Source organism: Ictalurus punctatus, chromosome 25 (genome assembly GCF_001660625.3).
Source record: "Ictalurus punctatus breed USDA103 chromosome 25, Coco_2.0, whole genome shotgun sequence".
In the NCBI taxonomy this organism is placed as follows: domain Eukaryota; kingdom Metazoa; phylum Chordata; class Actinopteri; order Siluriformes; family Ictaluridae; genus Ictalurus; species Ictalurus punctatus.
This window is the reverse complement of record NC_030440.2, coordinates 5,452,375-5,578,288: the sequence shown is the minus strand read 5'-3', so window position 1 is coordinate 5,578,288 and position 125,914 is coordinate 5,452,375. Positions and strand designations below refer to the sequence as shown.

Below are 125,914 nucleotides of genomic sequence, written 5' to 3'. Positions count from 1 at the left end.
CACAATCACACACCCATTCATACACTACAGACAATAATAATAATAATAATAATAATAATAATAATAATAATAACTATTATTTATTTATTTATTTATTTATTTTAATATTATTTATTTATTTCCCCAAAAAACAGAGGACGCACAGTGGCTTAGTGGTTAGCACGTTCTCCTCACACCTCCAGGGTTGAGGGTTTGATTCTCGCAGCTGCCCTGTGTGTGTGGCGTTTGCATGTTCTCCCCGTGCTGCAGGGGTTTCCTCCGGGTACTCCGGTTTCCTCCCCCAGTCCAAAGACATGCAGGCATGGTAGGACATGATTGGCATGTCCAAAGTGTCCGTAGTGTGTGAACGTGTATGTGATTGTGCTCTGTGATGGACTGGCCCATGCTCCCTTGGATGGGCTCCAGGTTCCCCGTGACCCAGTAGGATAAGCGATACAGAAAATAGACGGATGGATGGATTTCACAAACATAAGATATATCTCAACACTGGTGTGACTGTGCTTAAGAGTACGGCCTACTTTTCCCTTCTGTAAGATAATACTACAGAAATAGGATGTGGTTGATGGATTTATGGCAATGCCATATCGTACTTCCTGTTTAAGATGATGTTTCAGAGCAGTTCTCTCGAAACATATGGCCTGACATTGTATATTGCCACTCGGTGAAACATGTTGCACATGCTAATTTGACTCGGAGGGGTGAGACACACACAGTGGCTTGAATGGCGAGTGCACTTGTAGGAAAACAGGCTCAAAGAGTGAGATTATACACATTTTTTCTTACCTTACTGATGAAGAAGGGCAGCAAATAGTCACAACAAACCAGTATGTAAAAGACGTTATAAATCCCTCCAGTGCAAAATAGTCAGTAGGAACAACCTGGCATGAAATCTGTTCAACGAGTATCACAACTTGCAAAAAAGTCTTGCAAAAGCCCCTCTTGCTTTCAGGTATAAACTCTCCAAATGCTACCCAACACTGACGGAGCTGGCCGTGTGAAACGTAGCCTGAATAGCACCTACGTTTCATGTATCTATGCTTCTTACACTGAATTTGCCTTGTCATGATTTCATTAAAAAAAAAAAAAACTAATAATTATATCCAAATTCAGAAGGAGCGTGTTCAAACGAGACATTAAACATGAAAAACACCGTAACCTGATAAACCGGTGCCGTTTACTGGTACGTGCGCACTGCGCGATTTAAATATGATTTCAATATTACCACAGTGCATTCACGCTCTTCCTGCCAGCCACCATATTCCACAACAAACTAGAATAAAAAAACAAATAAGCTTTACAGTACTTAGAACAAAGCCGTTTAAAATATCACAGTCAGATAGAAGAGGAAGCCAGATAGATAGAGGAGATACACTATACCTCAATACAGCACAGCAAGGTAACCAAACTGTAGAGTATCTCTCTATTAACTATGTCCCTTAAGCTGAAACTGTCTAACATGCTGACATCACGCCCGCGTAAACGTAGTGTTCGAGCAGTAATCTGGTTTACCGCGAGCTACGGAGACTCTGCTGAGCGCATGCACTGAAGCACACTCACCTTGGCAATCACGTGACATGGAAAAACGAGTTATGCGCTATGTCATCTGTTGCACAAAAGAGGACAACATAACATAACTAAACAACAATAAGTGCAAAGGCCACATCCACTGATCATTAGAGAAGGTGAACAAAAACAGACACCGTGTGAGTCGGCAGCGAGAGGCAGGTAGGATTAATCTTTCCATGGGAGCAGGATGAACACTCACGAGATGGACACTGTTTCTCATTCTCTGTACTCCCTTATTACCTCAGGAACGGCACACAGACAAGTCTGCCAACTGCAGGAATGAGCACATCATTCATGTGTCACAGCAGCGAGTGGAAAAAGATGGGTGGGGGTGGAGGGTTAGCTGAGCCTTTCTAATATTATACACAGCTTAAACCCAGAGACTCACTCCGTGCTCCTGATAAGTGCTTCAATCACACTCATGGCACTAATACTGATGTATGCACAGGTCTTCTTTTTGAAATGTATCGTTTAAAAATATGTCATGCAGAGGAATACTAATGTAATGTGTAAAAAAAAAAAAAAAAAAATGCTACAACAGAGGGTTTCTCTTTCAGGAAATAGCTCCAAGAATAGCTCCTTACAAAGCTAGAACCATTACCCAACCAGTTATACCTAAAGGAATACCTTTATAACTCGAGTACCTTTAATACCTACCTTTTATCCAAAAACATACAGCTGACATCATAGAAGTCATTTATTCCACCACCACCAATAATAATAATGATTAAAAAAAATAATCATTATTATTATTATATGGTTTAGTTTATTTGCATGCACTTTTGCATCGTCTTATTTGTGGTTAAAAAAAAAAACATTTTAAAGAGGTTTATTTGGATTTTTGTGAATCTGAGTGCAACAGCACTACTAGCTATTGTAATAAACACACGGAACGGTATGAAGCGAGGCTGTGGGTTACAGTAGGTGTTACTAGCCCAGTGCTATAGGTTCACAACGCCAATCGGTGACAGTCGTATCACGTGATTATACAGAGTGACACGCCCCCTACATTTTGCTCCATTTGAGCTAATATCTCTTGGTCCGTTTTGGTTTCCGATCTGCGTCAGGCGTGTTATGGACTCGGGCGTAATGAACTTGAACAAAGTGGATTATTTACTCTATTGTCCTTTTCACCATATAGTGTGCTTGGAGGAGAAACTAAAGGATGAGAGACTGAGCACACAGTGGCTAATTAAAGTACAAATTACACAAAAGGACATATGACGAGCAGAATTTTTTTGTTTTTTGTTTGAATGTAATGGTTGTAGCTTTTCTGGTCCCATGTCTGCCATCCAGAGGAAACGCAGCATGATCCCAGTAAAGCATTACAGGCTTGAAACACTACAAAAATCTAAATTACTAATGTGCTTCCAGAGCTCCTTTAAGTAATTGTGCGTGTGTGTGTGTGTGTGTGTGTGTGTGTGTGTGTGTGTGTGCGCGCTCCAATATAATTATGTACAGCATTTAACAAATTCCCTAATCCAGAGCAATTTCCAGATTATTATCATTATTATTATTATTATTGTTGTTGTTGTTGTTGTTGTTATTATTATTAGTAGTAGTAGTAGTAGTAGTAGTACTACCCTACTAGTTTAATTGTTGATCTATTGATAGATATTTGATTTTGGACCTCCTATCTAATATCACCACGAGCTGCCACTGGACATCAAGCCACCCATTTTCTGGATTGCTTATCATCCAATCAGCTTCTTTGGACTGCGGAGGAAACCCCCTAAACACGGGGAGAACATCCAAACTCCAGGCACACAGGGCAGAGCCTGGAATCAAACCCCCAACCCTAGACGTGCAAGGAAAAAGTGCTAACCACGAAGCCAATGTGCCCCTGGTACTGGACATGTTTAGAAAAATGTAGAAAAGGTAATAAACAAAACGAACCTGGACAAATTCCCAATTCTACAACGAGTGCTACCTGAATCATGCATTTGGGTATTTTGAGGAAAATAAGCATTGATGTCTTCAATACAAACATCTCTGGGCTAGTCGTTCTCGAGCGTAAGCTACATCTCCAATGGCCGCCTTCTCATACTTCTAGTGCTAGTAGTGTTTTCACAATGGGAAATGAAGTTAGACATGGCGTACTATTAACACCCAGATGTTGTGCTAAAATCACAGAGACGTTTGACACTGTTGATAATTCACTAGGTAAGTGGCAGCCTGCTCTATCTAGTGAAAGACTAGGAACCAAAAGAGATCACTTTTTTTCTTTTTTTTTTTGATATACAGAGCAAGAAAGCAAGAAAGTTTAAACTGAGCATGGGTATTCAAACCATCGGATGTTCTTCTGAAAGCTGTTCTGGCAAGAGTAATGACATGAGATATATACATACTCGTTCTTTCATGTCCATGTAGTGAAAACAGTACTGTTCTATTGAAAACAACACAAACTTACAGCAATCTAATTCTACATACTCAAGAACACAGTGTGTAGTCTTTAGTGCATGGTATGTCATTTGAGATAGCTGTGGTCCTGGAGTGACCCTGTCCTGCATATTTCCGTGCTTTCTCCTGTTCGAACACTACGATGTGCAAGCAGGGTTTCTCCAGGACCAGGGTTTGAAACCGTTGCTCGAGGTAACCATTTACATATCTGCAATCTTTCATTTGAAAGTTCATTCCTCCATGTAATACGGCTTGCTATAGCAAAGCATGCACAATAAAACAAACTTAAAAACTTAAAAAGTAACGGTCCATGCCACAAGATGAACTTTTACATGTCGTGATGTTTATTATAATCATCAAATGACAATGTTTCATCATGTGACATGCTTATAGCAAGCCATATAATATTATGAAGCATTCATATGAAGGGTTTTATAGTTACATAATAAGATGCAATGCATAAAATGTTGCTACACATTTCATGAATTGCGACTATGTAAGTAGAAGAGCATGCATTTTAGTTTCCGCTACCGTATGAAGTTGTTTCCTCAGGCCTCTCTGGTCACATGTATTTTAACAGTTCATCACAATTATTTAGAAACTAGAACTACCCAAAATGCAAGTGGCCAAGCAGTGAAAAACAACAAAAGTCAAAATAATTGGAGAAATAGTGTACCCAAAGGAAGGAAAAAAAAAAAAAAAACAGGATCAAATAGGGTAGGAAAAAGGGCATACTTTTCGCAATGGTGATTCAGATGACCGGACAATCTTGGGAGATGTCTGTGAAGAGATCAAGAGAATTATTGTCTTGTTGACGGCTCTTCAGAGATATCTCCTATGGTACTGTACTCGACTACAAGTGTCAGTTCATTTTCATTTAATCATTTACCCGGTCTATATTCTCCCAGATTTCTGACAGCCTCAAAGCCATGTGTAGCCATCCTCAGTCCTCACTCCTTGCCTTACATCCTGTGCCCGAATTAGCACACATTGACGCACTTTGAAATGGACTTACAGGCTAGTCGACTTTGATGAAAGTTCATTTGCTTTTCACTATACCATTTGACCTCAGATTTTACATGACATCATGGTGTGTATCACTGATTCTCTCGATGATTCGTAAGAATGTGGCATAACTGTGACTCTAAAAAGATAACTGTTTACCAAAAAGTCAGTGACAGGGTAACAACCGTATTAATCAAAGAGGCAACCAAGAGGCCAGGGATAATGCTTAGTGCGTTTCTACCACCACCATGCTTCATTGTGGGGGTGATGTCAAGGTATTGAGTAGTGTTGGATTCCACTTAAATATATGATTCTTCATTCCAAGGCAGAAAAAATATTACATTTTAGCCTTACCAGACCAGAGAACCCTTTTCCATATCTTTGCTAAAACTTTGAAAACTCCAAATGGGCAACTCTGCCAAGGCCCAGCTATGCTTATCCTGTGAACAGCTTCTCCCAGCTATGGATCCCTCCAGCTCCTTCAGTTCCCCTTGGTGTATCGGTTGCTTCTCTAACCGATGCATCCCTTACCCAGTCACTGACTTTTGGTGGACATCCTCCTCCTATTTTTTTTAAAAAAAATTTTATAAAGAATCCTTGATTGATACTTTTCCAGAACGTTGTCCTGGACTTTGTCCTCGGGCTTCACAAGGTATGTTCTCTAACAAAATCTTGTGTCTTACATTAAGGTTTATTTATATTAAGATCATGTGAGACTAATTGCACACAGTTGAACTCCAAGCAACTCTGATGGCAACTGCTTGTACCGGAACTAATCTAGGGGTTCCAGAACAATGGGGGTGAGTAATAGAGTCACAACATTGTCCGTCCTCCCTTACACTACACATTTCAATATCCTGAGCTACTAGGTTTACGTTCATGACATATAATCCTGATAAAGCTCATTTAATCCGAGTTTTTTTTTGCTGACGCTACAAACTGTGAAAATGTTCAAGGGGGAAATGTTCATATTTACGAAGGCGCAGTACACTAAATAGCATTCAACATGCTATACAAAATGTAATAAATGTATAGATAATACATTATTAGTACAATAGTCATAGAAGGTGTTACCATGGAAGGTGTTGTTGTTAGACAAAAAATGTGTACAGGCACAGGACAAAAGGCAAAGCTACAGGACAGACTGCAGAGACAGACATTAGAGACAGTGGAAAGGAGTCAGGAGATGATGGCTACACTGACACTGTTCATGAAAACATAATAAAACACTGACATATGTATGTACTGTAATTCTATATATTCCACTGCACAGAAATTCGGCACATGTATAAACACTGACATTCAATAGACAAGAGAAGCAGCAAGACAGTATAAGGTGGAGACTGTTCGAAATTCTCCCTTGACATTCACACAAGCCCATTCTGAAATTCATTTTATCTTTTCAAATATCACTATTCTTTTTGTTCAAAGGCATCTATAACTCAGAATGATGCCTTCTCCCAGGAAAAAAGAAAGGTTATAATAAACCACGTGCACGTACAGGAGATCAAGAGAGCAGTGAAAAACAACACAGATTCTCAAAGCAGAAGAATCGTTGTGTACCTTCATAGGGGCCAGCTGAATGGGTGTGATGTAGGACGGGTCGACCATGGGTTTGGGCCGGTTGGCCGTGTCTGCCAGGAGGCTCTGCCATTGCTGAGGCAGCCCGGTGAACTTCTGCTCGCGGGGGTCAAACCCTGTGTGCACGCGATGCTCAAAGTTCGAGGGGGCCGAGATTTCCAGTCTTTTCTTCTTCTTTCCAAACATGTTGGAAAAGCTGGACAGACCTGGAAGCACAGAAAGCAGAACATTAAAATACAACGCGCGTGGCCTGGCTTTAAGGCTTTCTAGTAGAGAATACAGAAATAGACAAATTTCAAATATCAAAACAAACAAATAAAAAATCATAAAATGGAACTGAGGTTCAGGTCCTGACATGGATTAAGGATCCTTGCCTTTCAAATGTTCCATCAAGCCACATAAATGCACAATAAGAACATTCTGCATAAAGCTGGATTTTACAATATGCATTGACTGCTCTTTCTGTGTTCATTCATGCATCTGGTGCAACGTTAAATTACACTAATCGGACACACAAGCTCTTATGCAACTTCCAGGCATGAACTATAATTAATCCAAAGCCCTTGTTTCTCAGAAAAGACATGTACTATAATTAAACAGCCCATAAAAAGCCAAGTCTTTGTATCTCTGGATATTTAACATTATTCCTAGGATCGTGAATTTCTGGGGGATATATGAATGCAGACATGATTTCATGTTTGGGTGTATTTACAATACGACTTAACAAGAGAAATTAAGTTAAAAAAAAACAACGTATATTTGCTTCACCAGAAAGAACTGTAATCTATGTTTCTTGAATTAACACTGAACAGAGCGGGAATCCATTCATTAGTATGAGAATATATTTGTAATCGAGATGTGGATCAGAGACCTTTAAAACAGAAGAGAGTGTGCAGGCCGCTTATCAATCCCTTTTGTGTTTTCACTTCTAAATAGATCTCAGTTTATCACGATCATGCCTCACTTTTGTTGGTCGCTGTCATTCAGGAAAACAATGGTGCCCTTCAGCTGTGACACACTGAGCTGTACACCGTGCCTGGCTGACCTACGCACTGCCAGTTGGGCTGCCAACGTGTGCACACGGACAAAGGGACAGCCGGCATGAGTGTGAGAAAGAGGGACAAAAAGAGTGCTGTGAATAAAACAGGCTAGATGTTCACTAGTACATCGTATGGAAATACAGCGTGGGCAGAGCTCTTCTCCGTTCAATAGCTTAACGTGTACAACATCAGTTTGCACAGGCTGCTAAATCTGGAGTGATTTGAGAAGCAGCTGAGATTCAGATGGTGCACTTAAACCAACAGTGTTATTTGCATGAATGAAGAGCTCTGTCTCCCGGCAACACCCGAGAGCATGCATCGATTGAAGAAATAACACGGAAGATCATAGAGCTGATTAATGGGATCGGGCTCATTCAATTTCCTTATTTTAGCTCCAGAAGAGGGCGAGAGAGAGAGAGGGCTAGCGGGAGGGATGGGCGTTCTAAACAGGAACGAGCTACAACCCGAGACAGGACAACAGAATGATCACACACACCACAGCATGTTCAAGTATATACAGACGACTTTAGAATTAATAGCAACCTTCATCACAATGAAGCAAAAATAAATATCAACTAGTAGAACAGGGCACCGACGGCATCAATGTCCTTTCAGACATTTGACCTTGCAGTGACCTCGACCCAGTTTGGATCAGTTCCAAGATCTAATCAGTTCATCTGCTGATTACAGTGATATTTCCAGATAACGCCTACAAACATTTAACCACTTGTTCCACAGATATCGTGCTCAGACGAGAATCTTGGACATACTAAATCACGGACACACAGACAACCTGAACACACGATGCCTCTACCATCTAATGGCGGAGGCATAAAAATTCCTTGTGGATAATGATAACTGGATGTTTTAGTCTTCGTCAACCTAGACTTGTAACAAAATATTCCATACCTTACACCTGAGTGCATCTGTGCAATAGATCTCCAGCCTGGTGCCATGCACCAATGAGGCAGAGCCTCCATCACTGAGAAAAGAGAGCTAGAGGCCCCAGCCTTATCGTATATCCACACCTCAACCTCTCAGCCACTGCGAGTTCTTCTGTAAAGAAGAAAGGAGGTGGACAAAGGCAATATATCGACTAAAAGGGTCTTAATGCAAGCATAGTTACCCATTGCCCCTAGTTCCCTGGGGCCCACTTGTGGCCCCATAATAATGTCTAGGCACAATGAATATCTACTGATGATTTATGGATTGGTCAATGCCCTTGCCATTGCCCAGGCCTTTTTCAGTGACATCCTGACATTCCTGATTTGTTTTGTTATATTTTCTATGCATTCCTCTTTTCATCCACAGATCAACGTCACATTAAACATGTTCATCAAGTTCATCTCTACACTCCTCAAGAAAAAATTCTATGGCAAACTGGAAAAATGTCCCAGCAGCTTTCCATAGCCTTCCTGGGCCACATCTTTGATCAGTAGGGGCTCAAGATGAATGACACCAAGCTCAAGGCAATCGCAGAACAGCCGCAATCCTGCTCAGTGCAAAAGCTTCAAAGATTTCAACAATGTCAGGGTGTACAGTTTGAAGACAAGTTAAAGCCTTCCCTTCTTTAAGAATGATTAAGTAGAGTGAACAAGTAGTGCGATTATGAACAGGGGTGTGACGCGTTCATAACTTCCCTTTGTTTCCTGATGAGCTGTTGACTGTTGACTCTCTTGTGTGATTATGGAGATCCTTTAAAGTATGAATACATTTCTCATTCCTTGTACATGTACCATCTGCACAAAATAACACGCCTGTGCTCAACACTGCATTCTTACATCTATATCAGCTTACTTATTCCTTTTCTGCTGACTTGTCAATGAGCTCGCTATAACACCTACGCAATGCAGGCATGTTAACTTTCCTTTTCTCTTTTGGCCTCATGCCAACTATCTATGGTTTATTGGCTGAATGCGTCAGTGTGAGCATTGGTGCTGCTACTGAGAGTTGTAGCCAAACACAAATAACACAAAACACAAAAGCCAAACTAAACACTGAATGTGAATAAATTAATTTGAGTGTCAGCGATGCGGACATTGGAAACAGCATTCTGCGCATGAGTACTCTTCAGAGGCTTTGGATTCCCTTTAATCCATGGCTACGGAGTAGATTATCAGACAAGACTATCCCCCTCCCGTTGTAATTTAGTTAATGGATAGATGAAGGAGTGAATTGGCACTGCATGAGCGGTCTATTACCTGATCTATCAGGACAGAAACAAGCTATTTTTGGTTTGTTCTTATAGAGGTGAGAATGTGTAATATATAAAAAGACAGACCGCACACAATAAAAATGGGGTCTGCGATTTTCAAATCAAAATACTTTTTAGTTCTCCTCACATTCAGGCATCCATCAATAAAATGTCGTGGACCATGGACCTTCAAGAGATGAGAATACAGGAGTCCAGAATAACCAACTCGGCTCTATATGTGAGGATTGGCGTTAATCTCTCCCTTTAGAGAACACTGGACAATCATGTGTGCCCATGGGTTTATGCATACAGGAGAGGACATTTGCATTTTTTTCTCCAAGTACAACAAGCTCAGCTGTGATGTTTTATGAGCAGCAGATTGAAGGGATCCACGGCAGAGCTGCAGATGTCTCGGAGGAAGCACACCTCCCAGATTGGTAACTGTTATGTTATGGGGAAAACTAGCTAGTAAGTGAGAAAACGGGAAGAAAATTTAGAAATAAATCCACTAACAGACAACCAATCTGGACAAAAAGCCCAGTGTACTCTTCTGTCAATCACGCCTACCACCCACCCCTCCCCCAAAAACACATTTATCGGCGCCCAGCTGATCATTCTGAACATCAGGCCAGTGTCAAAGGCATTAACTCAACAATGACAAATCTCTACATAGTACAGACTGCACTTGAATATAATGGATCATTTATAACGCCACCTTACATATGCAATGTACACCAGCACTCTTACAGTACTGGCCACCAGTTTGTGCCAACACTTAAGACCACAGATTTGTACTTGCAATTCACACTAGCAATGTACTCTTACAAACTGCATGTGATAACACAATCTAACAATTAAACATGTAAAAAAAAAAATAATAATAAACCCGTACAGTTCTAATTATGACATGCATTATCCAAAAAATGATTAAATGAACACATTAATAGCCTCAGGGACTGATGCAATCAGGGGCCATGGCAGTGAAAGGAGAAGCCTTGCACTTGACCTGAAGCTCTGTTTGTCCCTGAACCATCTGTCACCATCTGAGGAACGGCAGGCATTTCCCGCCCGGAGCAGTGCAGTGGCATCATGGGGCAGAGCAAGGCCTGGCCTTTCCCCAGAAGCCCTGCTAACAAAGCAAGGCCCAGCACTATTTTAGGCCCTTGTACACATGTGCTGTTAAGTTACTCTTTGCAAGGCCAACTGGCTGCAGACCCCCCTACTGCATGAGGCCTAGGGGGCATTTGGTATAGGCAGGTTGTTTTGTTTTTGTTTGTTTGTTTGTTTTCTTGCATTAGTAAAACTGAAAGACAACAGAAAGGGAGAAAATGTAACAGCATAGCATGTTTTCTATGTTTAAGAATTCTGAGTCGTCTCCAAATGTAGAGTAGCAAAGCAATGTTGACTCCATTTCACATGTCTCTACACCACTGGGGTATCTGGGCTTTGTACGGTTACTCACTGTCAGTTCATCTTAAATAAGAGCCAGAAAGAAAATGATCCAGACATGTGTCCATATAAACAATGTCGAGGAGTGTATGGGCATTTCATATACAGTGCTGTGAAAAAGTATTTGCCCCATCCTGATTTCTTCTGTCTTTGTGTATATCTCTTACTAAATAACTTACTATATCTCTATACTAAATTGTTTCAGAAATGAAAACAAAATCTATGATAAAACCAAGGCAACCTGAGCAAACGCAAAATACAGTTTTTAAATGTTATTTATTGAAGGAAAAAAGTTATCCAATAGCAACTGGGCCTGTGTGAAAATTTATTTGGCCACGTGGTTACTAATTCCCCATAAATATGAAACTGCATTCATAATGGGGTTCAGCTGGACTAGACACAACCAGGTCTGATTAACTTTTTCAACAGCATAAAGTTGGTTAAAAGGTCTTACCCAGTAGCACACTACGCCAAAATTGAAGAAGGTGATTGAAATACGTCAGTCTGCGAAGGGTTACAAAGTTATTTCAATGGCTCTGGACTCCAAAGGACCACAGTGAGAGACGTTATCTCCAAATGGAAAAACTCAGCACAGTAGTGAACCTTCCCAGAAGTGGCCGTCCTTCCAAAATTCCTCCAAGAGCACAGTAACGACTCATCCAGGAAGTCACACAAGAGCCAAGGACAACATCGAAGAAACTACACGCCTCTCTTGCATCAATACAGGTCACTGTTCATGACTCCACTATCAGAAAGACGCAGGGCAAAAATGGCATCCATGGAAGAGTGGCGAGGTGAAAACCACTGCTAACCCAGAAGAACATTAAGGCTGAATTTTGCCAAAACACACCTTGATGATCCTTCTGTGGATTGATGAGTCGAAAGTGGAACTGTTTGGAAGACGGTGGTCCTGTTACATCCAGTGTAAACCAAACACAGAATTCCACAAAAAGACCATCCTAGCTACAGTCAAGCATGGTGGAGGGAGTGTGATGGTGTGGGGATGCTCTGCTGCTTCAGGGCCTGGGCAACTTGCAGTAATTGAGGGAAATATGAATTCTGCTCTCTACCAGAAAATCCTAAAGGAGAATGTCCGGTCTTCAGTCCGTAAACTGAAACTCAAGCGCAACTGGATTATGCAGCAAGACAACGATCCAAAGCATAGGAGTAAATCCTAGTCCTAGAAGTAAGCGAAAGACTGATGTCCAGTTATCAGAAGCATTCGGTTGCAGTTATTGTTGCACAACCAGATCTTAAGTTTAAGGGGGCAATAAGTTTTTCACATGGGTGATAGGTGTTGAATAACTTTTTTTGCTTCAATAAAAAAAAAATTTTAATAAAAACTGTATAGTGTATTTAATCAGGTTGCCTTTGTTTTATGTTGTATTTCATTTGAAGATCTAAAATAATTTAGTATGAGATATACACAAAAACCCAGAAGAAATCCCAGCACTGTACTCTTACCTAAAAGTTAAATATAGCATCCTAAAGGGTTTTAGATTGTCCCTTTAGGAAACATTTGGGGTGCTTTAATATATAAAGTATTTAGTCCTGTTCTGTTGATCTTCATGGTGTGATTCTCAGAGGCAGGTGAGAAGACAGCAATTTCACCCAAGTACAGACTGAAGCAACCAAGCATGCTGGGTATTATGGGTTGCAGGAAGAGATTTTTTTGAGATGAGGCAAACTATGTAGCTGGAGTGTGGCAGAAATATGTTTTGGATATCAGGACCAAACTAATGGGACGTAAAGGACAGGACAGAACGGGAAAGACACGGAAAGGAAAAGTAAGGGAAATTGTATTTATTTTGCAACAGGTTTGTTTGTTAGTTTTTCTGACCAATGAATAAAAAAAAACATGAAAACATTTTCGGCCCCGCCCCTTGGTGTAATTATGTGCCGTATGAAACCAAATCAAATGAACTGTTATTGAACCAAAGTTTCTTTTTCACAATAGAACCGATTTGGAGAGTTAGAACCATTAACTACACAAAAATCCTAAAACAGTAGCTCTCCCCAAGTCCTGGTTATGAATTCCTGATAACTAACAAACTATGATGAATGAGCAATAAAGTCAATCTAAGCTGAATTGAGATAAGCTCTGACTTAAATGTAGCTAGTCTTTTACAGAAAATTGGGGGAGAAAAAAAAAACACTTTATATACAATGAATCAACTGAGTAAACAACATTTGAAAACTCTTCTGTGGTTTCATTCAGGAAAAAAAAAAAAAAAAAAAAACATTTAATCTGCAAAGGAAATAATATATAATAATGGGTACCAAAATATAAACTGTTTTGCTCCCTGTAAACACTAAATTTAATTCAATAAAAGCACTCTGGAATAATTACGCCATCTTACCTGGTATCAGATTCATTTGTCCGCTTGCATTAAATAACAGCTCGAGAATTTCATAATATTCACTTCTACAAAAACGTCCATAAGGGTATGTAATGTCGGAAACACATTCCCCGGCTCTTCACTGTGGGTGTAGTAGAGGCCTCGCCTTGGGCTCACCCATTCACGCTCCTGTAATGACCAAAGAAACACTGCCAAAAAAAAAATGCCAACGCCAGCAGCCTAATGCAGACAGGCTAAGCCCGGGCCATTGGGATGCGGGACAGCAGAGACTCTCCCAGGCTGACACCATCCTCCTGTGTGTGCCCTGAATTCCTACTCTAGCACTGCCTCTCATCTCCATGGACACCATGTCACCTTGTGTTGACTAACTAACACACAAACCGGCACGCACGACATCCGTAGTGTTCTGCCACGGACAGAACACCCACCGTCTATCACACTGTGTGAGTGAGAGTGTGAGTGTACAGTCACCCAAGTGAAAAGAAAGAGTGAGAGAGAAATAGGGATAGAGAGAGAAAGACAGCTGCTACGAGCAGTGAGGACATAGACTGTCACATAAACACCAGCACACACATTCTAGACAGCACTAAGAGATGATACCTAGTTCAGAAGTTATTTATTTCACTGAAGAACCCATCCTCCACAAGGGTCAGAAACACTTCTCAATGAAACAAGACTACGTAACTCACTACGAACTCGTACCCTTTCGAGAGGATGCAGAGAAACTTCCAGAGCTTCAGGAGCTGTGTGAAGTCTGCAGTAGCACCACACCCCGTTCACTCCACACGCTATTTTTACCCACATCCCCACAGCCCAACTGTGGCATGCTTATTAGGGTGAGGGCTGCGGGGGCATCTGGGATATCGGTGCAGATAACATAGAAACCCACCAGATCGGCCAGGAACATGAGAACAGCCATCTTAAGCATCCAAAGCATTTTCGAGAGGTACTTTTAACTTGCTCCACAGCTTGAGCTTCACTCTGAAAGGTTTAGAGATACACATCGTCTAGAATAAAACTGGTATTTTAAGTTTTCAAGTTTTTTGTCATGTTACGTCTCAATTGCAGGTCAACTGCATTTTCCATTTTTACCAAATAAAATGTACGTCAGTGTACATACAGTGTTTTTTCTTCTTCTTCTTTTGAGCCCTGATTTACCAAAACACTTTGCTACATGCTTGTGTAACAAAAACATGTAAAAAAATAAAAATAAAAAAAAAGAGGGTTGCATTATTCTGTCAGGTTAGTGCCGTTAGCAGCGCAGGACTACAGCACCCATCCGCTCCACTCCACATGTCCACAGGATACACCAAGTCACATGACCACTAACACCTGAACCACGTTTATGCACAATGAGCACCAGTATTTTAGTCACGTTTGTTTAGCACTCAGGTCAAGTTCACTTTATTGTCATTTCAACCACATACAGCTGGTACAGTACGCAGTGAAAGGAAACAACGTTCCTCCAGGACCATGCTGCTACATAAAACAACACACTAACCACATGAGACGGCACGGAACTAAATAGGATCTACACATTTCTACATAAAGTGGACGTGCAGACGTGTGCTAACGACACAGGACAGCACAATACTACTAAAACAGGACGACAGGCACAGTAAGTGACAGTGTAGCTCCGAACAGTACACAGTCTTAATGTCGAAGTGTCTGATATAACAGGTAGTGCAGAAGATAGGTGCAAAGAGTAAGGATATAATTTAAAAACTGAGGAGTATTGTGTGAGTGTGTGTGTGTGTGTGTGTGTGTGTGTCAGTCCAGATTCTGGGTATTGAGGGTATTGAGGAGTCTGATGGCTTGGGGGAAGAAACTGTTACACAGTCTGGCCGTGAGTTTGCCAGACCGCAGGAAGGTGAAGAGTGTGTGTGGGGGGTGTGTGAGGTCATCCATAATGCTGGTGGCTTTGCGTATGCAGCGTGGGGTGTAAATGTGTAAATTCCACTATGATGGAGGGACGAGAGACCCCGATGATCTTCTCAGCTGTCCTCACTATCCGCTGCAGGGTTTTGCGATCCCATGCGGTGCAGTTTCTGAACCAGACAGTTTTCTACACATTTCACTGCCTTTAATCGCGATCATACTTTGATTTTAGTTTCAGTTTGACCGAGTCTATTTAAGATACCGACACACTGCAGCCATTATGACAAATAGCACACGAAAACTTTATTTACATTTTGTTTCCCCTCGAATTACCGTTCATTATTCGGGATCTTAATAAATCGCGGCCTTAGTCGGTTGGAATTGTGTTGTAAACGTAGACACAAAGCACTTTGGTTCACAGTGTAGTTCACCAACACTCTGCTCATAACTGTTACACTATGAAATAATAAGAACATACATTCAGACCTTATAAAATATACAAACACATCCACACAGCATAGTCAGCAGACATGGAAAGTTATCTTTACTGAAACTCCAAGACACTTTCGAATCTCCTTTGTCATAGCCCATATGGAGTGTGTTACTTTGCCTAGAGGGAGACATCTGTACACTATCGCTGCGGCTGATGGATAGAACTTTGCTCTCATGAATGAAAGGCCAAGCTTACTGAGTCAGCATAGTCTTTTCAAAAATGAGACCTGAACATCTCTGGCTATGTCTGACCTCTGAACAGCTGAGTCATGGCCCAAGGATACACTCAGTAATGCTGCAAGTTTCATCTGAGAGAGTTTCTGGTGGGCGAGGGCTGTTTCGCTTGTATTCTCTCATCTGTAAGTTGCTTTGGAAAAAAGCGTCCGCTAAATGAATAAATGTAAAAGTAAATGTTAAAGCCGGTACATAAGGGACTATTAATCTGGCAAGCACAAGCATTACTGTATTTTCTTCTGATTTAAGTTCAAGTTCAAGAGGTATTATTGTCATTTCAACCACATACAGTTGGTACAGTACACAGTGAAATGAAACAACGTTCCTCTAGGACCATGGAGCTACATTAAACAACACACCAACCACATGAGACGACTAGGGCTGCAACTAACGATTATTTTCATAATCGATTAGTTGGTCGATTATTTTCCGATTAATCGGATGGTGCCAACTTTCATGTTAGTAAAAAAGCTAATGTGCTCCATTTGAGACGATATAACCTAAAATTCTAAAATTCATACACTAGACCAGTGGTTCTAAACCGTTCCTAAGCTTTGGACCCTTAGCATATTTCGAACAATCCACGAGAACCTCCTCACTCCACAACAATTATAGGCTATATATTTAACTGTCATTTCTATATATGTTGCTTTATTTTATTAATATTTAACATGAATACACGCTTATGCACAATGAGCACCGGTATTTTTGTCACGTTTGTTTAGCACTCAAGTCAAGTTCGCTTTATTGGCATTTCAACCACATACAGCTGGTACAGTACACAGTGAAAGGAAACAACGTTCCTCTAGGACCACAGTGCTACATTAAACAATACGCTAACCACATGAGACGACACGGAACTAAGAAGATCTACACATTTCTACATAAAGTGCACGTGAAGACGTGCGCTAACACGGGACAGTACGACACTACTAAAACAGGACGACAGGCACAGTAAGTGACAGTGTAGCTCTGAACAGTACACAGTTTCAGTCTCGAAGTGTCCGATATAACAGGTAGTGTAGAAGACAGGAGCCAATATATCATTTAAAAACGGTATAAATGTGAACATAACATGCTATGACTTAGTCTTCACAGATTAGCTTCTACCAAACATGGACATAGCAGTTATTGTGGTAGCAGCCAGGTAAAGTGTATATAGTGACAGTAAATTAAATGCTATATTTTTATAATACAGTAGCAGCAAAAATGCAATAGAGTCAGTGCAGAAATGTGCAAATAATACAGTGGGAGTGGGATGGCGTTCAGTTCAGAGAGTGTGTGCGCGCATGTGTGTCAGTCCAGTCTCTGAGCATTGAGGAGTCTGATGGCTTGGGGGAAGAAGCTGTTACACAGTCTGGCCGTGAGAGCCCGAATGCTTCGGTACCTTTTTCCAGACGGCAGTAGGTTGAAGAGTGTGTGTGAGGGGTGTGTGGGGTCCTCCACAATGCTAGCAGCTTTGTGGATGCAGCGTGTGGAGTAAATGTCTGTGATGGAGGAGAGAGAGACCCCGATGATCTTCTCAGCTGTCCTCACTTTCCGCTGCAGGGGCTTGCCATCCGATGAGGTGCAATTTCCAAACCAGACAGTGATGCAGCTGCACAGGATGCTCTCAATAGTTCCTCTGTAAAACATGGTCAGGATGGGAGGTGGGAGATGGGCTTTCTTCAGCCTTCACAGAAGAATATTTCCATGATTTAAAAACAAAACACAAAAAAACCTCACAAGGGGTAAATGTATATGATTCTGAGAGGCCAAGTGAGAACTTGAGTCTCAAGGAAATTGTTGTACACGGACATATTTTACTACTAGACCCTGTCAGTGAGCTGGCGAACAGAGCACTCAATCAGCAAATGTACCGATCAGACACACTGGTTTCAGTGCAGCGTCTCAAGGAAAAGTCAATAGAGCAGGCCTGTAGATCAGGTGCGAGTTTACTACTTTTATATTTACATTTAAGTCACAGTACAGAAACGAGGAAAAAGGCATTTTTGTTTTCAAAATTTCATATAACATACAATGTCGATATTTCATTATATTATGGGATGCCATCACGGCATATTACTGTAAACCTATGAAACCTCTTTATACACGTTACCCTTTACAAACAGCACCTTTAATAACAAGAAAATAATTTTTCCGCACAATCAAATCTAGCACCTTAGCCTGCCATGTAGGCACACACATGAATTATAAAAGATCACTGAGCACTAATCATGAGCTGCGGAGCTGTAGTTTGAGGTTTAATCATACCCTGTCCGTCCATTATTAAGCTTTCAGTGTGAGACAGAGGTGTACTGGGCAGTGAAGTTAAATTACAGTCTATCTGACTGCTGAGCAGCCGTGCACACTTGCACACTCACTCACTCACGCACCCACACACACACACCCACCCACACACACACACACACGCTCACACATCCAGTGCACACATATATTATTCACTCAAATATGTAGACACTTCCTAGAATACACACAGACAGCAACACAAACAGTACAGATTAACATACTGCTGTAGCTTTCTAATTTAAAAGTGCACTCTCGCATCTTGCCTCTGTGACCCGGTTTCAATCGTCTGGTGTGTGAGAGCACTTTGCTGAATCCCGTGAGAATCCGGACAAAATCCCTCTGCATGAATCATTTAGCAGACGCTACACAACACACAACCCACTGCACGGGCATGCTACATGCATGGATTAGCAGAGCACACTCTTATTCATGGCTGTGTGTGTGAACGAGACTTTCTCTTAATCATGTTTTACATAATCCCTGAATGGGACATGCCTATGGAATCCAAATTCACTTTGATCCACACACACACACACACACACACACCCCAAATCTTTTTTTAGGTCTATTTTCATGCCATTTAGATTTCTACATTTCTATTCTCATCCAAAAAATGTCAAAAATTAGATATATAAACTCACTTTAATAGAAACACCTGTACCCCTGCACATTCATGCGATTATCTAAACAGCCAATCAAGTGGCAGAAGTGCAATGCATAAACTCACGCAGTTACAGTTAAAGAGCTTCAGTTCATATTCAAATCAAACAACAGAACAGGGGGAAATGTTATCTTTTGCTGTTGGTTCAACATGGGCTCATTTGAGTATTTCAGAAACTGCTCACCTCCTGGGAATTTCACCCCCAACAGTCTCCAGAGTTCTCTACACTCTCACAACAGCGTCTACACAGACTAGTGTGAAAAAGCATCCAGTGAGCGGCAGGTCTGCAGGCTGAAACACCTCGCTGATGATAGAGGTCAAAGCAGAATGGCCAGACTGGTTAGAGTTGACTCGGATAACCACTCTTTACAAACGTGGTGAGCAGAAAAGCATCGCAGAACACACGATACGTCGAACCTTGAAGCAGATGGGCTACAACAGCAGAAGACCACCTCTGCCGTCAGACAAGAACAGGAATCGGAGGCTCACCCAAACTGAGCAGTTAAAGATAGGTCTTTTTCCCTTTTCTGATTTGATGCAAACATTAACTGAAGGTCTTGACCTGTATCTGTATGATTTTACGAGCTGCTGCCACATGATTGGCTGAGTGGATAAATGCAGGAATGAACATGTGTGTAGACGAGTCTAATTTTTTTTTAAATGACAACGCTTCCTCATGTCATGACCTTTTAACAAAAATGACGTTCCGATGGTGCTGAGTTATAGCTACGTCCACTGTAAGCTAGGGTTGGGTGATATGGCAATATCATTTCGACAGTGCTATAAATAAATGTTTTACGTCTTTGAATAATTGCAGACTGACTGGAAGAAGCTGATTTGATGTTCAAATTGCGTACATAAACTGTGTACATGTGTACGTTCTTGTAGTCGTCAAATACACTTTGAAACCTACTGTATTGCTGGGAAATGTTAGCAAACCTTTACGTGTCTGAGCACATGCATACATGTGCCCACAGAAATATTTGCAATCTCTTCCTCTGCATGTCTGACATCGACTAGATCTTAATGGCGGCTTCCCAAAGGCATTATGCAACTTAAAAGCAGGGTTCTGTACAGCAGCAGGTCAGCAGCCTACACCTGGCAGACAGACAAACAGGCAGAGACAGAGAGAGAGAGACTGCTGAGGTGCAGAGATGACACATTTGACATCATCCTGTACAGACTGGCAAAATATATGATTTGTCTGGCGATGATTAGAGGTGTCCAGCTCCATGAGCGCAGCTTTTGAGAATGTAAGCTGATCTAACAACTGAAAATTTTTCCGATCCTTCCAGTGCTTCTCCTAAACCTAAGTAAATCAATTTGCACCTGCTAACTTCATCTATAGTTCAATGATGATAATAACAATAGGGCTCAGGGGAAATGCCCAGTCGTTTATCCCGTATGCAATCACTTGGTTTTCGCACACAAGATTGCCTGCTACATTTCACTGGTAAGAAAAAGAAAAGCTGTGAAGGTCCAAACAATGAAATAAGAAGTACAGTGCGGTGAAATGTTTTCGGATTTCTTCTGGTGTTGTGTATATTTCATACTAAATTGTTTCAGAAATTAAAACAAAATCTAATTTAAAACAAAGGCACCCTGAGTAAACACAAAATACAGTTTTTAAATAATAATGTCAATTATTGAAGCAAAAAAGTTATTCAATACCAACTGGGCCTGTGTGACCGATGTATTTGCTACAAATCTTTACTAATGTTACTAATTCCCCAAATCTATGAAACTGCATTCATAATGTGGTTCAGCTGGACTAGACACAACCAGGCCTGATTACTGCAAACCCTGTTCAATCACATCAACACTTAAGTAGAACTTTATCAACAGCATGAAGTTGGTTAAAAGGTCTTACGCAGTAACACACTATGCCAAAGTTGAAAGAAATTCCAGAAATGATGAGGAAGAAGGTGATTGAAATACATCAGTATGGAAGGGTTACAAAGCTGTTTCAAAGCCTCTGGGACTCCAAAGGACCACAGTGAGAGCCATTATCTCCAAATGGAAAAACTCAGCACAGTAGTGAACGTTCCCAGAAGTGGCCGACCTTCCAAAATTCCTCCAAGAGCACAGCAACGACTCATCCAGGAAGTCACAAAAAAGCCAAGGACAACATCAAAGGACCTACAGGCCTCTCTTGCATCAATAAAGGTCACTGCTCATGACTCCACTATCAGAAAGACACTAAGCGGAAATGGAAGAGTGGCGAGTTGAAAACCACTGCTAACCCAGAAGAACGTTAAGACTCGTCTGAATTTAGCCAAAACACACCTTGATGATCCTCAAACCTTTTGGGAGAATGTTCTGTGGATCGATGAGTCGAAAGTGGAACTGTTTGGAAGACAGAGGTCCCGTTACATCTGGCGTAAACCAAACACAGAATTCCACAAAAAGAACATCATACCCACAGTCAAGCATGGTGGAGGAAGTGTGATGGTGTGGGGATGCTCTGCTGCTTCAGGGCCTGGGCAACTTGCAGTAATTGAGGGAAACATGAATTCTGCTCTCTACCAGAAAATCCTAAAGGAGAATCTCCGGTCTTCAGTCCGTAAACTGAAACTCAAGCGCAACTGGATTATGCAGCAAGACAACGATCCAAAGAATAGGAGTAAATCCTAGTCCTAGAAGTACGTGGAAGACCGATCTCCAATTATCGGAAGCGTTCGGTGGCAGTTATTGCTGCTAAAGGTGGCACAAACAGATTTTAAATGGACAATTAGTTTTTCACATTGGTGATAAGTGCTGGATAACTTTTTTCTTTCAATAAAAAAACTGTATTGTGTGTTTACTCAGGCTGCCTTTGTTTTATGTTGTATTTCTTTTGAAAATCTAAAACTATTTCATATGAGATATACACAGAAACCGAAGAAATCAGGATAGGGGCAAATACTGTAAGTAAACAGATCGAGGTGGAAGTTAAGCTGTGGCTCAGCGGGTAGCGTTGAGGCCTCACACTCCAGTGTCCCCAGTTTGATCCTGAGCTCAGATTACTGTCTGTGTGTGACCTTTGCATATCCCCCACCATGTCCATAGGTGGACTGGCTATGCTAAACTGCCTGTAGTTATGAATGAGCGTGTGAATGTGATACACCCATACAGGGTGTATCTTGCATCATTCCAAGACCAGGATAAAACGTTCACCTAGGTAAAATGAATGAATGAATGGATGTAGGATGAGATTAAATACAGTTCCACTTTAATTCCCTCACTGTGGCATTTACAGTGACATTTCCATCTCCACTGTTAGACCACTGAGCTATGATGCTTTGTTATTGAGGTCTATGAGCCAACACCAGATGGTCAAATACATCCACAAACTACTAGATACAGAAAAAGTGTGGCACAAAGGCCAAAAGTAATTTAAAAGAAAATGACAACACCGGTGTGGTTAATGAACTTGTGCGAAGGGTTAATACATGGGTTTGTTTGGGGTTTTTTTTTTATGTGTCGAGCAGGAACAAGACAACTGTTACCTTCTGTGGTCATTTTACAATGGTGTGAAAAAGCCTTTACGATTATTCTAAAATCATAGTGCTTCTTATATAATGCACTTAAAAATGAAAACATCATACTGCTAGATGTCTGGAATTTACATATGGCTCACACTGATTGAAGTAAAGACAACAAAAGCTTTTTTAAGGAGAATACAGCTAACCTACCCACTACACATGCAAACACCTCATTCCAATAACGCACAGGGCTTCTGGGAAAAAGAAGTCCTTTTCATTCGCGTAGTGCACACGTAGTAATTTACAGAGCATAACTTTATTAAGCTCCTGAACCGGATCTTTCTGAAGAGCTTTCTATCTCCTATCTAATGTAACTGTGGGTAAGCATAGCTAACTATGTTTCACAACAACAGTGTCTTTCCCAGATCAGAACCACTGTTTCTAGTTGACAACAACAGCAATCTAATAATACTTTATCAGATTTAGTTTTTGGGTTAGTTACATTACAGTAATTGCAGAAATGTTTGCTGGTCACGCTATCAGAATGTATTACAATTACGCTGATGCGGTGCTGCTGTGAGTCATTAAAGAGAAGATTCATTATAATGACCGTATGATTTTCCGGGAAGATTTAGTCTTAACACTAATGCAGAAAGATCCATTAAGAATGACCAAAAAAACATGCACAAAGAACATACAAGTTATTATAATGGTTATTTTTTGGAGACCACAACAGAGATACTGTATGCTGGTTTGAACCTCTGTTTTAGGCAACTGATTAGGCAGGAATACACTCTGGATGGGACTTCAGTCTATCAGAGGGCACTACACACACACACACACACACACACACACACACACACACACACACACACACACACACACACACACACACACACACACACACACACACACACACACACACACACACACACACACACACACACACACACACACACACACACACACACACACACACACACACACACACACACACACACACACACACACACACTGTATATTCCCTCACACCAAATAGCCAAGTCTCGTTTTAGGGAGGTGGGAAGAAACCAGAGGACTCCACACAGTCAATAACCCGAGTTCCAGATCAAACCAGAGACCCTGGAGCAACAGCTCTACCTTCTGCACTACTGTGCCACCATATATATATATATATATATATATATATATATATATATATATGGTTACTTTACGGCATTGCTCTAAATAACCTATTTAGCACTTCCGTTTTTAACACACCCGGGCACAGACTGCATCACACCCCTTCTGTGTGATTTTAGGCCCAATAATGTTATAAATCTTACCCATTACATTTCAAATCAAACCTAAAAGCCAAAACGCCATCTTCTTCCCAGAAGCTGTATGATGTAAGAAATGTTCTGATGGTTTTTCGTCCTACTTTCTGTGTTGATACATGCTACCTACAGCAATACCTACTGCATTCGATTCAGCACTTACTGCTCAGCTGTTTATACGGTACATACTGATCAGTATAAGTGGTAAGCCTGAATATAATCTGAATTGAATTGAATTGAATGCCTTTTATTGTCACTATACATATGTACAATGAAATTAAGAGCCACTCCTTTTTGTTCCGTGCAAACATATACATTCAATACACAAGAAGAATAAACAGATAATACACGGATAAATAAACAAGATAAATAAACAAAATAAATAAACAAGATATACAATATATGCAAGATATATGCACGATAGATAGATATTAGGGTGGATGGCGGAGGTACTATGAAATGCACAGTTGAGACAATATATACATATGCTGTGGACTCAGTACATGTGTTTGTTTATCATGGTAATAGCTTTCGGGAAGAAACTATTCTTAAATCTAGTAGTCCTTGTTTTGATGCACCTGTAACGTCTCCCTGAGGGCAACAGATTGAACAGATCAAAGCCAGGGTGAGAACTGTCCTTAATGATAGTTTTTCCTCTGCTGAGGCAACGGGAAGTGTAAATATCCATCAGGGAGGGGAGAGGGCAGCCAATGATCTTCTGTGCTGCTCTTACTACCCTCTGAAGCCTCTCCCTGTCTGCTGCGGTGCAGCTACCATACCACACCGTGATACAGTATGTCAGCAAGCTCTCGATGGACGAGCGGTAGAAGATCAGCAGCAGATTGGAGTCCAGATTGTACTTCCTGAGAACGCTCAGGAAGTGTAGCCGCGTTTGAGCCTTCTTGATAACCGCTGTGATGTTGTCCGTCCAGGAGATGTTAGCAGAGATAAGGACGCCAAGAAACCGGACGGTGTGGACCTTCTCTACACACTCACCATTAATGAAGAGGGGGGCCAGCTCAGTGTTGTGATTTCTGAAGTCTACAATAAGTTCCTTGGTTTTCTTGGTGTTTAGAGTCAGGTTGTTCTTTGAACACCAGGCTGCCAAGTTTAGGACTTCCTCTCTGTAGGCTGCCTCCTCTCCTTTTGAGATAAGTCCGACCACTGTGGTGTCGTCAGCAAACTTGATGATAATATTATTGTTGTAGACTGGTCTACAGTCATATGTGTAGAGACAGTACAGGAGGGGGCTCAACACACAGCCCTGTGGAGAACCTGTGCTCAACGTGCGAGTGGAGGAGAGGTGGGGCCCGAGTCTCACTGTCTGGAACCGGTTGGTAAGAAAGTCCTTTATCCAGGCACACGTGAGGCGGGGGAGGCCAAGGGTGACCAATTTGGTGACGAGAATGTCCGGAATTATTGTATTAAAAGCCGAACTGTAATCCACAAAAAGCATCCGTACGTAGCTCTGTTGCTGCTCTAGATGTCTCAACACGTAGTGGACAGCTACGGCGATAGCATCCTCTGTGGATCTGTTTGCACGATAAGCAAATTGAAAAGGATCGAAATCTGGGGGGAGGTAGTCCTTGATGTGCTGAAGAACCAATCTCTCAAAGCACTTCATGATAACTGGAGTGAGGGCTACAGGACGATAATCATTCAGGCTAGTGGTGGGCGATTTCTTTGGCACTGGAATGATTGTGGCTGATTTTAGGCAGGACGGGATGACTGCTTGGGCCAGGGAGAGATTGAAAATTCTGGTAAAGATGTGGGCAAGCTGGTGGGCACATGATCTGAGCACGTTACCCGGTACACCGTCTGGGCCAGCAGCCTTCCTGGGGTTCACTGCCAGAAACATCCGTCTAACATCGTGTTCCCTCACAGTAAGTAGAGTGGTGCAGGAACCAGAAGGGGATGGAGGCAGGGCTGGACTGGTACGGGGGCCAGATGAGGGTGGAGGTGGGGCTGGAGCAGATGAGTGCTGTTGTTGTGATGTTTCAAAGCGAGCGAAGAAGCAATTTAGCTCTTCTGCCAGAATCGCACTCAGGACTCCTGTTGTCGCCTCACGGCCTCTGTAGTTCGTGATGTTCTGTATACCCTGCCACACCTCCCGTTTATTTTTGCTGGACAGGTGGGACTCTATGCTCCTCTTATAGGCCGCCTTAGCTTCCTTAATACCGCCTTTCAGGTTGGCACGGGCAGCTCTGTACAGAGCTCTATTACCAGACCTGAAGGCAGCGTCGCGGGCTTTGAGTAGTGTGCGGACCTGTTTGGTCATCCATGGTTTCTGGTTTTGGAAAACCCGGATGTTTTTTTCCACAGTCACATTTCCGATACAGAACTTGATGTAGTCCAGTACCGTTCCTGTTAATGTTTCTAGCTCTTGATGTTCAAACAAATCCCAGTCTGTCTGTTCGAAGCAGTCCTGTAGTTTGCAGAATGCATCATCAGGCCAGGTGGTAACAGTCTTTATAGTGGTCGTGACACTGCGTCTGAGGGGGGTGTAGGCAGGGGAGAGCAGGAGGGACGTACTACACGGCATGGATTCTGACACTTCTTCCGTGCCGGTCCTGTTGACTTATGGGATAGCGCAGTATCCAGTGGTTCTATACTGCAGAAGCAGTAGGTCATCCGGATATCTCTCGCCTACTGTTTTATGGACACTGAGAATTCGGACATGCTCCTTTCGCGTACTGCTTTTCACCTACTGTGTAGTAGAGTAGTAGGGATATTCAGACACAGCTATGGTCTGCTGTTTGAATGATATTGTAAAGCAACCTTGAGTTTGAAAATGTACTCTACATAAATGATCATAAATCTACAAATAGCTCTGTTAAATCCACACCAGACAGGGCGGAAACAATTACGATGTCAGATTCTCTATTATTATCTACAGAACATACTAACACATACTAATGAAGAATCACAGTTTATAACTAGACCTGACATAGAGCTGCAAAATATTATCTGGGTATGACAAGAAGCTTTCATGGGCATTATTTCATCTGTATAGTATGTAGGTAATTCATCTGCTCTCCTCTCTTTCAAATGCTCAAAGCATAACTGCTTTTATTAGTGAGCTCATGTACATCTAAACAAAAAAATAAGACCAGTAGAATGAAGCGAAGAACACAATGGAATCTAAATCTGCTTTTCAACTTGCTTCTCACTGACAAATTGTGACAGCAGAAGCTGATACTTGCTGTTCTGGTTCTGAATCACATGACCCGGATCTGAATATTTCTCCTTATCAGGTCTGAGCTTGATACAGAACGTTACACAGCAAGTGCATAAAACTGTGCAGTCGTTAAATTTAGCCTTAACTGTTATGTGTTTTTCAAAAGGAATAAAACATGACAGGCATGCTGTTTAAGCAGAGTTACTGTTACCTCCCCTAAAGAGCATCATTTACCACTGTATCGGTTCTCTCTCGCTCTCTCTCGCTCTCTCTCTCACTCTCACAGTCTCTCTCACTCTCACAGTCTCTCTCACTCTCACAGTCTCTCTCACTCTCTGTCTCCTCTCTCTCTCTCTCTCTCTCTCTCTCTCTCTCTCACTCTCTCTTGCTCTCGCTCTAGGTCGCTCTCTCTCTTTCTCTCTCTCTCTCTCGCTCTCTCTTGCTCTCGCTCTAGGTCGCTCTCTCTCTTTCTCTCTCTCTCTCTCTCGCTCGCTCTCTCTCTCTCGCTCTCTCTCTCTCTCACTCTCTCTCTCTCTCTCTCTCTCGCTCGCTCTCTCTCTCTCTCGCTCTCTCTCTCTCGCTCTCTCTCTCTCGCTCTCTCTCTCTCGCTCGCTCTCTCTCTCGCTCTCTCTCGCTCTCTCTCTCGCTCTCTCTCTCGCTCTCTCAGTGTCTCACTCACTCTCTGTCTCCACTCTCACAGTCTCTCTCACTCTCTCAGTCTCCACTCTCTCAGTCTCCACTCTCTCAGTCTCCACTCTCTCAGTCTCCACTCTCTCAGTCTCCACTCTCTCTCACTCACTCTCACACTCCCTGTCTCCACTCTCTCACTCACTCTCACAGTCTCTCTCACTTTCTCAGTCTCCACTCTCTCTCACTCACTCTCACTATCTCGCTCTCTCTCTATCAATCACACTCTCACTCTCTCTCACTCACTCAGTCTCTCGCTCTCTCTCACTCACTCTCACTCTCTCATTCTCACTCACTCTCACTCTCTCTCACATTCTCACTCTCTCTCACTCTCTCTCACTCTCTCTCACATTCTCACTCTCTCTCACTCTCACTCTCTCATTCTCACTCACTCTCACTCTCTCTCACTCTCTCTCACATTCTCACTCTCTCTCACATTCTCACTCTCTCTCACTCTCTCTCACTCTCTCTCTCACTCTCTCTCTCACTCTCTCTCACTCTCTCTCACTCTCACTCACTCACTCTCTCCCTTTTAAAGTTACATTGAAACCACAAAACACAAGCATCCTCTGTCCAGAAGACTTTCCCATGGAGGAAAACTTAAAATAACAGCTTTACCTCAGGAGTGCTGAATCTTGACATTCCTTATATACATTAAATAACAATTATATGTTACCTTTGTTAAATAACAACACGCTTTTTAATCTGTTTATTATTAGCCATAAACGATGTGGAGCATCTGGCATACAAGTCCATGTAAAGTGCTACAGAAATGAAAACATTAGAACAAGTTCATTACTATAAACCTGTGATTTATACTATAAACCTCTGATCTGCTGTTATAGAAAATTATAGAAAATGAATCAACACCTTCTGACTAATTCAATTAAAGATTTTAACAGCACTATTCAGGTGTGAATGTATTCAATGGTCAGCTAGTAAGCCATTTCACTCTAGTCTCCTGTATCTTGCTCATGCTGCCTTACAAAGCCTCCAGCAGTACAGTAGGCTGAGGCTGGATTGTAGATCTATGTGAATGCTTTTCAGAGTCAATTCATGCTCTTTCATGCCTGCTTTCTCCATCATAAACACCTAGTTTACAAACTTGCATTAATCCAGGCCTGACTGACAACACAGTAGCAAAAGCACAAATACAATGCTACCACTATGCTAGTCGCGTTATGTTTGGAGCACAGTGCAGTGATGATGATAACACTCCTCCACGCACGTCTGTGCTTTCTGCTCTAACACATCACCCATCAGACGAACTAATCTAGATGATGGTGAAGCATGAAGAACGTTACAGAATTAGGCCAGTGTTTTTATATCGGAGACATCTACCCAAGCGTTAATAAGACCACCTCAGAGCAGAATGGGGATGGGCCAATGACTTGTATAAATAGCTCAACAATGTGCTCAGCATTACAGGCGCCTGAGGGAGGTTGTTTGGTCAGTGTCAACTTAAAAACAGCATGAAACAGAAATCATAATGCATGTTTCTACTGCATTGTGACATATTTCCGAGTGAAACAGGCTCAGCGCTTTCCCTTCGAGCGTAGCTGGGAAGAGGAGGAGGCGAAACATGACATGATATTATTAGTGATATTTCTCCCTGCCAGTCTCTTATGTCTCTTCTTTGTTCCAACTTCCACAACATGTAAAGTTTAAAAAAAAATTGGAAATCTCTATACTTGTCTTTGCACATTATAAACAATATTCATTTGGCACGATTTTGAAGAAATGTTTGGAACATTTTTTACTTACAAACGTGGCATACGTCACATTTTCAATGGATGTCCAGTATGTGGGCATGTGACTATAACGAGTAGATGAACACTTATATTATATATATATATATATATATTACTGCTGCCTTCTCTCCTGCATATGATCAAAGGCCTTGAAATGTTGATTCGATTGATTCACCGCATGTTTGCTGATGCATTCTGCTTGACTGAGCACATGTATTTAAAGGTTAATCACAATTAGCTCAAGTAATCATGATCAGCTTAAATAATTGCGACAGGACTGGCTATGATAACAGTACAACTGGTACATAATTGGTATATAAAGTTCACTCTGTAATCACAGGATTTGCTTTTAGCCTTTATTTACGTCAATATGAGCTTTCCGTCTTTGCCTCGTCTTTAATGAGTAGTCTCTATTTTTATTTATTTAAAAAAAAAATGTTGTTATATAACCATATATCCAATGATGGCTGGTCATGATGAAATCTAACATCTATCAATATCACAACAGAGAAACTATTAAAGTTGAGTAATGCATTATATGGCTAAAAGACCGATGACATAATAAGAATGATTACACGTAACTATTAAACACACTAAAAGGTAGATAGTCATTTCTAATTTGATTTTTTTTATTTATTTTAGGTCTTTCAAGATTGCAATGCGTGACTAGGTTTCCGCCTAATACCGAACAAAAGTTGCGGCCATTCATTCAAACCAAAAAAAAAATCAATAACCTTCTATACAATAGTTCTGTCATCTGTCATTTTGCTTAGTCTAAGTCTCCAAAGGCATTGGGGAAGACATGACGATGGAGTAAATAATCCACCTCGTTCACATTCATTACACCCATAACTGTACTTCATGTGAGTCTTGTCAATCACTGATGATTGATTGTATGTTACAGACGTGTCAGCGAAGATCAAATCGAGGGGGTGGTTCACACTTTATAATCACCCGAAACGACTGTGAATCTACAGTCTGGGCTAGAAAGAAATTAGCCCCAGTGCTGCTGTTAATTCTTACAGATGTCCGTCTTACAGTATTATCCTCATTAGTACACCTTGCTACCCTTAATATTTTTGGACAATGATGACATAAATTACAAAACACAATTACAACTAATGATGAATGAGAAAGACAGCGCCTGAGCAGGACAGCATCTGATAAGGAACAACGGAGTAGTGTTCATGACCACCAGGTTTAATCTCTCCCCTATGGCAGTGAATTAGTCATCACGACAAATCTGTTGGTGTGATTGAGAGCGTCCTACACACTCCATTCCGCACATAGCTCCTGGAGAAAGATTCCCAAAGCATGATGAGCGGCATGGTCATGACGCTATGGCTGATTCATCGCTTCCAGAGCGTTTATTGGATAAAGACGAGCAGGAAAATGTAATGAAATAGGGCAGAAGGACCAAACACGATTTGGAAGACCAAGTGGTGCAAGACGTTTCTCCCGGATGAATATCCTTGCCAAACACTGATTCGGTTATTGTGAGCAAACCTAATTTTTCTTAACAGTGTATTTCAGTCAAGGAGCTTCAGAACGAGACACCTTATCAAATTTAAGCTTTTGTTTATAGTGTGTTTGAGGTACCAGACCCAGAGGCATATGAGGAGAGATGAGAACTGGGATCTGGGTATCTAGGTCTCTAAGATCTAAATCTGTCCTTTGAGTGGGAATGTTAGCAATATGTGCACAACCTTCTAAAGCAATGTTTGAACCAGGCTTCAAAATTACGGATGCCCTGACCCTAATATGCAATCTGTTGTAAACGTGTAGTCTGTAGCACTATTCTTCATAGGTCACACTTTTTCTAGGATACTTTTCTCATTTGGAAAGGAAAATGTAGGCATTGCATTACAGCAAATAGTAAAACGATCTGGACGTTCTCCCTACTGTAGAAAATGGCTGTAATTTTACAGGTATTTTAATAGTAAGGTACTCTGTATTTCTCTATAATATTTTACTGATAACGTTCCACGAACGGCTTCATAGTCGTGATTTGTTTCCGTATGCTGACGTATTTCATTTTGCAACAGGAAGTCAGAGTGATGGCATGTGGAACAGCCAATAGCGTTCAACACCCCCCATGCTGAATCGAAACATACTTAACAGGAACTTAGCAAACTAGCTAAATGTGGAGACGAGCGAAAAGTGTAATGCAAGATTTTTCCGACTGCTTTTGATGCTAGCAGTTTAAACTGCTGCTGCTGATGTTGAATAAAAAGAGCCGCTACCGTAGAGGAAGTCCGGCCACGGAGCTCGGACATATAGATTTCTAGAAAGCATTTCATTGGACCATTCGTATAAATATGCATCATCAAAAAAATCATAATTTTCCTAGAAGTGATGACCTATAAGAATTCAAACGAGAATATCGTTTGTTTTTTAGATATACTATTGTACTGGTGCCCATAATACTAAAGGACAAGTACAAAAAAATGCTCTAAAACACTAATTTAGATTTCAGGGGCACTTTAAATATTATCCATTGTTGGAACATCTGTAGCCTCAGAGTGGGAATATGTACAGTATGTTACTATAAAATTCACTGATTCTTAGGATGATTACCATGGCTACCATTACATTTCAATCCGAAGCGATTGCGCAACAATGTGAATGGTCTCCTTGCACATTCAAAATGTTTTGTCAGGCAGTTAGCTGTTAAAACTAATTGGCTGCCTTTTGAGTTTGAGTAGGTCTTGTTCTCGGCATCAGTATGCAGAGATAAAAAGTGACTGATCCCTTTTATTAAGCTACATCTGTTGCTTTCCTGTTGAAAATGTAACATTAAATAAAAATGCTGATATATGCTGGTATTGTGATTTAAATTCAAAAGGGAAATTTCTGAGAATCTGTGACTGTGGAATGCGTACAGTATATTAGGTTTTATTCATTCATTCGTTCATCTTCTGTAACTGCTTGATCCTGGTCAGGATCTGGAGTGGGGCTGGGCGATAGGACAGTATTATCTGGATATCTTAATAAATTATGTCACAATATTTTTATAGAATTGTTTAAAATGGTGTTTTAATAATTCCAAACTGACTGGAATCAACTGATGTGATGTAAAAGCCTTTGGACTTAAAAGCTGAAAATGTTTAAATATTTTTATTTCTTTTTATAAATAATTATTCATTAAATTAAACTGAAGAATGATTTAAAATGTGTTATTATCTGTATTATTATATTTATTAATTAGTACTAATCAAATTTATTATCATTTATCACCATTTTTAAAAATGCAACACTACAGTACTCAGCCCTATTCACCCTCTTCAATTATGACCACACCCCAACTCATTCTTCCAACTATACAGGAAAGTGTTGACACGGTATAGTAAAGTGATACGGTAAAGTGATGACACCACCATAGTAGGACTCATATCAGGAAACGAGGAAACAGCCCACAGGGAGGAGGTTCAACATCTAGTTCAGTGATGTATGGACAATAATTTAGTCCTGAACACCACAAAAACCAAAGGGATCGTTGTAGATTTCAGGAGATCCAGGAAGTCCACCCATCCCCCTATGCATATAAACGGAGAGGAGGTGGAGAGGGTTAATGACATCAGGTTCCCTGGAGTCTACATAACAAAAGATCTCACATGGTTCGTCAACACCTCCCACCTGGTGAACAAAGTACAACAAAGGCTAATCTTCTTGAGGAAACCTAAGCAGGCCAGACCACCTAAACAGCTTTTAGGGAACTTCTAACGCAGCATCATAGATAGCATACTCACCTACGGTATTATAGTGTAGTATGTTTGCTGCACTGGGGGAAAAAGCAAAGACTTGTTTCAGATAGTTAACACGGCACAGTGGATTATAGGCTCTGAGCTCCCGAACCTGGGTATTGTTTATGCTAGCTGACAACACACAAAGGCTAGCAACATCATCAAAGTCTCCACCCACCAACCCAGGACACAGAATGTTTGTCCCTTTGCCATCTGGAAAGAGGTACAGGTTCTTCAAGTCCCACACAAACAGACCAAAGTGCAGCTTCTTCCCCAGAGCTGTAGCTACCATTGGGGACTGGGGAGGTACAGTACTCGCTGTTAACGACTGAGGACTTCTTTAAATCAGTCTTATAACCCCTGCTGCTGTAAAAACATAAATACACTACAGTACAGTCCAGTAGACTCTGTCTCTTATTATCAATGTGCAATATACCTCCAATGGTTTTATACCTATGTGCAATATATACATATCAATAATCAAGTACAATATGCTCATGTGCAATAGTGTCATACACTTTTAGTGTACTTCTTTCTACTTGTTCTTAATTACCTATTTTTAAACTCTTTCGTTTTAAGTGTAATGTTTAAATGACCTTTGTTGCTTTCTGAGAGTTGCCACACTAAATTTCGTTGTACTGTATACAGCATGATACATATCGTGTGTTATAGAAGTGTCCTTGAAAATTGTGATGTGATATTTTTGTCATAATCTGGAGCCTACCCAGGGGACACCTAGGGGCTCAGAGTCACCAATCCACATGCTAGTAAGGAACCCAGATGCTCCACCATCCCACCCACTATATTAGGATTTAGATTAACTTCATGCTCTATATGATATTAAGAGTGTGTAGATAGATTTTTGTTTGAACTTACGCTACACTAAAATCTCAGAAACACTCAGTAAATAGTAAAGCATTTGCATGGGTGTGTTTCAATTCACACCATGCCTCACACCCACTATTACAGTGGCCTACATTCTCAAAAGTACAGTAACATGATGAATGTGATAGTGATATGGCAGATACTCATAATGGAAGCACGTGGCTTTGGGATTTGAGCAGTCTGGAAAGACAAAGTCAAAATGGAGAACGTGGAGCCAAATATAATAATATAGTAAACAAACAATACCGATGTCCAAGGCCATGCACAGTTGTCACTAAAACGTATCACTAAAACGTGAGACTATTGTGCTTTCAAATCCCTGTCGTATTACTTGGCATGTCATTGCCATCAAAAGCATTGTTTGAAGCAGGTTTCAGTATTGAGAGAGCTCCAATAAGCAATCTGTTGTGAGTGTGAGATCAAAGAAATTTATTTCACAAGTCACCTTGAAACTCTGGGATTTCAGGCAAAACCATTATTCAAATTTACCAGGATACTGTAACACTCACATCTGCTCCTTTAAAATTAATATGAATAATTGTTGAGTTTGTCCTGGGTGATACAACAAAAAATATTTACTGAAATAAAAAATAGGAGTTTTGAGGGTTAAGAAATACATATATTGATTATGAATAACAAATTATATAGAAACGATATATTGTGTTAAGATTTTTCTACATTGCCCAGGCCTATTACCCAACAAAGTTTACAATGTATTTATTTTTTTTAAGAAGACAGATGCAACATTTTTTTTAAATCCTTTCTCATTTATTGTTAACTTGGAGAACATTTAGCACAATCAATTTTATTTCTGCCAACAATTAATATTCCAAAATATTGATTCATCCCTACTAACTTCCCGTTAGGAATGTAAGTCTAGACCCCGAGACAAAGTCCTTTTCATATATATTTAATATAGAAATGCACTACAAATTTCTGAATTGAATTAGACACTCGACAAGTTGTATTTAAATAGTGTCTTTGTAAGAAATTTATCCTTACACCGCAACAGAATACTCCTCTGCAAATAACGCTTCTTCATACTATGGTCTCTTGACATTTACAGATCTCCACCACCACCACCACCACGCCTATTATTCACATCATTCAGTGAGCTCGCTATTTTAATCATAAAATAAACACGCCACAGTCAGTGGACTGAACCAAATCACTGACCACCCATGCCTATCTGTCCCTACTGTTATTCTAATGCATTAATCATTGTACTGATGCAGCACCACAGCTCATACTGCCTCTGTGTACTTGCTTCTTCCTCTATCTAACTCTTCCAACCTCCTCGTGGGTTCCCCCTCTCATTAATATGTGTTTGGTGGCTTAAAGGTCACCCTGATCAAACTTTCAGAATCTGGCCGATTTAAAGTCTCTGCGGCATAAGTGTAGAAATGAGCATGGGCGTAACCACGCATTCTTGGGGGGGGGTGTCCCAATATTGAGGAAATACCAATCTTCCCCCGAAATATACAGTACAAAATATTTTCTATATGTCCCCCTTTAATGAACCCTGCCAACGGATCTGTCTTTTCTTCATCTATTCTATTTATTTATGTCTATTCCTTTTTAATATATTTCCGTTTGTTAAAGAAAATAGGTATCGTCGTCCCCCCCCCCCCCCCCCCCCCCCCATTGTACACTTGGTTGCGCCCATACTCAATGCCAGTTCGTTGATATATTTTAGCAGCTCAGTCTGTAAGAAATGGAAACAGCAGACAAGCGTAGAAAAGTGCAGCAGAACATACAAGCTTTTTTTCAGACAGTAAGTAACTAGATACCTAAACAGTAGGTGACCTTAGCTTAATATAGAAGGCATCATACCATGGCTTGGTTTGTTCTTAAGAACGTCAATTGACTTTTGATATTTGCACACCCACGAAGTAGGCTAGGCTAACGTCAGTTCCAGTTTTTGACCATTAACGTTACATTCGCTTGCATATCCTCCCGCCGAGTTCGTTGTGAACCCTCACGCTGTGACAGACTGTTATAAATGCGAGTGAAAGTGAGGAAAGTTGCCCAGCATTTCGTTCCTTTACGCTACATTTGGGCTAAACACAACTAAGTGATTTTACAAATATAAGGCTCAGCATAATGCTGAGGTGTGCTAGCTTGGCAACGAGAGGTATGGAACTAACGTCTGAGTTGTTGCCATATTGTAGTTATCCATTCAGAACTAGTTATGGCAGTTTGTCTTTAGAATTAAGAAAAGAAAACTCCAGTACCCTTTACATAGCTAATGTTTCAGGTTACCACTATATATTGTTGTGCACTTATTACATAGCAAGATAAACAGCATGATGACATTAACATAATAAATGACACCAGTTACACAAACAGAATATTCAGTTTATCAAATTATAATGATCATCTAAGTCAGTCATTGCTCTTCTGGGAAGATAATGGTACCTGGTCACAATGCAGGCAGCACAGCATTGCTTGGAAGCATCTGTGGGGAAATTGTATTTACAACATGTATAGTGTTGAATTTAGTTTCATAGGTAGCCGTCCTTTCTGAGTCTGTTTAAAAGTCGTGATCGCGTGTTTAAATGTTAGCGTGTGTGGTTTGCCTGAACACATCTTAGCTCGCCTCTACTTGGTGTAGTTGGTTTCATGGTAGGTTATGGAGCAGAGAATACATCTGCCCACAGGACGTCCACAGCACCCTACAATTTCCCCATGCTGTGGGAGCTTCTATCACTCAGAAATCACGTGAATTCAAACGGTAACTGTAATCCTAAAACTATGTTCTAAATATGAGAATTTTCAGAATCAAACTTTGGATGTTTGATCCTGTGTTTGATTTGGGGTTCTGCAGCTTTGTCCATTAAATAGGATGTAAGACTTTGAAATTTCATTTGCAACATTAGCAGAATAATATACTAATAATAGTACAAGTTAAAAAAAAGCTAAAACACTGTCAGTATAATATCAGCTCTCTCTCTCTCTCTCTCTCTCTCTCTCTCTCTCTCTCTCTCTCTCTCCTGATTGGTTGCTGGCTCTTGCCTGTCACAGTGTAGTCAGACTTCTTTCGCTCAGGCGTGTTGAGTTTGACTTTCATAATGACTTTCATTGTTTCTGAGCTGGCGCATGATGTATAGATACAAATTTCCAACCACTTCAAACCCAATAGCCTTGAAACAGCTCAGACTGTGATTTACTGTTGTCAGTATTTTTCTCTGTTTACTCAATAATAATGTCTATTCATTTTTAATTAAAACACACACACACACACACACACACACACACACACTATGCACTGTAGGTTTACCAAATAGATTCTTTTTTTGCGAGTGTTTATAAATAGGTTTACATATGCACATATTTTTAAATGCATGAACATGGATTTACATCATTTAAAAAAAAATCACTTCCCATCCTTTCAGTTCGCTGTAGTTTTGATCCTATTGCAGTACGTATTTTCCAGAAGTGACTTTAACATCCAAATTGGAGACAGAACTGCTGCTCCTGAGATCTATTTATTTAATCAAGTCCTTCCACAGTGTTCTGCTACACGACACTAGGACACTGCGCATTTGTGAAGCGAAAACACTTCCAAGCACAGTTTCTCAGGTAATGTCATACAGTAAGAATAATAGTAAGTTATTAGTAACATTCTCAATGATGGATTGTTGATATGTTCTTGATCATTGCTACTCGTTCGCCTTATCGCACTTGCACAATAAAACTGTAGCCCATAGCTACAAAGGACCATGCATGTGTCAATCACCTGCCTAAGTACATGCAAGAAATCAATGTTTACTTCTAATGCAAGGCTTCTTCCTTGGCTGAAATTGCCTGTCAGCCAGCCATGATGACACTCCATTTCTCTTCTCAACGCTTTGCAATCAGACAGGTTTAACAACAAGCACTCGGGACAGGCTTGAACACCTGCAGCAACATCCAATCAGAGCAGAATCCATGCAAATATACCAACTATAACGGCTGTGACATCCTCGACATTCAGCCAGCACCGGCCTTGGAGGCGATTATCTCTTTCTCTTAATTGATCTGCTCAGCTCGCGCGCCTGTAACAGCAGCCCGCACGGAACATACAGATGTTTTCACCCTCTCCGGTGATTAAGGACACAAACCCGAGGTCATGATGTCAGGAGCATGTGTTCATTTCTGTCACGTCTGCAGTTTTCCAGATGAAGCTCGCTGTGAGTGGAGCGTTTCTGGGTTACAGTGCCATTTCCGCACTAAACCCCGCGTCACGAGACGGCCTGTCGCTAGGCAGAGACTACAATAAGACCGCGCTTACCTGCACTCTTCCGACAGCCTCCTCACATTTCTTGTGTTTCTTGTTGCTGAGCTGTGGTCCTGCTTGTCCGGGAAGGATGCACCGTTACGTTTTCGCCAGCGCCATATTCGCGCTCTCCGGTCCGGTCCTGATGCGAAGACGGCAGCCTACATCCGGGCTGTTGCTACGCAGCGCGAGCGCACGGAAAGCAGAGCACCTGAGACGGACGGGCGCGCGCGACGCACGCCGGGATTGACTGCAAATCACGGCTCGTCACGACAACACGCGAGTCCTAGCCTATAGCGACTGAAGGGATTTGGCTGCCTCGCTTTTGCTAAGTCACGGTCACGGAACTAACGTGCAAGACACTGACAAGCCGTAACCACGGCATCATGGACAGCAGGTGTGGCTGTGTGAGTCGGACACGCCCATCGGTCGTTAAAGCCACGCCCCAAACAACACACTACAGTAGCCTATAGGCTAGAGCTGTGATTTATAAAAAGTGGGGGCCGCGGACCCCCAGGGGGCGCCCGGGGGGCCTCAACAATTTGGTGTGAAAAATAAATTCTCACTCTCAGACAACCACACACACACACACACACAATCAATTCCTAATGTAATGTAATGTAAAGATGTAAGATGTAATTATTAATAAATAAAAAAAGGGGATATATTCTGAAATCTGTATTTTGCATCTTGCAAAAGGGGGGCCTCGGTCAAATGTTAATGCCATTTGGGGGGTCTTGCCCTGGAAAAGTTTGGGAACCCCTGAGCTATAGCGTCCAATTATACAGTAGTGGTGTGGCGTAGTATTTTCAGTATTTTTACTATGGTACTATGTGGTTTGAATTGTTGTATCCGTAACTGACCAGTCATTTTAGCTACTATTTAATAATATTTAGTAGGTTACCTTTTCTGGTATAACAAAATAACCTAGTAGTATCCAGATAATGTAGCAAGTATATTTCGGCATAGTACTTTAGTATGAAGTTTGAAATACAGTTATATAATGGACCAGTAATACTGGCTGGTGTACTAGCCTATATAATACTTGTAAATAAGGTAGTATATAGTTTAAGGCATGGCCATAATGGCACAACAGTACTAGTTCTTGTGTACTTTTTAGTAAGGTAGCATATACAGTAAGCCTAATGACCAGTAACGGACGGATAGATAGGCAGTACAATAAATAAGTAGCTAGAATTGTCTCCTTTAATATTAATATTTCTATTAGTATGCAGTATTTGGTGTGCCCAGGGCACTGCTTTATGCAAAACATGTAAACTGTTTTACCCCACAGCAGTTCCTGTCATTCACATGGATGAAGTGAGTGTGAATGTAACCACTGTGGGGCAGTACATACTAACCTGTCAAAAGCAGATCTTTGTTGAAGGTCTGTGATCCTAAACCTTATGAATGGCTGTTTGTTTTTTTTTCTCAGAATTGGACAGATAGATGACAAATTAGGATTGTATCTCCCTGATTTTACATTTATAAATATGTACCGTATGTAAAGTATGTAAATGTGAAGTAAAGTTAAACTGTGATTTTTATCATAGGTAAAGTCTGACAACTTCAAGACTACATATGTGCATGTTTAAGATAAATAACACAAACTATGAATAAAACATCTACAGTTTTTTCCTGTCCAAACCCCACTATAACTACACTTTTCCTTGAAATAATTCAGTCCTTGAACTATCTTGTCGTGCTTGCATTCCTGCGTGAATGCATTTACCATCTCATGCTTGAAACATTCAATTCAATTCAATTTTATTTGTATAGCGCTTTTTACAATAGACATTGTCTCAAAGCAGCTTTACAGAAATATCAACATGGTATACAGATATTAAAGGTGTGAATTTATCCCAACTGAAAAACTCCCTAAGATGTTTTAAGAGGAAGAAACCTTGAGAGGAACCCGACTCAGAAGGGAACCCATCCTCATCTGGGTAACAACAGATAGAAACATCCATTTCCATGACTCGTCCATTCTAGGTTATGAAAAATGTAGGCTATATTTTAATTGTAATTTTTATACTCACCTTATCCGAACACATTCATTCCTATAAAATACAGGTGCATCTCAAAAAATTTGTATATCGTGGAAAAGTTCATTTTTCCCCTGTAATTTTATTCAAAAAGTGGAACTTTAATATATTCTAGATTCATTACACATAAAGTTAAATATTTCAAGCGTTTTTTGTTTGTTTGTTTTAATCTTGATGATTACAGCTTACAGGTCATGGAAATCAAAAATCCAGTATCTCAAACTATTCGAATAAAGAATTTACAATACAGAAATATCGACCTTCTGAAAAGTATGTTAAATTATGCACTCAGTATTTGGTCGGGGCTTGAACATGATGTACTACTGTGTTTACTTTAAGCTAAATCCGAATATATTAAAATATATGATTTGGAATCTATTGAAAGATAAAATGACAGATTTAAAGTCAAAATTGCAAATTCACTGACATGTTTTATATAAACATTTAATACTTTTTTTTGGGGGTGGGAGGGGGGGTTATTAACTGTTGACATTATTGTCTGAGACAATCAAAAATACATTACAAATACTATAATAGATAGAGATTAGGTCGTTGTTTGTTTGTTTGTTTGTTTGTTTGTGTATACTCATGATCTGCATTACTTATGGCATTACTTTTTTCCAAAATTGCTATTGCTGTCTGGTCAGAAATATAATATAATGAGAGGCATTATATTAATTATATGCAGAACTATAATGAGAGGCATTCAAATCCATGATTATAATAATCCATGTAATGTGACATGTACAGAATCAGTCTCATGAAAATTTGAACAATATAGGCTTTTTTTTTTTTTTTTTTTTTTTTTACTTTTCAGGCAAATTAATTTATGCACTATGTGCTTTGTTGTTAAAGTTTCCTAGATGAGTGAAATGGGATCAGGCTGAATATCAGATTTTGGATACTATGTTTAAAAAACAAACAAACTGTCCAATTCATAATAGACGTTATTCCTGCTGGATGAGACTGTAAGTAGTTGGGGCTCAGTTTCTGCCTCACTACATGGTGTGTGGTTTTACTGCTGCCTGCTGGGAAAGCTACAGGAGCGACACAAGGCCTGTCAAACCACCCAATATCAGCCGACATAGATAAGACTCAAAATAGAAGCTCACCTTCTCCTCACAGCTGCATTCCACACAATACACATACCTCAGAGAATAAAACAGCCAGGGTAGACACAACCGATAATATCATTTCCAGGTGTGTTTAAGAGTGTAAATTCAGCATATAAACATAAAGGAGGGTTGTGGGGGGTTTTTTAATTACTGAATTACCAAGTGAATTTTTTTTAAATCGTTAATAATTTTGTCAATTTTTAGAAACTGAACCAAACTAATCACATTAAAGTTTGACGAAAGTTTTTCACCAGACAGCTTTTTAGGAAAAAGCTCACAATTTGCCATGTTTAGTGAGTTTGCGGAGAGATAAGTCACTTAAACTGTTTTCTCTCTTTGATTGTGTTTCTCTTTTTGAATGCACATTATCCAGAAGCAAATTGCTCATTGCTGCATCACATGTGTTTTGATACCTTGTGTGCTGTCATTAAAATACCTGGGAATATGGTAGAACAAAATATAATTCTGCTAGAAATAATTTCATAGACAGTTATGAAAGTGGCAGAGAATTGGGATGGGAAAATGTATTCAATGCTTTAAATAAAGGAATCCAAAATAAATCACTGACCCCCCACAGATCCATTTTTTTTAAAGCCATTACTGTAACTTGATCAATCTCAAAGCTGTGTCAGAGCATTTGAGTTAAGTTTGAGTGGTTTCCCAATGGCCAGTGTTGATTTTTACAGTGCACAGCAAAGTTGTGTCAGTTAGATCATCCAAATCCACACATAGATAACTGAATGGATCACTTTATATCTGGGCCACAGTGTAAGTGCTCCAGAGTCCAGAGTACTTTCTGTGTGGGGCGCTTTTATCTGTTCTTTCATGGGTTACTCTAAATTACTCAAGAGTGTGGCCTAGTGCTTCTCTGATAGACTCTGTATCCACCATGACTCTGATAAGGATAAACTAGCTGATGAAGAAGAAAAAATGGTGGTGCCAATAATCCTAAAGCAGTCCATCCATCTCATTCTAAGATGCTTTTCTGCTCACTACAATTGTAAGGAATGATTATTTGAGTTAACATAGCTTTCCTGTCAGATCAAACTAGTTTGCTCACTTCGTTGACCTCTCTCATGAGCAAGGCATTTCTGCTATGCAGAACTGCCACTCACTGGATGGTTTTTTGCTTTTCACACCATTCTGTGCAAACTCTGTTGTGCACAAAAATCCCAGGTCATCACCAGTTTCTGAAATACTCAAATCAGCTGGCACCAACAACCATGCCACTGAGATCCCTTTTTCCCCCATTTAGATGTTTGATGTGAACATTAACTGAGGCTCCTGACCTGTATCTTCATAATTCATGATTGGATATTTCATGATCGGATATTTGCAGGAATGGGCAGATGTTAGGAAGCTGTGCACTTCCTAACAAAGTGGCCAGTGAATGTATATGTCTTAGTAAGGTGTTAGGCCATCACAAACTGCCAGAACGGCTTCAGTGCACCTTGGCACAGATTCTACAAATCTCTGGACCTGTACTGGAGAGATGAGCACCAAACTCCCAAAAGATATTCCCTTCAGCGTGTGTTTTGATGATGGTGGTGGTTGATATCTGATGACTGTGAAAGCATATGATTTATGGATAAATATATCAATACAAACTTAAATTTTAACATCATGCTAGCATGTTTTAGCATCATGAGCATGTTTTACCATCATGGTAGCACGTTTTAGCATCATGCTAGCACGTTTTAGCATGTGTTAGCATCATGCTAGCACATTTTAGCATGTGTTAATTAACATGTTAAATAATTCCTTACTAATGTTTGTGATTGGGTACAAACCGGTTCAAAATAACTTGTTGGAACCTATTCTTTTTCTTTTTTTTTTCTGGGATTCACGAAAATAGCATATTTTGATTATATTTCAGCACACATATTCAATATATATGCAGTATATTCAAACAAATTGGTGAAGCCTGCATGGCTTTTCTCGGTGTTAATAGATGACAGTTAATTCAGAATTCAGCATCTGTGAAACATGGTTGTGGTAGTATCGTGCTTTGGTCCTGTTTTGCTGCATCTGGGTCTGTTTTCATTGTCATCGTTGATGGTATAATGAATTCTAAACGAAAATGTCAGGACATCTATCCATGAAGTGAATCTCAAGAGAAAATGGGTCATGCAGGAAGAAAATGACCCTAAGCACACGTCATTCTAGGGGATCACACCAGATACTGACAGCAAAGGTTCACATACTTCTCACAGATGTGTAATATTGGATCATTTTCCTCAATAAATAAACGACCAAGTATAATATTTCTCTCATTTGTTTAATTGGGTTCTCTTTATCTACTTTACGTAACATACACAAGAGGTTACTTAAAAACCCTAGAACAGTGACGCTTTTCTGACACGTCCTTTTAAACATCATGTATATATATATATTTTCTGTTTTTAATACTGTTTGGTTCTGGTTAGATTTAGATGGAGTATTCCTGGAGTATTATTTCAATCTGTGCAATATTATTTTGCTTATTTGTTGGAGCCATAGAGTTTTTTTTTTTTATTCCTGACTTTCCACCAACAGGACATATTAGGTCCAAGTTGATGTTATTTACAGACTGACTTGTTTTTGAGTTCCTAATGTTTTGATTAAACCCATTCTCAATTCAAGTGACCATTCAAACAGGTCAATAACTATAAGAACTCGATTTATATAACAGCTTTAGTAATGGCTATGATTTTCTCCTTTGTAACAGAATGATGAATAATCACAGACCTCACTCTGAGAACCATTGCTTTAAATGATTGGCTCACGTGTGATTTCACTCTCTTTTCCTTGTGTCTCTGCAGTCATGGGGAAGGCCGAGGGCTCTGTGGCGCGGGAGGAGGGGCACGGCCACGTCACGGCTCTGTCGGTGGCTCCTGAGTTCAGACGGCTGGGTTTGGCTGCCAAACTCCTGGACATGCTGGAGGAGATCTCCGAAAGGTGCAGTTCATTTGGGGATGTTTTATACATAACAAATCCCAGTTCTTAGTTTGGATTTGTGCATTAAAAGGGTCGCACAAATACATTCCATCACAGGTTTATATTAATGCATTTGTTCTAATATGTTATTGTTTCTGTGGTCTAGTGACAACTTTTTCTAAGCTTATAATCTAAGTTTAATAATAAACGGATTAAAAAGTGTTATTTAACCAAAAAAAAAAAAAAACCCCATAAATTCCGGGATGTGGGGAAATTTTTTTGTAAGAAGATGTTTACGTAACATCTTTGTTTACGTGCACTTTGTAGCACTCAGTAAATTTTCCATCATGGGAATGTCTTTAGGACAGTTTTACAGTTTCTCGTTAATCTGACAACCTGCATTTTTTTTTATCATCTCATTAACTTCAAAAGAGAGGAGGAGGAGAAGCTGGCGAAGGAGCTGTTTAACTGTTTATAGCTGCCATAATGTAATTGATAACAAGAGCGAAATAGTTTTACAGACATTCCACAAGCTTGTAATTTTGGTGTAATTGAGAACTCGGGACACTTCTCATCCCTGCCAGCAGAGGTCACCATCACCAGCTGTGGTTTTACAGGGGAAAAACACATCAGGATGTGCTCTTAAGGAAAATTTTCTAGTAAGCAAACTAATTCCTTACTAATGTTTGTGATTGGGTACAAACCAGTTCAAAATAACTTGTTGGAGCCTATTCTTTTTCTTTTTTTTCTGGGATTCACGAAAATAGCATATTTTGATTATATTTCAGCACACATATTCAATATATATGCAGTATATTCAAACAAATTGGTAAAGCCTGCATGGCTTTTCTCTGTGTTAATAGATGACAGATCTGTGCGTGTTTCTCTCTTGCAGGAAATTAGGTTTCTTTGTTGACCTTTTTGTCCACGTCTCCAACCAAGTGGCAGTGAACATGTACAAACAGCTGGGCTACAGTGTCTACAGACCGTGATCGAATATTACTCAGCCAGCAACGGAGAACCGTTTATCAGCTTACTATTCTAATGACATCTCATATATTTTAATCAGTGGTACCTTGGTAAATGATAAACTTCATCACTGTGATTGCTTTAATTTCTACACAGATATGAGGAAAGCGTTATCGAGAGACACCAAGAAGAAGTCCATCATTCCACTCCCACATCCTGTCCGACCAGAAGCCATCGAATAACACTGAACAGTGGCTCTCTGACTTACCCCATATTGGGAAAATAATGATGCAAGACCTGTCAAGTTTAGTTTACTTCTTCTCCAATTGCAAATTCCTTGTCAGAGGGTCACTGCTTTGTAAATGTTATTTATAAAAAGCTTTACTTGCTCCACTATTTCTGCACCATTTTGTCCCAAAATGAAATAAAACATAATTTACCCTTGTTCTGAATGTCAGTCAGATCATTTGGCTGAGCAGAAGTTGACAAATCAACTTGTGGGTGGAATAATTGGCATGCACCGATCATCTTTTCAGAATCAGGAACACACAGCTACATGGAAACACTGACAAATGAATTCCAGTATATAACTTTCTACAGTGCCCTCCAATAATATTGGCACCCTTGGTAAATATGAGTAAAGAAGGCTGTGAAAAATTGTCTTTGTTGTTTAACATTTTGACCTTTTTGTTAAAAAAAAAATCACAAAAATACTCTGTTCTCAGGGATATCAAACAATTGCAAACACAACACAGGTTTATCAAAATAAGTCTTTGTTAGACATAGGTGTGCAACAATGATTGCCACCCTTTTAGTCGATACTTAATGCTACCTCCCTTGGCTAAGATAACAGATCTGAGTCTTCTATAATGCCTGATGAGGTTGGAGAATACATGACAAGGGATCTGAGACCGTTCCGCCATACAGAATCTCTGCACATCCTTCGAATTTTGAGATTAATTTAACAAAAGATCAAAAGTAAGTAATTAATTTTATTTATAAAGCACATTTAACACAGTGAAGCTGACCACAGTAAGAAAAGTAAAATAGAAAACAGAATAAAACCAAATTAAGATAAGACAATAGTAAAAATAAATAAATAAATAAAACATTAAAACGCCTGTGAGAACAGATATGTTCTTAAAATTGATAATTGAAGGTGAAATGCGGATGTCCAGTGGCAACTGATTCCATAAACGAGGGGCCGCGACTGAAAAAGCTCTATCCCCCTTAGTTTTTAAATGAAACCGATCAGAAGATCTTAGAAATCTGCTAGATGAATTTGGTGTAAGAAGATATTTGAGATAAGATGGAGCTTGATCATTAAGAGTTTTAAAAACAAACAACAGACTATTAAACTGGATCTTGAAATGGACCGGGAGCCAGTGGAGCGATGCTAAAATTGGGGTGACATGATCATATTTCTTTGCCCTGCTCAACAGCCTTGCAGCTGCATTCTGAACCATCTGGAGATGAGCAAGAGATGACTGAGGAAGACCCAAGTACAATGAATTACAATAATCCAAGCGTGGTGTGATAAAAGCATGAATAACCTCCAAATCTTGGAAAGACAAAAATGTTTTAAGTTTAGAAATAATCCGTAATTGATTTAAAAAAAAAAAAAAAACTATTCTTAATGACCGAATTTATTTGCTTTTTAAGCATAATTCTGAGTCCAGGATGATACCAAGGTTCCTAACCTCGGAAGAAATTGAGAGGAAATGGTTACGAAGCTCATTTGTGAGACCATCGCTCAATCTCAGGGGACCAAAAACAATTATTTCGGTTTTGTCTTCATTTAGTTGGAGAAACTTATTTGTTAACCAATTTTTAATATCGTCAAGATAGTCCAACAATGGATGAATGGAGTCACCAGCTTTCAATGGGATGTACAGCTGGGTATCATCAGTATATAAATTAATGGAGCCTTGAGGTATACCACTATTAATAGGAGCGGAAGATGAGAAGTTACCCAACGCTACCGAAAAGGACCCGTCTTTAAGATATGAGCTGAGCCATTGTAAGGCGGTACCCTTGATACCAAACAAATGCTTTAAGTGCCAAAGAAGTATGTTATGATCTACAGAATCAAAGGCCTAGGTCCAGTAGCATCAAGACAGTATTTTTACCAGCATCCACTGCCAGTAAAATGTCATTTGACACTTTTAACAAAGCAGAATCTGTGCTATGATAAGCAGTGAAACCAGATTGTAAAGGTTCCAATAACTTAGCTGAATTTAAAAACAGGATTAATTGTGACTGCACAACTTTCTCTAACAGCTTTGACAGAAACGATAGCTTAGAGACAGTTAATTTTAACGATAATTGTTAAAGCAACCTTCATCCAAACCCTGTTTCTTAACAAAGGTTGAACACCCAGCAAACACAAACGCGCTTTCGACGAAGTCAAGCGAACTCCCGCCGTTTAAATGAAAGCTACAGTTAGTCGAAAAGAGGCTCGATCATGACAAAAAAAAATAATCGACGTCGAATATACGTAGAAAAGAAACTTGAACAATTAACATTCTTGAAACGTTATATTACTTTGAAATTATGCAGGGGGGAAACTGATTAATGAAGTTATTGCTGTGTAATTTCAAAGAAATATATCTAGATGTGATTGTTCATTGTTCACTAAGATTATAGTTACACAAGATGGTGGTATATAGTTACACAAGATGGCGGATAGTTACACAAGATGGCGGTATATAGTTACACAAGATGGCGGATAGTTACACAAGATGGCGGTATATAGTTACACAAGATGGTGGTATATAGTTACACAAGATGGCGGTATATAGTTACACAAGATGGCGGATAGTTACACAAGATGGCGGTATATAGTTACACAAGATGGCGGATAGTTACACAAGATGACGGTATATAGTTACTCAAGATGGTGGTATATATTTACACAAGATGGCGGATAGTTACACAAGATGGCGGTATATAGTTACACAAGATAGCGGATAGTTACTCAAGATGGTGGTATATATTTACACAAGATGGCGGATAGTTACACAAGATGGTGGTATATAGTTACACAAGATGGCGGTATATAGATACACAAGATGGTGGTATATAGTTACACAAGATGGCGGATAGTTACACAAGATGGCGGATAGTTACACAAGATGGCGGTATATAGTTACACAAGATGGTGGTATATAGTTACACAAGATGGCGGTATATAGTTACACAAGATGGCGGCGTCTGTCTTACCTCAGGTGCTACGAGCGCGCGCTACTGCTGCCGCTTTCTGAGAGTGTTTTATGTGACTTGTTAAGAAATTGTTTGTCATCAGAATGAGCGTTTTAACCGTTTAACAAAGAAGGTTTTCTTACCAAAGACATTAAATCAGCTCTTCACTTTATTGCTGTGTGCCTCAGTGTGTTAATTCTGAGGGGTAGAATTTATTTGTTTTTTAGGGATTTATTTGTTTTTCATTATTATTATCATTATTTGTCCCCTGTGGACATATATTGTGCCTTGTTGGTAGCCTATGCCTGCTGGAATGGAAAAAAATGTTCAGTGTTAAATGAATATCTTGAAATTGTAGCTTTTGTAATTGATTTTTTTCTTTGAAAAGCAAGACAAAATAGTAAAAAGCACATTTTGACTATTTAATTTATGCAATGGTGAAAAAAATGGTAAAATAAATGGAAAAAACGCGAAAAAAAATGTGTTCGGTATTCGGCCTTCGGCCAAGTTTTTCATTATATTTGGTTTCGGCTTTGGTCAAGACTTTTCATTTCAGTGCATCCCTAGTTCTTACAAACATCCGCGACTAGCTTGTAGCCCACTAGCATCACCTTACCTTTAGCCTTGTTTACATTTCACATTTATCTCATTTATTGCCGTTTTTGAAAGCAAATATGTCTGTTGTTTCTCGGCTTTTGAGTGCAGATGAGGACTCGCTCGAGCTGCACATGGTGCTGCTGGAACTGGAGGATGTGGAGAAACAGATCCGTGACCTACTCGACAAGCAGGCCCAGCTGCTGGAGCGAAGAACCGAGCTGGAAACATCTTGTGCTTCTGCCTACACATCCAATGTAAGCACGCAGCGTGGTATTACCACTCCCAGCCCCTCTATGCCGTGTATTTCTCTGTGCAGGGATCGTGCACCCAATAATTTTCCAGCCGAGGTCTCCGTCACACTGGTGCCGACATACCACGGACCTTGGGTGCACCAGCAGCGAAAGGCGAGAGCCATACCCCGGGCGAGGACCTGTTCGAGACCCCAAATGAATGAATGAAATGAAATGAAATGCCATATATTCAGATATATCCGTATAACACTGTCTGTTCACAGCAGAGCTACGTGGGATCTCCAGTGCGTCCTACGAGAATTGGGCGTGAGTCCAGTTCAGATTCAATTTTGGAATCTCATTACCATTCACCAATCTCATTCACTTTTATTTCTTGAGAAATAGAAGAGAGAAGCTCGAATGTTTATATTGGGCGAAAGCCCAATATAAACCCACCTTTAACGCGGTGCGTGCGTGGTTTACAAAACTGAGAGCACGGATTACACACGGCTGTTTTGTTAAGTCCCTGAATGTTCCGTCATTACATCCAGGGGAGGCTGCAGGGCTGGAGGAGAAATTCTCGGTCAGGGAGATAGCTTAAGCGACTGGCTCTATGCAAAGTGGCAAGTCCCCAAGACTGGATGGTTATCCAACAAATTTCTACAAAAAGTTTTCAAGTTTTCAACTCTCCCCTTTGTTATTGTCGGTTTTCAAGGAGTCGTTCTCCTTGAGAGCCCTGCCATCTACTATGCGTGAAGCGGTTATCTCCTTACTCCTTAAGAAAGACAAGAGCCCTCTTGAGTGCAGCTCTTACCGTCCAATTTCTTTACTAAATCCCGATGTTAAGATCCTTGCTAAAACTTCGGCACGTCACTTGGAGGGGGTTCATCCATTATATCGCCGGACCAAACAGGTTTTATTAGGAATCGTTACTCTTTTTTCAACAACAGACACCTTTTCAATATCCTCTATAGGCCCTCTCCACCTGGTACCCCAGAAGTAGTGCTTTCAATTGATGCTGAAAAGGCATTTGACTGGGTAGAGTGGAGTTATCTTTTCAGTACGCTGGAGAGGTTTGGATTTGGTCCCAGGTTCATATCATGGGTCAAACTTCTATATACGTCTCCGAGGACTGCTGTTCGTACTAATAATAATTTGTCCACCTACTTCGAGCTCCAGAAGGGTACAAGACAGGGATGTCCTCTGTCGCCACTGCTATTTGCCATTGTAATGGAGCCACTTGCTGTGGCGCTAAGACAGAATACTGACATTAGGGGGATCCGGCATGCAGGGATAGAGCATAAAGTTTCTTTGTATGCGGATGACATGCTATTGTTCATTTCACAGCCCCTTGAGAGTCTCCCTAGACTAATGGTCCTACTCGAGGCTTTTGGCAGAATATCGGGCTATAAGGTCAATATTCAAAAAAGTGAACTGATGCCTGTTGGTGAGGAGGCCAGGTACCCCTACACTCATTCCCTTTCAAAATTAGTCTAAAGAAATTCAGGTATCTCAGGGTGTGGGTTACACATAGTTATAAAGATCTATACCTAGCTAATTATCAGCCCCTCTTATCTAATCTGAGGCAGAATATTGAGCGGTGGGACCCCCTGCCTCTCTCCCTGGGGGGCAGAATCGATACTATAAAGATGAATGTGCTGCCTAAATTTTTATGATTCCCAGTGTTTCTTACACAATCCTTCTTTTCAAAACTGAACAATCAGATATCAGCCTTTATCTGGAACAAGAAACCACCACGGATCAAAAGGCATATATTGCAGGGACCTTGAGCGAAGGAAGGGATGGCACTCCCAAACTTCCTGTACTACTACTGGGCAGCAAATATAAGATCACTGTTGTTCTGGATGGGGGAGAGTGCGGCAGCCCCTGGATGGACAATTATGGAAGGGGTGTCCATTGCGTCCACCTCCCCGGCGGCCCTACTGTGTGCTAAATTACCATTCGCACAACCTCTGTCTATCTTTACCTCTAATCCAGTTGTTGTACACTCATTCAAAATTTGGAATCAGTTTAGAAGATCTTTCTCTCTTGGGGACTTGTCACTCACGGGGGCAATTGCAAATAATCATCTTTTTATCCCATCTTTGTTGGATAAGACTTTCGTTACTTGGTCTAGGAAGGGGGCTGTCTTACTGTCTGATCTCTATGTTGATGGTGTTTTTGTCTCATTCGAGCAGCTAATGCAGAAATATGACATTCCCAGATTGCATTTTTATAAATATTTGCAGCTTAGAAGCTTTGTGCCCTTCCAATTCACTTTTGGATGTAATTTTTAAATGTAAACTGGCCAGGAAATTGGCGCAAAGTAATCCAGGGGATTTTCTCCTCCTCCATATGTCTCAGACACGCAGTTGTCCAATTTAAAATTGTTCACCGTCTGCATTGGTCCAAAGTTAGACTCTCGAAGATTCATTCCGACATAGATCCCACATGTGATCGATGCAGACCGGCTCCAGCCACCCTGTTGCATATGTTCTGGACATGTCCGAAACTGTACACATTCTGGCAATCTATATTTCAGACTTTCACTAAGATATTGGGAAGAGTAGTACAGCCGTCCCCTCTTATTGCGATGTTTGGGGTGACCCCGGAGAACCCTCCTTTTAAATGGTGTGAGATCAGCATGATGTCTGCAGTCTTCTGCACTCTCCTGGCCAGGAGATTAATATTGTTTAGATGGAAGGATCCTGCTCCACCTTTGTTTAGTCATTGGGTCAGGGAAGTTATGTGTCATCTTAAGTTGGAGAAGATTAGATACACTGTAAGGGGAGCGACTGGGAAATTTTACAGAATCTGGCAACCTTTTCTGTTCTTTGTCAGAGACATGGGTGCTGACAGTATTATGTGATCCATCCTTCCAACCTTAACCGCTTATCCGTTATCGGGTCGCGGGGGAAGCAGCTCCAGCAGGGGACCCCAAACTTCCCTTTCCCGAGCCACATTAACCAGCTCTGACTGGGGGATCCCGAGGCATTCCCAGGCCAGTGTGGAGATATAATCTCTCCACCTGGTCCTGGGTCTTCCCCGAGGTCTCCTCACAGCTGGCCATGCCTGGAACACCTCCCTAGGGAGGTGCCCAGGGGGCATCCTTACCAGGAGCCCGAACCACCTCAACTGGCTCCTTGCAACGCAAAGGAGCAACGGCTCTACTCTGAGTTCATTTCGGATAACCAAGCTTCTCACCCTATCTCTAAGTGAGAGGCCAGCCACCCTCCTGAGAAAACCCATTTCGGCCGATTGTACCTGCGATCTAGTTCTTTCCGTCTGTTCTAGGAGATCTGGATCTCCGGAATTTGTAGTCTCGGCCCTACCGTTATTTCTTGCTCAATGTAAATACAAGCTGATATGATATGTTGAGTTAATGTAATATGTTATATCTGCCTTGAAATATGTGTTATGACTATACTATGTGAAGAACCCCAACCTCGACAGCCCGGGACAATACAATCGCGTCGGGAGAAAAAGAGGTCCAAGAAGAAAAAAGGGAACAAGCCAGCCCCGAGATACCCAGCAATATGGAGGAAGACGGACCGGGAAATCTTCTGTTAAAAAAGCCATTCCTGACACCACGCTTCTTCAGCGAGACCTGCGAGCTTTACAACTCGACACGCTGGATGTGAAGAGAACTGAAGAACTAATATTGGAAAGTAATCATTTAATGACAAAATGTGATAGTATAATGAGTGTTTTGAATAGAAAGGAGGCTGAAGCTGCAAGGTTAAATAACCGAGCTAAAATTAGACGTGCAGAAAGCATTAGGCAACTAAATCAGAGATATGGACAAAAATACAGTGAGAAAATGAAAAAAAGAGGTGCATGTCTGTCTTGAGTGGCCCAGACCCTCCGCTTTTACCACACAGGTGGATATACTGGAAAGATTGATAAAAAGCATTGATATAAAAATGAAGCATTTTTGTGAGCCATGAGAGAACACGCATTCTGTTTCTCAAACCACACAGCTTCCTGTTTTTGTCTTAAGAAAGCAAGTTAGCATTCTTTACGAATATGTTGACCTTTATGCTGACAACATTTTATTTCATCTTTAAGAAAGTGAGCTAGCGCTGTACGCTTTTCTGTGAAATGTCTGCTATATTCTAAGTTTTTCTCTTCAGAAAGCGAGCTGGAGCACAAAAATCACATGATATTTTGAGCATCAAGCTTAAACCCTAGCGCCTGAAACTACAATAGATAAAGGTATAAATACTTGGAAGAGGCCAGCATAGAATTGCCATTTCTCAGGTGAAGGTCTTGTCGTTTTACTTTCTTGAAACAGAAAAACTACCATTCAGATCCTGCGTGGTCTAACGCTTTTCTTTATTTTGTTTTTCTTTATATTTTGAGTTAAGATAATTGTAATCACTTTTGTTCTTTACTTTAATAAACAGAAGCCCATATAAAGGATGATATATCTCACTGCAAGAGTACGAATCCTTTTGTTATCAACGTCATCAGAGAAGAGAAAGGACTTCAAAAGGTTCTCGAGCCCAGAGGCACGAAAGCTTCACTTTCTGAGGAGGTAAGACGAAGTAATTCTATAAGCTCTATCAGTTGTATGACAGAGTAGCGGGTAAAAACACAGAACACTGAGATAAGGAATTCCAGGGAAAAAACTACACGTCACTACCCAGCCTTCATGACCGTAGGTGAGGGTAGGAACGAAGATTGCCCGGTAGATCGAGAGCTTTGCCTTCCGGCTCAGCTCTCTTTTCGTCACAACGGTGCGGTAAAGTGATTGCAATACCGCTCCCGCTGCTCCGATTCTCCGGCCAATCTCCCGCTCCAATGTCCCCTCACTCGTGAACAAGACCATGAGGTACTTGAACTCCTTCACTTGGGTTAAGTACTCATTCCCCACCCGGAGTAAGCACTCCATCGGTTTCCTGCTGAGAACCATGGCTTGGTGTGGCGTAGTCCTCCATGAACATAGGTGGTAGATTGAAGCCCAGGTACTTCCTGGCGACCTGCTGCCTATGTAGCGCAGCTTGGTACTCCTCCTCCTGGTGGTGTGGCATAGCGTAGCGTAGTACTCCGCTAACATAGGTGGCATAGTGACGCCCAGGTACTTCATCATGATCTGCTGCTTCTGTTGAAGGTCTTACGTTCTGTCACGTTTCAAGGTTGGTTTGGAAGCAATAGCAGATTTTCAAACAGTTTATTAAACAAACAAACAACAAAACTAAGACAACTTGGTATAATACTGTGGCAAAAACTAAACATAAACTAACAAGATCAATAAACACGGTAACATGGAACATGATGGTCTAAGACAGAGAAGCAGTGCAAACAGTGGCTATATATAAGGGTGCTTGTTAACAGAAACGTGATTCAGGTGCAGGTGGTCATGTGACATGTTGTAGTACAGTGCAGTGGCTGATGGGAACTGAAGTCCAGAGTTACCTTCTTGATCTATGACATTACCATTATTATTAGTATATTAAAAAGCTGTTATTTATGACAGTATGCCATTCAGTATGACAATGTCTCATTACTCTATTAAAATACAGTGCAAAATACCTCTTCAGCACAATAAAAATGAATAAAATACATATTTTAAAACGCACACATTTTGAAAACTGCAAAAACTTTAAATCATGTGTACATCAGAAGAATAAATTCCTTGTGTACATTAAAAAGTACAGCAGCATATATAAACCAAGATAAATTCAAATAAAATAAAGATCAGTGAAATGATATAACAGAGTTACTTTAAAAAATTTGTAGCACATTTCAATTATATGTGAAATACAAATGCTATTTTCTGCAGAAAAAAAAACATACATTACTAAAGAACAATGAAGTGCAGAAATTAATAAAGTGCATTTTTTTATAAACAACAAATGGTTGAACCAAAACACAGAAACTGAAACACTTAAATGTCACCATGTTCATCCTTCAAGTTGAGGGTCACTTTTCTTTGAGTACAACTCATTGTTGCATTTTCTGTGAATGAGGGCTCGTACTCTGGTATTTGGAAACTGCTTTATTATTTACCCATACTTACCCTTGTTTGATTTTTTTATTTTGCTTCAAAATTACTGCAACACAATATGATCTTATGACATTTCTCTAACCAGTCTCAGTGTTTTTTCAGATGGTAAAGAGGAAATGTTTTTCCACAGGCACCCAACCCATTTAATGCTCAGTTCTTCCCTAACATGAATAGAAATGCACTATAAAACGTTTATGTAAATTCAGCCAAGGAGCTTCATATATGATGAAATAGGTACAACGAATGACCTAGTCTACGTGCCATTTCACAGTATCACAGCAATCAATTTCTGAATCAGTTTAATTGCATTTAAGTACAAAAGTACCCCGCCAACCATTCTGTATAATAATTTATAACATATTTGTTTATTTTAGTCAAACCCCCTTTACATGAGGGTCCAACTGGTCCTTTGAGGTTTGAATGCTGGATTTCCCTATGAGTGTGGATCGTGCCAGTGTGTCTTTTTCAGAAATTAGCATGGCCAGGTCTTGGGTGAAAAGAGAAACTCGTGATTTGTTGAGTCTTTCAAATATCCTCTTGGTGACTGCCCATCAGAACCAGCAAGGGCAATCTGGGTAGAATAATAAACGGGCAGGTGTATTATAACACTGATTCACACAAAAATAAAAAGCAGGCACTATGCTACTGGATTTTCTGAAGTGGTCGTACATACACACAGACACACACAGCTCAAATAAATTCTCATTACAACTATAAAATTGAGATGATCATAATTTCTTTTCTAAGCATTTCTGAGGATGCAGGAAGATACAGCTCGCCGGAACTTGGACATGAACTTGAGCTCTCTTTTCATGGCCTCTTAGACATCTTTGAGAGAGGCAACGAACCCAGGAAGCTCTACAAGGAAAAAAAAATGCAGCTGCAAGTACAAAGTTAAGGCATTACTAACAGCTAGCTTGGTTTGTTCTTCATTGGTAGTTTAATGTCTCTTGATTAAATGCTGGGGTTTTATTTTAGTAATAAAGATTTACTGTAACTGCAATGCTGTTATTACAGTAAATCTTTATTATTATTCTTGATTTTGGTGTGCTTTGGTGTCTGCGGAAAGTTTCAAGATGGTTACAGTTGGTAAAGATTTGGGTCAACTATAAACTATAAAAAGCTGAACACAAGAGACACAACCATACAAATGTATAATGGACATAAAGTAAAGCCTACTTTCTCAGTGTCTAGTTTTGTGTCATGTTAATAAATGTGGATAAAACATCACATGCTATTGTATGATCTGGCCAGGCCTTACAGGAACGAATAAAAAAACATTTTCAAGCCCGTTTTTAAACATTTCTCATATACCTATATCTACATTGTTATTACTGAGTCACCATGGTGCTTTGTTCTCTCTGTGCTGGCCGTGAAGAGATACCCTCTCAAAAAGACTGCAACTTAAAAAGATACCCGCTTTGACTAATCTAACACACATGCTTAGCTTTTCTCACAATAACTGTATTTTTTTTTTTTTACAGTAACAAATGTTATAATTTATTTTGATCATCTTTAATTAGAATTACAGTTTTAACAGAAAAAGGTCAAATTATTGATTAACAGTTAATTATTGATTAACAACAACAACATCATTGCAATCCAGTTTTTTTGGTATTAATTATAGGCCATTATATATATATATATATATATATATATATATATATATATATATATATATATATATATATATATATATATATAAATATATAATTATATTAAAATAAAATAATTCATAACGATTATATAGAACTAATGCATATTCATAATAATTAATGTTTATTTATTGTAATAAATATAAAATAAATATACACACTTAAATGTTTGGGTTTGCATTGCTAGATGATCCATCCATCCATCCATGAACCCATCTTCTACCGCTTACTCATTTTCAGGGTCACGGGGGAACCTGGAGCCTACCCCAGGGAGCATGGGGCACAAGGCGGGGTACACCCTGGACAGGGTGCCAATCCATCGCAGGGCACAATCACATACACACTCACACTTGCTAGATGATGTGCTTTTATTATGAAAAATGAATTCCTTGTGTTTACATGTCTACACGCAATCACGTGTCCACGTGGAGACGTCTGTTCACGTAATGTGTTTAGGCGCAACGTCGTCTTTACACGTAACATCTAAAGATATTTTTGTCCTTTCGGTGTGCTATAAAGTTTTTTTTCATTTGTTTGTTTGGTATTTTGTGCATTCTGCTCTGTGAGTTTGGCCTTTATGGAGTTTTGTGGGTGCCACCGATAGTAAATTAGTTGTGTTATGTATGTGCCAGTGTAATTGAAATTTATCGACATACGTACGCGAATATGAAGTAAATCAACGTTTATGAAACTTTTGTAAATCTGGCATAAAGTCTGTTTGATTGTCACGATCTCCCCTTTAGGTAGCGCGCTTGGAGAGCCGGAGGGCGCACGCATGCACAAGCAAGGTGCGTGAGTGCTCGGCGATGACTATAGCGTTAAACATGGCAGGAACGATCAGGGATTGGGGCATGTCTTAGTTTAGTTTATATCTCAGTTTAGCTCATTTTACTTTAACTTTCTTTGACTGAAAACACAGGGACATAATAGTGGGGAAGAAGGGGATTGTGAATTTAGGAGTTGTGAACTGAAGGGTTGTGAGGAACTTGGACTGGGATTATCGACCGACCGCCTGTATAGGTCCGGAACCATACTTTCACTAAGTTCCTTACAATCATAGGGAAACGGCAGGGAAAGAGATGGACAGTGAGAGTGACAGTATGGTTTGCAGTGAGGAAGAGGACAGGAGGATAAAAGAGTGGGAATATGTAGGAAAGGGAAAGATCGTAAAAAGTCAGAAAAGAAAGAAAAAAGAAACATCCGGCATTGGAGAATCGGAAAGTGAATTGAGGAAAGAGAGAAAAGAATGAAAGAGTATAATAAATGTAGTTGTTAGATTTGAAGGAGAGGGAGGAATATAGAAAGCTGACCCAATTAAATTAACAAAAATAACTAAGGGACAGACTGAAGGAACCGAGAAGGAACAATGGGCAGTGATCATTACCCAGTGTGGTGCAGAAAAAATATAGAGGTAACAGTATAAGTGACAAGAATAAGTGACATTATAGAGAGTACAAGTGACAAGTGCAAACTTGGAACAGCAGACTGAGGAAAATTTCAGCAAGAAAGTAATAGATATCCAAGTTAACTTAATTTTGAAATGGATGTTGAAACATTAGAGTACAAAATAAAGCAAGGTATAATATTGGCAGCAACAGAGGCCATTCCAAAGAGTAAATGGAAAAATAAAAAGAAAGTAATGCCATGGTGAGGTGATAAATGCAAGGAAGTAATTAAGGAATAAAGCATTCAAGTTAGTTAAAAGGACACATGATTTTCAGCACATGGCTCAGTATAAACAAGCTCAGGCAGAAGTAATGAGGACAGGAAGACAAGCAAAAAGGACATTTTGGAGAACGTATTGTGATTCAATTGGAAACACAACTCCGACAGAATAAATTTGGGGTATGATTAAAAAGATTGGGGGGGGGGGGGGGGGTGTGTTAAGTATAAGCAAATTGAGTTATCCAGTTATGATCATAATCATAACCATTATTTCAGAAATGAAACTGCAGTAACTAACACAGAATAGGTAGAAATGATGGCAAAAGCTTTTGTTAAAATAAATAGTTCCAATAATTTATCAGAGGAGGGAAAAGAGGTAAAGAAAGAATAAAGGAAGAGAACATGAATGCATTATGCATTTTGAACAGGACAGAGAACACTGCACCAGGGAAAGACAAAGTATGTTACAGTATGCTAAAACATGTCCAGAAAGTCAGGAGAAATTATGTGGGAGTGTGGGAGGAGGGTAGATTACCAAAAAGTTGGAAAGAGGCAGTAATTATCCCAATAAGGAAGCCTGGAACAATCCAAGTAGACCGGGGAATTATAGGCCAATTGCATTAAAGTCACATATATGTAAATTAATGGATCCCATGATAAATGAAAGACTTATGTATTTTTTGGAGAATAAAGATATAATGGGTAGATGTCAACGCGGATTCAGAAAAGGAAGAAATACAATGGATCCTGTAATAAATTTGGAGGATAAGAAAAGCCCAAGTAAACATAGAGATAGTGGGAGCAGTGTTTTTTGATGTGGAGAAGTCATATGAGATGATGTGGAGAGAGGAACTTTTAATTAAATTGCATCTAATGAGAATTGGAGGGAAAATGTTTAATTGGATCATGGATTTCTTAGATGGAAGGACTATACAGGTAAAGATAGGGCTAGTCTTACCAAATCAATATAATGTAGAAAACGGGACACCGCAAGGGAGTGTAATCAGCCCAAATGTATTTTCCATTATGATTAATGATCTATACTCAGAGCTCCCAGTGGATATGGGGAGGTCCCTATTCGCGGATGATGGCGCTATACAGAAGAGAGGAAGAAATGGTGAATTTATAAATAAGAAATTACAAGAGTGAATTGATCAAGTTTAAAAGTGGGGAACAAGTGGGGATTTAAGTTCTCAGTAGAAAAAACAAAAGCAATGATCTTTACAAATAAAAAGAAGGGTAAGGAACAGAGATGCACCGATGTATCGGCCGATAAAGGAAATTTTTCATGCTATCTGCCATCTATCAGGGCCGATTATATCCTGTCAATCAAAAGAGGGCGGGAAAACACATGGATTTCGTGCTGTGTGTAAAGATGATGTCTCTTGTGTGGAATGACGACAAAACAGCAGTTTGTAAACTCTGTAAACTCTGAAACGCTGAAATTTTACACCGGACGCTGCAGCAGTGAAACGGGAGTTTCAGCGTCAAGTCTAGATATTTTTTGCTGTGCTGCTTGAGCTGAATTAAAGGGCTAGTACACCGTTGAAAGATTTAAATGAAGATGAGTTGACATAAAAGTATATATTGCACAGAAAAATATATTTGTAGTGTATTTCATATCCATTTATTGTTAATATATAAAAAAGTTGATAATATATATAACCAGTTTGATGTTCAGTGATGAAGTAGAAATGCTTTTGTTTGTAGAGAGTGAATGTGAGACTAACAGGAGGTTTTTTTTTTTTTTTTACAGATTGCAGTCAATGAATTCAGTTAATATGAATTAATTACATTCAATAAGTTAATAATCTTACTTTAATCTTCAGAATTGAGTTCATGTGTTAATATTAATTAGAGTAATGTGTTTTCTGTTTGTGAGACCAGTTACTGTGAAACAACTTGTTGAAATGAAGAGAATAAAGATTTTATTTGCATTTCCTTCAGAATTGGGGAATTAATTATTATTAATTTAAAAGAAGGTATAAAAGGCAGAACTATCGGTATCGGTTATCGGTATCGGCCGATATCACTCTGAATAATTGCTTATCAGTATCGGCTGAGAAATTTAGTATCGGTGCATCTCTAGTAATAGCAAAAGAAATGGAAATGTATGACAAAGAATTCGCTAGTACTGTGGTATGGACTAACAAACCAATCTGGATACTGGAAAATCTGAAGGTTGACATAGAGCTTCTAATAATTAAAGGCAGCAGTAGAAGCACAGATATAGTCAGTGAAAATTGTAGGTACAGGGACAATATGTATAAAGTTAGCATTCAAATTTTTATAGATGAGTCAAAGGATATACGAACAGAGGCAATGGGATCTGCAGTGTATGTCCCTTGATATCATGTTGGAGTAAACAAAAGAACATTGGTCAGCTTAAGTGTGTATACAGTCGAGTTATATGCTATATTATTAGCATAAGAATGGATTGAACAAACCAGATGTGACAACGTTTTAATATATAGTGATTCAGTATCTGCCCTTATGAATATAAAGTCTGGTGTAACTAGAAGCAATGAGGAATTACTTTATGAGATTTTATTTACAAACTTAAAAATAAGCAGGTAAGGGAGACACATCACATTTATCTGGGTACCAGCACATGTGGGCATCCAGTGACACAAGAAAGTAGACAGATTGGCAAACGAAGCAACAACAAAAAAACATGTAGAGGTCCAAATTAAATGATTAAAAGCAGAAAGGAACAGTCTAGTAAGGAAGAAGATAATGGAAAAATGGCAGCAGCAGTAGGATAATGAAATCAAAGGGAGACATCCGTACATGATACAAAATATAATAGGTATGGAAAGTAAGAAGGGAAATAAAAAGAAGGAACACATCATAATAAGTAGACTGAGGATTGGTCATTGCAAGTTAAACAAAACTCTTCATGTTGTAGGAAAACACAGGACTATGTGATGAATGCCAGGAGGAGGAGACAATTAAGTGCATGTTTATGTCATGTAAGAAATTTATACAAGAAAGGCAAGAGTTAAAGGATCATCTACGGGAAATAGGTATAGTAGAGTATAATGTAAAAAAGTATAGTAGAAAAGTGAAAATAATGACCAAGGACGGAGATATCGGTTTAATTTCCTAAGGAGGACAGGACTGGAAGGATGACTTTAATTAAGAAATAGTAAGTTACAGTGAGACAGCAGGTGGCAGTAATTATGGATTATGGACATTATTGATGCCAATTGCCGTAAAACACCAAAGAAGAAGTAGAAGAAGAAGACGAAGAAGGGTATGCACATGACGTCACGGTAGCCGGAACTCGCCGCGGTCACACCCACTGAGTGGCAAAAAGACTGAGCGGCAGCGTTAGTGTGCAGCTTGAATTACGCAAAAACACATGATCATGTGCTATTCTGGAAAGCACAAGCAGGAATGGACTACACTTAAAGCAACTGATAGGCCAATAGCCCCGGACAGCTTGCCTCTGTGGCCGAGAAAGAGGCTGCAGAGTCTGGGCATCTTAGCTGACTTTGGAGCTCAATTTCTGGTTATTTCTCAGGTGCTGCCACAAAGCTCATTATCTTTCAATTGATCAAGTCCCTAGTTCGAAACTAATTGGACAGTGACACAATTGAGGTCATTCTGAATCTGTACACCACCACAGTGGATTTGAAATGAAGCTATCAAGATTTGATTGAAATGTGGACTTTAATTCAAGGGGGTTTAACAAAAATATTGCATTAATTGTTTACAAATTGTAGCCATTTTTAAAAAATGAAAACAAAGTCCCTCCATTTTCACAGGCTAAAAAATAATTGGACAAACTAACGATCATAAATATAAGGATTATTTGGATGTAAATCCTTTGCACTCGATGACTGCCTGAAGTCTGGAATCCATGGACATGACCAAATGCTGAGTTTCCTCCCTTGAGATGCTCTGCCAGGCCTTTAATGCAGCTGCCGTCAGTTACTACCTGTTTGTGGGTCTTTCTGCCTTCAGTTTTGTCTTCAGTAAATAAAAAGCAGCTCAGTTGGGTTGAGGTCAGGTGACTGACTCTGACATTTAAGTGCATTTAATTTCTTTGCCAAGAAGCCCTTGGGTTGTTTTTGCGGTATGTTTTGTGTCATTAACCATCTGTACTGTGACGCGCCATCCTATCAGTTTTGCAGCACTGGACTGAATCTGAGCAGTGTAGCTCTATATTTCATTTCATATATGAATTCATCATGCTCCTTCTATCAGCAGTCATATCACCAATAAATACCAGTTTGTTTATTATAAACATGTCCATGCCATAACACTTCCTCCACATGTTTGCATGTGCATCAAAATTACCGCAGATGTAGGCCAGGACGTGTCATGTGACAATCACAGCGTGCATTATGCCAAAGTCCTCTTCAGTGCAGCTGAGTGCAGCAATACAACATGAGTCCAACTAAAAGGCCGCAACAATCACAAAACAACTCTGTGAAATCCTGTATGGACTGATTCCTCCACTTTAGTTGTCTTCCGTTGTCTTCCGGGCCTTTTGGTGTTGCTGAGCTCGCCGGTGCTTTCCTTCTTTTTAAAAATGTACCAAATTGTTGGTACACGCCTAAGGTTTCTGCCATCGACACCTCTCTGGACTATTGAGAGTTCCCATGAACAGCTACCAAATGCAAACTAGATGCTTGGAATAAACTCCAGACCTTTTATCTCCTTGATTTGTCATGAAGTAATGAGGGAACAGGCCACACCTGGCCAAGAAACTGCTCATCAGTCAGTTGTCCAATTTCTTTCGAGCCTGTGAAAATGAATGTAAAAATGGCAATAGTTAATGCAATATTTTTGTTAAACCCCTTGAGTTAAAACTGAAAATCCACACTTCAACTTCAATTACATCCTGATTGCTTCATTTCAAATCCATTGTTGTACAGAGACAAAATTACAAAAACTGTATCGCTGTCCAAATACTTATGGACCGAACTGTATATAACCCGACTACCGTGGCTGATGAAGCGTGGTGGTATGCTCTCCAGTGCTTGCCCTCTCACCTCACCCTCACTGTAAACCTACGCTCATGGACCAGTACTCAGCAGTAGGTACCATTACACACACAGCCAAAAAACATGCATACACAATTTTTACATAGTGTGTGCACAGCCATCTGTCTAATTTCTGCATGCTGGCTTATTGTTCCTCAGCATTAATTGTATAATATTTTGTCACATGATGTCAAAAATGTGTGTACTTTGCTGTCCATCATTTTGGTTCCCTACAAAAATGGCCACACCTCTTATATAAGATGTAGCAATGCACACTGTAGCATTGTATAGTGTGCAAATGCACCTCACAGTGCTTAAAACTGACAAACAGCAGCCTTTTTTAGTGGAGTCATGAACAGTGACCTTTATTGACGCAAGAGAGGCATGTAGTTCCTTGGCTCTTTTGTGACTTCCTGGATGAGTATCATTTAATCACTTAAAATCATTTAAAAACTGTATTTCGTGTTCACTCATGTTGCCTTTGTTTTATCTTAATATTATCTTAATTTCTGAAACAATTTACAACCCCAATTACAATTAAGTTGGGACCCTGTGTAAAATGTAAACAAATGTCAATAAAAACAGAATGCAGTGATCTGCAAATCTCATAAACCTATATGTTATTCACAATAGAACATAGAAAACATATCAAATGTTCAAACTGAGGAAGTATTTAATTTTAAGGAAAAAATAAGGTCATTTTTAATTTGATGGTCGCAACATGTCTCAAAAAAGTTGGGATGGGGCAACAAATCTGGAAAAGTACGTGTTACTTAAAAGAAACAGCTGGAAGAACATTTTACTAATTTAGGAACATTAATTAATGAGGTTAACTGGCAACAGGTCAGTAATATGATTGGGTATAAAAAGAGTATCTTAGAGAGGCGGAGTCTCTCAGAAGTAAAGATGGGATGGAATCTGGATGGAAGCAGATGTTGCTCTAAAACCTGTATATACTTTTCAATATTGATGGGCCCTTTCCATATTCACTAATGCACCACAATATCAGAGATTCAGGCTTTTGAACATCAGCGCTGATAAAAAGCCGGACGGTACCTCTCCTCTTTAGTGTACAGGATGGGGCGTCCATGGATTCCAAAAAGAATTTCAGAATTACATGATTTTCAAAGTCATCAAACATTCTGTGAGCACTTGTGCTTTGTGAGTTGGGGTAGCGTCACCCTAGAAATGCTAGGATAAATGATAACGGTGATCAGTAATAATTACATAAATACATTTTTGCAGCGACCCTTGCTTTTAAGACAAATGGATCCAAATCATACTAGCAAAATGGCTGTGTATATTATATATATGTATGCATTGGTTTATCACTAGTGTTGTTGCCTGGGTGTAGACTGAACCCCATCCTTCACTCAGTACTAGAAAAAATTATTAAGATGTTGTATATAAGATACACAGGAGTGAGGGAGTGTGGGAAACAACTACATAAATACATTTATCAGCTGTACGTAGAAATGCCGTAAAATGTTGCAATTCAATACATTATAGTGCAACTTCGCTGTAGGTATTTTAGAGCAAACAATAGAGCAATGGTGTCATTATTCAAACTCTAATATTTCACACTCAATAGAGTGCCATTAAATGTTCTCTATATTCAGTGTTATCTCTTGTCATGAATAGCAGCAATGTTTTGCCCAGGTCTCATTGTGGTCACATGCATTCACACGTACAGTGACATACACACAGTCCTACATGGCAGGTCAAAGTAGGCACTGTGTTCATCTACAGGGTGTCTTTGTTTGAGAATAGAGATTAGCATCCACTTTCTGCATTGTCCACTCATGACAAAAATCTCTTACTTACATGGGTTGGGTTCTAAAACTATAAACTATATCAAGGGGAAAAAGTTCACCTTGTCCCATAATTTGTGTACAGTAAGTGACGTATTTGTTTAAGCACATAATATTATGTAATAAATGATGCATGTGAGTGGGTAGCGTTACAGCCTCACAGCTCCAGGGTCCCCTGGACTCGGTCCTATCCTGGGTGATTTCTCTCACTTTGCACCCAGTGTTCCAAGGGCCGGCTCCGGACTGCCACCCTGACCTGGATAAAAGATGAGTGAAAAATGAATGATGAAATTTTGCATGTTTCATTATATGCAATAGATTAAGCACCTATATTGCATACAGGGAGATTATATAATGTATTATGATCTTTTGTGTATTGTTCATAGTGGATCATAGCAGATGTTTTGTTTCTCGTCCCACCTCTGAGCCACCTCTTAACATTGTGTTCCACTTTTACCCTCAGAACAATAAACAATAGGTTTAAGTGTTATAAGCTGCGGGGGTTTCCTCCAGGTACTTCCGTTTCCTCCTGCAGACCAAAGACATGCATGGTAGGTTGATTTTCATGTCCAAAGTGTCCGTAGTGTATGAATGGCTGTATGAATGTGTGTGATTGTGCCCTGCGATGGATTGGCACCACGTCCAGGGTGTACCCCGCCTCATGCCCGATGCTCCCTGGGATAGGCTCCAGGTTTCCCCACGACCCTGTAGGATAAGTGGTATAAAAAATGGATGGATAGATGGATGGATGGAAGATGTTGATTAAGGGACATAAAGGAAAGGAAAGGAAAGATGAGTGAGTGAGTGTTTGTGCTTACCTACTGTTTTTTTTTTTTTTTCTGTAACCATGGACATTCCAAATTAGTTTGCTGAAACTTTGACTCCTTTGGCATCGTGTGATGGTAATGAAAATCCTATCTGATGTATTAATATCTTTTCTATTTTGTATAAAATATTGTACCCAATGAGGTGTTTAAATAAAATGTTAATACTTGTAGATTTTTATATACTACTATGTTGCTTGAAAAGGTTTTTAAAAGTGTATAAAGGTTTTGGTTTGCTAATTCATATCACTAAAATTGTACTGGTTGTGACTTGACCCGGCCACTGACCTCAATTGCTGTGGGAAAGAGGACGCTTAATTCAACCAACAAACTGCCGTGCTTTTTTAATGCGTTATAGCATTGTGAGATTTCATCTACACTAAGTGGCTAACCCTTCCCGGCCTAAACAACGGGGCTTTATAGATGGTCAGTGTTGAACAACAGCTCAGCTGTGCTGCTGTTATTGCATTATTGCATTCCTGACTCAAGCGAGTTTTGTGCAGTTAGCAGGAGTCTCATGACTGCTCACAATAATGCAGTATGATATACTCAGGTACTCCAATGTATCACCCTGGATTGGTTTACCCAAACCTGTCTTGTTTATACAAAGCCTTGTTTAACACTAATGAGGTGGAATGTGACTTTCCTTCAATTGGTGTGGTTTCCCCCAACGTTTAGCAAGCTCGGAAAGAGGGAGTGGGGAGTGCGCCAAGTATATATGTGTATGCAGTTATGCAGGTTTCTTTCACATCCTCTCTAAGATCTTTTGCATTTGTGTATCCCAGTCTGCTTTGCACTTTAACAGGTATGTTAATGCTCTCTTTATTTCTTGATTTTAGTGTGAGTATATGTGGGGTAATCCAACATTTTAACTAAAATGTTCTATGTCTGCTTATTTATTCATTATGGTATATGACATTTTCTCTTGTTTGCAATCTAACTCATTCAAAATGCACAATGCCTTACATTCATTTAATGTACTGCGTCTCTGACATTTAATATGTCTGCTTTGCAAGAAATTACAGAAATAAAATCATGCAATCGTGGTTTGGGTTACAATTGCAGTGCACATTTCAGTGCTTTAAAAACACCCATTTTAACCATATGAATGTCTTCCACGTGGAAAATATGAATGCATTTACTAAAATGCTCATAGAACTCTTGTTACTAGATGATTATACATGAAAGCATCATCTAGTGAATATGATTATAATATTCAGATACTATTCTATATCTTTTTGAATGTTATATTGAACAAAATATCTTACCCTGAAATAGATACATAAACGAACATGATTACAGCATGTGTAGATGTGTCAGTATATTACAGCTTGTCCATATGACCGTTTACTTCACCGTATACAAAACCAACAATCTATCTCCAATGCTTGTTCCTGATGCACAGCTTCTAGATATGATGAACAACCCATCATCTGGACCCCAGGGCAACGGTATATGGCCTTGCCAGAGCACTCAGCAACCAGGGGCCCCAGTGTGGCCCAGTCAACCTTACCAACCTTGCTGTCCCCATCAGCCCAACCAGGCTAACTGGCCCGGGATGCAGCCCACTGCACCAAACTGGCCAGCTTACCAGCCAGCACCACCCACCCAGTCAGTCTGGCCATGTCCTGCATCCATGGGACCTAACCAGTTAAGCCAACCAATCTCACCTAGCCAAACAATGCCACCAAGTCAACCAAACCAGCCAATGCCACCTAGCCAAGCAATCCCACCATCTTGGCCTTCACAGCTCCACAACCCCATTCCCCCATCATGGCATGGAAACCCTGGGCAGCCAGGATGGCCTAATCAGGGCCCTGGAGTTCAGCAGCATCCATGGCCACCTGTTCCACCCACAGGGCCTGTGGTAAGTCACTGGACTTAGATGCTTGCAATTTTTAACCTTGGTCTACAATTTTCAGTATAACATATCGCAACTCACTCCTTGACCTTTATTCATGATTGACTGACAAATGGTGTCAGATTTCAAACTGTCAAATCAATCAAATGTTGTTCGAGTACACTGTTAGACTGCAACCCTAAACTGTTTCAATTTATTTTGACCATAGTCGGTGCCTTTCAACATGAATTTTCCCCGAGGCATCTATGATAAGCTGATGCTTACAATAAGAGGACAAGTGAAGCCAGATGCAAAAATGTGAGTCAATATTCTAAAGGTCCAGCTATTTTAAACAATGTGTTTAAATAATGTGTTTATGGTATGAACTGTAATTTTAAATAATAAGCACCAATATCGGTTAGAGCAGATTTGCAGTAGCGTTGTAACACTACAGCTTTAATTTGATCTTTGGATACCAGGTTTACTGTTAATTTCCTGCGTGGTAATGACATTGCCATGCATATCAACTCACGCTTCGATGAGAAGGGGAAGCAGGTCCTTGTTCGCAACCACAAGTTGGGGGATCAGTGGGGACAAGAGGAGAGAATTCTCCAGGCACCATTTCCCTTTGTGGCAGGACAAAACTTTGAGGTAAGAGTTGATGTACTCACAAGAGAACATAAATGTTAAAAGCTGCTAAATGGTCAATACAAATAAAAGGTTTATGGCATTATATAAAAGTTCATTATGATGTTGAATGCAGACTTGAGCTCTGCATATATTTACAGGATCTCCTCTTCCTCTATAGATGAAGATCCTCTGTACAATCAATGAATTCAAAGTGGCAGTCAATAACACACCTATATTTGAGTTCAAGCACCGCATCAGAGAGGTGAACCAGATTGATCGCATCAACATCCTGCATGATGTCAATCTTACATCGGTCAATGTGGACACTCTTCCCTGAGACATAACCGCGATCTATACCTTACCCAATCAACATTGCATGTGTATAATGCTCTAGCACGCCATCTTTAATTCTGCTGTCCCTTAACACTGTATTAGTTCATTTATGTTAGTCAAAATATTTCACTATGGACACTATCCAAGTCTTTCCAGCCACAGAATGTTTTGCAAAAATAATGGAACAGATACTTGCCATTCCTAATTTGAAGACTTGCTGAAGGGTTGTTATGCATCGCTCACAACTTTTTCCTTAATGTGGTACACAGGGATGTAAAGTCGTATTTGTATTTGAGAGATAATCTATACAATTATTGTGTTATTCTATGATCAGTAAGAAATTACATAAACCTGATGTGAAATGACTACGGTTGGTTAATGACTATTAAAGTCAGCAAAGAAGTATTTAACTGCTCCTCGTTTTATTTTAAGAACTGTAGCAACAGCATGTTAATGGAACCTGTGGTTCAGAGGTCACATGTTCCAGAAACACATCAATAAACACACAAACTCACTCTTTAGTTTTAAAAAACACACCACACTTGAGACCTCGTCTTGTGCTCACAGAGTTCTCCCATTTGAATTTAGTAGAGTATGTGATGCATGCTTAAAACTTTATTAAAATAATAATAATTTTTAAAAAAAATATCCAAAAGTCCAGCATGTATTTAAAAAACATAAATGCATATACTTACTTATTATATACTTACATAAAACGCTCACGTTAAAACACTATAAAACTTGGTTGTTTATCTTAGGGCAGTGCTCAGAAGCAAAGAATGAACACAAAACTAAATTCCTGATATAAAATTTTGACCGTTAAAATCTGTGCAAAAAAAATGTCGAATTTGCTCTCTTCACTTCACATATCTCCTTTCTGGATAGATATCCAGTGCATAATCTACTACTTCACTACTATATTAATGAGGTCAGGATATTAGTCTCGCATAGATTTTTGAGACTAGATTTTGTGTTCGAGTCTCTTCTCTACAGACTGCAGTAGAAGCTGAGAGTACTGCTCCAGCAGAGCTAGTGTCTTCTCTTCACCTTCACCAAGTGCAGTCACCGCTGATGCAGGGGTGAGTCCTGGAACAGCCTCCAGCTCAGAGCGTGCCATGAACAGCGCCTCCATCAGCACACGATCCATCGCCTGCAGCTCTGAACCCACATTTCCAACACAGGAGCTCACCTAATACAACACACACACACACAAATCTAAACACACATTCATGGGTTCTGAAACAGGCCTTAATAAAACCACACACTGAACAACAACAAATGTTTGCTTGTCCATGTATGTCAAAAAAGCCAACAATTTCTATGGGGTGTGCTTATATATATATATATATATATATATATATATATATATATATATATATTATATATATATATATATATATATATATATATATATATATATATATATATAAAATGTGTGTTTGTTTATTGCTTGCTCCAATGGATAACTGCACTTACCACAGTGTAGAGCTGAGTGGCCTTCTTCACGCTATTGTACAGCTCTGCCGCAGCCTGTCTGCAAGTCTCCAGGTTCATCGAGGGCTCTGCTGGAGAACAGCAAATAGAGAAATTGGACATGGGGATGTAGAACTGTATAAGTAGAAAAGCCGTTTCACAGCCATCTCCATAATGGTGCAGTTTACGGCTGTGACATGGACAATATGGCCCAAAATAACATTGAGATGATACCGCTGCACATTTTGGTTTTGACATCACTGGTAGGCTTATAAATCAAGGTTAGGGATCAGTTGCTATTATCTTAACACGTATTCATTGCTGGTTTTAAAAAAATCATACGATGCACATTTTATCAAATCAGGCACAAAAATACATTAGTGAAATCTGTCTAAAAGAAAAATAAATAAATGCAACTTGTTAGCCATTCGTGGATTCTGCTGCATTAGTATTGAAAGTGTGAATCGCTCCAATGATGTACAATATATTGTGCTGCACCTTGTAGGACTGAGTGATGACGGAATAACAACATATTTTGAGAAACAGAGTATTGTTGGTATCGGCGCTTTTACAACATTGACCAGGTTCATTATTAATTATAGCCAATCAGAAACCAGAAATTATTGGATGTTTTTTGGTTGCTGGTGTGGCATGTGTGTTCTAATATCACCACGTATACACTGCATATTACTTCTCTTGTAAAACAAGATAAGAGATTTGCAGATTGATCCTACAATCAATAACGGTACATACATTACATTTAAAAAGAGACATTTAAAAGAAGCAAATCATAATAATAAACTGAAACAGTACAGATACCAGAATAATGACTAAACAAATAACTCCAACCTTGATCAGACTGGCTCTTGCAGGCCACACTGTAGGCCTGGACATCCACTAGGGGGTGTTGTGGGGTGTGGGCTGAAGTTTTAGGGCTCAGTGAGTCTTTTACAGACACGGACTGAGAGACGGGGATGGGGAACACATTCTTTGTAGGCTCCACCTGACCCTTTGTATAGCATTTATCTCCGTGTTGAACTCCAGTCTTAGTAACATTGTTTGAGAGTGCAGCAGAGTCTGTACTGGGAGTAGGTGTGGACCTGCTGGGATACTCAGATAGAGGGTTACTCATTCTTGCTGAGACACGGGCCTTGGTGATTTTAGCAGTAGGGTTTGGAGAACATCCACCATAGCTCAATCTTGGTACAGCTGGGTTGCATGGACCAGGGAGAGGGGCAGATAGAGATTGCAAAAGACTGCTGGCATGAAATGGACTGCTAGGGGATGATCCTGGGCATGGAGATGTCTGACCACTGGACAGGTTAAGATGAAGACCTTCTTTGTGGGACATGGAGCGGCTGATTTTGGCTCTGGAGCTAGTAGTGGGACTCATGTAGGAGCGAACTTTGAGACGCCGGTTAGTGTTTGGGCTTTCCCATGGCAGCGGAGACGGCGAGTCTGTGGGAGACGGGTGCCGCAATATCGAATCGTTCCTGTCTGCGAGAACCTCAGGTGTGGAAGGTCCAGGCGCTTGCTTCAAAAGGGACGTGGTTACACACTTTCGACCTTCAAAGAAAAAAAAAGTTTTTTTTCTGACAGATAAATGAGCAAGTAAAGATAAACCTGCGTGATTTTAAAAACATCTGAATCAACATACTGTTCGCTGTTAGGCCGAGTGCCGACATGGAATTTAAAAGTGACTTGTCTGCAGGGCTCATCACCCTGGACATGCTTATTGGGCTGGTTGTATTCTGCATCCTGCAAGTTTTCCTCCTCTTGGGGGCTGAGTGTAGCTGCTCTGAACTGCACGCGTCTGCTCTCTGGTCCAAGTTCGCCCCCTGACCGTTGTCCTTCTGCAAGGGACGTACTGTGGACACCAGGGGTTTCAATACAGCACATTTTTCAGACTTCTCATCAGTCTTGGAGAGGAATTGGGAAAGCCTCCTAACAACAAACACATGCACTGAATATCACATGCGTGCAAAATCATCATCATCAGGTAATCAGGAAAGCCAGTGTGCTAATGTCAATCGTACCTGGGGGTGGAGCCATGGGAAAAGAAACACACTGAAGTGCTGCTCTGGGGTTTGGGTTCATTACCTGCTGATTGGACAAAACATAATCAAACCAAAAAAGTTACTCAACATACAATGGTGCCTGAAAGTTTGTGAACCCTTTATGTTCTATATTTCTGTATAAATATGACCTAAAACAACACCAGATTTCCTAAAAGTAGATAAGTTTAACCCAATTAGACAACCAAGACAAAAATATTATACTTGGTCATTTATTTATTTATATATTGAGGAAAATGCACCAGTATTACATATCTGTGAGTGACAAAAGTATGTGAACCTTTGCTTGCAGTATCTGGTGTGACCCCCTTGTGCAGCAATATCTGCAACGAAACATGTCCGATAACTAACTGTTGATCAATCCTGCACATCAGCTTGGAGGAATTTTAACCCATTCCTCAGTACAGAACAGCTTCAACTCTGGGATGTTGAGGAACTGCTTTCTTCAGGTCCTTCCACAACATTTCTATTGGATTAAGGTCAGGGCATTGACTTCGACATTCCAAAGCATTAACTTTATTCTTCTTTAACCATTCTTTGGTAGAACAACTCGTGTGTTAGGGTCGTTTTCTTACTACATGACCCACATTCTCTTGGGGTTCAGTTCATGCACGGATGTACTCATATTTTCCTTTAGAATTCACTGGTATAATTCAGAATTCATTGTTCCATCAATGATGACAAGTCATCCTGGCCCAGATGCAGTAAAATAGGGCCAAACCATGATACTACCACCACCAAGATAAGGTTCTTATGCTGGAATGCAGTCTTTTCCTTTCTCCAAATTTAGCAAGTCTCTCATTTAAACCAAAAATTCTATTTTGTTCTCATCCATCTACAAAACATTTTTCCAATACTCTTCTGGCTTGTCCACATGATCTTCAGCAAACTGCAGACAAGAAGTAATCTTTTTGGAGAGCAGTGGTTATCTCCTTGCAACCTTGCCATGCACACCATTGTTGTTCAGTCACGGACATTAACGTAAGCCAATGTGAGAGAGGCATTTAGTTGCTTAGACTTTACCCTGGGTTCCTTTGTGACCTTGTGGACTATTACACGTCTTGCTCTTAAAGTGATCGTTGTTGGTTGATCACTCCTGAGGAGCGTAACAATGGTCTTAAATTTCCTCAATTTGTACACAATCTGTCTGACTGTGGATTGGTGGAGTCCAAACTCTTTTCCAGCCTGATGAGCATCAACAATTCTTTTTCTGAGGTCCTCAGAAACCTTCTTGCCATGATACACTTCCCCAGACATGTGTTGTGAAGATCAGACTTTGATAGATCCTGGTTCTTTATATAAAACGGGGTGATCACTCACCTCATACCTGATCGTCATCCCATTGATTGAAAACACCAGACTTATTTTCACCTTCAGATTAAACTGCTAATCCTAGAGGTTCACATACTTTTTCCACGTTCAGATCATTTTCCTCAATAAATAAATAACCAAGTATAATATTTTTGTCTCACTTGTTTAATTGGGTTCTCGTTATCTACTTTTAGGACTTGTGTGAAAATCGAATGTGTAGGTCATATTTATGCAGATATATAAAACATTCTAAAAGGGTTCAAAAACCTTCACCCACCACTGTAGATGGTAAAACAATAAACATCAGAATTTACACATGCATACTCAATATGTAGATTTTAAAATCATCGCTACCCGTGTCGTTGGTGTCAGCCAGTGTCTCAAAGTGTTTCTTGAGGAAACTCTCTTGTTCAGGGCTCTCTGGTTGGTGAAATGGCCTTCCCCTTGCCACCTCTTCATCATCCTCATCATTGCTGAGTAGCTCAGGATCATCTGAGCCTGAGAGCAAGAGGGGGGAAAAAAAAGAAAAGAAAAGAAAAAAAAAAAAAAAACAAAAAAAAAAAAAAAAAAAAAAACACATGACTCAGCATTATACACAGGTCTGTTGAGGTTGAGTAATCTAGCTCTATGGACATCCTGATCACTGTGACATTTGTAAAGGAATGTTTATTCCCCCAACCCAATTCCATACATGATATCTGTAGCGTGTGGAATTACTGCAGATTTTTATACATTCCCCTGTGCTGTACAATAAATATTTATTTTTAAAAATTTAAACTTAAACCTTATTTATAATTGAAGTTTAAAGGCAGTTGTTGGGAAAATATAAAGAAATGTGTGTGGCACCATGGGAAAACCCTTTACATAGCCAAACATTACCATTTACTGCTCTATATAGTTCTGAAAACCACAGGATTATGTATTTTGCACGGATTTCAATTAAGAAAACTTGGAGCATTTTTATAAAAAGTTGTCATTGTATAGCATGGTTTTAGATCTGTATGCAGACTGAACATTTGTCCTGCTGTGTTTATTAAACTGGCTTCTTACCCAATGTGATCTTTGCAAAAAGATAGCCTAGGCAAAACGTAATAAGACATTTCCCTGCTGCTTTGGTGAAATATATTTATGGCTTTCTAACGCAGAGTTGTCAAAGTATATTATATGCACAACAAATAGTTTTAACCAAAATCTGCCACTGTGACTTTTCTTCCCAGGTTTTTAACCGCCCGCCCCCAGACTGCCACGCATATATCGTAATGCATGTTTATAGAATTCCTTAAAAGTATTTGTATATTAAATCTGATCATAATCATGTAGTACAGGACTATGCTGTATATTGAGAATGGGCTGAAACACTACACTTAAGTAAAAATTCAAAGACAATTAAGTATTCATCGTCAACTTTTAAAAGTTGACTTTTCCCTTTAGCAAGCTTTTGGAATAGTGTAGCCCGAATAAATATGACTTTGTGCTTATCGCTAGTTTGTGTAGTATGTGGTCTATAAGTATAGAGATCCTGTGAAAGATCAAAAAGATGCCTTTTAAATCGGAGCAAAAAGGAACACAATTTGTTCTTTTGGTAATAAAATAAATATACTCAAAACTTGCACAATATTCTGGTGCAGAATGTACAAACCAAAAGCATGGAAAATCAAAATACGGGTTTCTTTGACCAACCACAATTCATGTAAATCCGGCAAGTCAGATCAGACTATTTATTTAAAGCCATAATATTTGTTTTGGTAAGCAAAGCTCTGGACATCTGTTAGCCATGTATGAGTGAAGAATAAATATCTACAGAGAGCTTGCAGCTTTGCTTTGTGACATATGGTGGCTAATAACAGGGTGTCTAGCAGGTGGTTGTGTGAGTGGTGTTTTAATGTGCATCTTTAAGTACTCCTGTGGTTTTTCTTTGTAGTTGGGATTCTGACCTTCATAGGCCTGCTCTGGGCTGGATCCTCCACTAGCATAGCCCATGGAGCTGCCTCTGTCAGGGCTGTGGCTCTCCTGGCTCTCCTCCTCCTGCACCTGGTATGCTCCAGGCAAGCTGTCAGTGCTTGGGCACAGTTCGGAACTCAGTATTACAACCTCGGGTTCAGGAGACGAGGTAGCACCCAACCAGGAAGAGTCAGGACGAGCCTGCCGCCTCTTACTCCATTTCTGAGTTAGTGTGAGAAAAATCATTAATAACATACACAGTACCTCTCTTTAAGTAATCAGCTCCACTGGATGGAAGCAAAGACTTGTTACTGTTGGAAACAAACAATGGAGTTAGTGTTATACAGGTCTTTATATCCCCCAGCCCTAGTGTGATGATAATTTCTAGTAAGCATTCATTCATCGTCATTAACCCATGTATACACTCACCATTCCCTTTATTAGGAACACCTTTGGACTAAGGCAAACATCCAATCAGCCAATTAGCCAATTATTCAAAATCAGCCAATGCGTAAAATCATGCAGACAGGTCAAAAGCTTCAAATTAAAGTTCACATCAAACATCAGAATGGGGAAAATGTGACCTCAGGGACTTTGACTGTGGTGTGCTTGTTGGTGTCAAAAGGGCTGGTGGGAAATAGCTGAATCTGAAATAGCTGATCTCCTGGGATTTTCACACAGAAAAGTCTCTAGAGTTTACACAGAATGGTGCAGGGGAGAGGGGGGGGGGGGTACCCCCACACAATCCTGTGAGTGGCAGTTTTGATGGTGGAACTGCCTCGTTTGTGAGACAGGACAGAGGCGAATGGCCAGTCTGGTTCAAGCCAGAAGGCAGCTAACTCAAAAACAGCCACTCTTTACAAATGTTGTGAGCAGAAAAGCACCTCAGAATGCATAACATGCCGACCTACAACAGCAGAAGACCACATTGGGTTCCACTCCTGTCATCCAAGAACAGCAATCTAATGTTACAGAGGGCACATGCTCACTGAAACTGCTGGATAGAAGCTCAGAAATACTTTAGATCTTTCTCCAAACCTGATCTGCACTTATATAGGGCTTTTTTTTAACCTTAGCAGTTCTACAAAGTGCTTTATACTGTTTCTCATTCACACAAAAATAAAGATCCTAATAAAGTGAACAGTGAGTGTATAGCCATATGTATTGTATACATTCCTAATGAACGCATTATAAAACAAAGGATATCATCTATGAACAACTGGATAGATTAACAGTTAGATAACAGTCTCACCATCCATCAATTAACTATTAACAACAACCTCTTACTGTAATCGATCAGTGCATTATGGAAGTAGATGTGTAGTGAACTCACAGTGTCTTTGTGCAGGCTGGCAGTGCTGCTACAGGCCTGGTCGCTGAGCTGGCCTGTCGAGCCCCTTAGGGGAGAGCCGGGCTTAGAAAATGACTCAAACTGATGAAGTTCCAGCATGGACTTCACCATCAGCTCAAATGAGCCTATCCTACAGTTCCAGCGTTTTCTCCTGTGTGGAACCTCGGGCAAAGATTGCTCAGACACGCTGGAACCTGTAGACGACTCCTGGAACTACACCATACAAAACAATAGGAACAGTAGTTGGAGCTAGCTGGTTTTCCAATAACAGCACAAAGTGTTTTATTCCTCTTACACTTCAGCAAACTGACTTTTTAGGATAGCAGGCAAAAACATATCATGATACTTAAAAAACATGAATCACAATAAGTTCTCAGACAAGTGACTTTTAAAATTATTTTCTCTTTTACATCTTCAAAAATCTGCAAAATAGTCACACAAAAACAAATACATAAAAGTGTGTGGGGGAAAAAAAAAAAAAAAAAAAAAGTGTGTAATTGAAATGCAATCCCTTCTGACCTTCGAAGAATCCCAGTCATTCATGTCATCAGAAGCACCTGTGGTAAAGCAAAATCAATAATGACACCCTGAATGACCGCATTTAAATATACAGAGTTGGTGAAGCGCGTGACTGGGTTACCCTGATCCTCTTCTAATGATGTTTGGTGCAGATCATGGTAATCTGGGGTCTGGATATCCTCAAATGTTTCTTCATTGTAGTCTTCCTCACTCTCTGAGGAGTAGGTCAATAGAGACAGGGTGCTGTGCATCGCCAGGCTGCTTGTAGAGGCCCGTCTGAAACGTACCAAGCTCGTAAGCCACAAAAGATCCTCAACAGGCTCGTTCAAGTCAAATTAAAAAGCTGTACTGCAAAACTGTATTGGTGTACCTGATCACTGACTCTGCAAAAGCTGGGCCGCTCGTAGCGTGCGTGAACTGATCCAGCCGCTCCCTCATGTTCATGCTCATCTCAGGAGCGAGACGCCATATAAAGATACAGCTACAACACACAGCACACATCAGTCTGGCACACACATGGAGAAACAAACTGTAGCTTCAAACATGGACAGTTACCAAACCAACGGTCCTACCTATCTCCCGAGGCCGAGATCAGATGCCTGCAGTCACTTGTGAATTTAATGCCGGTTATGATTTCTGCCAACAGACCGATAGAGAAAACATTACCTACTGTCAGCTTGTGTTTTCTTTTGAATTATTAAAGGAATATGCACTTTTTAGTATTTACAATCATTATTATAACAGTCACAAAGCAGCTTTACACAAGTTCAAATGTACATTTACGGGAAAGTATTCTCTATTGGGCAAAAAAAATCTAACACACTAGAAATGTAATAAAATCAAATTTTCCTCTTTTCCCACACAACTAAGCCCAGACAAGTTTGGTGCCATTTGCTTCTTTAGCTCACTATGGCTCCAGTGCAATATTATAATACCAAAACATGCTTTGACTGATCAGTCACATTTGACAAAGTAAAAAATGGCGCGCGCATATATATATATATATTATATATATATATAATATTATATATTATATTATATATTATATAAATATATATAAAAATAAAATATATAAAAATATATTTTATATACACACACACACACACACACACACACATACATACACATATATATACATACATACATACATACATACATATATATATATATATATATATATATATATAAATAAATATATTATATAAATAAACAAACAAACAAAAACAAACAAACAAACACTAACAGTCAAAAGTTTGGAGACACTCGACTGAAATGTTTCTCATGATCTTAAAAACCTTTTGATCTGAAGGTGTATGATTAAATGTTTGAAATTCATGATGTAGACAAAAATATAATGCCAACATATTCATTTCTTTCATTAGAAAACTAACATTTTATTTACTGAAAAATTATTTTATTAAATGGATGACTCTGAGCGAAATATTCCGAAAGCAGCCGATAAGCGTGCAGCATAGGTGTGAACTCCTTTAATACTGTTTAAAAAGCATCTCAGGGAAATTCCTCAAAATATTTTTTGAGAAAATGCCAAGAATACATTTCTGGAAATTCTACGCCAAAAAAGTGTCTATTCGAAGATGCTAAAATATTAAATTATTTAGATTTATTTTGGATTTTTTCCTCACAACATAATTCCCATAGTTCCATTTGTGTTACTCCAGAATTGATGACTATTATTATTCTAAAATGTGGAAAATAAATAAAGAATGAGTGCGTCTAAACTTTTGACCGTTAACATGGGAGAAAATTAACACTAAACTGTTACTTTTAGCAGATCAATTTAAGACAGCACATTAATCAAGACCTCCCAATTTGTCATCGCTAAGCTAAAAAAATCTAAACAAATCTTAAATGTTAAGCAGCTATGCCGGTGTTTACCCGAGTGGCCGAACGCGGCAGCCAGACACTCTCCGGTTCGGAAGTCAAACAGGCTGAGATTCTTATCTGAGCAGCTGGTGGCCACGTAGAGGCCAGACGGGTCCATCTGAACCTGTAAAACATATACATGATGTTAAATGTAAAATGCCTAAAATGTACAGACATTCTTTCAGTAAGATGTGTGATGTGAAGAAGGCCGACATACCCGGAGAAGGCTGCCGTCTTCGGCCCGAGAGCCCTTAAAGGACATTTTCTGTTTCCCACTGTTTATGTTAAACACTCTGCCAGATGAAAATCACATTAAGACTGTATGTGCAGTTTATAGATAAAGAGAAAATGTGCTTGAACATGCTTTAAAATGTCAATGGGAGCAGATGGGAGAGTACGTATGAACAAATTCACCTGACGTGTCGGTCCTGACAGCCTACAGCTGCATACTTGCAGGTGGGATCCACGTTCATGTCATGAAGAGAGCTCTTTCGCACCACATGGTGTGTGCGTTTAAATTTGACTCCTCTGAAAGTCTGTACGTAGAAAAATAAATAAATAAAAATATGAGATACAGTTTCTAAGTGCTTATAGGCCTAGATTAATCATATAATTTTTAAAGAGAATTTAAAAACAACTTTATCCCTTTTCCCTAAAGGTTACGCACATGGCATGAATAGCATCAACAAACAGGTTGGTCTTATAGGTTAAGAACTTCGAAAAGCACCGTTTTAATGAACATTTGGAAGGTACTACAACAATACAGTCAGGTCTTAATGGAATCCCTATAAGGAAGGAACCTTCTGAACTAAACAGGACTTCTGGAACTGGATCGAGAACTGAAAATTTGTCGCCAATAATGGTGTAATGAAATATCTGCACACTCTACAACCTACCGGTAAGCCAAAGTGCACTCACCCTGTGGGCAGTGCGGAAGTACACACTCTTATCGGCTCCACAGCTGATCATCCTCACCTTCCCCTCATTGGCTGCACAGGTCAGATTCCACAAGAAGCAGAATGAGTGAATAAAGAAATGGAGATCATATGCGAGAGTAAAAATATTCCACAAGTAGAATTATAGGATGTTATTGTCATGAGAGGAATTCATTATGTCACTCATTATGATACTTGCTTGAAAATCATTTAAACATGGAGCAGAACATAGAGCTATGTACCCTCATGCAACACCATCTTTTAGAGACGATCGATAGTATTTATCAGGAAATCAAAACTATTACTGCTGATTTACAGTCCACATGTACACGTGCCAAATATCAACTGAATTTCTGACCAGCGAAGCGGACAGCTGTGATGGAGGAGGAATGCTCATCCAGGGTCTGCAGTAGACTGTAATCTTCCTCAACGTCCAGTACACGAATCAGGCGATCTCGACCCGCCGTCGCCAACAGTTTCATTCCTTACAGATCGCAAACAAGCACATGCAGAGGTCAATCCTAATGAGACTATGCCAAACTCTCAGCTTTGCGTTTGTAGCGTACACCCAAAACAGCACCACATGCACACAGACCTGTCTCAGGTTTGGAGTACTCCATGCACAGGATCTCGGAGTCATGCACCTCTACCTTAAGTACCTCCTCCATAGTGTTAAGCTCATGAATTCTACAAGATACAAAATGCTTGAGTTTAAAGTTAATAGGAATATTACAGAGGAACAAAAACATGCATTTGCTGTGATGGATGAAAATGAAATTATGCTTTAAAAAGCCACAAGCACTTATACTTGGGGGGATCTAAATGAATCAAAATGCATAATTGCTCTATAATTGCACCTTGACATTTTAAATCAAAACAATAACAAACTGTGAGATCCCTGAAAAGCCCCATTCCTACCAAGCAAGGGAAATCTGACGGCCAGAACTAAACTGACGAAAAGTTCACTACCTTAATGTGCCATTCTGGTCTCCTGAGGCCAGATGTTTGCCATCTGGACTCACACAGATGGTTCTGATGCCCGTTCGGCTCTCTGCAGGCTGCTCCTCTGGCTTCTCTGTGCAGCTGGTGCCTGTTCCCTCAGTGTCCAGCAGGCACGTGCTGTTACTAGCTGTATAAATCACCTTCCGAAGATCCTATTTAGTGGCAGGACAATGACAAACGTAAGAATTGTGAAAATCTCTGGCAGTCACTGACCATTACAAGAAAATAGAAAATGTTATCTGTATACTCTTGGGCCTGGGGGAGAAAAAAAAAAAAAAAAGTGTCCTACTTTCAGCAAAACTACTGAAAAGTGCAAGAGAGTCCATGATTCACTGTTTTAATGCTACAGCACCACCATCTGGACAAAAGACAAAACTGTGGGCAAACATGTGCGTTACAGGTACACGATGGATTACAGAAGTAAACAGCAGACTCACACTGCTGAGAAGATTGCTATTGGCTGGGTTGATCTGTGGCTCTGTGCTCCACATGCGGACTGTGCTGTCTGCAGAGCAGCTGAAGAACAACCCTGAAGAAGTGAGCCCTGTCAGAGGTTCCTCTTTAGCCCCAGGGTATATCTGAAAAACAGCATTGCCACATCATTCACAGGATGAGATCATACAGCGTTGAGAAACTGCACAGCAAGTGCTATAAAGCAGAGTCGAGGCATATTTTATGTTTGTCTGCATTTGTATTAGCTCTAATGAGTGTCCAGTGTCAGCACTTTGTAACAGCTAGAGGTAAAGCTGAAACTTATTTTTTGACACAGTTTCACAGTAACATGACAAGTTGCCTTCTTATTGTCGTATTAATTTCAAAGGCGGGGGAAAAAAAAAAAAAAAAAAAAAAAAAAAAAAGAGAGAATAGTCAGGGGATAACTGATTACAGTTGACATCACGTAAGCAATCACAGAAGCTAGCTTGCTCATGGATGTCCTACAATGTTAAATTGAAATATTAATGGATAAAAAACAAAATAATTCTGTAATTGTTTAATAAATAACTTAAAATGTAGTGTTGGCAATGTACTGTGGTATAAGAGTAACACTTCAGGGAAAGCTGCCATTGGATAATAATCTAGACTTTTGGGCTAATAACAGCATCACGCCATCCTGGTGTTGATTATTTTCCTAGAACATCAAGCCCTGTTGTGTTTGATTCCTTATATAACTGGATAAATTGATTGTGTTAAATATGTGTAACTCTTGCACCTGCCCATAATGCTTTGGAAGACGGCTTGTACCAACCTGGAAAAAGTGCTAAATCTAATCTACCCTGCAAACAGCATCCTAGAACCTAAATGAACTATGGGTTTAGCCCACTGCCCACCCCAAAATGTACCTGCACGTCCCACACCCAGGCAGAGTGGTAGAGACCAGAGTACACTTTTCCCACTCTCCGCAAATCTTGAACGTCCCACACATACAAGCTGTGGTCATTATACACACACGACAGCCAGAAGTTAACAGGGTCATAGGTCACAGCTACCGAGTCAGGGTAGCGGGCATCTGGTTTGTTGGAGAACAGGTGACTGAAAGTTAGAGAGAGAGAGAGAGAGAGAGAGAGAGAGAGAGAGAGAGAGAGAGAGAGAGAGAGAGAAAGAAAGAAAGAAACCCACAACAGTTTAAAACATTTAGCTGGGACTGGAAATTAATTCATTCACTCATCTTCAGTAAGGACTTTATCCTGATCATAGTCAAGGTGGATCCAGAGCACAACACTAAGGTTTTAGATTTAAAGAGTTCTATCTACCTTTTCTTCAAACATCCCAAACAATGTGAAGGTCAGTATATAAGCACAAGCCTTTGGAATATGAACTTCACATTTTAAGAAATAATCCCTATTCCCACTTTTATTTATTTTGTTGCTAAGATGCAACTGCAAATGCCATGAGAAAGATTACCAAAAAGGTGGCATCAGACAATAAGATCAAGTGTTACAATGTGACTGATCATGTATGCTAAGGAAATTTTACATTATGTACACACATTTAAAAAAAAAATATATCCATCTTTTACAAATAATACATTTTCTCTAAACCAGGGTTGTCCAATCTTATCTTAGGTGGAATCAGGCGAGGCTTCTGCTTGATTGGAATGAAAACCTGCACTCACACCGGCCCGTTCCAGATAAGACTGGACACCCCTGGTCTAAACGAATTGATCATGAAAAGACCCAGGCCATTTTACCATAAAATTAGTTATGATGCACGTTTGCACATCACATATAAATTGCATGTTGCTCGAGTGAAATATTCTCTGTTCATTCTCTTTATTGCAATACGTGCGCACTCCGTTGCAGCAGAAACTGATTAAAGCACAATTAGCTTGCAACAATTTCTTTACTACAACATTCACCATTTGGCCATTTAATTCCCCTACTTTGCCATCTGAGGTCACTAACAAAAAAAAAAGGGTTTAGTGTTCTTCTTACATGTCCCTGTGTGTGCATTAAAGCTGCTGTACGCAACCGATGTGTGCAATACGTAATGTTTATACATGAGGGACGGGATTCTTCTGCGCCTCTCGGGAATAAAGACCGAGTGTTTTCTTCTTTTTCATGTCAGCAGATAAACACAAGGAGTGACATAATGAGGAAATCATGGTTTATGTACAGTTGGACGCCTCATGGATGAGACTGCCTGATCCCACCTGGTCTGGCTTACAGCAGATACGTCTGTGCCCAGGTGATGAGGTCGAGGCAGGGTGCAGATGAAGTGCAGGTCAGATGGACTGAACACTCGCACGGTTCCGTCAGCGCATGCACAGAAGATCAGCTCCTCGGTGACAAAAAGAGCACTCGCTGTACTGGTCTACAGAGTTAAATAAATATAGGAGGGGGATCACAGTGGGGTAATTAGATATTTGCATAAAGAACATCATTTGATCATTTTCTTTTAAAAACAGATATGATGTGCCTGCTGCTGATTTTCCGTCATTCGGAACTCATTTACAGTTGAACAACCCTAATGAGAAGCAAAGAGAAAACACATGCTAGTCGACAAAAGGCTTGGTGGGAAGAGAAAAAAAAAAAAAAAAAACCCAATGGTAGGTTTTTTGTATGAACAAAGTAGAACAATAGCTGGTGTCACCATATGATTTTGAGCATTTCAAGTAAATGAAGTTCTCTTCAGGTAAAGCTGTATAAACATCAAAACATTATGCTGTGCAACACAAAGAGCTAGGGAGAGAACTTTTAGAAGGGAAGTACTGTGATGATACTACATGGTGCTCAAATAACTCAATTTTGAAATAAGGACATTGCACAGTACACAATCTGAGAACAAGGACTCATTGGGTCCACCAGATTATAATCTGGTATAATAAGTAGAGATAAAATTAAATCTCTGCTAGTAGCAGAGTCACCCCTTTAACAAGAAATGTTAGAAAAGACCAAAAAAAAAAAAACCCTCATGCATTACCCATACAGAGCTACTGAGCTCTGCAGTGAAAATGGAACAGGTTCTCTGGCACACACTCACCCGTAGGTCTACCCACTTATCCAGCATCCTCCTCTCGTTGAACTCACAGAGCAGTCCTGAAGAAGTGATGCAGAACGTACTTTCAGACTTCCCACCACGGCCACAGGCTACATCGCAGAAGTTGTTGTTCTGTAACTCCCCCAACAGGCCCGAGCGCCCAAGCAGTGGAACAGGGGCTGTGAGCTGCTGTGAAGGTACGAGGTGAAGAAACGAATGATTGGGTGTTAAGCACAGAGGAAGCACTATTCCCAGAGTTGGCAGATCGATCCCTGGCCCCTCCACATGCCGGAGTGTCCCCCAGCTCTGGTGTACGAGTGTGAGCGTGTGTGTGAGGCCGCACGTGTGTGAATGGGTGTATGGGAAACAGTGTAAAGCACTTTGTTGAACTGCTAAGGTTTAAAGGTGCTATACAAGTGCAGACCATTTACAGTTTCCTCTTTACATCAAATTTATTTGCTTGGTGTCTGAACAGTACAAGTCTGGAGTACTAGGGAGAACTGTATAAATCTGGAGTAAGGGGGATAAATCATAAATTTGGATTCAGGGGACATTTCGAGTCTGGGGAACACGTAAATTCAGTGTAAGGGGAAAGTGTGTAAATTTTGGAATAAGATGAAAAGCGTGCAAATCTATAGTGAGGAGTAAAAGCCAAACTACCACATTAACATGGGAGCTTACGCTTTAGAGGACTTTCAACAGAGTCCTACAACCTCGGATGAATCACACAGAGCCAGTTTTACAGAGGAAACACAGAAAGCATATTTCATTCCATTACATTCAAGAAATACAGAGTGCAATTAACATTTCGACCAGATGCACTCCAGCTCATCAGTAAACTATACCTTGTTGGAGTTGCAGGGTTCTAGGTACCAGTATCTGACATGTCTGTTCCCAGCGGTCACAAAGTAGGAGCTGTCCTCGGAAAAAGACACTGCCGTCACCTTACTGGACACCTTGTTAGCAGCCACCAACATGTTTTTCTGTTCGAGTAACACATCAAGAAGAGCCTCTCGTTATCTGAGCTGTTCTCTGCTGTTTCGTGGACGTGGAATACGTGGCTAGTCATGTGTTTACCTTCCAGGCCCACACGTTGACACTCATGTCATGCTGGTAGCCAATGCTAACAATGTATTTGCTGTTTGGAGAGAAGGCCACACAGGCCACACCATACTTGTGCTCCTGTAGCTCTGCCACCTGAGAGCCATCAGCCACATCCCAAACCCGCACTGCAGGAAGGTGACCATACTTAGAAGAGAGCGAGCGAGAGAGCGAGAGCGAGAGAGAGAGAGAGAGAGAGAGAGAGATTGACCGTCATAAGATTCAGTTCAAATAACCAACATATGTTGCCGTGACGTAAAATGCCGTTTCAGTTTTTGCTCTTGCCAATCCTCTCAAGTCATTATGACCTGCTGAGGTGTTACGTTACATACACAGGTAGCGTTCTAGTTTAACAAGCAGTTTGTCTTCTTTTGTGTTTTTAGACCAATAATAATCATGTCATTTGAAAGAAGCCTTATAAAAACTGGGACTCACAACATGCAGGTGGTCCAGCTAGGAGGATCACATTTATGTGCTTCTGAAATAAGCACACCAAAACATTTCTCTACCGACTTAACCCAACTCCTCACCCAGCTTCACAGCCACACACCAGAATGTAGCTTGCAGAGAGGATATGATCGACATCGCAGATCATGTCATTATGATGAGATTGTCTCTTCTAGATTGCCATAGTGTTTTTATTTACAAATAATTACAATGTGACCTGGATTAACAACATATATTACCTCTCCTGTAACAAGATATTTGCCATCTGATGAAAAGGCTACAGCAGTTATAGTTTTCCTGTGGAAAAAAAAGAAGAAGGAAAAAGAAAAAGAAAAAAGAAAAAAAAAAAAGAAAAAAGTTCATGCTTGGGAAAATTATTAACTTAATACAACATTGTTAATCATGTCATCATTCAATCACATCAGTTCATTACCTGGACGTGTTGATTATGTGCTGCTGTCCGTTCTTTGTGGGGTTCAGTAGCACTACTACACACCTGGACAGACACAAACACACACACATAAGGTGTGTACACAAATGTGCCCGTGTACACATAAGATGCCTGACAAAAAGACTAAATGTGAGGTGGCCTTTGAAAACTCATTTCATTCTGCCGTGAAGGAAATCTGTCCAACAGCCAAAATTAACAGATCAAACCTGTTATTTCCTCAAAATGATGTATTAATTTTCTAACCTTGCCTGGGCTTTCGGCAAAATTTAACAAACGCAGCTGCAAAATTGTCTGTAGGCTACAAATAAAGGCAGGTATATAGGTAGACAGTTTTCATGGTCATAGTTATGTTTATTTTATTTTTTTTAACTTATTATGTTAAATTGAATGCAACTGAAATGAATAAACAGCAGTTGCATATGACAATATATAGGTGAAATTGGAATGAAATCTTTTAATAATGCAATTGTTTATGCATGTATGTAACCATGTGAAGCGTTTTCCTAGGCCGCCACACGTATAACCACCAAGAGGATCAGGTCACCACATCACCATACCATACAAGAAGCTTACTAAGAAATTAAAACCAGCAAGAGTTTTAAAAGGAGGTCACATTTAAAAAGACAATGGATGCGTTTTAAAACCAAATGCATCCGCTTCCTTTTACTACGCAATTTAGATTTGACAGCGTGATGCCTCTATTTGTTCACAGGTCCTCTACAATTGGCCGATCAGTTCTGTAGTTGGTTTCTAGAAGTACTGACACTATATGCTAAAAAAACAACCAAACATTTTGTAACATGCATAGTCATAATGACAACTTTACTATACTGCCCACCACTAGTAAGCTGGATCTTCAAGATACAAACCCTGCCATGTCGTGTCTTTCTGCTATAACAAAATATACACGACGCAGCTTCAGTCCCAACCGGTGCAAACGTTTCCAGTTATTCTCGGTCTAAAAGCAAATTCTAGTTCGGCTGAATAAATACTAGGTCTTAATTGGTCTCTTAATGGAATGCAATGACTTTACACCACACAGAGCAAAGACAATTGAAAACACTGTATGTGTGAAGGACTACCTTGCAACATTTCAGCTGAACTGCGACTCTTTGTAATGGATTTGGATTGGGAATAAAACATTTGCTTCCATTATAAAGCCTTACACTCACCCGGCAAGATAGGCGACAGTCCCGGAGCAAGGATCGCACGTCAGTCCACAACTTCCTGAAGTCGTGATACCAAGTACTCTCTCCAGAGTTAACTGTACAACAGGAAGATGAATTGAAAGAACTGCCAGGCTCAAAATCAGCATGGAAGGAAAGCGATATTTCACTTTGTATGAAGACATTTTCACGTGATGCATAAACACCCATTTATGAAGGCTCCTTACTGTGAAAAACGTCAAAATAATGAAATCGATCCGTCTTCAAACTTAAATGGCATTTAATAGGTAAATAGTATTAATCATGGCTAATCCGTGTTAACGTTTACACTGATCACTGTAATCACACAAGAAAACACGCTGATGCTCACCGACCTGTAGAAGCAAATCATCTAGGTGCTGATAAATAACAATGGTAGCTTTTTTTTTTTTTTTTTGGGGGGGGGGGGGGGGGGGGGGGTGTTCCAATCAAGGCAAAGTGACCTTCATTAGTCTTGACTGGTTGATAAAGTCCTTAATCACTGAAAGCATTTATCAGCAGCCGGCAATCAATGTCATTGATCAAGTACTCAGTGAGCATTTCTTCCCCCCACAGAGTTACTTGTTCTGTTAATACTTTCAGAGTTTCAACAAGTAATCTGTACTTTTATATGATTTTAAAGATACTTGTATGCTTTTTTTTTATATTATATAATATTAGGGTTATATTATATTGCATACTATATACACTGGTACTACGGTAGTATCGTGACACTAAAGCTTGAAAATACCACCGATGCCTCGGTATATCTGAAACCGTAGTATAGTCAGTACGGTAGTTTTGATTTTCCCCCGGAGATGCACCTCTCTCTCGGGCAGCTACTCTGTTCAGTGAGGGGTAGAAAGGAGCAGCACATTCATTCAGTTCTAACCTTCTCGGAGTGATCATTTTACATGTAAATATAACCGATATCACAGCGCGGTCATCGTCTTTAACTTGTGTATGATGATTTTATCAGATGATGTCACCGTTATAAAATCAGGATTTTGTCAGTGCAGAGCAGCAGCTTGGAAATGGCCTGGAAGTGACTGAAATATATTTGTTAAAATATATTTAACAAATATAAAAATATATTTGCTGATTTATTATTATATATATATTTTTTTGCTACTTTTTGTCATTTAAAAAGAATATGTTTGAATGGCATATATTGTATAGTGTTTGAACAAACAATGTACAAAAAAAAAAAAAAATAGTGCTTTAAAATTCCTGGAAAGCCCTGGACATTTCATTATGAATCCTCTGTACGAACCGTGGTATTATGTGTGTGTTTGTACCAGTAAGCGAGCTCATGCTCCCAATTTTATGATTTGTTTGGAGTTCATTTCCAAATTCAGGCTCTGAGGACAGTTTCAATGTGCATGATTTCATTGCTCTAGGGAAAAACTGATTAAATACATTAGCACATTGAATGAGTTGCCTGCCAACTGTATGATTGTTCTGGAGTTTTTCCCAGCAGCATTAATGATTATTATATTATCCACATGCTGTTAAAATGGACGTTTTCATGAATTCACACTAAGGCAATGAAAGAATTCAAAACAACTTAATAAACAAAGCTGTCTACATTTCTTTTACACAATGACTGACTTCATCAACGTTTCCTTTACACATTATTGAGCACCATGAGCTGATATTTCTCTTGAAATGAAGATACAGTGAACAAAACATACCCCACCTTGTTAGTCAGGTTTTCTTTCTCCAGCCGTCGGTTCTTCTTCAGCTTTATAGACGGCGACCGCAGGAGATTTTTTATTCTGTTTTTAATACTTGAGCCCTCCATGAAACCCCTCACACACACTATATCAGCTGGCCGTGTTTACAAGTGACCTCATAGGATCAAGCCGTGCCTCTGCAAGCCAAATAAACAAGAGCATGTGTTTAAAAAGCGGTTTGAAGGAGAATCGTTATAAGCGCGTCCAGTAACGAGCAGGTAGTAGTGTGTATTGATTGGCTGAGGTGGGGGTCAGGTGACCAGCTGTAGCGCTTTGATGCAACCTTTCCACCTGGGACGTACCATGAAGTGAGGAGGGAGGGGGGACGAATCTGATTGGGCTTCAGTTTTCTCACGTTTAGCATACAATAAGGATAATTACGCCGATACGTGCAAACACGCATAGTAGGGTTATAACGTGATTAACGATATTAGGATTAAATTAAGTAAATGATTTAAAAAAAAAAAAAAAAAAAAACTAATTCAATGGAACAAACTACCTTCAAAACACGGGCCATAATTACTCATACAATGCTCAGATTTGTTTTTGTTTGCGCTCGAGACCAGTGTTTATACCCATTAGGCGTATTCCTCAGCAGATTCGACACGAATTACAATGCTCACGTTCCCACGTGTAGATAGTGTCCCCCTTTTAACGTATCAGTTAATTAATTTGTGCCAAAAATTCTTGATAATGGCATTACTTATACCTGGTATACATCCACCCAACTGTTGCACTGCTCTCAATTTAAATGTACAGATCACAGGATGAAATATATTCAATAAATGTACAATATTGATCAGCACGTGCATTTAGGGTAGATTTCACGACAGTAACAGAAGCAGTGATGTCTTTTTCCCTCTTAATCACTTAAGGCACAATCTATCTAAGCGTCAACAAATCTTGCCATATTAATCACGTTGCCGTACATACTTTTAGGACAATTCCACTGAAAATTCTTACAATGCTAGTTATAGGGGGAAGGACATTTTATCTGATAAAACCAGCCAAAAAGCAACCTTTGTTTTTCTAAACAGGCTGTTTACAGGCGGTCACCTTCCACGCGCTCGGAGCTGACTACAGCTTTCAGATGGGGGAATTTAATGATTCAATTTGTTGGTAGATGATATATCATATAATGTTATGATGACTCCATTGACTTTTCATGAACATGAGTACAGCGCAACGACTGCATGGTATTTTGCCATAACGGTCATAAAATATTTCAGAAACAGGTTCAAACCCAAAGTGCCCCTGCTGTATCCCACCACTTCGTGTAAAAATCTCATTGTGTTCATTATGTGATCATTATAGTTATATTTGTGCCAAAAGTTTAAATAAAACATTAAAATCCACAATTTTTATGTATATATATAATTTGCAAATGCAAGTAATGAGAATCAAATCAGAATTATATTTTTTTAAATGATTACTTCTGATTTACACTCATTTTGCTTTTTTTGTTCTATTTGCAGATTTTTGTATTTTTTGGTTGGTTTGTTTAAATTTTCTTCTGGAAAAACTTTTGTGCTTCTGGTAACTTTCTTTTGCTTCTGACTTTTGGTAAATTTTAGGGGGTTGGGTTTTAGGGCGTTTACCTTAAATCTCTATTGGCCAACTGATTTTGGAGTGGGAGGTGCTCGGACATTTAGCCACACCCATTCCATTAACGATGACGTGGTTGGAATGGAATTTCTGGATAAGACTGAAGGCCCCTGGTTTAAAGAAATCAATCTAACAAGGCACAATTGGTCAACACCAGTCCGTCACATGTTCCAATATTTTTGATCACTTGAAAAATGGGTGGATTCAAACAAAAGGTGCCATGTTCCAAGTTGTTGAACACATCTAGATGTATATATCAGGAAATGAAAGGTGAAATTTTCATCTATGGTCTCATTCATGTTTTGATCTCAAATACAAATTTCTTCAGTGTATAGCAAAAACAATAGAATTGTCTTTGCCGTTCCAATACTTTCAAAGGGGACTGTATAATTATGTTAAACTAGAAATTCTTGAGTTAAATGAATACATTTAGTTGAGCAATAGGTTTTACAAACAAATGCGAAAGAAAGAAAAAAATCAGACATTTGCACATATACGCTTTCATAAAAAATTGGCATATATTTAATGAGACATTTTACATAATTATATTCCACAATTATATGCGTTACTGAAGACAGCAGTTATTCCTCACAATCCACTGACCATGAGGCATTTATACTGCCAAAGATATTTAGCAGTAATTCATTAGACCCTACAGAATAATCAGTAAAAAAAAAAAAAAAACCATGATTGAAAAAGGTATGTAGGAGGCATACAATTAGTGAATTCATTCCTTGCTTAAATGTGAAACCCTTATTAGCAAAATATGAGTCATGAACAGCTACGTAAAATGAATATACCAAAATAAAAAGCATATTCGTAACTTTCCCCAATGTGGGTCTCCCAGGAAATGATAATGGGTAATATCCATACATTAATTTAATGCTTCATTCAAATGTTACTGTATTCTTGACAATCCTCAGGTTGGGCTCAAGTGTATACTGTATCTGCAGTACCCTGAAGAGGCAAAAAAAAACCCCAAAAAACAAGGAAAAAGCAGTCACTTCTAAGAACGTATGCATCCATCAAATCCGAGGGATAGCTGTCCTCCCCTGTATCCTTGATTTCTGTGCAGGTACACATGAAGAAATTCAGAGAACTACAGTTTCTTTCAAATCATCTGTAGCCTCGGAAATCAAAAAGGGAATAAAAAAAAAAAAAATCAAAGCTGCATTCTTATAGCAGACAAAAGTATGAAGCTGGAATACTAGTCACTACAACACATCTAAATAATCCTCCTTCTTTTATTTGTTGAGCCTCCCCTTGTGGCCCCTCCATTAACTGCAGGAGATCTTTTCCTTAGCTGCATGGGTTGTAAGACATCAGTGTTGGGTAAGGCCTCCCCTATGACCACATCAGAGTTTCCTCTTCTTTTCCTCCCTTTCACCACCGCTGCAGTGTCATTTTGGAAACCACTCTCAGTGACTGCTGAGGATGGAGTCAGGCTCTCATTGTTCGAGTGCTCGGACACTAGAGTTTTCTCCATCCCATTAGAGACTCTTGCTGCATCGCATTTTTCCATTCCTTTGTTTTGGTCTTGTAGATCCAAATTACCATCCTTTAACAGTTCAGTAGAGTTACAGACTTCAGTAGAATTTGGTAGAGATGTCCTTATGTCATATTTGAGCTTTACAGCATCAGTCTTGCCAAAGGACTGCAACACAATCTTCGGCAATGAACGCTTTTCTGCAAAGGAAGCCAGATAATTTATAAAAGACAGTGATCAGTGTGATCTCACTGTCAGTCAAAGGCAGACATGTTCAAAACTGCCTTCTAGAAAAGAGGAAAAATTAGGCCCGAGAGAACTCTAGACTGCTTTATTAAGTGTTACTCTGAATCAGCAATGACAAATAGTACATACTGTATACTACCCTGGTTATTAATAGTACATGGTATGTTCATATCCTGGGACACCTCCATATTCTCACACATTTTGGATAGATTGCTAATTTAAGCCAATGTCATATTTGACTATTAAAAGTGGACATCACAGGCTGTAATATGTTGGAAAAGTGTACAGAGAACAATTTCTAAAGCTGTGACCCACCAGTACACACTAGAAAATTGTATAGTGGACACTGAAACTCCACACATCCTAAATAGCATTGCCCATGCATGGTCACACACATTTACATACTAAAATGCCCCCAAATCACCATATTTGGAAAACCTGTAATGTCATGAAACCCCCTCATAATTGTCTTTTCCACTGCTATATTTAGAAATGTAATGTACTGTAATACATTATATTGTAATGGATTGCTTTCATAATGCATGAGTGTTATGAAAGCATGTAAGAACCATCATTGTTCGGCTCGTGGGACATGGAAAACCGGTCACCAGTTTCTTGTAGAAATGTGCCTGTGGCTAAAAAAAAAAAGGACTTGTAGAAAGGACTTGAGTGCATAGGGGGATGCTATTGATGTTGGCCTTTGCTGGGGAAAGTTGCTGGCAGAGAGAGATTAAAACTGCACTGGGCAAAAAAAAGAAGAAATAAATAATTATTGACTAACAAGCCACTCATTCTCAGCAAATAGTCCCTAAAAACACATTGCACAAAGCTATATGTGCCAAATCCTAAAGCAAGGCATCAACCCAATCAATATTTAGGTATGCCTTTTATGATTTAACTTTACATTACATCCGTGTCACCTATCTGAACCTTGTTGTGAGCACCACAGTCAGCAATTACTCTTCCAATTATGCTGACATGATTATAAGGAGCTCCCATCCCACTTAGACATTCAAGATTACACCTTTTTTTTTTTAAACCACTAGGAGTTTATGCATACACTTGGTCAGGATCAGTTCTAAATATATGCACAACCTTGTATCTAAGAATAACTTGATAAATCACATTCCATACGTACACATGGGCGGTTTACACACAAAACTACGGGTACACATGGATGATAAACAAGACCACTGGTTCTTCTACACGACAGGGAGCATGGGGCATTGAAAACAGTAGAACACAAACGCATTACTGTATCTGACACATACCTGTTGACTTGGGCTCTGTTGAGAGACTTTTCTGTAGAAGGGTTTTGCATACTGGAGGTAGACCAGTGAGGTTCTGTTCAATAAGTGTCCGAACTAGGTCCTCTAAAATATTTCATAGAGAAAATATACTTTTGAAGGCACAACCAGTAAGGTTGCTAAACTGGCAGTACTGCTGCAAGACAAATTTCCATAACCGACACTTAGAAAAAGGATGTCTTTCTTAAGTACTTGCTTGGTATAATAACGAAGGGTTTGCTTTTCAGGTGTAGTACATTTTCTACATGTCACCACTGAAGAGCAATATTATTTGTGTACTGTATGTCATGTTTTGTTTTCACCGGCTTGATCTTTTCCATTTTACAGAACATCATGGTGTGAATAAACTGGTAGCATTAAAAAGCTGGCAGTGTGACAGAATTTGAAATGACCACAAACATCATATATTATGATCACACCACATTCAGACAGTTATAGACTGTGATGATACTTTTAGCACGGTACCAGAACATTTACAGGCTTTTTATTCCATATGACCTAAGTGTAGTATCTCAGGAAACATTGTGAAAAATCTAGCTTTAACAAAAAAATATAACGAATAATAAAAAGGAATAAGTTATTTAATACGATCTTAAATTTACTTACCGAAACAATAAGTAATACAGGCTATTTAGCAAATAAAACTTAACCAAATGATACTCTGTATTTACCTGTTTTAACCGGGGGCAAGAGTCCGCTCACAGTGTGCTTGCCTGGTGAGTCAGGACTTAAATGCGAGTCTAAACTCTCATCCGCAGCCGCTGTAAAAATCCCATGGGCATAGTGAAGGTCACAAAATGCATCATAAGCATAATAAAATGATCACTGTTAAAATCATTTTATCATAGCAAGGGCTCAGAGAATGGCTGCAATGATAATCATAACTAATAATGATTTGGTTTCGAAAATGGCTGAGTAATTGAATTAAGCAGTTTTAATGCATTTTCATTTTAAGCTGAAAGCAGCCATTTCTTTCATTCTGTACATTTTACACCTCTACAGTCAGCTCCAGGACTATGAGCACCCTTAGTAAAGACGGGATAAATTTTGTAAAGATCTCAATTAAATAAGAGAGATTTAACCTTTAAGTGAAATAGTTCTTAACAAAACCATATCAGAATTATTGGCCTGCATTTAGTACTTGTGTTATCTCCCTTAGCCAATATAACAGCAAAGAGTCTTCTCCTTTTATTCCTGATGAGGCTGGAGAAGAGAGTAATTAATCTGAGACTCCACAATATAAAATCTCTCCAGATCCTCAAGGGTCCTAGGTCCTCTCTTGTTTGTGAGCTTTCCTTTTCAACTTAGCTCACAGGTTTTCAGTGCGGTTTAGGTAAGTTGACTGGAATGGCCATGTCAAAAGCTTTTTTGTATGGATCCAACTATGTACTAGGTGTACCTTCTTGGCAGAGGTAGCCAGATGTTAATTTCATTTACAATCTCCTGTTAAATTATGGAGATTGTTCATGATACCATGTTCCCAGGGCCTTTGGAGGAACAATCACACGACAACATTACAGATCCTCCACCATACTTAACAGGGATCAGGTAATTTTCTGTATAACAATATATATGCTAAACCCACCTTGCAGAAAAGCTCTATTTTATTGACTTATCTGATACATAACATGATTCCAGTCAAAGTGCTTATGTCTGTTGGTAGATGAAAGCAAAGGATGTCTTCTTCCTTCCAGATAGTTTGCTAATTGTATATTTGGAGACTTGGTAAATGCTACCAGCCAAAATGCTACCATCTATGCCAAATCTCCAACAATGACCCCTGGTGAAATTTCTGCCTCTCTAACCATCCTCTGCACTTTGTGGGGGGGCAAAAAACACTTGGTTAATTACAGCTCTGATTATTTTAAACTTCGTTTAAACTTCTTAATTATTGCCCTAACAGTGCATATGGTCTTTTTCAGGCATGTAGCCATTTTCATAGCAATTGCCTGATTTATAAAAAGGTCAACACACCTTTGTCCTATTTATTTTGAGAGGCCCTTATTTTCTGTTTGGGGTTCCTGAGATTAAAGAGCCTCTAACAGCTTAAAAATGTTTTATTTAGCTTACTACTTACTGACTTTTCCTAATTTTTCACACATTTTCAACAACATTCAAGAAGATTGTATTAGCATTATGTTCCAGACACCTCCTATAGAAATTTAAACATGATTTCTGTTTCTGTTCGTGTTAAACGGTCAACTTTTGAGGCTCAACTCCAATAGAAAATATCAATTTTGAGATCACAAACAAAATTCTGGCAGGAGCATTGTCAAGTGTGAAGCAAATCTTTGGAATAAATTTTCTGCAAAGCCTCGACATATCCTATATTTTTTAAATTCCAGATTTATATGCCTTTAAACTCTGGCCTACTGCATGCCAAAAAGCTAACCGTGCATCACGCGCATCTGGGGTGCTATGCGTCCACCAAACTTCAGGTGAACACTGACTAGCTTTGCAAGGAGGAGTCTGGTTGCATACCCAGAAACGGTTAATTTTCTTCTGTGGGTTTCCAGAGTAATACTGTTTCCAAATACATCTCTAGTGTGAGAAATAAAATGTACCCATATTACATCCAGCATTTACTCTTCTATAGGCTAAAAAAAAAACAAAAAAAAAAACATGATTTTGCTCCCCAAAATATTCGCTTTAAAAATAAATAAATCTGACAGATTTATTGACTGCAACAGACTGCAACAGAAACTAATGAAAAACACGGTGTAAAAATCGAATGCCTTCAGTACCATAATAAGCTCGTTGCCCTAAAATAGTCATCACTGAATCACAAGTAGCTCCTGGAGATTTATATGGAGATGGAAGAATGTCTCAGTCAGTGAATGGAGCAAACCATGTGTTGTCCAAAAAAAAAAAAAAAAAAAAAAAAAAAAAAAAAAAAAATTGTTGTAGGGAAGATATCCTATCAAAATATTTCTCTGGCCCTATACACACTGTGGTCAATTCTGGATGCTAACCCCAGAAACGGTGAATGCAATGAAATGTATACTACTAACCTGAAGGCTGTCGTAAGGCCTTTTTGGATCTTTTACGTATATAATTAGGGGCTTTCCAGCGTCCAAGACGAGGTGGGAGTCTGTTGCCTTCACTGTCTAGCCGTCGAAGGTTTACTACAGGACCTGGAACTGAGGTTTGCAGAATGTTTTGGGACCCAAACTGCTTTTGCTGTTCATGGTTTTCCCCAGAACTTGCCTTGTCTCCAAGCTCTGTCTTTTCTGTTTAAATGAGAAAGAACAGATCTGTTAACCTTCTACACGCTGGGAGCCAAGTTAACACTTTTCTGCTAAAAAGTTGATGTTTTATAATATTATTTTAGTATGAAATCTGTAGGGTTGTCACGACACCATAAACATATCTTACGATACTATACCAACTGAAGTATTATGATACCATGCAATACTGTGTTAATTCATAATTCAAATCTACAAAATGAACCAATTTTACAGAAAAAATAGATATAAATGAAAAACAGACAAACCAGATTTTCATCAAAAAACTTATTGAGAATGAATGGCTTTTGGGAAAAACTCAAGAACAAATCATACAACTGGCAAGCAACTAATTCAATAAAAATAAATAAATAATAATTAAAAGAAACACAACCAATTTATATATGGTGACTTCTCCAGTCATGCTGGACTAAATTTCCATTTCCCAGGCATTGCTTTGTCTTCACCATAACGTCAAGATGAGTGACAGGAACACTGTTGCCAACATCTTGCAATGGAAAGTTACTACATGTCGCAAGATGATGCACTAATTAACATATTCATTATGTCATCACTTTGTATGGGTCTCTTGTATTCTGCCTAGTGTCAGGCCTTTAGACCTGTTTGCATCTTTCCTACTTTCTGTTCTCACATACTGTATTTTAATACAGCCGAATTCCCAATAAAGCTGTTCTCATTTACATCTTTTCAGTTTCTGGTGGATGATATAGGGACTGAAACATGGTCTATTAAGACTTTGTGGTAACCAGTCATCACTTCCAAGTCATTTCAAAGCTGCAGCCCTGCACTGCTACAACGGCTGTGCCGTGATTTCGGCTATATTTACAGGTAAAATGATCAGTCAGAGAGAAAATTAGAAACAAATGAATGTGCTGCACCCCTCACTGAACAGAGTAGCCCCGTTGGGGGGGGACAGGGAGAAAGGTGTACCTGCAGCGGGAAAGCAGTTCCTCACACTCGTGAGGCAGTACTGGCCGCTCTCTTCTATGGAAAGTGGTGAAGGTTTGCCCAAAAAGTCACTAGATTTGTCACTAGGTGCTTTTTATGATGGAGAAAAGGGTTAAAGGAGTGTGAGAAGTGGACCGGAGCAGTGTCTGTTAAAATGAGTGAGTGAATAGCTGGAGGAGGAGGGGGCTGCAGTGGGGAGTCACATTTTAAGTGAAAGGATTATATTCGTGTTCTATGGAAAAAATAACAACTTTAAAAGTTATTTAGCGATTTCGTATTTATTGACTTTTTATAATTCAAGCACCACTAGGTTCAAGGTTTTCCAGTACTCAAATTTCAAAAAGCCAAATTCAACTACTTCAAGCACCTAGTATGAACCCTGATTTTATTATTTACACACAGCGTTAGCATAACGTTAGCTAGCTTGGTAACAAACAGGAAATCTTTAAAGACTAAAGTAACTAATTTAGATTAAATGAAGTGTCACTAACCTTTGTGTATTCTGCAAAAGCAGTGAGATGCGTCGTTTTAGTGCAAATAGTATTAACTGCCGCACATACAACATTACTTACGGTACTACCGTATTGATGAGACTACCGTTTAAAAAAAAAAATACGGTGGTTCGGCGGTATTTTGAAGCTTTAGTATCGTGATACTACTGTTGTACCGGTATACCGTACAACTCAAGAACCCTAGAAAAGTGTAATTGGTGTGTCTAAAGGAAGTTATGTAATAGTAGCTTTTGTATAACAGACAATTGTGTGGTCCCAGACTTCATAGTGCTGCATGACACAGCACAAACACAACTGACATCAAGAAAAGACTGCTGATATCTCACGAAGTGATGTTGCTACATAGCTTACCAGATAATTCTACAATCTTGTTGAGAAAAGCAGACCGTCTCTGAAATAAGGCTTTTTTCTTCTCCTCTAAGCAATGGCTCCGGTCCTCGAGAGCCTGAATCATAAGTCGAGCCTGCAACCAAGCCAGGGTACACCTTATTAGATTAATTACTCAACAGGAGGCTACTCATGAGATCACCTTAAAAACAGGGCTTCTCAAACTTTTTGGATTAAACCCTTTCAATTTAAGAGTCAAGTCAAACAGAGTAATACATACAAGAACTCAATAATAAATAGAATGTCTTTGATAATGGTTGTGATTTCCAACTCAAAATTTTCTAAAACTACATTTATTTATTTATTTATTTTAAATCACCGACTCCTGGCTATGCTTCCTGGGCACCACTTTGAGGCTTAGAACATAAATCCCCTAATCAAAATGTAAGTACAAAGACTCTCAAAAGCAGTCAGTTGTATAGCAATATGTTAACTACTCAGTAAATTACTGATTTAACCCCCTTTATATCACTGCCAATATTGCAGTCAAACATCAGTGCATGTTACTAACCTGATTGAGAATATCGTGCCTGCACAGTCTGACTCGTTCATCAACATTCAGTGCTTTTTTCAGCGCAACAAAGTACTGACGCATTTCATCTCGGCGAACACGCTCTTTTTCAGTGTGATTTAAACGTTTTTCTAGCTCCTGCATTGGCACAGATCCTGCTGTGCCAATAATGCTCGCAAGGTGCTTAACCTGTGTTTAAAAAAAAGGGGGGGAGGGAAAAAGAAAAAGAGAAAAAAAAAAGGTTATAAATTGCAATTTATTACGTTAATCCCATTATAATATGTGAATTATCCAGCAATGGTATTAAAAGTCTAATTTTTAGAAACAACTGACAGCTAAAACTTAGAAATACATTAACTTGGCTTGAGGTTCTTTTGTATAGGTAATCTTACCTTTTTTCTCAATTTAGCTGCTCTCTTTGCATTCCTGTGTGAATAATGCACATTGATCAGTTATAAAGCACCACAGAGCATTTGCATAAAATTGGAAAAATAGGAGCTGTAATAAAATGTTTCACTCCACTACAGACCATGATTGGGGCTAAAGATTTCTGCTATTGATTTGCCATATTATTCATAAATTCTTTTTTTTTTTTTTTTTTTTTTTTTTAATATTTGCCCGCTGCCAGAAGAAACAACACAAATCAAGTAGATACTGAGGTCTTACAATTTATGCCTGGTTTCATCTTTTATCATGTCTATAATCCATTTTCCATCATTGTCCTCAAACGACTCAACGTCAACGTCGTCTTCATTAGATATGTCCGCCTAGGATTCGAAAACAATTTCAGCAATAAAAATATATCACATTTTCTTGCAGTTCTTACAATTTATATATTAAAACTATTTGTAAAAAAATATATATATACAGTTATTAAAACTGGGCCACTTACACCATCATCTGTTGTTTCAGTGTCACTAGTGGAATTATTACTGGACTCCTCTTCATCACTATTTGAGTCATCCTCACCATAATCACTTGAACTGTCCTCATCTCGGTCAGACTCGTCACTTTGATCTTCCTCTTCACTCAAGTTCACCACATCCACGGTAATTTCTTCGTCACACAGCTCTCCTACTGCCGTCTTCAGCCGATTGCTCCTATGCTCCGCTTCATCTTTTCCCTCTCTTAAATCCTGCTTATTTCTTTTGAATGTCTTAGTACAATTGTCTGACAGGTTGCCAAAATCATCTGATTGGCATGGGGATGATTTATGGACATTATGAGAAAAGGGTGAAATGTTTTTCAGGCCGGTTTTCTGACACAAGGAGGCCGTGTTTAGCAGATGTGCTGTAGGTGGAGAGTTCATCACAGGTGTCTGACTATTCAGTAAAGCGCATGAAGCATTACTAGCAACGTCAATATTCTCATGACTGTCTTCAGCATGCAGTGAAGCTATAGTGTTGGGTTTCGCTGGATAATTACAAAATTCCTTATAATTAAGGATTTGAGAAATATTTTCTGAACCCAAACCTTGCTTACTCGGGTCACTGGAAAAGCCGGACACTGTTTGATACGTATTGGGCTCTTCTTTATTGATCGGTGGTAAAATATTCTCTGAGCCAATATGCTCTTTAGCGACATCATCCATGAAGGAGGAGTCTGTCCTGGATGAGTCACTGCATGATTCTATTTTAATAGAAACACCGTAATTATTAGCAGAGCCAAGCCTTTGTTCCCTGATAAGAAAGTTATCAAGAAGTGTATTCTCCCCTGCTTGACTGTTGTAACTTTCTATTTTACTGATGCGTACAGTGCTATTTTCAGGTAGAAGGCCTTGGTTCTTGATGTCAGGCTCATTACCAACCAAGTCTATCTCTGTTGGTTTGTCATATGGCTCACTTTTAATGAGAACAAGGGGGCAATTTTCTTGAACCATAACTTGTTCTCTGATATTAGGGGAGCCAAAGGATATCCGAGGTGGCTCAATTTGACTGATATTTGCAGTGTTGGAGATAGCTTCATTCACGAATGGATCACAGACTTTTCCTGGGTCATTATTTGGCATGCTAGACTTCAGATGTTCATGGGCATGAGAGCTTTCAGAACATGCATCTTCTTCAGGTAGCAAACCATTTTCATGTACGTGGGGGGGTTTTGGAGTCTGTTTTACATTAAAGTGGAGTTTATCTTCATAAAGACATTCATTACTGCTACTAAAGTCAGCTTTAACAGTTCCTGTTGTTGACTCACTGGCTTCCTCTGCAGCTTGGCTTCCAGCAGCAACATCCGAATTCTTGTTCAGCTCTTTATTCAAATCTTCAGTCTCCTCTTCATCAGCAGAGTCTATCCACAAAATTCGCTCTGCTCCGTTGGGTGGCCAATCATCCGCTTCGTTAGGTTCCGAATCAATGACATCACTTTTGTGTACAATCTCAGCACCTTCAGGTACCCAATCATACTTGCCTAGACTCACTGTATTTACTGACTCAGAGAAGTGTTCCACAGGCTCATCTTTAATAACACCTTCTGAGGGAAAGCCATGGTTGCTCTGGCTTAAGCCAGCTGTAGCCCCCTGTACAGAGTTACAATTTGATGTTTCGGAAGTAAGTGGTTTTGTCATGCTGTCTGAGACCTGACTGTTTTGTTCAAGACTCGGGGAGCCACTCTGTAAGAGAGATTTTTTCATGTTTTCATCATTCTGTGGGATTTCGGCAGGATGAGAAGCAGCTGAAGTGACATTTGCAGGAACAGCTGGCACAGCAGGGTGAACGAGTTTTATCAAGGTGAAACCTCCAGGAAGCACCAAAGTAGAAGGACTGTCAACGGAGGGTTCAAGAGGCTTATCACCATGCTCAGATCCTACAGGCTTCCCCTCACTATTAGGGGGACATATTCGGAAAGAGAATGTCCCTGTTTTACCCGGGAAACTTGAGTGTAAATGAAACGCTGGCATGCCATTGGCAATGTTCATGCCACTCTTTGCTGACAGAGAAAACACTTTGGGTGCGATGACTGGGAAAGGCTTGGGTAACACTGTTGTAAGCGGAGTAGAGTTTAAAGGCTTCTGAAGAGATCTGGTGTCTGCTGGCAGAGAAGAATTATAAGCTGATTGCATAACCTTTGAAGTGGCACCTATACAGCCATTGCAGGAAGAGAGATACACACAAGCATATTTTGAGAAACAGTAAAAAGAACACAACCACAATGGCAATTTATACCTTTGTTACACCATAGGAATAACACTTCTGCCAAGCAGAGTGAAGCCACAGCTTCCATTAACCTCGCACCGAATCCTAATCAGCTACACTCTTTAGTAACATATCAAATATATAAATTATACTTAGTGACATTTTAACAGACCTCCTAACTACAAAATGGTTAGTTAAAAATGTACTAGGTTTCTATACGGGTTATGTAACGAGTAACAGTTAATACCGTTTGCGCTTCCCATGTAAATCTTTATATCCACTGCCTAATTTCTAATGTTTCAACAAAGTTTTAAAAAAATACTATACAACGGAAAGCATGAAAGCACACCAACCTTCAATGGCAGAACCGGGTGGTGGCTGAACAAGAGGCCCAGGGCTGATGGGCTGGAGTTGGATCATTTGGCCATTGTACTGACACAAAAAGTTCGACCCTTGCATTCCTGGTGCAGCCTGCAGAACCACTTGTTGGCCAGGTGGGAGGGTGGAACTAGTAACAGTTTCTGCTGAAGGAACAGCTGCAGAGTTGGAAGGTGTTAATGACACAAGAAGAAATCTGGTGCCATCAGGCACAGTGGGGGATTTGCAAAGGTCTGGGCCTAGAGGGATAACAGAAACAGCATCCTTAAAAGATTCTGTGTGTTCTATAGGCAAAAGACCTATGATTTATGAGCAACGTGAATACTTAATATTGGACAATACTGTCTTAATTGCAAGCAGTATGGCCACTGTATATTTTGCAGTAGGGGGAGATGTACAGATTACAGATTAATTATGCTGAGAACATGGCCCATCCAGTGGGCAACTATCTAACTTGATTAGTCCATACATCAAAGCATACTAAATAAACATTAATAAAGACCAAAGGTTAGCAGACATTCTAGAAAAGTCAAAGCATACATAGTACTGGGAGTCAGTTTATGTCCTTCTAATAAAGGTTTTCATGCAGTGGTTCAAATGATTTCATATGTGTGAAAGGCAGCTCATATTTCTGTCTCAGACAAAAAAAAAAAAAGCTCAAGTCTGAAAAGGTTGTTGAGTAAATTTTCTACAGTCCAGCAGAATGTACATTATAAAGTAGAGAAACATCATTACAGGTGTTGTGCCATACAACATTACTTACCCACATGTTTTGAAAGGGCATTCGAGGGACTTATGTTTGATCTTCTGTCTTTGGAAGCGGTGCTCGGTTCGGGCGCACCGGCTAAAGGAGGTCTGGCTGCAGCAAGACTTGAAGGAGTTTGATTTGAAACATTTGCCACTTTGGGAGGACAAGCTCTGTTGATAATATATTCAATTTTAGGTTGATCTCGAAGTGTAGACAGTAGCCTGCCAGTGATGAAAGCTGCAACGCGATTCACTGGATGTAATGCTCCCAGTTGGCCCAGCAGGAGTTTTGCTTGAGTGTATGTTTTGCCATTTACCTGCAATTCAGACATAGAAGACATCATTTAGACATCATTTAATCAGCAAAAAAGAAAAGGGAAAGGCACCGTCAATTTTCCGTCAAGTGTCTCAATGTTGTTAAGACAATTTACCTTAATTTGACCTTGTGTATGGCTTCCTGGTTTCTTTTTATCTGCCTTGAGACAACCAACAGGAGCAGCATGTGTGAAGAAGGGCCAAGCCCTTAACAGTCTCTTACTGGGTAGCTTTTTTTGTTTCTTTTCCACCAAGCCACTACTCTTTTGCACAGAGTCAGTGTCAGCGGCTGCTGTGCAAGACGTAAAACAGCATCGACATCATTTACAGGGAGTCACTCAAGTTCAAAGTGTTATTCTTATGTTCTGTATCTCAAAAGTGAGTACACTCCTCACATTTTTGTAAATATTTGATTATACCTTTTCATGTGACAACACTGGAGAAATGACACTTTGCTACAATGTAAAGTAGTGAGTGCACAGCTTGTGTAATAGTGTAAATTTAAAATAACTCAACACACAGCCATTAATGTCTAAACCACTGGCAACAAAAGTTAGTACACCCCTAAGTGAAAATGTCCAAATTGGGCCCAAAGTGTCTATATGTTGTGTGGCCACCATTATTTTCCAGCACTGCTTTAACCCTCTTGGGCATGGAGTTCACCAGAGCTTCACGGGTTGCCAGTGGAGTCCTCTTCCACTCCCCCATGATGACATCACTGAGATGGTGGATGTTAGAGACCTTGTGCTTCTCCAGTTTCCGTTTGAGGATGCCGCACAGATGCTCAATAGGGTTTAAGTCTGGAGACATGCTTGGCCAGTCCATCACCTTCACCCTCAGCTTCTTTAGCAAGGCAGGGGTCATCTTGGAGGTGTGTTTTGGGTCATTATTATGCTGGAATACTGCATACTGCTCAACTTCAGTATGTCAAAGTACATATTGGCACTCATGGTTCCCAAAATGAACTGTAACTCCCCAGTGCCGGCAGCACTCATGCAGTGGTGGGCTGGGTTTTCTTTTGTCTCCTCCCCCTTCTCTAGGCCCCGCCTACTGCACACGTCACGTTCTGGATTGCTAATGGATGATCACGTCTTGCCCACGCCTGCTCCGGCCTTGTGCGACAGGATTGGTTGCCTGCACGTTTCCGGAAGTGTACTTAGGCCTCGTCAGTCTCCATCCCAGGGCAGATTATTGCCATTGCGTTGTGTGTAGAGAGAAGTGCTTTTCGCCTGTGTATGACCTTATGCCTGTTTTGACTTTGTTTATGCTCTGCCCCGTTACAATTCATGCGATACCCGTGTGTGTGTGTGTGTGTGTGTGTGTGTGTATGTATGTATGTATGTATGTATATGTGTGTGTGTGTGTGTATATATATATATATATATATATATATATATATATATATATATATATATATATAAAACACAATTTTTGTTAATTAACCCACTAATAGTCACCCCTGTAAATAGTGTACGGTTAAGAGTGGTTAGTAGGAAGTCGGTGCCATTTGTGTTGATTCTTCTTTTCTCCTGTATTTGGGTTAGCTAGGGCGAGGGAAGACGGTGTATTTTTGTTTTCTTTTCTTGTAGGTTAGTTAGTTTTCTTTGGTAAAGTTAGAGGGGATTTTTGTTTATTATTTTGGCCTGGCCGGCTTCTGAAGAGTAAACCACTGTGTGTATATATAAAAGGTCCTCCGTTTGGAGAATAAAGCAAAGCAAAACGCAATCTTGGTCTCGTCAACCCTTATCTTTTTTTTATTTTATTGTTTGTTGTGGCCCGACCTAGACTGGGGCGTAACAGAATTGGGGGCTCATCTCGGATTTGAACCCGGGACCTCTCGCACCCCAAGCGAGAATCATACCCCTAGACTTCTGGGATGACAGCCATTCAGACCAATTTGAAGCAGTGTGCGGCGTATGGTCTGAGCACTGACAGATTGACCCCCCACCCCCTCAACCTCTGCAGCATTGCTAGCAGCACTCATGTCTATTTCCCAAAGACAATCTCTGGATATGACACTGAGCAAGTGTACACAACTTCTTTGGTCGACCATGGCGAGGCCTGTTCTGAGTGGAACCTGTCCTGTTAAACCACCATATGGTCTTGGCTACCATGCTGCAGCTCAGTGTCAGGTCTTGGAAATCATCTTATAGCCTAGGCCATCTTTATGTAGAGCAACAATTCTTTTTTACAGATCCTCAGAGAGTTCTTTGCCATGAGGTGCCATGTTGAACTTCCAGTGACCAGTATGAGGGAGTGTGAGAGCGATGACACCAAATTTAACACACCTGCTCCCCATTCACACCTGAGACCTTGTAACACTAACAAGTCACATGACACCGGGGAGGGAAAATGGCTAATTGGGGCCCAATTTGGACATTTTCACTTAGGGGTGTACTCACTTTTGTTGCCAGCGGTTTAGACATTAATGGCTGTGTGTTGCGTTACTTTGAGGGGACAGCAAATTTACACTGTTACACAAGCTGTACACTCACTACTTTACATTGTAGCAAAGTGTCATTTCTTCAGTGTTGTCACATGAAAAGATATAATCAAACATTTACAAAAATGTGACGGGTGTACTCACTTTTGTGAGATACTGTAATTAAATAAAACAGATGCTCTATGTTGACCAAAATTTTTTTTCTATATTGTCAGAAACGCTGTTACCTTTCTGAGCTTGTGTTTCATCGGTTTTCGGAAGTTTGGTCACAAAACCTTTTAAACTTTGGTTTCTCGAGGACTTCTTCACTGGCGGCAGCAAGTCTTCGGTCATCTCTTTTTCATCCGCCCGGGAGATGCACACTTTGTAAGTAACTGTAGAGGACCTGTTTACTCGTTTGGTGGTAGTAGAAAGTAGCTGTATTTTGTACATGCCAAAGCAGAAAGGTTCAGAGAGGAGGTTGCGGTTCATGCGCCGGAACAGTGCGCTCAGCACCAAATTCCGATGAGGCTCCCAGTTGCACTCAGACAGGATTTCCAGCATTTTAGTGGGCTGAGGCTCACTTGGCTTTATCAGAGTCTCTGTGGGATTTGTTTCTAAGTAAGGACAAAATGTAAGGAAATTAAGTAAAATGCCATAAATATAGGAAATGCCCCATGAGGATCACTTTAAAGCCTGTCAACTCATTTTTCTGTTATCTATAGCTTCTGTGGTGAATTTACAGAAGCGAAAAGAACCTTTTTTTTAAATCCCAAATCATAGACTAAAGTGACTCCTGTTCACTGCAGCTTCTTTGTGCCAGAGTATAAGAAAAACTTCCACTTCTTAGAATTTTTACCATTATATATATATATATATATATATATATATATATATATATATATATATATATATATATATATATATATATATATATACACACACACTGTTCTAGTGTAGTAGTTTATGTGCAGTAATGGTAAGTAGTTCTACCCATTGATTTATTTATTTTTGTAACGGTGAAAGACATGAGAAGCAGATTCAGAGTAACTGCAGCACCACTAAGATAATCATGAGCTACACCTAGTACTGTAAAAAGCTTTTATGGTTATGATGTTTGTGTTTTCATAATAAACACAACATTAAACAGAGACTATGAAAGACTATGACAAAGATAATTTGATCTTTCTGAGTTTCACTGGTAAAACATGTGACTCTTAATGGTTAATAAGCCACTCAGCAGGTAACTGTAGACAGTTTAAATAGCAACCACTAAAGCTTGTTTAATGCATTTCATTAAACAAGACATGATATGCACATTACTCCTCAGTATAAGCTTGGTGTTCCTAATAAAGCTGTCAATGAGTGTATATTTCTGTGTCTACCACTGAGTATATCTACCATTGGTGACATCATCAATCACATCTTTTTAACATCTGGAATCATGTTGCCAAAATAAATGGGATTTCCACAAATTGTCATGGGTAATTTATATCTTATACTTTTGTATAAGGGCACAATATGATGAAATTCAAGATCGCAGATGCCAACCTGGTGTTTTTTGAGAAGAAGGTGGTTCACCGGCTTCAGCTACTTCATTCTAGAGAAGAAAAAGCACACCGTCACTTAAAGAGTTACTTGGAATCACTAAAAGGAAATTTAAAATGTGCTTTTCAAAAACACCTTTGATCACTCTCCATAATACTTACAAGCTGTTCAGGTCCTGTCATTTCTTTTTTGGTAGGGAACATGTGTATCTGAGGTGGTGGATTACTGTTGTACTCTCTCACACGAGCACATGTCATCATACTCTCAAAATACAGATAAACGGGATCTTTATCTTCCTCCGGCACCTAAAACAAAGCACGGTGGACCGAGTTAAACAGGAAATCATGCGGGAAAATATGCGCATTTAAACTACAGACTTGCTACAGTTCATGTGAACATATCCAACACAATTCATGTGTGTGTCCCATAACGTCTCTACTTTTCAGTAGGACACAAATAAACTGAAATCATTAACCAGAGTTATTACTCACCTGACTAGTGGAATGGGTAAGACTGGTATGCAAACGAGACAGGTTTTTAGAAGAAATCGGAGGCGCAGGAACAAATAATGGCTCAGGGTCATGTTCTCCTGTAGCCCTTTTCCATAAGGTTGTGATACTCGGTGCAGGTGGTGGTCTGGGTTCCCTCTCTGGGTCTGCTATAGCTTTTGGGAATAAAGTGATTCAGGTTATTCATTTTCACTTGGGAGAAAAAGGATTACAATTTTAGGTAAAAGTTTGTTAGATACTTTCAGGCATTTAAACCCTTACTGGTTAAAATATGGTACTGCAAGTAAGGGGTGGAAGAACACTTTACAGAGTGGGTTGTGCTATGCTCTTTTCCAAATGCAAATAGCTTGTTCACTACCATCAACCCTGTGTGTAGCTTGACTTCTTGGTTTCTAGACTCTCACTACATTTCTCCACATTTCTAAAAAATAAAAATAATAAATCTTACACTCCATCCAGCTTTAACCAACTTATTAACACTACCGAGTGTTCATCAAATGTATCGATAATCAGTCATTCGTATTGGTCACAAGTACGAATTTACTAGGGAATACAAGAGGACTTACGAAAAGCCAGTACTGATCTCTTCCTGCCTCGCAGAACATTTGCTGCCTCTTTTGGAGGGTGGAGCAGAAGAACTTTGTGCTTGAAACAGTTGCAGTCAAACATGCACTCAACTCTCCGACAGTGTGTAGGCCCTCGGATTTCCCTGTCCAAGCTATCACACATGCAGCCCAAACGACAGAAATCCTCAGAACATGCATTTGCAGCTTTATGGTGCATGGGGAACCCAGGCCTTTTACCCGATTTCTGAAAAGATTATGAATGACAGCTTAGGACAGAATTCGTTCACATGTAGTGATGAAGCATAGATTTAGTAGCAATTATTGCCACATATGGTTCTCAGGAAAGCTTACCTGGAAATTAAGCAGAGAAGTAAGAGCAAATTTTGCTCTCATAGTAGTGATGTGTGTACGAACTTTACCATGAAAGATTGCCTCTTTCTCCATCTCTTCAAGCATCATCTGATCTTTTACTTTTACAGGGATCCATCTCAGTTGAGACTTGCCAGGTTGTTTCTTCAGTCCACGTCTAGAAACAAAGCTCATGGATCTGTTGGCTTGAACTGTATGTCGATGCGATTGAAACGGATGTGCAAATGTTCTCCTTTTCTTTTGAAATCCTACTGGAGACAAAGGTACAGCAGAGCTTGGAGATCTTCTAGGTGAAGATACGGGCTGGATTTTGTCCGTCGGTTTAGTGCAGACCTTGCTTGATGAAATAGATCTAGTCTTGAGTAAACTATCCAGGGTAACTACATAACTGCTGCTCTTCGAAGGTAGCTGGTATGATACTGGCAACGCAGAGCATTTGGAAAACACAGCAACACGATCGCTGATCTGCTGGGCCTCGTTTTCAAGATATGCATCCAGCATTTCACTACAGAATGCTGAACTGTTTTTCAGGCCTATTCAAAAAACAGAACATTTCGAAATCAAAACTGTTCACCTGACCAGAGACATACTGGTGTTGAAATACTTGTTCATATAACAAGTCCTTACCTTCAGGTGCATTCTGTACTGTGTTGGTCTTAAATTTCTCTCTCCACCCTTTTATCTTTGTGGGATCATTAGTCTTCCCAGTCCGTGACACAAAAAATCCAGCTGCATCTAAACAAGAATATGCATTGCAACTTTTCTCTGTATCTTGTGCAAATACAGTGCCCTCCACTAATATTGGCACCCTAGGTATGTATGAGCAAAGAATCTTTTACAGCCTTCTTTGCTCATATTTATCAAGGGTGTCAATATTAGTGGAGGGCACTGTAGCTAATTTGGACAGTTTGGACATAACTCTTATCTGCACCAGAGGAATAAACTGTAGTAATTACATGTTACTAATTATATAATCCACATAATGGATCAGTAAATTAACATCTGTGATTTGCAAACTGATTTCTTTTTGGTCGACATTAGGGGGGAAAAATGGCCTATATCTTTTCTTCCCAATAAACGTGTTGGCAAAATGTACCAACGTGGTAATCATAGTAAAAATAGAGAGAATGTTCAGACTAAACTTTATTAGATGGTGTCAAAAAAAAAACCCAGTAAAGTTTTGCACAACTGTCTCCTCCACAGAAGTCTTGTGACAAGCTGTCTAGAGCCATTAGAACAAAATTTACTGCTCAAGATTTCCAACTCCATCTGAATGTTTACATCCCATGCGCTATCCCTTACCTAATGCATGTCTACTGAGACGAGTGTCCTTGTATAACTTGATGCAGGAAACGGTATCCAAATAAACACACTTAATACACTTAAATACACTTGATGTGACAAAGGTTGTTTATTATACTGATTCAAATATACTTGCTTGTTTACTGAAATTATATAATCCCTTACATGGTTTGCCACTTAGCCTAATAAGGATGCATTATGTTTCAGTTATTAAATTGGTGCGGAATAGTCATCCATTTGTTTATTGAAAATAGTGAGTAATCCGTTACTCGTTCTGACATGCCTTCAAGTACCGTACTACAACGATACTTTTCTAAATGTTCATCTTTGAAGAGCCACTCACCCTGCAGGAACACGCATTAACAATTGACAGTGCAAACTAATATTTTACACACCAGGAGAAGACGACAGGCTCGTGGGATTCATTTTATCCGAACCCTCGTGAATAGGTGGGGGATGGGGCAAGTGCACACCAAGGTACTGCAAGTCTATAGGTAACTTTGGATCCAAAAGGCTCAACTTCATGCCAACTGTAAACATAATAAATAACAATAATAAATAAACAATCTTCACTTTTAGCACATCGACCCATAGGTCAACTCTTAATAATAGACACACATTCTCAACACACCGTCTTGTAGGCGTGGGTGAATGACCTGTCTGTACTTTTGCTGTTTTAGATGAAGGAGTAAAATGTTCTCCAATTTGGCGATCCTTTCCTCTATAGAAAGACTGACATCTATAGTAACACAGAAGAAACACAGACTTGCTATGTGTTGTGTGGATTAGATTTGAAGAGTTCCTAGGAATAATCTCACCAGACTACTTATCGTTGTAATGAACAAGATTTAAGGCAAAAACTCAAAAAGTCTGAGCATTTCTTCATTACCTTCAGCATCATGATTATCTGACTGGTCATGTGTTGGAGATGGTGGAGGCACAGATGTTTCACTTTCTTTTATGTTTTCAACAGGAATATTTAAGGCTTCCTTTGGAATAAGAAACAAAGAAATTGTCACCTCAAGCCATTATAGAGAAAAACATGATAAATATATTCACTTGGTTCCAAATAAGTCACAAAGCACTTTAATTCAAAGATCAGAAAACGTATCAGAAAATCATACCTTTGCGACAAAAGATACAAACAACATTCCCTCCACATCTTCAAGGTCTGGTTGCAAAGGAACATTAAGCGGCACAACCGCAGGAGGGGATTTTGCATACTTTGCATTAGACCACCTTTTAGATTTAGCTTTCCTGCTCCTTCGATTACATCTATGTCCTGGTTTATGCTCGTGTACTTGACTACCATCAAGGAAAGGTGGTCTGGGCAGGGAAACAGCACCAGACTCTATTTCTCCCCGAGTCTGAGGACTCGGAGTAGCCATGGATGATTTCGTAGGCGAGTCACTGTTTGCGCAGATTATTTGAGACTTAACAGCATCCTTAGAAGCCTCCGAAGATCTCGGATTTTCAGTGCTGCTTAACTGAGGAACTGGTTCATCAGTGCTTGGCAAGGGTTCTTCTAAAGACTCAGTTACACTTGGTTCAAAATCCAAAGGTGCTACATGCTCATCCAGCACAGGTTCCAGAGGACATTTATTCACAACAGCTTCATTTCCTCCATCATTCTCACTGTTATCAGTATTCTCTTGGCACAAAGCCATATCAGTTGGGCAACTGAAATTGGCAATTCTCATTTTAGTAAAGATCCCCTCTCCTTCTTTAAGAGATGCTGATCCTGGATAAACAACCTTTCTTCTGAAAGGACAGAAAGAAAATATTCAAATGTCAAAGGCAACTGTTTAATCTAAAAGTCCTACCTGTACATAATAATTTGATTATAATTTTCAGCTAAGAGCTCAAATTCCCCCCCCCCCCCCCCCCCCCAAAAAAAAGGAATTCCCAAATCAGGTTTCAAAATACAGTCCCAAATTAATGAGTTGCAAAAATGTTTTTCAACCATCATATTTAAAATAAATAACTAAATAAAAAAACCTTCAACTACCTGTTGTCTTGAATGCAGGTTGGGGTTTTGCTCTTTACTGCACCCTCTTTCTGCTTTCCACTTACATTCTGGGCCAAACTTAGAAGAGGAGATCGGAAGTGTGTACCAGCAGAAGAGCAGAGCCTGAGTTTGTCTTGCAGCAGACGAATGCTCGGGGTGTCTTCTCTGAAGGCCATTGCAAAAGGGTTACAGTCAATTTTAAGCTGAGTGATCTGGGGGTTCTGGTAGCTGGTGACTGCATAAAACTCCGTTTGGGGGAAGCTGAATAACTTAACATTTGGACCATCAAGTGCAATAGTCCTTTCTGAATCTGGATCCACAGGAACAATATGCAGTCGCGGTAGGTAGCGGTGCATTGGACGCAAAAGCACGCAGCCCTCTTGGTCCAAGGAGTCATTGCTTAGCTTCACCTTGTAAAAGGATACAGGGCTATCCATCCACTGTTGGCCCAGGGCTGGGGACTCTGGATGAACACAAATCTGTCCCCGCACATGCGGCTCATCCACTGCAACAGGCTCCCATGTCTTTCCATTCCATTTGTGGGTAAAATCATCTAAAGACATGATTTCCATAACCAGAAAGTACTTCCTTTGTGGATCTAATCCACTCAGTCTAAAGCGACAGCAAGGGAACATGCGCCGGCCTTGCTTTGTGAGGATCATCTCTGTGCCCAAGCTGTGAAACCGACTCCAAACCGATTCATTCTCCAGAGTAGCTTTAATGTCCCGGCTTGTGTGACTTTCCTGGGTAGAGCTTTGAGTAAGTGTAATAGGGGACAAGGTAACTCGCTGGTTTGCTTGGTTGTTGCAACACTCATCAATTTCGCCAGGCTTCAAAACCACAGACACTGAGTGTGGAGTGGAGACTAGACAAGCATTTCCTGGCAATCTCTCCTTTTCCAATGTCAGTTCAGTTCCTTCACCCTTCATGGTGTAAGCAATATTAAAGCCACAGTCAATCCTGTAAAGGGCAGTCTGATTCTTTCACCCTAGAGCCAGACTTTGTTTGCTAGGCATCCTATTGAACAGAAACACATATTTATAAAAAAAAAAAAAAAAACAGTATGACTGAGGTAAGATAAAACAATGACAGAACACTTGGATATCACGTAACGTCTAAAATCAATACCCGTCACCTGGTGCAGGGTCTTTGTGCAAACAGGTAAGTTGTAGTCACATAACATTTAAGTTTGTAATTATTGAAAGTAGTCCATCAGTTGCTATTCATTTGTCTTTGATGTTACTGCTGTGTTGATAAAAGACGACAAGCTCAATCCAGCCAGGCAACAGCAGTCCTGTGGGCAGAAACTGAGCACCAGGAGGCCGGACCAGGATTAATGACGTACTAACAATGCAGGTAGGTGTAATAAAGTGACCAGTAAATGTTTTCCAAAAATTGAATTTACGGTGCAATTTGCAGAGTTTTCGTGCTTTTTTGCAGAAAATTATACATATAAATTATTGTCACAATACCATAAACATATTTCACGTTAATATACCAAGTAGTATCACGATACCATGCAATACTGTGTTAATTCATAAGCATGGAAAATGGTAATAAAAAAAAAAAAAACAGAGGAATGATTTGTCAATTTACTTTGATTTGTATTTAAACAAAAAAAAATGTATAAAGAGAAGGTGTTTGATGTTTTACCTAATCAACTGCATAGTTGTTTTTGTTTTTAAGGTAAATGTTTATTTTGAAATTTATGTACGCAACACGTTCTAAAAAACTAGGGGCAATTTAGGACTAATAGTGATGTGACAAGTTGAAATAAGAAGGTGATGTGAAACAGGTGAGGCAATCGTCTATTCATAGTATATAAGGAGCCTCCAAAAAACAGCCTAGTACTTCAAGAGCAAGGATGTGTCGAGGCTCGCTAATCTGCCAACAGTTGCATTAACGAATAATCCAACACTTTGAGAACAACATTCCCCAAAGACAAATCAGTAGAATTTTGGGCATTTCACCTTCTACAGCGCACAATATAATTAAAAGATTCAAGGAATCCGGTCAATTCTCGGTGCGTAAAGAGCAAAGCCAAAAATCAGTTCTGAATGTGTGTGATCTCCGATCACTCAGACTTCACTGTCTTAAAAACCGTCATGAGTCTGTAATGGATATCCTGACATGGGCTCAGGAATACTTTGGTAAACCTTTGTCATTCAACACCATTCGCCGCTGCATCCACAGATGCAAGTTAAAGCTTTACTATGCAAAGCAAAAGCCAAACACCACTGTCCAGAAGCACCGCCGACTTCTCTGGGCTCGGTCTCGTCCGAGATGGACAGTAGCACAGTGGAATCGTGTTTTGTGGTCAGACAAGTCAACATTTCAAATAGTTTTTGGACAAAACAGCCATCATGTTCTCCGAGCCAAAGAGGAAAAGGATCATCCAAGCTGTTATCAGCGTCAGGTCCAAAAGCCAGCGTCTGTCATGGTAAGGGGGTGTGTCAATGCTCATAGCATGGGTAACCTGCACATCTGTGAGGGCAGTATTAATGCAGAAAGATATGTGCACATTTTGTAGCAACATATGCTGCCATCCAAAGCAGGACAACACCAAAACACATTCTACTTGGATTACCAGTGCATGGTTGTGTAAGCAGAGAGTGTGGGTGCTAGCATGGCCTGTCTGCAGTCCTGACCTGTCTCTGATTGAGAATGTGTGGTGCATTATGAAGCACAAAATAAGGCAACAAATGCCCCATACAGTTGCACAGCTGAAGAAATGCTTAATGGATGAATGGGGGGAAATTCCACTTGCTACACTTAACCAGCTGGTGTCTTCACTCAGCGCCCAAACGCTTAATAAGTGTTATTAAAAGAAAAGGTAATGTTACACAGCGGTAAACAGTTGACTGTCCCAACTTTTTTTGGAGTGTGTTGCAGTCATCAGATTTGAAATGAGTGTATATTTTCAAAAATAAATTAAATTCACAAAAACATCAAATAATGTGTTAATAATGTATTTTCAGTATAGTACAGGGTGAAGTAAATTTTCAAAGTCAGTTTTTTTTTGCATTTTCCATACTGTCCCAAGATTTTCAGAATTGTGGTTGGCCAAAATGAACCAAATTTACAGAAATAAGGGGGCTGCAGCAGGGAGTCATATTTTAAATGATTATTTTCAATAGAACACGAATACAAACACTTTAAAGTTATTTATAATAACTTAATAATTCAAGCACTTTTTAGGCACCGCTAGATAGAAAATAGCTATTTCCAAGGTTTTCCAGCACTCACAATTCAAAAAGCCAAATTCAAGTACTTCAAGCACCTTGCACGAACCCTGATTTTATTATTTGCACACAGCGTTAGCATAACGTTAACTTGCTTGGTAGCAAACAGGAAATCTTTAAAGCTTAAGGTAAATAATTTAACTTAAATGAAGTGTCACTAACCTTTGTGTATTCTGCAAAAGCAGTGAGATGCGTCGTTTTAGCGAAAGTATTATTAACTGCCGCACATATATTACTTATGGTACTTCTTTACTGACATTACTCACCGTATTAAAAAAAATACAGTGGAATCGGCTGTATTTTGAAGCTTTAGAGGGTGTGCATTGACGTCACTTTCCCGCTGGACCACGCCCCCTCGGCCAGACTGAATGGGAAAAAACATACAGTAAAATGGCTGGGTTTAAAAGGGAAAGCTGCGAAAACACTAGTATAACTAACGATTATCAGCTTAAATTAAAGGCAGTTGGACTTGACAGTGACCCTTACAACTTGCCCAAGAACCTGTGATCCATAGTCCGGAAATCGGTTTTCCTGACATTTATATGTACCTGAAGCCTGAAGGCATACAAAAGTCTTGACGCTCGGTCCTACTTCAAGGCGTGTTTTCTTGGAGAAATTAAAGTGACAAGAACACCAATAAACATTCTGGTTGTATGTACAAATATTTCTATTTCTTATTCTATAATTTTATCTGGTAACCCCTAAGCTAGCTGGTCCTAGTTTGTAGCTAACAAAGTTTCCACTTACTAACGTTACACATTTGTGAAGGTAAAACACAGTCAGAATGAATGAGCCTCCATTATTCAACAGTGGAAATAGGCAGTGTTTAAAAAGAAATATGTAGCAAATGATTCATCATTGTACAACATGAATACCACATGCCAAAACAACTTACACTGCTCCACTTAGACACAATTCGATCACAGCAGCTTTTTCCCATTTTAGATGCGTTTCTGTTTTCACTGAATTCACACTGTACACTAATGCTGACGCTGTCTTTTTGTCACTCAGTGGGCGTGTCCGCGGCGGGTTCCGCCTACCGTGAAGTCATGTACATACCCTCTATACTACTGTAGTATTGGTATACCCTGCAACCCTATTATTTATATTATATATTATATTATATTATATTATATTATATACGTACACACACACACCATATACATGTATGGTCATCTATGTAATTCGTTAGATCTGAGTCAAATCAAGCTAAATGCTCGCAAAATAAATAATCCTCTTGCATGTTTTAACATTCATTCAAAACTTCAAACAATTTTTTTTTTTTATCAAATCTAGATTTGTAAACTGTTTCACATGGGGACATGCGGGAAAGTAAGAGAAATACAGCACATTACAATAAAGTTATCAGGGCAGAGAAAAGTGCTCACTGCTCTTCTGCTGTCAGGTTGGTGTGTGTAACATCTCTAAGACTCTAAAGATGCACACTGGAATAAAGTTGGTTTGACGGACATTCGATATTCACGAATATGTGGAAATTAAGGGACCGTCTCTAAAGTTACAAACGACATTGATAAACACGTTTCTAACTTCAATAGCATTTGAAGGGAATGACTTACAGTCACACGTCCAACTGTAAAGTGTTCATCTAGGTGTCAGCAATAACGCACACCTCTTTTTTTATATTTATCAAAATAAGCTATTAAGTCACATTAATATAAAATTTTTATATTAATTGTGTATGTATTGTGTATGGGCCCATTCGGTAGTGAAATACATGGCAATATTTGATTTTTTGGGGTATTTAATGCGATTTAAATCACATTAAATACCCCAAAAAATCAAATATTGCCATGTATTTCACTACCGAATGGGCCCATACACAAAATATACCATAATTTAAAGCTCAATAGCATTAGAAGGGAAGGATGTAGTCACACAACCAACTGTAAAGTGTTCGACTAGGTGTCAGTTATGACGCACACCTTTTAGATTTTTGATATTTAATCCTACAATGCATGAACCAAAAAAAAACCTTCACAAATGCATAAAGGGGGTCAAAATGACCCGTACGGGATTGAGTGGTTTTCTTAAAAAAATAGATGTCCTATTAATGAAATCATTACACACACAAATATTATATTATATTATATATATATATATATATATATATAAAATTGATAATTTCATTAATCTTTAATTAATTCATTAATTTAATCTATTAATGAAATATATTTATATATAAATTATTTCATTAATAGGACATGTATTTTTTGAACAAAGAAAATCACTCAATCCCGTACGGGTCATTTTGAACCCCTTCATGTACTCGTGAAGGTATTTTTTTTTTTGGTTCCTGCATTTGCATTCCACAAATGCTATTGAGCTTTAAATTATGGTATATTTTGTATATGGGCCCATTCAGTAGTGAAATACATGGCGATATCTGATTTTTTGTGTGATTTAATAGCATTAACAGTTGGTTGTGTGTACTGTACACTTTAAATAATTGTATATTTTGTGTATGGGCCCATTCTGTAGTGAAATACATGTCAAATTTAAATGTGTTTTAATAGCTTATTTTAATACATATCAAAAATATAAAAAGGTGTGCATCATACCTGACACCTAGATGAACACTTTACAGTTCGTGACTTTAAGTCAGGACGTGTGACTTTAAGTCATTCCCTTCAAATGTTATTGAAATTAGAAACGTGTATAACAATGTCGTATGTAACTTCAGAGACGGTCCCTTAATTTCCACGAATATCAAACGTCACACCAACTTTATTCCACTAACCTACACTTGTATGAAGAGTTACAGCTCATCTCTGTACAGGAAAGCAAAGTACACTGGACAAAACTAAAGCGTACCGCTTCTGTGATTAGTCTAAAAGACAGAACCACAAACACTCCGCCGTTTTTCTAGCTGTGTACAGTTTCCCATTAGTCTTTAAGTAAAGATACAAAACCATTATGTTAACCACTAGTTAGCCATCTCGCTAAACATGTTACGAATCCAACTTCAACACACACTTCCGGTATAAATACATCTTGACGATCCTTGCATTAGAAACTGGAAAAAGAACACGACGAATGCGCGTAAACTCACTGTGTAGAACAGCACTGTTGCTAAATGGACTAAATAAGAAGTATTTCAAGTCCGTATTCTTTAGAAACATGAGCATTGTGCACACAGGGTAGAAATTATTTTAGCTACCTGATGAGTTAGTTAGCTAGCTAGCTAGGTAAGTAGGTAAATAAGTACTGTAGCTAGCTATTGCTAATTAGCGCTGCTAGCTAGCTGCTCTTTGCAAAAACAAACCTAAGCGCACGGCTTCATGCTAATACATGTGTAGATACAATACACTTCGGTCGAAATGTACAGTATTTATACATTTTTGCTGCTAAATAAAGCAAATAAAGCATATTGTTACCGTGCGAGCTGCGCAAAGCTGGACAACTTCGACGAAGAACCCAAACTCACCAATGGTGGCTTGTATGGAGCTGAAATACACGCGACTGACTGCACATGCGCGCAAACCAAGACAGCGCGTGATTCCCGCAGAAGTCCAACGCGAAGCGGGAGTCCCGCTTTTTGCACGCGCTTCAGAAAGGAAACAGCGCGCACGCATTCCGTGGCCATGAGTTTAATTTTTTTTTCTAAGCGCGCGTGTTTTATCTACAGCCCACTTGCCTTTCATCGTCAGCACCGCACACGTGCTGAAAGTGCTCCACGAGTTTCTTCGCCGTATTTCGGCTTCATTGTCTCTTAGTACCGAACTGTACCGTGCATTACGTCAACTGTAGCGCGCGCACACACATATATATATTTATATATACACACATGCGTGCGCGGCCTACGGGCGTGACGTCAGCGCAGCCATGGCGGCTCGCACAACCGCGCAGGCTCTTTGAGGAGAAGAGGAATCCCCTCCAAGGCAATTTCTATTGTGTTCGCTCTACATTGAAGACATTTGAGTTTGAGATCAAAATATGAATATGAGATGATAGAGCAGTATTTCAGCTTATGAATATTTCTACACATCTGGATGTGTTAAACAACTTAGAACGTGACACCTTGTGTTTGAACCCACAATTTTTTTTCAAGTGATCAAAAATATTAGAACGTGTGACTGAAGGTGTTTCTTGCTGCCCAGGTGTGCCCTGTTAAACTGATTGCCTATGAAGATTGCATTCATTGTTAAAAAGGATAAACCAGCATCAAGACCAGAGAGCTATCTATGGGAGAAAAGCAATCCATTTTGAAGAAGAGGGAAAATCAATCAGAGGCATTGCACAAGCATTGGGTATAGCCAGTACGATAATTTGGAATGTCCTGAAAAAGAAAGAAACCACTGGTGTACTAACAATCAGACATGAAACAGGTTGGCCAGGGAAAACAGCAGTTGATGGCAGAAACATTGTGAGAGCTGTGAAGAAAAAAAAAAAAAAACAGTTAGTGACATCACCAACAACCTTCACAGGGCAGGGGTGAAGGTATCACAATCCACCATTCAAAGAAGACTACAAGTGTAGAAATATAGAGGCCATACCACAAGATGCAAACCACTCATCAGCAGTAAAAAATAAATAAATAAATAAAAAACGGAAAGCCAATTTGGAATTTACAAATAAATGAAGAGATGAGCCACAAAGGTTTTTTAAAAAATCAGGCCGAAGTGTGGAGAAAGAAAGGATCTGCTCGTGATCCAAAACATACAAGCTCAACAGTCAAGCATGGTAGAGGTAGTGTCATGGCTTGGGCTTGCATGGCTGCTTCTGGAACAGACTCACTAATCTTTATTGATGATGTAACTCATGATGGTAGCAGCAGAAATAATTCAGAAGTCTACAGAAACAATCTGTCTTCCAATTTACAGAGAAATGCATCCGATCTAATTGGGAGGAACCTCTTCATGCAGCAAGACATTGATCCAAAACACATTGCCAACTCAACAAAGGACTTCATCGGGGAAAAGTGGAAGGTTTTACACTGGCCGAGTCAGTCACCAGACCTTAAGACAGTTGAGGATGCATTTCAACTCCTGAACAGGAGACCGAAGGGAGAAACCCCCTGAAACAAACAACTGAAAGAAGCTGCAGTACAAGCTTGGAAAAGCAACACAAAAGAAAAATGCAACAGTTTGGTGATGTCAGTGGGTCACCAGCTTGATGCAGTTATTGCAAGCAGGGGATATGCGACCATATATTAAGTGTTATTTACTTTAATTTACTTTAAGACTAATATGTTCCTATACTTTTGCTCACCTAAAAATTGGGTGATCTGCCACCAAAGGTGCCTTGTTTTATCTTTAAAACATCTAGATGTAAATATCAGGAAATAAAATCAATGTATAGTGAAAACAATATAATTCGCCTTGCAATCATTTCAGAGGGGACCGTAAGCTAATTGTAATGTCCCATAAAAAGTCACGTTTAGCATTTGACCTACATGATTGTAGGGCTGGATTTAGTTCATGTTCATATAAGCAAATTGAGAGCAAATTACATTTCAGAGGGTTTATTGCTCACCAGTTTGCTTATTATTATTCCTTCAAGCACAGTAAATATATGCAATAACAAACAAAAAAAAAAGTCACCATCAGCCTACTGAATGTAACCAACATCACGAAATGTAAGACATTATTTATCAGTTATTGATGGGTAATGTGTATGTCTTACATATGTGAAAATGGTCAGTTAATGAAAATGATTGTAGGTCTTTAAAAAAAGGATCATTATTAAAATGATGTTATGCCCTGACTCAGTGTATGCTGGATGTGAAGTTTGGCTATTTTGGTACATTTTAGTAAAACACCCATATGGTTTGCAATTAGTTACAGTTTAGTTCCACTAGGTGTTATTTAATGAGTGTTTATGAGTGTGCCTATGAGTGTGCATCATGAAATTTGCTGAAACCAGGGGTTCCCAAACTTTTCCAGGGCAAGGCCCCCCAAATGTCATTAACATTTGACTGAGGCCCCCCTTTTGCAAGATGTCTTTAAAACACATTAAAAAATACAGACTTCTGAATATATCCCCCTTTTTTTATTAATAATTACCTCTTTCATCTTTACATTACATTACGAATTGATTGTGTGTGTGTGTGTGTGTGTGTGTGTGTGTGTGTGTGTGTGTGTGTGTGTGTGTGTGTGTGTGTGTGGTTGTCTGAGAGTGAGAATCATGTATTTATTTATTTTTCACACCAAATTGTTCAGGCCCCCCGGGCGCCCCCTGGCGGCCCCCACTTTGAAAACCACTGGCTTAAACCACACCCTAAATTGTAAAAAAAATAAATAAATAAATAGATAGATAGATAAATAAATAAATAAATAAGCAATATAATTCATAGAGTATATTCATGTAGCTAATTATTTTAAGACAAACTACTGCAACTATTTTGAAATGAAAGTACTGACTTATAGATATTCTATCTCTGGACATTAGGCTGGACAATATGGACCTCATGGAATATATTACTATAAATGAAAATAGGAGTGCTCAGCCTAAAATATCCCTAGTAATCCCTAAGGTATATAGGGTTAAACAAAAGTAAAGTTAACTAAGACCTATTTACCATCTTATAGGTATGTAAATATTTGCCATTTCTTGCCATAAATGGTATAAGTAGTCATTTAGGGTCACCTGTAAGATTTCAAGGTAATTTGCCACAGTCTACTGTTGCATTATGCTAGATAGCACTGCATTTTATTCTGTGCTTGGGTTTGGCTTCTGCAAAGACTCATGTAGTTATGATACTCTCTTACACACAAACTGTAATTATCCTGTAATACAACATCCTAGAATCTGTTTCCTAGAATGAGAATACTTATTTTATATTGGTGAGACAATGTGTCCAGGCAAGGACACACTTTTGCATGCAAATATTAACTTGTTGTCGTGTAACCTGCTGTTGAAGCAGTGACATTATCTACCCTTTATACAACATCTGGTTTCAAGTAAATCATCTGTAATTATACTGTACAGCATCACTACTCAGCTAAATCCCGAATGCTGAATTAAAGCTTACGGTGATAATTTGCGTTAGGCTGGAGTTAAATGAAAACAGGTGGAGTTGTTAATATGAACACTTTGTTGTGTAATAAACTTTCGGTAAGATAAACCTGTTCTATGTACATTATACGGTAAAATAATGACTCAGGTGTAACTTCATGAATGGGGTCTCAGTGACGTTCACACACTGTGATATATTACCTACTCAGTGCTGAATACAGACCAGTAAGCCTCATGGAAAAACAAGGACATCGAGTGCTTTGATCATCTCAAGATAGGATGACAAAGCTCTGAGGCATCAATTATATGGCTCCCAGTCCTCTATAGATCCTTCAGCTTTTCCTCAAGTCCCAATTAACCAGTGAGCAGCCAGTACATTTCTGTAAGTCTCTTGACATCAAGCTCTCTGATTCACTGAGGCAGAAAAAACGGTAGAGAAGGCAAATGTACTAATTGTGCAGCATCATTCTGCAGTTACAGACTACAGACAGTCATCTAGCACAGTAATCTGATGGAGCAGAGTGTTTTCCCCCTGTTTGTGCTAAGGATCATAATTTCTGTCATTGGCATAGTAGGAAATGGGGTCTTGATCATATCAATCCTCCACCTGACACGAGTGAAGACATTCGAAATTTTCCTGCTTGGACTGGCTATCACAAACTTTGCGGAGATTATGCTTGTGGACATCTATGATGCCATTGTCCAATCTATACAAACCGTAAGCATTTTGTCCTGTGTTGCGCTAAAATTTCTAAATATCTGTGGAGAAAATGCCAGCATCTTTTTCACAGTGCTTATCAGCTTCTACCGCTATCAGAAGATACACAACGCTGCCATGCGGATAATCGCACCTATCTTTATGGATAGCAGGGAAGCTGCAATTGGTCTTAGTATGGGATGCATTTTGGTAGCTGTGCTTTTAGGTCTGCCGACTTACTTCATAAACCAGGACACTTGGCATATGGAAAATTCCACTACAGAAGTCTGTCCAGCAGATTTTTTCCAATGTTCAGAAGTTCACTGTCCCACTGTAAACAGCATTTACAAGAACCTTTTTATCACCATCTGTCATGTATTGCCTCTCATCATTGTCACATGGACAAGTGTCTTAATCATCAAGATTTTAATAATTCAGCAAAAGGCGGTGGATGCACTGCATGAGTCAGATCCAGGTGCCGTAGCCGTCCACCATCATCACGAGCATGATGTGTTCCACCGGAGCACCATCGGCATCCTGGCTGCAATGACACTCTTCCAGGTGGACTGCATTTTGTATCTGATTCTTCACTTCGTGTATAACCCATATGACTTTCCTGCTTGGTCAGAGCTGGAGTTCTTCATCACGACGCTTTATACAGGTATCATCCCCTATATTTATGGTACGGGACATAACTTTTTCAGCGTGAAACATTTCATGAAAGCATAACCCTCCCTGCAGTTCTGAAAATGGAAATTGGCATAAGTAATGAGCAAATGTGACAATTTCATTGTATTACTTCAAAAATACTGTTATTACACTAATATGTAGCATAATAGTTGTTTTCAAAATTGTGGGGTTTTTTTTTTAGGTATTTTATTCCATCATTAACTAGAATTTAGATAGCACACATTGTTATGTGAATAGAATATACAGATATATTTATTTGAAGTGACCTTTATTAGTGCTGAAATAACGGGTAGGATATTAAGTTAAATTCTTTTATCAGTGTCCCATTAGACATTAGAGCATCCCATGTTTTACTGCTTTTATTATTTTTTTCTCATGTTTTTTTGTTCATTAGTATTCTCATGTTTGTTTGTTTATTTAGTTAATTAACATTTATGTTTACTGACTTTTGTATTACTATTATTATTATTATTATTTTTATTACTACTACTACTACTGCTACTACTACTTTATAATAATAGTTTGAGCCTGACCTTGTGTTCCTGTCTGCATGTAGTTTTGCATGCTTGAAAGGCGTGTGTGTGTGTGTGTGTGTGTGTGTGTGTGTGTGTGTGT

General features: G+C 39.5%; 5 protein-coding genes across 21 annotated transcripts in view; 2 read left to right on the top strand and 3 right to left on the bottom strand.

Moving 5' to 3' along the window:
- The window catches only part of pak5 (p21 protein (Cdc42/Rac)-activated kinase 5), a 67,966-nt gene extending 29,127 nt beyond the window's left edge, over window positions 1-38,839 (bottom strand). Inside the window, exons 1-3 of one of the 6 annotated variants that reach the window (XM_017455385.3) lie at window positions 38,447-38,839; window positions 6,535-6,758; window positions 4,702-4,746 (exon numbers count right to left, since the gene is read on the bottom strand). In XM_017455385.3, coding sequence (XP_017310874.1) covers window positions 4,702-4,746; window positions 6,535-6,738 — 249 coding nt within the window. In that variant the 5' untranslated portion in view covers window positions 6,739-6,758; window positions 38,447-38,839. Of the gene's footprint in view, window positions 1-1,377; window positions 1,544-1,765; window positions 1,851-4,701; window positions 4,747-6,534; window positions 6,759-13,595; window positions 14,016-14,195; window positions 14,335-38,446 lie in introns of those variants that run through there. The other 5 variants (XM_047151114.2, XM_047151113.2, XM_047151116.2 and 2 more) reach the window with 5 other exon arrangements.
- A 28,273-nt stretch (window positions 38,840-67,112) lies between these two features.
- Window positions 67,113-69,671, top strand: LOC108258090 (galectin-3). 2 transcript variants are annotated; one of them, XM_017456449.3, is made up of 5 exons: window positions 67,113-67,268; window positions 67,869-68,330; window positions 68,533-68,621; window positions 68,783-68,954; window positions 69,092-69,229. In XM_017456449.3, exons 2-5 carry the CDS (start codon window positions 67,878-67,880, stop codon window positions 69,113-69,115), a joined length of 738 nt encoding a protein of 245 aa, XP_017311938.2. In that variant the 5' UTR covers window positions 67,113-67,268; window positions 67,869-67,877; the 3' UTR covers window positions 69,116-69,229. The 2 variants fall into 2 exon arrangements, with proteins under 2 accessions (XP_017311938.2, XP_017311937.2); XM_017456448.3 differs by having other exon boundaries at window positions 67,114-67,268; window positions 69,112-69,671.
- Window positions 69,672-69,922: 251 nt separating this feature from the next.
- On the bottom strand, window positions 69,923-90,392 carry LOC108258089 (mitogen-activated protein kinase-binding protein 1). 3 transcript variants are annotated; one of them, XM_017456443.3, is made up of 29 exons: window positions 90,117-90,392; window positions 88,406-88,497; window positions 87,216-87,278; window positions 87,022-87,079; window positions 86,312-86,482; window positions 86,080-86,217; window positions 85,238-85,423; window positions 84,408-84,568; window positions 83,098-83,287; window positions 82,195-82,335; window positions 81,725-81,909; window positions 81,351-81,442; window positions 81,114-81,239; window positions 80,739-80,809; window positions 80,235-80,356; window positions 80,038-80,113; window positions 79,833-79,944; window positions 78,509-78,572; window positions 78,307-78,417; window positions 78,058-78,212; window positions 77,937-77,974; window positions 77,400-77,630; window positions 76,060-76,288; window positions 74,480-74,623; window positions 72,776-72,842; window positions 72,397-72,683; window positions 71,589-72,305; window positions 70,743-70,831; window positions 69,923-70,455 (listed from the first exon to the last, which is right to left on the bottom strand). In XM_017456443.3, exons 1-29 carry the CDS (start codon window positions 90,219-90,221, stop codon window positions 70,228-70,230), a joined length of 4,449 nt encoding a protein of 1,482 aa, XP_017311932.1. In that variant the 5' UTR covers window positions 90,222-90,392; the 3' UTR covers window positions 69,923-70,227. The 3 variants fall into 3 exon arrangements, with proteins under 3 accessions (XP_017311932.1, XP_017311935.1, XP_017311934.1); XM_017456446.3 differs by having other exon boundaries at window positions 70,743-70,828; XM_017456445.3 differs by having other exon boundaries at window positions 72,776-72,839.
- A 1,860-nt stretch (window positions 90,393-92,252) lies between these two features.
- On the bottom strand, window positions 92,253-120,724 carry magl (MAX dimerization protein MGA-like). 9 transcript variants are annotated; one of them, XM_047150844.2, is made up of 27 exons: window positions 120,333-120,724; window positions 117,486-117,543; window positions 117,204-117,301; window positions 113,696-114,712; window positions 112,812-113,448; window positions 112,577-112,676; window positions 112,319-112,426; window positions 112,083-112,217; window positions 111,013-111,120; window positions 110,368-110,918; window positions 110,017-110,260; window positions 109,433-109,605; window positions 109,103-109,246; window positions 108,945-108,993; window positions 107,642-108,010; window positions 105,088-105,263; window positions 104,673-104,973; window positions 103,885-104,148; window positions 101,293-103,475; window positions 101,067-101,167; window positions 100,793-100,826; window positions 100,401-100,589; window positions 99,854-99,965; window positions 97,809-98,027; window positions 95,469-95,558; window positions 94,762-94,863; window positions 92,253-93,444 (listed from the first exon to the last, which is right to left on the bottom strand). In XM_047150844.2, the coding sequence occupies exons 4-27, from the start codon at window positions 114,622-114,624 to the stop codon at window positions 92,984-92,986; spliced, it is 7,779 nt and encodes a 2,592-aa protein (XP_047006800.2). In that variant the 5' UTR covers window positions 114,625-114,712; window positions 117,204-117,301; window positions 117,486-117,543; window positions 120,333-120,724; the 3' UTR covers window positions 92,253-92,983. The 9 variants fall into 9 exon arrangements, with proteins under 9 accessions (XP_047006800.2, XP_047006798.2, XP_017311924.2 ...); XM_047150842.2 differs by lacking the exon at window positions 117,486-117,543 and adding an exon at window positions 114,831-115,002; XM_017456435.3 differs by lacking the exon at window positions 117,486-117,543.
- A 3,699-nt stretch (window positions 120,725-124,423) lies between these two features.
- On the top strand, window positions 124,424-125,338 carry LOC124626324 (uncharacterized). Its single transcript, XM_047151128.2, has one exon. It carries the CDS (start codon window positions 124,424-124,426, stop codon window positions 125,336-125,338), a length of 915 nt encoding a protein of 304 aa, XP_047007084.1.
- The last annotated feature ends 576 nt before the right edge of the window (window positions 125,339-125,914 follow it).

Coding starts and splice junctions, on each gene's coding strand:
- magl (XM_047150844.2), bottom strand. CDS start 114,624: ATGAAGGGTGAAGGAACTGAACTGACATTGGAAAAGGAGAGATTGCCA. Junction 104,149..104,672: donor TGCCCTTTCAAAACATGTGG/GTAAGTAATGTT, acceptor TTATCCCTCTAG/GCCCAGACCTTTGCAAATCC. Junction 94,864..95,468: donor CTTGCCCCCGGTTAAAACAG/GTAAATACAGAG, acceptor GAAATATTTTAG/AGGACCTAGTTCGGACACTT.
- LOC108258089 (XM_017456443.3), bottom strand. CDS start 90,221: ATGGAGGGCTCAAGTATTAAAAACAGAATAAAAAATCTCCTGCGGTCG. Junction 84,569..85,237: donor ATAAGTGGGTAGACCTACGG/GTGAGTGTGTGC, acceptor TTAACTCTGTAG/ACCAGTACAGCGAGTGCTCT. Junction 78,418..78,508: donor ATCTCGGCCTCGGGAGATAG/GTAGGACCGTTG, acceptor TGTGTGTTGTAG/CTGTATCTTTATATGGCGTC.
- LOC108258090 (XM_017456448.3), top strand. CDS start 67,878: ATGATGAACAACCCATCATCTGGACCCCAGGGCAACGGTATATGGCCT. Junction 68,331..68,532: donor TTCCACCCACAGGGCCTGTG/GTAAGTCACTGG, acceptor TTTTGACCATAG/TCGGTGCCTTTCAACATGAA. Junction 68,955..69,111: donor TGGCAGGACAAAACTTTGAG/GTAAGAGTTGAT, acceptor CTTCCTCTATAG/ATGAAGATCCTCTGTACAAT.
- LOC124626324 (XM_047151128.2), top strand. CDS start 124,424: ATGGAGCAGAGTGTTTTCCCCCTGTTTGTGCTAAGGATCATAATTTCT.